We start from the raw sequence: 121896 nt of genomic DNA, 5'->3' as shown, positions 1-121896 counted from the left end.
CATTGACCCGAGCCGTTGCAGTCAGCTCTTAACCCTCTGTGCCACAGCAGGAACTCTGACCCAGACTAGATTTCTAACTCAATCCAAGTTTGCTTTGCTCACATTCTAAAGTAATAGAGATGATTCCACTGGTGTTAAATAGTAGTGATGAAGATAACATTGATAACAATACTTTACCCAAGGCCACGGAGAGTGTAAGTGACTTGGGCAGCATTTGCCCCAGATCTACTTGGTGCCAAAGCCTCAGCTCTTGTCAGCATAGTGGGGCTGGTCGTCGACAAGGCCATGGATGCAGTCATAGGAAACTCCCCTACACCAGTGCTGCATGCAGGCCCTAGACCTGTGCTTCGCCCCTGCAGGAGGAGGGGGAAATCAGAACCTTGGAGCCCAGTGCAGGCAGCTGCCACACAGGCATTACAGTGCTTGCAGGGACTGTGAGTTAAGGGCCAAACAGGGGCAGTGAAACCACCCACAGACTTGCAACCCCAGGAAGCCACCACCATCCTTGACGGAGAGGCTTGGGAGGAGGTGACATTACCGGTGGGAGCAGTCATCTGGGGAAAGCCACACCCCAACAGGTCAGCCCACAGAGGAGACCAAACTAAAGAGAAGCCACTAGAGGGTAAGAGAGTCTCCCTTGCTCCTTAGAGCGCCTCCCGATGGCCAAACACAGTCAGCACACCCAGGAGCCCAGCAAGCCAATCCTTGTGGGTTGTTCCCCTTCTGCGCAGAGTAGAAGCAGGGAAGGGCAGGGAACCAGACCTAAACAGGCACCCCCCTCCACAACAGTCTGTTGTTTTCCAGAACAAAATACTTTGTCTCCTTTAAATAGTAAATCTCTAATGCCTTTAGAGTAATTTGAAGAGCTGTCTTTTGTTTGTTTTTTCACTTTTGGTTGCCCTGCGGCACATGGAGTACCTGGGCCAGGCATCAGAACCAAGCCGAAGTTGAGACCTAAGGCACAGCTGAGGCAACACCAGATCCTTAACCCACTATGCCAGGTGGGGGAATTGAACCTGCATCCCAGCACTCCCATGATGCCGCTGATCCCGTTGTGCCACAGTGGGAACTTCCATCATTTTTTTAAAAACAAATTTTATTGAAATATAGTTGACTTACAATGTTGTGTTAGTTTCAGGTGTACAGCAAAGTGAATCAGTTTTATAAATATAAATAACTAAATATTCTATATCTATTGTTTTTCAGGTTCTTTTTTTTTTGTCTTTTGTCTTTTTTGTTGTTGTTGTTATTGTTGCTATTTCTTGGGCCGCTCCCTCGGCATATGGAGGTTCCCAGGCTAGGGGCTGAATCGGAGCTGTAGCCACCGGCTTTTGCCAGAGCCACAGCAACGCGGGATCCGAGCCTCGTCTGCAACCTACACCACAGCTCACGGCAACGCTGGATCCTTAACCCACTGAGCAAGGGCAGGGACCGAACCCGCAACCTCATGGTTCCTAGTCGGATTCGTTAACCACTGCGCCACGACGGGAACTCCTGTTTTTCAGGTTCTTTACTTGTATAGGCTATCAGAGTACTGAATAGATTTTCCCGGGCTATGCAGTCAGGTCCTTATCAATTCTGTGTACAGGAGTGTGTATATGCCAATCCCAACCTCCCAATTTATCCCTCCTCCCAGACTAACTTGATTTAACAAGAGCGAAACATTATTTTAAAATCACCTGTGACTGTACAAACATCTATGGTGCAAGCAGTTATCTGTGTATTAATCCAAGGGCTTCCAGGAACAAAGCAGAGCTGAACAAACGCCTCCTTGCCTGGGGCCACGGGAAACAATTGCCCGGCTAATCATTCAGGGCACTGGCTTTGACTTTGACCTGAGGGAAAGGAAGCTGCCTATAAGTTATGGTCACTTGGCTAATATTGTAGGGAGACTAGCTTACTGAAGCATTTTGAGCTGGTCTTTTGCATGATTATATGTGGTGTGAGGAGCTTGTTCTGGACATGATTCTTGAAAAATGTGAGCGTGTTGAAGGCGTCTGGGTCCCTGGAGGTATGTGGAGGAAAAGGTCCTAGAATTTGCAGGCAGCACAGCGTGGCTTTCTGATCAACCTGCTGCTGGACAGGAGCGTCCAAGCGCCCTCTAGGGGCAGCTGGCTGGACGGGGCTGGGGGCAGGGCACCTGTCAGCCTTTCTGCAGGGTTGTCACCATCAATGCCATTTTCCTCCAAATACCCCATGAGAAATGGCTGTGGTCTTATTAAATGTTGTGTCAGTGATGACTTTATCCTGCATTTTTTGGAGGTGGGCAAGTAAGGTGATTTAAGGTTAAGATTCCAGAATTTGGAGTCTATTTTTCCATGTTTTATATTTTATTTTAATGTGTATATGTATATTTATTGATTGACAGTCTTGTGTTGGTTTCAGGTATACAGCAGAGGGATTTGGTTACACATATATATTCTTTTTCAGATTCTTTCCCCTTATAGGTTCTATTTTTCTTTTATCTTCAAAAGTTTGTCCCCTTTTCCCTACTACTACCACTGCTCTCATCTTTGTGTATGGCCCCAACCACTAACTGCCCCCTGTCACCAGCTCCGTCTTCTTAGGGATCTTTCTAAGCAGGAAAGATCAGTCTTGCTTAGCATTCCCCAAAGGCTCCCCCAGCCTCTAGGACAGTGTCCAAATTACCCTCACTGGAGTCCTCTCACCTATAGCCTCTGCCCTAGCAGGTCCTGTGCATGGACCCAAAAGACCAGTCTGTCCTTCTGGGCTCAGGGTCTGAGCCCACTCCAGCAACTTATAAGCACAGCCTGCCTCTGCCTCCCAGCAAAGCCAAGTCTAGAAGGCAGCCTGGCCCTTCTCCTCTGAGTATTGCCCACCATCCTGTTAAGAGGTCCAAGCTCATAATGCTTAAGCACGGCAGGCCCATGAAACAAGACATGCGTTATTGGGGCAGGGAACAGCGACTTTACTAGGAAAGCTGGCAGACCGAGAAGACGGTGGTCTAGTGCCCCCAAGAACCATCTTCCCCAAGGAGCATTCAGGCTTCTTTTACACCGAAGGGGGGAGGGGTAGAGTCCTGGTTCAGGAGGGGATGTGTTAACTTCTTCCTTCCCAAAACCATTCACAGGTGGGCTTGGTCAGGATGTGCCTTTGCAGTGTTTTAGCTTAAAGCACATCCCCTGGGAGGCAGGGTTCCCAGGATGGGCCATTAGGTATAATTTAAGCTTTTAGACAACCTCCCTTTAGTGATTACCATACAAAGGTTCTTCCCTGTTATAATCCAACACCTGGGACAAAAACTGCACTCAATGATATTGAAAAGCACTTTACAGTTTATAGAGTTTTCTCATACTACTAACTGAGGCCGCACAAAACTCAGGTGGAAGTATTTTCTAATTATACAGGGCGGGAACAGAGGCTTGAAAAGCCCGTGGCCCATGTTATAGCCTCTCCGGCGGCAGGATGGGCACTAAAGCTCCGGTTTCTCAGCGTGTGGGGATCGGGCCTGTGACCCCGCCAGCACACAGGGCTACAACCACTGTCTCCACCTCCCTCACCCACATCCTCATCCTCAAAGAAGACAGTAGTAATTCCGAGTTGGACTTGTTACGCTGATTAAATGAAACCGGGCCTGACTCGCAGCCCACGCTGTAAACGTGAGTTCCCTTTCTGACCCTAAGCTTACACTATTCCGACAGCAGCTCCTCCTTTGAGCTCCAGAGGCCACTGGGGGTGCCAACTGTGGAGCACCGTGGGCCTTTGCACGCGACAGACAGCTGCGCTGGGAACCAGCAGTCCTTAAAGGAGTGTGGCTACCACTGCACAGCTGGAGAGGCCGGCAGGACAAAACTAAGGGGGCCCTGGAGGCAGGGCTGGAACAAGGTCCATGAAGGTTCTTGTTCAACCCAGCGAACGCGGGCGCCCCAAGGCGCGCCCCGCCGAGGGGCCCGCCCAGCCTTGCGGTCTCTTCCCACCCCAGAGGGCAGTGCCCGCCCCCGGGCCCCACTTTACCTCAGCCTCTCCCCCCCTCCCCTGGGTCCTGCACTGTCTCCTAGGGCCTCCGAAAGGAAGAGGGTCCCGGGGCGAAGAGAGCTGGAGCCGCAACCCCGCCCCCACCGCGGCGCCGGCTGACGGGAGGCGGAACATGCGCACCCGGCGGCGGGCCGGAGCGGGAAGGGGGGGCGCAGGCCCGAGCGGGCGGCGCTGCGGGGAGCCGGCCGGCCGTGGGCGGGGAGCCGGGCGCAGGAGCTGGGAGCGCGCCGCCAGCGCCGCCGCCGGACGGGAGCGGGTGTGCGAGCCCTGCGCGCCGCGCGCAGGGGATGCGAGCGGCAGGGAGCCGCCGCGCCGCCGCGCCGGGAGAACGCGAGCGGCAGTGACCTCAGCTGGGGGAGACAGCCAGGCGACGGCGGCTGCGAGCCCGTGGGGATTCTCGGGGCCCGGGTGCGGGGGACGGCGGCGCCGCGGGAGCGCCGGGCGCAGACCGGGCGGGGCTGGCGGACAGTGATGAGCGGGCGCGCGGGGAGGCTGCACGCCGCTGCCGCCGCCGCCGCCTGGAGCATCAGCCGCCTGAGCTGCTGCTCGCCGCCGGGGCCCCGGCCATGGAGACGCTGAACGGCCCCGCGGGCGGCGGCGCCCCAGACGCTAAGCCGCAGCCGCCCAGCCAGCACCACCGCCACCACCACCTCCACCCGCTGGCCGAGCGGAGGCGGCTGCACCGCGCGCCCTCGCCTGCCAGACCCTTTCTCAAGGACCTGCACGGGCGGCCTGCGGCCCCCAGCCCGGTCGCCCCCTCTTCGGGCCGAGCCCCGGCGCCCGCCGCCCCGCGCTCGCCCAGCCTCGCGGGTAAGGCGCCGCCCTCGCCGGGGCCCCTGGCCGCGCCCGGCCGCCTCTCCCGGCGCAGCGGCGGCGCCCCTAGCGCGAAGGACAAGCCGCCGCCGGGCGCTGGGGCCAGGGCAGCGGGCGGCGCCAAGGCCGCTCCGGGCCCCAGGAGGGCGGCGCGCGCGGTGCCCGCCGAGCCGCTGCCCCGGGTAGGGAAGCCGCCGCCCGGGGCCGAGCCGCCGTCCGCCGCTGCCAAGAGCCGAAAAGCCAAACGCGGCTCCGGGGCGGCTCCCGCCCGCACCACCGGGCCCCTGGTCCCCGCCGTCCCGGTCCCGGCCGTGATCCTCGCCGTGACCTCCGTGGCCGGCTCGCCGGCCCCCGGCTCGCGCATCAGCCACACCGACAGCAGCTCCGACCTCTCCGACTGCCCCTCCGACCCCCTGTCAGACGAGCAGCGCCTACTCCCCGCCGCCAGCAGCGACGCCGAGTCCGGCACAGGCTCCAGCGACCGGGAACCCCTGCGAGGAGCTCCCGCAACAAGCCGCGCAGCTCGGGGGGCGCCGCCGGGCAGCCCCGAGCCCCCTGCCCTTCTCGCCGCGCCCACCGCCGCCAGCGCCTGCCTTGCGGGACGGAGCAGCCCGAGTGGGGTCCTTGTGGAGGATGCCGGGGGGCGCGCGCTGCTGGAGCGAATGGTCCCCGGGACCCCCAAGGAACGCGGCCAGGGCGAGCAGCCCCGGCTGGTGCAGGCGGCGGAGGAGGAGGAGCTGCTGCGGGAGATGGAGGAGCTGCGCTCGGAGAACGACTATCTCAAGGTGCGCAGTTCGCCCGCCGCAGGTGTCCCGGAGGCGACCCCGGGGTCGGGTGCGGGCGGGGGCTCACGCTCGCTTCCTTCCGGGTCCCTAAAGCGCTTTTTTTCCTACTGCTTTTCACTTTCCTGTCCCTGCACACCCCGGGTCTTGGGAACTTGAGCCAAAACTTCTGGAAGGAGCAGCGAGACTCGTGGGTCCGGGCGGCTTCTCAACCCACTTAGCTTGTTTCTAGAAGTCTCGCTTCTTTCCTCTGATCTATTTGCCCCGTTGATGGGCCGCGTGGATTAGAGAGGCGGCTGTAGTCACTTTGGGATTCACAGTGGACCTCCCCACCCCACCCTCACCTGTGGGAGCGGGCTGTCCCGGGCGGAAGAGCTTTGGTCCCGGCCCGATGGGCTGACTGTGGGTTCCGGAGGGTGCGGGGGGGCCCAGGCCGCAGACCTGCAGGCCACTTCTCCCGCAGTTGCAGAAAGCCAGGTCCCCGCGTGTCTTCCCTGGGACCTCAGACCTCACAGCACAGACAGCGAGGCCTCGCCCTTTTCAGGGATAACCTATGGTTCAGAAGTCCCTAGAGTAAGGCCTGGGCGGAGGGACCACGGTGTTGTGCTGGCCAGTCCTTTGTGAGCGTCCATCAGCCTGTTTTTCCATGTTAGAAGAGGCCACTTGGTTCCCTCCTCACGCCGGCACTTTCGGCACTTTCGAGGGAATCGCAGCCTCTGCGTCCTATCTGCGTGCTTCCTGGGGCCTGCTCTAAGTGGCTTCTTGGTTCTGTTAGCTTTGGGGCACAAGGCTGGCTGGCTCCATCTTTTCTCCCAGGAAAAGGCAGCGCTGCAGAAGGAAGGATTTGGACAGTGTTGGGGGGAGGTTGGGGCAAGCCAGGTAACTAGGAAGTGAGGGTTGTGCTGAAAGCAGCTGTTTTAATTTACTGTGATACTCAGGTTAGGTACTAGCTAATAGTGTATAAGTCTACTCCCATTTCTATTATGGCTAGATAGCTGTCTCCTCCCAAACCTCCTCCCTCAGTGGCTTTTCGTTTTCTCTGCAAATGCTGACCCTCCCTGATGGAGGCCCACTTTGGGCCGAAGGGACTAAAGATGTGTTTTTTTTTTTTTTGGACACACCTCGGCAGAGCTTCCGAGACCAGAGATTGAGCCTGAGGCACAGCTGGGTCAACACCAGGTCCTTAACCTGCTAGGCCATCAGGGAACTCCCAAGAGGTGGGCTTTAAAGGGGCATGATGGTGAAGTGTGCAGTTCAGACTAGGATCAGAGCTGTGAACTGCCGAGTATTCCTAAACCCAGGCCAAAGAAACTGCTCTCACTGAGCCCAGTAGTTATCTTATCCTGATCAAAGAGGCAGCGAAGGAGAGAGATGGGAAGAGAGCAGATGGGGACTTGGCGTGAGATATTTCAAGTAGTACATTTACTTTTGTCACTGACTCTTATGTAATAGACTACAGAGTAAATTCAAAGGTGTCGAAGAGAAAGGGCCACTGTGCTGTGTGTGTGTGTTGTGAAATCAGCCCTTTTGTAAATCCTGCATGGTCAGAAGCTCCCCGAGGGTGAGAAAGATCATCTTGTTGAGCCGCAGAGCTTCAGCTCTTAGCCTAACCTCTGACTTTCGGCACTTCTCTGATTGAGTGATGCTTACCCAGATCATGACAGCTGACCAACAGAAAATGGAGGTGTTTTATTTATTTTTTTAAAGCAAAGTTGTATCTCATTACACCTTTGATCTTCAGGTAGGCAGTCTGACGTCGTTTCAGGGGCCATTCCTAGGTTGCTGGTCGTTGGCTTTACTTTTTTCTGTAGTTAGCTTCTCAGTCAGGGAAACAGTGGCCGAGCCTGGAGTCTTGTCTGGTGTTACTTGATATTTCAGTGAATCTCACAACCGTGTAGGGGATGATTGATTGTTGCTGTAGTTTCCACAACCTCAGTTTTCCAGATAAGAATGCTGGGAACCAAGAAGACCTAATGACTTGCCCAAGGTCATCCAGCTAGTAAGCCCTGCAGCGTGCACCCCCCCCACCCCCTCCGCCCCAGGCTGCCTCCCTGTTTCCATCAAGCCTGCTTTTCTCGGAGCCCACGCTTGCCTTAGAGTTGTTTTATTAGCTCAAAATGTTCCCAGTGTTTAGCTTTCCTAGGGGACCTCTTTTTAGGTGAAAGAGCCGCGACGAACACCCCTCCACCAGTCTGTGGACAAATAGTCCCATAAACCCCACTGGCAGTGTTTAATTTGTGGGAAATGTCAGCTGCCATTTCCTGTGGAGAAAGCCTCATGGCCGAGGGCTTAGCACGCCTGGATCCACCTCCTAGCCTTTCCTCTGGCAGCAGGAGAGCGAAGTGAAGGCTAGGAAGTCAAAAGAATGGGGAGTTCCCATGGTGACGTAGTAGTTAACGAATCTGACTGGGAACCATGAGGTTGTAGGTTCGATCCCTGCCTTTGCTCAGTGGGTTAATGATCCGGCGTTGTCGTGAGCTGTGGATTCGGCTCGGATCCTGCGCTGCTGTGCCTCTGGTGTAGGCCAGCGGCTATAGCTGCGATTCGACCCCTAGCCTGGGAACCTCCATATGCCGCAGGAGCGGCCCAAGAAAAGGCAAAAAGACAAAAAAAAAAAGAATGATCACAAGTACGTGTGTGGGAGTTCCCGTTGTGGCGCAGTGAAAACGAATCCGACTAGGAACCATGAGGTTGCAGGTTTGATCCCTGGCCTGGATCAGTGGGTTAAGGATCCAGCGTTGCTGTGAGCTGTGTGTAGGTCGCAGACACGGCTCAGATCTGGTGTGGCTTTGGTGTAGGCTGGGGGCTACAGCTTGGATTCAGCCCCTAGCCTGGGAACCTCCATATGCCACAGGTGCGGCCCTAAAAAGCAGAAACAAACCCCCCGCAAAAAAAAAACCAAGTACATGTGTGACTTTTGGCTCTTCAAAAGCTTCAGTGACTGTAGTTGGATTTGGGAAAGACAAGAATCCTGGCAGACCTCTCTAAGAGTCAGTGAGCCTGCCTGCTTGTGCAGAATCCAGGGTTGAGGGCACTGGTGATCTGGGGGGGAAGGGGCAGTGACTTTTGCTGAAGGCCTGCCTTTGCACGTGGAGTTTAGAGCGTGCATGTTAAAAGCCAAAATTTCTCTTTGTTGCTTCTCTTCTCAGTAGTACTTTTCTTTTTTCTTTTTTTTTTTCTAGTGGTACTTTTTCAGCCGGTAGCTAGAAGGGAGTCCTTGACCCATGGCTTTTTAAAGGAACGTTGCACAGAACTCTAGCAATTAGAAAGCATTCCTTGATTCATATGGTACCTGACAAGAGGAGACTCTATGCAGAAATTCTAGATTGATCTCTTCTGGAGGCTAGTGAGCATATTACATGTGACAAGCTTTTCCTGAGTCAGTTCTGTCACCGTTACGGTACAAGTCTCACAGTTTCAGAGCTCGAATGGCCTAGGAGTAACCACCTCCTCAAAACCTTAAGAGGAGGTGTTATCGAATGGGAAATTCAAGTGAAATTCTCTTGGGTTTTAGCCAGACTGCTGTATTTAAAAAAAAAAAAAAAATCAACTGTCAACAGAAGTGCTCCACCCCCCTCCCCATTCTCTTGTGCAGTGTGGAGCTGTGTGGGGCCACCCTGACCCTGTTCCCTACTGTGTCACAGGCACCAAGGTGACCAGATGAAAAATGCATAAGTACTTGATCCAGGTAGCTGGCCCTTTGCATGAAAGCACACTCAGGAGAGTGCTCTTGACCCTTGACCTCGACGAACGCACATGTGAGGGGAAGTTTTCAGGAACTAGGGCGTGAGATTGAGGTCAGTCATCCACAGGCCTTTGCTTCTTTCCCAGACCAAATCCTGTATGTTCTGAGTGATGAGCACGTCCCCCTCCCCGCCCGCCCGCCCCCTTGGTGTTTTGCTCCAAGACAATCAGACCAGCCCTCGTGCTCTTTGTGAACAGTTGAATTACGTTCTGTTTCCATAGGCTTTTCAGGAGGGTTTCAGCACTTCGAGTTTATTGGCCTCTTTTGAAAATGCTTTTCTCCTTATTGGGGATGCCACCCCCAAATAGTGCACCCCCAAGTGCTCATGTTAGCGTGGGAACAGCTGCCTAGTTTGCGCTGCCTTTTCAGTTATTTCGTGAGACTTCTTAAAGAAGTCGGTACTAGCTAAAGAGCAGGTACTGTTGGAGTTCCCGTCATGGCTCAGTGGCTAATGAATCCAACTAGGAACCACGAGGTTGTGGGTTCGATCCCTGGCCTTGCTCAGTGGGTTAAGAATCTGGTGTTGCCTTGAGCTGTGGTGTAGGTTGCAGACATGGCTCGGATCACGCATTGCTGTGGCTCTGATTAGACTCTTAGCCTGGGAACCTCCCTATGCCTTGGGAGTGGCCCTAGAAAAGGCAAAAAGACCGAAGGAAAAAAAAAAAAAAAAAAAGCAGGTACTGTTGGGTTCCTGGGGAGGAATCACTGGTGAGGCCCTCTGGGGATTGGAAGCTGCAGCACCTCAGCGCCAGTCCAGCCTTACCATCCTGCTTCTCACTTGGAGAGGCTGAGCTTCAGGGTCTGAGATGATTTGGTTAAACTTGGTGGCCTGGATTCCAGGAGCTCAGCATGGCCTGGAAGGGGGAGGGGGACAGTCCCAAGCAAGGCTAAACAGTTCTGAGCTTGAAGTGCTTCACTCCCTGCCCCGCCCCGCCCCCTGGTGCCTCCTCCCTGCTTGGGGGGGCGGGGGTTAAAAGTAGACAGGGTCCCTCTTCTTTCCCCATGGTCTGCTTTCCAAACCCCTGTATCCAGCCTGCGAGAAGAAGCGGTTGTAACAATCTTAGGTGACAAGATGATGTCGACCAGGGCCCAGGGGACCATCAGCTGCTGGAGGCACTGTCACTTGGTAAACAATGGGAGCCGTTCCAGGGCCTGCTTAGCCTCAGCTGGGACCCTGTGGAGAACATTTCCATTGTCCAGAGGGAAATGAGGTGGATTATTTGTATATTACAGCGGACAATAGTTTCTGTCTGCAACTCCCAGAAGATGGAATTATCGCAGCAGAGGCAGATGCCTGCTCCCACTGTCCAAATTGGGTCTATTTAAAGAGAGGTTATTAAAATAGGACTAGTTATTGATTTCAGGTTGTTTAAGAGAGATTAAGATTTGATAAGATTATCGGTACCATCAAGGGTTTTCCTCACTTTCACTGTATAAAACCGTGCATTTTAGATTTGTGGATAAAACTATCTTCACAGGTTTTCATTGACGTTTTAATCTTGGTTTATTCTAGTGCGCACATGGTACCTCATTGTTTCTCTAATTTGATTTTATTTATCTATATTTATATGAATATATATATATAGCCCAATTTGTTATCTGCAGGAAAAGGGGAATAGTTGAGATTTACTCTAAGATTTCATTTTATATACAAAATTTGAAAAGTATATTTATTAAAACTAAGTTAGCTTTTCAATGAGATCATGATCTAACATTTGAGTATCTGACAGATCTGATGTTAATTCAATATAAAGCTTGATAAGGGCGGTTTTTTCTTGTTAATATTTGTGTATTAAAAAGCAACAACAGGAGTTCCTGTTGTGCCTCAGCGGAAATGATTCTGACTAGCATCCATGAAGACAAGTTCGATCTCTGGCCTCGTTCAGTGAGTTAAGGATCCGGGTTGCCGTGAGCTGTGGTGTAGGCCAGCAGGTACAGCTTCGATTTGACCCCTAGCCTGGGAACCTCCATATGCCGCTGATGTGGCCCTAAACATACAAAAAAAAAAAAAAAAAAAGGAGCAACAGGAGTTCCTGGGTGGTTCGGCCAGTTTAGGATCTGGTGTTGTCACTGGCCATAGCTCAGGTTGCTGTGGTGTCAAGGGTTCAATTCTTGGCCTGGGAACTTAAAAAAGAAAAAACACTGTAAACCAATAATGGAGAAAAATAAAAACCATTAAAAAAAAAAAGGCAACAACAATTTTCCGCTTTTACTTACTGTGTCTAAATTATGCCTACCAGAAACATTGTATGTTCTGCTTGATTTGGTTTTCTTAAACATTTAACTGGCAGACATCTTTAAGGTTCTCTAATGTTTTCTAAATTAGAGCATGCTGTCAGAAAATTAATGTAATGTTAGTTTGAAAATCACTCTCCCGTCATGACCCTAATCTGAATAATCACAGTTTTTGCTTTTCAAACGTCTGCTGCCAGCTTACATGGTTTATAATTTGCTGTTCTTGTAACTTCTTTTCACTGAACCTGAAAATTGCTTTTTTCAAGTCTCCATGAAAAGAGTTGAAACACTGCCCTCATCCCATCTCTGGGACAGACTAGTCTTGGGAAGCCCTTTCAACATTTAGACTTGCAACATCTTCATTTTAAAAATGGGACTATTGAGAGCTTTTCTGCACATTGCAGTGCCTTTGCGAGAACAGGTACATTTGTACATTGACAGCGTCAAGTTCTAAACATTAGCCTGCTTTTATTATTTTACACAGGTGATGGGCTTTTAAAAGTATGATTTAAGGCTTCTTATTGTTTCATTTTTCCTGGTGGTGGCAGATAATTTCTAGCATTTACGGGAAAGAGCCTGTGTTTATAGTTGGGCTGGGTTACAGTTGGGCTTCCATTTACTGGCTGCGGGGCCCTGGGCATGTTCATTGTGGGTTTGGCCTCCCTGTCCATCAAATAGGGATAGTGTTATTGGAGGCTTAGTAATGAAGGCAAAGTGCTTAATCAAGGATGTTGCCTACAAATTTAGATAAAATATGAATTATAAAAGCAGCGATTCGAAGACTTGCAATTATGGTCTCCCTAATTTTCTTTTCAGTGCAACTAATGTTAGTGATTATTTATACTAAAAAACTTGAGCTGTTTACATCTGGCCTGCTCAGTGATCTGGCTGTGTGGGTTCATCTAGCCCTTGAACAGGGCTTTTTTTTAAGCCAGCAGTGGTGCAGGCATCTGCATAAGGTACCCCACCTTTAATGTTGGGGTCGACGAGGGGCTCCCTGTTACAACAAAGTCTGAAAACCAGAGAACATTTTTTACCTGGAAGTCACATCATATGTCTTTTCATGGCTGTGTCACATTTTGAAACTCATGTTTGAGTGATAGGTAATTTCAGGCATCAATGACTTGATAGGCTTTCTAGAAGAAAGAGCAATCACAAACAGTTCCTTCCATAAATAGAATGCCTGACGCCCCTGTGTATCTGTATCTATGCATGTGCATACAGTGATTATTGCTTGTATTGAACTATTTTTTATTAGTCACCCAATGACTTATTAGTTACCCAGTTGCTTATTAGTTACCCAGTTAACTGCATTCAGGCATAAGTGCAGAGATTGTTAGGCTTTTTCTCAAAGTCAGATCAAATTCACAGGTGGGACCTGGGTGAATCTTGACCTTGATTTTAAAGGTTCAGGACTAACTCTCTGGGAAGCTGGCACACACAGGAGCATTTTAAAGCTTGCGGTATGTGCTTGGTCTCCTCCGGGGGTGGGGGGGGCCCGGGGCACAGCTCCTGGGTTGCAGGGTCAATGGCTCAATGCAGGGATCTGGGCTCAGTAACGACTTATGTGCTGCAAGTTGGCAAGGACTTTGCAGAAAGAGCTGTGTTATCCAGGCTCCTGTAGAGCCCAGCCTGTCCATTCCGTTCATGTGTGTTCAACTGACCAGCTTCTGTGCTCTGACCAGCAAGTTTTTCTCCCAGGAGCAAGATTTATAGGAAGAGATCTCTGTAAAGAAAGAAAGAAAGCAATGAAACTTGCTTATACTTCACAACATTTTCAATGTTAAGATTTATCTTTCTTGGAGTTTCCTGGTGGCTCAGTGGTTTAGGGATCTGGCATTGTCACTGCTGTGGCATGGATCCCATACCTGGCCTGGGAGCTTCTGCATGCCATGGGCATGGCCAAAAAAAAAAAAAAAAAAAAAGATTTAGTTTCCTTAAGACAAATTAGAACTTCTTATTTATTTATTTATTTTTGCTTTTTAGAGCCGCACCCGCGGCATATGGAGGTTCCCAGGCTAGGGGTCTAATTGGAGCTGTAGCTGCTGGCTTACACCACAGCCACAGCAGCGCCAGATCCGAGCCGCGTCTGTGACCTACACCACAGCTCACGGCAGTGCCGGATCCTTAACCCACTGAGCGAAGCCAGGGATAGAACCCATAACCTCATTGTTCCTAGTCGGATTCGTTTCCCCTGTGCCATGACGGCAACTCCCAGAACTTCTTACATTTTTAATGAGGTTGTCATCGCTGGTACAGAAGTTCTGTGAGAACACTTAGCAGAAGAAAAAAACATTTTATTCCTTTGACCACCAGGAAGGTGGTACAGCTTTCCTCTTTGTCGTCTGTTCTTCTTGGTGGTCCACTGAAACAGGCTCCAGTTGGAGTCATGGTCAACAGCTTGGGTCATTCTCTTGGTCGGGTGGTGTGGATAGAGTGGGAGAACCCCTAGGCCAGGTTTTGGGGGAATGAGATACCTCAGCTATGCTCTTTTTCATATAGGTGATTGCCACATATAGGTGGTGTTGACTGGACAATTGTGTTCACCTTGTTTGTGTCATAAGGATTTTCATTTGTTATACTTCTTGCGGGTAATCTTACCCAGGATAAAATACTCTTTGGTAGATTTCCTGTTGTTTTTTTTTTTTTTTCCTTGTTGGGGCTGCAGCATATGGATGTTCCCAGGATAAGGGTTGAATCGGAGCTGCAGCTGCCAGCCTGACACCACAGCCACAGCAACTCGGGATCCTAGCCACATCTGCTTGGCCTACACAGACTTCATGGCAACACCGGGTCCTGACTCCAGTGATCGAGGCCAGGGCTCTAACTCTTATCCTCATAGATGCTAGTTGGGTTGTTACTGCTGAGCCACAAAGGGAACTCCCTCGGTAGATTTCTTTCTAGTCAGTTTCTTGCCTGAGGCGCTGAGGTTGGGAAACTCTTGTTCTTTATTGTAACTAAATCCCTGGTTTTAGGAATAAATGTAGGATTAGTGAGAATGGTGAGACTTGAGGAACAAATTGAACAGGCCAGGAGGGGACAGGTTGGGATTTCCACATTTGGGAGAGTTTTTTTTCCTTGAGCCTCAGTATTAATTGAATGAAACAAATGAGAGTGACCGAGCATATCCTAGTCTGGAGGCATTTATACCATCAGTTATTAACTAATGCAGAAAATTCTTTTTTTTTTTTTTTGCCATTTTCTTGGGCCACTCCCACGGCATATGGAGGTTCCCAGGCTAGGGGTCAAATCTGAGCAGTGTCTGCAACCTACACCACAGCTCACAGCAACGCCGGCTCCTTAACCCACTGAGCAAGGCCAGGGATCGAACCCGCAACCTCATGGTTCCTAGTTGGATTCGTTAACCACTGCGCCGCAACGGGAACTCTTAATGCAGAAAATTCTTAGAATGCCTTCTTTAATCTTCTATGTGCCACACTGCTCCTCGTTAACACCTTTACAATAGAATTATACCCGCATGCTGTAGCCCTGTCTGGGTTTAGGGGGAACGTTTCATGATGAGGCCACAAAGCTGGAAGGAGGCACAGTGTGGTGAAGTCCAAGTCGGGCCATGTTCACGATTTGGTCTCTAGGTATTGAGCGATGTTCACGTGTATTCATTCCACAGGTGTTTATTGGGGGCCTGACACTGCCCTGGGTGCTGGAAGATGCCAGGTGCCTTCCCTGCTGGAGCTTTCCTTTCCGTGTAGGCCACAGACCATGAGTGGGAAAAAACAGATGACATTAGATAGCAGTGGGAGGTGGCAGGGAGACAGCAGGATGTGGGACTAGTGACAGTGGGGTTGAGGTGTAGGGAGGTATTGGGTGCCTTCCATACTGTGTGACCAGGGGCTCCGAGAGGAGCTGGGGAGGAGAGGCCATAGCAGGTGGCAGGCCTCCAGCAGCCTGGGACCCTGTGAGACCCCAGGGGGAGGACTTGGAAGAGCTTTCTCTGTGTGATGGGAAGCCCCTGGAAGATTGGAGTAGGGGAGGTGGTCTGTTACATCTTGAAAGAGTCTCTTTGGGGGAGAATGGGCACCTTGGGGGATGGGCTTATCTGTGTTTGCTGCTCCCTGGAGGGTGGATGGAGGAGGCAGGGACTGGTGGGGCTTGTGGAGCTGCTGGGGGGAGAGCCCCTCAGATGTTTGATGCTGAGCTGACAGCACTGCAGTGACTGTGCCAGGAGGAGAGGAGGAGCCGGGAATGACCCTGAGGTTTCTCCCATATCCCAGTACCTCCATGTTGACGCCAGAGTTGAGATGGGAGTGAAGGGCTGGTAAATGGAAAAAACCAAACCCGATGTGTATCTGAAATAGCGCACAAGGTTTTATCTTTAGAATCATGAGTCACGTAGCACTGAGATTGGTAACGCGCTAGGGAATTTTAGGGACATTGGCAGGTATGTGATAATTCCTGGGCAATTCACAATTATGAGCCCACTGAGGTTTATGTTCTTTGAAGGTACTGTCTGTCTGACTCATCCTGCTGCTTAGATTGTGTCTTAGAGATACAGGTTTAGGTGCATGTTTGAATCTAAAGGTTTAATTATCTACAGATCTGACATCATTTATGAGTATGATTATGGAAGGATATAGCGGGACCGGGGTAAACGCTGAGAGGTTGCAATGAATAATCCATGCTAGTTTCTGGCTTCTGGATGCATCAGATATGAACAGACACCTGGTGATACTGTCTTGGGTGAGAATTGCCAGAGGCACTGCATAGCACAGGTGTGGCCGGAAATGCACAGGTGACGGTGCAGAAACTCAAGGTGTTGCAAGGCAAGGCTGGGCGCGAGATACTGGGCTTTCTGATGGACTGGGCTTAGCAGTGTCCTCTGTCTGGCTTGTGTAGGATGAGTTGGATGAACTCCGTGCTGAAATGGAAGAGATGAGGGACAGTTACTTGGAAGAAGATGTTTACCAGCTGCAGGAGCTGCGGCGGGAGTTGGACCGTGCCAATAAAAACTGCCGAATCCTGCAGTACCGCCTCAGGAAGGCCGAGCAGAAGAGTCTGAAAGTGGCTGAGACTGGGCAGGTGGATGGCGAGCTCATCCGAAGTCTGGAGCAGGACTTAAAGGTGAGTGAGTGGGCTGATGGGATGTGCCTTCCCAAGAAGAGCTGCTGGAGCAGGATGATTGCAGACCCGGTTTGCAGCCCTTGGGACCTATGTGGTCTTGATGTTCTGTTAGTATTTCTCTCTTTCAGCTTAGACATTCTTCTTCCACTTGATGGCTTGCAGGGAGTGTGTGGTCAGGTGTCTTTGATGGACCAGGATTTAAATCCCTCATATGAGGAGTTCCCTGGTGGCCTAGCAGTTAAGGATCCAACATTGTCCCCACTGTGGCTCAGGTTACTGTTGTGGCTCAGGGTTCTACCTCCAGCCCAGGAACTTCTGCCTGTGGTGGGTATGGCCATGAGTAAATAAGTAAACAAATCCGTCATATGAACTGGGCTCTTAAAACCCCCTAAAAAAGAAAGAAAAGAAATCATAGTAATGGATCCTCAATAAAGAATTTTTTTTTTTTTTTTGTCTTTTGTTGTTGTTGTTGTTGCTATTTCTTGGGCCACTCCCGCGGCATATGGAGGTTCCCAGGCTAGGGGTTGAATCGGAGCTGTAGCCACCAGCCTACGCCAGAGCCACAGCAACTCGGGATCCGAGCCGCATCTGCAACCTACACCACAGCTCACGGCAACGCCGGATCGTTAACCCACTGAGCAAGGGCAGGGATCGAACCCGCAACCTCATGGTTCCTAGTCGGATTCGTTAACCAGTGCGCCACGACGGGAACTCCTTTTTTTTTTTAGTACAAAATCCTTGGCATGTGGAAGTTCTCAGTCTATGGGTTGAATTGGAGCTACAGCTGCCAGCCTACATCACAGCCACAGCAATGCCACATCCGAGCCATGTCTGTAACCTATACCATAGGTCACCGCAACGCCAGATCCTTAACCCACTGAGCGAGGTCAGGGATTTAACCTGCAATCTCATAGTTCCTAGTCAGATTCATTTCTGCTGTGCCATGACGGGAGCTTCCTGCAATAAAGGATTACTGCCCGTGCATTGGTCTGACACTGTGTAGAAATTGTACAGAAACTCCTAAAGAGCTAAAATCTTTAAAAAAATCAATTGATTATTAATTCCAGGAGTTTCCGTTGTGGTACAGCAGAAACAAATCCTACTAGGAACCATGAGGTTGTGGGTTCGATCCCTGGCTTCGCTCAGTGGGTTGTGGATCTGGAGTTGCTGTGGCTATGGTGTAGGCTGGCAGCTGTGGCTCGGATTCCACCCCTAGCCTGGGAATTACCATATGCCACAGGTGCGGCCCTAAAAAGCAAAAAAGAAAACAAACCAATTGATTATTAATTCCATGATAGTCAAAGACCACTTTTAAAAGTTGATCCTAATCAGTTAACATTTTTTTAGTTTCTGGGATGCAGAAAATCTGAAATGATCATGACCCAAGTAAGATTTGTCATGGTGATCTAACTGAAAGAGAAATAGGATCATACCTAACTGTCTAAAGTGTCTTTGAGAATTGTTGGCAGAAGTGGAAAAAAGGTCACGCCATCCCAGACTTTATTCCATTTGTTCTCTCCGCCATAGCCGCTCTTGTGCCCCAATTATCAAATCATTTATCTAGAGATGAATTATGTATGATGTCCTTGTGGCAGTCCCTGTGAAATCTCACTTGGCCTTTCATCACGATAGCAGGGAAAGAATCGCTGTGACGCTAGCATTCCATGGCAGATATCATTCAGTGCAGCGTGCAGGTGGTTTACGTTTCTCACAAAATCCCCTTCCTCATTTCCTTTTAGAAAGTGAAAAATGTTGAACGGTCTTTAACATTCAACTATTTTACCACAGTAGACAATTGAAAGTTTGACTACATTAAACATCTGCTGCATTCAGAATTATTTTCTCTTTTGTGCGTTTTTTTGGTTTGTTTTTTGTTTTTGTTTTTTTTTTTGCCTTTTAGGGCCGCACCTGCAGCATATGGACATTCCCAGGCTAGGGGTCGAATCAGAGCTACAACTGCCAGCCTGCGCCACAGCCACTCAGGATCCAAGCTGCATCTGTGACCTATGCCACAGCTGACGGCAATGCCAGATCCTTAACCCACTGAGCAAGGCCAGGGACGGAACCTGTAACCTCATGGTTCTTGGTCAGATTCATTTCCGCTGCACCACGACAGGAACTCCTATTTTGTTTTTTCTTAAGCAGGTAGGTTTAGTATTATTTGGGGAAACAGAAATGCTTATTTGATGATGATGATGGTTTTGAATTTATCGTTTAAAGCACGTGCGCCTGGGCAGAGTGGGCATCCTTAGTGAAATTCTAGGAGGAGTAGGGCTGTGCAAAGTGGCCTTTGACCCAGATGGAAGCCATGACTTCCCTTAATGTGGATTTTATGGTGCTGTGTTTTGTTTTTTCTCGGGCTCTACCCATGGCATATGGAAGTTCCCAGCTGGGAGTCCAATCTGAGCTGCAGCTGCTGGCCTACACCACAGCCACAGCAACAAGGGATCCAAGCTGCATCTGTGATCTATACCACAGCTCATGGCAACACCGGGTCCGTAACCCACTGAGCAAGGCTAGGGATCGAACCCACATCCTCATGGATACGAGTCAGGTTTGTTACCGCAAAGCTACGACGGGAACTCCTGCTGGAGCTGCAGCCGTCAGCCTGCGCCAGAGCCACAGCAATGTGGGACCCGAGCCGCATCTGCGACCTACACCACAGCCCATGGCAACGCCAGATCCTTAACCCTTTGAGCAAGGCCGGGGATCAAACCTGCATCCCCATGGTTCCTAGTTGGATTCAGTAGCCACTGAGCCACGACGGGAACTCCTGGATTTCATGTTTGAAACAAACACCCTCCTCCTTTAACACTGGGCTTGTGATATAGCCAGAGTCTGTGCTCTTTGATGTAATGGTTCCGCCTCTGCTGTTGATGGAAGGCACCTTAGCACACGGAAGGCTTCCCTCCTGATGGCTGTCTCTCCGTGTCGGTGCAGGTCGCCAAAGATGTGTCCGTCAGACTGCACCATGAGCTTGAAACTGTGGAGGAAAAGAGAGCGAAAGTGGAAGATGAGAATGAAACTCTCCGACAGCAGATGATTGAAGTGGAAATCTCCAAACAGGCCCTTCAGAACGAGCTGGAGAGGCTGAAGGAGGTAATCTGGAAAGGCTCGGGAACTTGCGCCTTGGGCAGAATCGTAAGGACGTGGGATTCCAAGTGTTTCTTTCTTATCAGTGTCTAAGGCCTGGTTGGCAGCTCAGGTTTGTATGGCCTGGGCACTAAAAATGGTTTTTATAGCTTTTTTTTTTTTTTTTAAACAAACTCATACAACATAAACCTAAAAAGAGCAAAGAAGAGAATGTAATAGAAACTGTGTGTTGTTTGCAAAGCCTGAAATACTTGCTCTCCTTCACAGAAAGGTCTGGTCAAACCTTGTTCTAAAGCTATTTTTAATAATTTCCATTCTGATGAGCTGGCCATTAATTCCCTTTATGGGCCCCAACGGAGTACATGATCACCAGAAAACAATTAGGCAGTGGCTGTTTGCTCAAGAGCCTTCCAGCAGCAAGCTGGAAGGTGTGTTAGGATTGTCCAGGACCTGTGTCAACAGATGGTGTGTGTGTGTGTCCAGCCTCTGTTAGGCAGCCCATATAATTTAAATATAGATTGCTTTTAAATTTTAGGGAGCAAATGGGTTCTAGCAAAGTGGTCCAGACATGGCATATGTATTTTTTTTCATTTGCACCAGTAATACAGAACCTGTTTTGTTGTTGGCTTCCACCCCAAGATGAAAGCTGAATGTTTTCTTGGAAAATTTCCTGCACATTGATGAAGCTGAAAACTGGTGGTGAGGGTGTAAGCTGAGGGCAATAGCCAGCTCTGACCGCCAGCAGCCTCATTTGGCAGTTTGTGTTTCCTTGGGATTCCTTTCCTGAGGAGTTTCTGATCTGTGGTCCTTTTTCCCCTGGCCCTCCACCCCCACTTCTTCCAGGCCCTGGCTGGGCCCTGAGGAGGCTGATGTGATAGGGCAGCAGGACCATGCCCTTGAGGTGCTGACCCATCAGAGGTGTGGATTTGGGTAAATTCTGTGTCACCACTTCCACGAAGATGCTGTGTATCCTCCCTTGTCTCTGGTCAATGCCCCCGCTTCTTGAATACTCCCTAGGACTCAGCCCCGAGGAGCAGGGCTCTGTCTGTCCAGGTCACTGTTGGGGGTGTCTGCAGCAGTGCCTGGCCCTTGAGGGGGGTCACTGGGACTCACAGGGTGTGTGTGTAGCGGGGGGAACGAAGGTGAGAGCATGGAGCAGGGATGGACCTCCATGGGGGAGGAGGGGAGCCTGGGAACGTGCTGTTCTCGTGGGTGACCCTGGTCGTGACCCCTCACCTCTACACTTAAGCGTCCTGTTTATTTACAACCAAGCCCCCGCGCCCCCCTCTGGTCTGAGCTTGCTGGAAGGTGGGCTGTAATGGTTTCTTTTCTCAAAATTCGAGCCTGACCTTGAGGGCACAGAAAACAATTTTGAGGAATAACTTTGAAGTATAGTTTATCAATTTTGTCTGTGTGTGTATTTGTATATAAGTGTCTCAGTTATACATACATAAGTAAATACACATGTTTAAAGCAAGCAGGACTCTTGTGCACATACTTAAATGGATCTGTGAGGGACCTGGCTTTGGGTCAGCAACAGCTCTCTGGGGAGAGAAGTGATCACTGACGTCGAGGCTGTGATGTGGGCTCAGGCTGGAGGAGGGGCCTGGGGGCCGGCGCCTCCCTTTTACACTCCGTGGGATTGCTTGGTTGGGATGCAGTCGTCGTCTTTGCACCTCTAGAGTTGCAGTCAGACTGGTAAGGCTGCATATTCACACCAGACTTCCCAAGCAGTCATGAAACAAGAGCCTGAGGAGGGCTGCTCGCTGGTGGAATGTTCTGGAGGCAGAGGAGGATGAATGAGCCATGCGTGGTTCAGAGGTGGCAGAGGAGGTGCTTTAATGGCTTTTTTTTTTTTTTTTACCAAAGCCCCAGGAGCCTCGCTTATGGGTTTCACTCTAGGGCGAGGATGGTGTTCTGTGTGTCCTGAGCCAGGCTGGCTATCAGAGCTCTCTCAGGGGACCAGGGGCCACATCCTGAGAGGTCAGGGCAGTTGTCGTCCTGCGTCTCCACGACAGGCGTGGTTCCCCTCCGCCTTGAGCCTCGGATGACAGAGACAGGGCAGCTCTGTTGCCGCGCCTGGGCTTCTCTCCGAGGCTGCAGACTGTGTTTTCAGCTGCCTTCTCCAGGCTGGATTTCTCCTCCCTCTTCACACTCAGTCTCTCCCGGGGCAGACTTGTCACCTTGGTCCCCACCTGCACCTCTGCTGTCTTTTCTGGTTGTGTTAATGGTGCCACTGTCCCTTTTAGTGCCCCAGGCATAAGCGATGGCCACTCTCTGTACCCTTCCTGCTCCCCACCCTCAACACCTGCTGTGCTGCTTTCTCTCAGGAATTCCTTCTCACCGGTTCGTGCTACAATGTGGATGAACCTTGAAAATGTACCATGTGAAAGAGCCCAGACATACTGTATGAGTCTATTTATAGAAAATGTTCAAATAGGTAAATCCAGGAGTTCCCTGATGGCTCAGCAGGTTAAGGATCAGGCATTGTTGCTGCTGTGGCACTGGTTACAGCTGTGCTGGTCGAGTTTGATCCCTGGTCCGGGAACTTCCTCAGAAAACAGATGAGTGGTTTCCAGGGGCTAAGGAGAAGGGAGACTGCTGGGGGTTTCCTTTTGGGGTAATAACTGTTTTGGAACTGGATGGAGGTGATGGTTGCATGCGTTGTAGATGTGCTTAATGCCACTGAATTGTATGCTTGTAAAGGGTTCATTTTAATCTCAACTAAATTTTTCGACTTTCTCTGTTCTATCCTTACTTTTCTCATCTCCTCTCAACTGAATATTTGTCGGCTGACACCAGGCGGTCACCACATTAAAGGCAGGCACTACTTCTAGTCTCCCCCTTGTCTTTGTTATCTTCCAAAGCTGACGGTGTTGCTCTCTGCTGAAACAGATTTGTATGGGCCCTGGATTGTCCAGCTCTTTAGTGTGACAGAAAGGTCCTTTCCTGCCTCACCTATGTTCCATCTCCCAGCTGGGATCCCCCCGCCCCCCTGCGCCACGGCATTAAACCCCTGCAGTAACCTCAAGGCAGTTGAGAAGGATGACAAGAGCTTGTGCCCTCTGGTCCTCCTTAGCTCACAGAGCTGTGTCTTGGAAAAGTCACCTTCTCCATCTATAGATAGTTAAAGAGGGCTGGCGGGATTAACCCTCTGGAATGGTCCCTCCTGGCTAGTCAGCTTGCTTGCTTCCTGTACCTGTTCATGCCATGTCCACACACCCAAACACCCAGATACCCCTTCACTTATGCAAAGCTCACTTGTGCAAGGAGGCAAGCATTTTTTGCCCCCTTTTTCTTTTTGGTATGTTTCTTCTAGTCCTCTCTGGTGGACTGTCTCAAAAGGTTAAAAATGGTTAACCTTGGTTTAGTTTCCACTTCAACTTCTGAAAGAGTGGCCAAGCACTTTGGCTCCACGGCATTTCATTCTACCGAAAAGCTTTTTGAGTACATGCTAGACACAAATAATAACTCACCAAGTTAGTTGGCACTTGCAAGGGACAGAGGCATGTTTTAGATCACTCCAGGTAGTTAGGGTTGGTGAATGGAGCCACAGGGAGCCAACTAGCTGTCACATAGCTCTTGTGAGACATTTTTCATCACCATTCAGGGTATCCTGTTGACTCTGGGTTTGATTGAGACTTCTTTTGGGCCAAGTAAATGGTCAAGTTTAGTAACTATTCCTTGAGTGCTTGAGAGGAATGTGTATGCTCCAGTTTCGAGGTGAAGACTTTAAATCCATTAGCTTGGAGACTTCCAAACTTGAACTATAACCCACAGCAGGAAGAACATTTTCTATCATGACTCAAAATACAAATGTAAAGGTTTCACAAAATAATGCTTATTTTTGGCCATATGGGATACATTTTAATATTTTTGATTATATCAGTTCTATTTTTTTGATAGTGATTGTAGATTTGATTAGTCCTTTGGTGGATTACCACAATTTGTATCAGATCATTTAATTGTGTTGTTCCAATTTTCTGTGTCCTTTATAGTTTTGTCTGCTAAATATCTCTTAAAGATGTTAAAATCACCCATTATAATTTACACTTAAATTTTCTTCTTGTAGTCTGTCAGACTTTGCTTTATAGATTTTGAATATGAATGCATAAAGATTTAGAGCTTTTTTTAGTGATAAATTGTTTCTTTTATCATTTAATAATGGCCTCTGTATTCTAATGTCTTGCTTTTTTGCTGTAAAGCTACTGTTTGCTTTTATAATCTATGCCATGTTTCTTTTTAGCTTTATGTTAAGTTAGTATGTGACTAGTATAACACTTTATGTGATTCTATGTTTTTTCCACACTACTATGTTTTAGGGGTATTTTTATGAATGGACTATAGCTACATTTTATTTTTTATCTTTTATTTTTTTTGTCTTTTTTACCATTTCTTGGGCTGCTCCCATGGCATATGGAGGTTCCCAGGCTAGGGGTCTAATTGGAGCTATAGCCACCAGCCTGCACCACAGCCACAGCCACGCCAGATCTGAACTGCGTCTGTGACCTACACCACAGCTCACAGCAATGCCAGATCCTTAACCCACTGAGCAAGGCCAGGGATTGAACCTGTAACCTCATGGTTCCTAGTCAGATTCATTAACCACTGAGCCACGACGGGAACTCCTATAGCTACATTTTAAAAAATGGAATCCAAGAAGCTCTTTTGTAAACTTGTGAATTTAGTCTGTTTATATATATTATGGTTATTAGTGTGTTTGAATTTATTTATGTCCTTGTATTTTATGCTCTCTATGTTACATGCCTTTGCATTGTTTCTTTTTAATTTCTCTTGTTTGTTTTTTTAGGGCCACACCCACAGCATCTGGAAGTTCCCAGGCTAGGGGTCAAATCAGAGCTGCAGCTGCCATCCTGCAACTGCAGCTCACAGCAACACCAGACCTTGAATTCACTGAGGGAGTCCTGGGATTGAACACATCCTCATGGATCCTGGTTGGGTTCGTTGCCACTGAGCCACAATGGAAACTCCTTAAATTTTTTAATGTTGATTTCTCTGAGTTTTTATTTTTATTTATTTATTTTTTTGTCTTTTTGCCTTTTCTAGGGCCACTCCCATGGCATATGGAGTTTCCCAGGCTAGGGGTCGAATTGGAGCTGTAGCCACCGGCCTACATCAGAGCCACAGCAATGTGGGATCTGAGCCTCGTCTGCAACCTATATCACAGCTCACGGCAATGCTGGGTCCTTAACCCACTGAGCAAGGGCAGGGATCGAATCCACAACCTCATGGTTCCTAGTGGATTTGTTAACTACTGTGCCACGGCGGGAACTCCTCTGAGTTTTTAATTCTTATGTTTTCTCTCTTGATTTGGATGTTATACATTCTATTGCTATTATTTTAATCATTACTCTTACATTTTTAACATGCCTGTTTCCCTTAATGTCTAGAACTAATTGCTCTTTATGTTCTTATCCTTAATAATACAAGCATCTTAGAAAGCTTCAACGCCAGTGAACTCCTGTCTTTCATACTGTTGTTATTTGGTGTCATTTCAGTTTGATCTTTTTATTTATTTATTTATTTTGTCTTTTTGCTATTTCTTGGACCGCTCCCACGGCATATGGAGGTTCCCAGGCTAGGGGTCGAATCGGAGCTGTAGCCACCAGCCTACACCAGGGCCACAGCCAGGGCCACAGCAACGCGGGATCCGAGCCGAGTCTGCAACCTACACCACAGCTCATGGCAACGCCAGATCGTTAACCCACTGAGCAAGGCCAGGGATCGAACCCACAACCTCATGGTTCCCAGTCAGATTCGTTAACCACTGTGCCACGACGGGAACTCCCAGTTTGATCTTTTTAAAATCACCCCCTACCCAGTTGGCTAATTTAATCGAGAATGCTTATTTTGGTTCATTTGCACATTTTCCAACCTGTCGTCATTGCTTCTTTAGTGCTCTTCCATCCTTCGGAGTTCAGTTTCCTTCTCACTGATCTATTAATATGTTTTAGTAGTTTTTTTCAGTAAATGGTACTGTCTAATATTTGTTCTTTTTTTTTTTTTTGTCTTTTTGCCACTTCTTGGGCCGCTCCAGCGGCATATGGAAGTTCCCAGGCTAGGGGTCGAATTGGAGCTGTAGCCGCTGTAGCCGCCGGCCTACGCCAGAGCCACAGCAACGCAGGATCGTTAACCCACTGAGCAAGGGCAGGGATCGAACCCGCAACCTCATGGTTCCTAGTCGGATTCGTTAACCACTCTGCCACGACGGGAACTCCTCATATTCTTGAAAGATATTTAGTTGGTCATAGAATTCTAACATTGTAAAGATATTTTATTTCCCTTTGGCTCTATTTTGTGATCAAGAAATCTGCTGTCAGATAATTCTCATTTTTGTAGAATCTGTTTTTACTTCCTGGTTATTTTTATGCTTTTCTCTTTATGTTTGGTACTCTGTAGTATCTGGGTTTATTTTTATTTGGCTCAATAGTCATTGTCAATCTGGAATGTCTCTTTCATAAAATATGGAAAATTCTCACTCTTTGAATAGTGTTTTCTATTCTCTGTATTTCTTCTAGAATTCCCATTAGTCTTACGTGGAACTTTCTCATGTGGGCCATTCTTTAGGCCATCTTCCATCTTACCTACCTTTTTTTTTTTTTTAAAAGATATTTTTATCTCTCTCTGCTACATTTCCCTTTTTTCTTTTTTTTTAAATTAAATTATAGCTGATTACTAATTCTCTTATTTACAAAAGAATTACAGTTTTATTCATCCACTAACTTTTCAATGAGTTTAACCTTCATTTCTAGAATTTTTTTTACTCCTCTCATAATTCTTGCTTTAAGCCTTTAAACACTTGAAAGTCATAATCAGTTTGTTACCTTGAGTTCATAGTGTTACTAAGACTTTTGTTGGTCAGCTCTGACTCTTCCTCAGTGGATTTATCATGAGCCCTTCTTAGTGGGGAGCCCATGAGGTTTGTTGAGCTTGTGCGTTTGTTGGTCTTTCTGGAGACCTTGGTGGTATTGTTGGTCCAAATACAATTCTTTTTTTTGTTTGTTTGTCTTTCTAGGGCCGCACTTGCAGCATATGGAGGTTCCCAGGCTAGCAGTCCAGTCGGAGCTGTAGCTGCTGGCCTATGCCACAGCCACACCAGATCCAAGCCACATCTTCGACCTACACCACAGCTCACGGCCACTCCGGATCCTTAACCCAGTGGGTGAGTCCAGGAATCGAACCTGCAACCTCATGGTTCCTAGTCAGATTCGTTTCCACTGCGCCATGACAGGAACTCCCCAAATGTAATTCTAATTTTGGGCTAGTGGAATTGTGTACCAAGCGGGCATGTCAGTTGGACATTGAACTTGCATGTGGCATAAGTCTAGGACATTTTCATATTTCAAAGGAGATTTTTTCTACCACCCCCTGGCCTGAGCAGAAGCGCTCTCTCCCCTCCCAAGTGACATTTGTTTACCGTCAGTGGGGGTGCGTCTCTTCAGTGGGCAGCCTGGGTGTGCTCATCAAAGCCTCTCCCCAGACTCCTGGCTGCCAGCCTATTTCTGGTAACTCCCTCTGTTCCTTCTGCACCTGTAGCACAGACCCGTGTGCTCACGCCTCTGGTTTCCAATCCCTTAGGCGTGTTGGATGCTAGGGAAGTTTCCTTCTTTGTGCGTGTGAGTTCAGCTGTGTGTAAACTTTCACTTGTTATATTTTCTCTAGCATTCCTGGCTGTTGATGGAGGGCAGGATTCTTGATAGCTCGGGGTGCTGTGTTGCCCAAACAGGACGTGACTCTTCAGGGTTCCGCGGAAGCCCCAGGGCCCAGGGTAACCCTGTGTCTTGCATCTCCTGACCCACTCTTGCACCCCTGCCTCTTTCTGCTGCTCCTGGCCCCGCTGGTCCTGGAGCCTTTCCTTCTGCTGGCTTGTCCACACTGTGCCTCCTCCTCACTGCCCTCTCTTGGGGTGTCTGTTGGGGGCCAAAGGGCTGTGCCCACCCCCCCTCCCCAGATTCATGTGAAATCGTAATTCCCAATTAAATGCTATGAGGCGGTGAGTCCTGTGGGGGATGACGAGGTCATGAGGGTGGAGTTGCACCCACTTTACAAGGATTAGTGTCCTTATCAGAAGGACCCCAGACAAGCCCCCCGTCCTGCCCATCACATGAAGACACAGGGAGATGGCCGTCTGTGAACCAGGAAAGGCAGGTCTTTGCCAGACACCAAATCTGCTGGCACCTTGATGTTACGTTTCCCAGCCTCCAGGGCAATAAGGACAAAGAATGTCTGTTCTTTGAGTTCCCAGCCTGTGGTATGTCGTTAAGGCAGCCGGAATGGGCACGGACAGTCTTTCTTCTTTCTTACCCAGTGGGCGAGGACTTTTCTCTGTGTGTCATATTTCAAACTCTCAGGCAGCTGTGGAGTCTGGAAACAAAGGCGTACAAACATAATACATGGGTTTTATTGCTCTTACGCTACACTTTGAGAAGATAGCATTGTCCGGGGTTTCAGAGTCGATGGTCCCCCTCATAAGAAAAAGATTTGCCTGGGAGCCTCTGTGCAGCATTTCTGGGCAGAGTCCTGATGCCAGGGTGCCTCCCGGGTACTGCCCTGGTGGGTTGTCAGCGGCCACCATTGGGTCAGGGCCTCATCCCTGGCCGTTCAGCAGTGGATGGAAGGACTGGCAGACTGTATGGACGAGTGTGCCATCCTGAGTGACAGCTGGTGAGCTCTGGGCACCTCGGGGACTGTGCAGCACCTGCTTTCTTTTGTTGTCCTTAGTTTTAGGAGTGAAGAGTGACACGCTGGAGAGCAGGACAGGGAGAGAAAGCTGTGTCCTAAATGACATGCCAGTTAGGGGCCTCCTGACTTAATAATGAGGTGACGTGGGACAAGAGTGGGAGCGGGAAGAGTCAAGGGTGTCCCTTTAAAGTCTTTGTCAAGTGCTGACTCATGAGGAGAGTCTTGGGTGTGTGCGTGTGTGTACATGTGTGTGCAGTGTCTGCGCAGGGATGTGGAGGGAAACGGCCTTTGTGTGTCCTGCCCGTAGCCCGGGGGAGAGGGGGGCATTGGACTAGAGCCACATCAACCAAGGGCATGAACCCCGGGCTGGGAAGTGCAGAGGTCGGGCCAGGAGGCCTGGGCAGGCCTAGTCAAAGTGCTTCAGCTGGAAGGGCACCGTTTTGGTGTTTGGGAAGAAAGGGGGCATGCGTGCAGCTACACAACCATAAAGAGCGCTAATGGCTCATTCACTCTTGCTGGGAGGGATGGGAGAGAGCCTGGCACAGTCTAGTCTGGTCCTCAAAAACCAGCCTGGGAGCCATTTCTTGAGAAAATCAAGAATCACATCAAAGTTTTCTACGAGGCTAGTCAAGGTCGGATGGTCCCCTCACCCCCAGTGCTGGCTGAGCTGGTCTGACCAGGGCTCTGACCTTGGACCTTATCCTGAGCCCTGCCTCCTCCTCCTCGTCAAACCTGGAAGGAGGAGGCCGGTGGTCGGGGGGACCCAGAGGGGGCCTCTGTGCAGCCCTCTGGATGAAGGGGAAGCTGCCGGGGAGCCAGAGCTCTGTGAGGAAGGGCATCTGCATCTTTCTTTGACCTATTAATGCTTCTCTATAAAGTTAATTTCTACTTTGAGAAGTATTTATTAAGCTGCTTCTTTCATGTCTACTGAGACAATTATAGGAAGAAGGAGGGCAGACTTACTTTGAAGGGTGAGCCTGGCCCTGCCAGCCTGCCTCACCCCTGCTCACAGGATTGTACCTAGAGTCCCACCCCTGCCTCGTGGCTATTGCCCATCCTTGAAGATTCTCCTGGAAAGGCCACTTCCCCCTGGAAGCCCTTGCCAGTGCTCTTTGAGCTCTTTCATGAGGCATGTGTAGGTTCTCAGGCAGTTATAAGAAGTAATACAGGAAGGTCCCATGTACCTTTTACCCAGTTTTATAAGATGTTACCTTACAAGACTCTGGTATGATCCTATAACCAGAATATCCCATTGATTCAGTCAAGCTACAGAGCGGCTCCATCACCAGAAGGTTTCTTCCGGTGGACCTTTTATGGCTGCAGCCACTCCCCCTCCTGTCCCCACCCCCATCTACACCCCTGGCACCCACCCCTGAGGTCTTCCTTTCCATAAATGTGTCATTTCAAGAACGTGACGTAGGAGTTCCCACTGTGGCTCAGCAGGTTAAGAACCTGACATAGTCTCTGTGAGGATGCGGGTTCATTCCCTGGCCTAGCTCAGTGGGTTAGGGATCCATTGTTGCTGCAAGTTGTGGTGTAGGTCTCAGATGCGGCTCGGATCCCATGTTGCTGTGGCTGTGGGGTAGGCCTGCAGTTGCGGTTGCAGTTTCACTTTGACCCCTAGCCTGGGAATTTCCTTATGCTGCAGGTGTGGCCGTAAAAAGAAAAAAATAAAAAGGGTATGACACAAGTGGCATCACAGAGATGTGTAAGCTTTGGGGACTGGCTTTTTCACTCAGCATCACCCCCTGCAGGTTCGCCTAGGTGGTTGCACACGTCCACGGTCTGCGCATTTTTATTGCTGAGGAGTGGTTTGCAGGGACGGAGCAGCACAGAGCCTTAACCAGTTGCTGGTTAAAGGACACCTGGGTCATTCCCAGGTTGGAGCTGTTAGAAATCAAGTTCCAGTGAAATTTTGGGTGAAGGCTTTTGTGAAAATGTCAGCCTCTGTGTCTCTGGGATAAATGCGCAGCTCCTGGGTCATGCAGTAGTTGCAAATTTCATTATTTTAAGAAAGTGACCAGCTGTTTTCCAGAGTGGCTGCACCATGTAACGTGCACACCGGATGTATATGAATGCTCTGTTGCTCTGCATCCTCATTGCATTTTGGATTGTCACTGTTTTTTATTTCAGCCATTCCCATAGGTGACATCTTACTGTGTTTGGGTTTTTTGGCCACACCCACAGCGTGTGGGAATTCCTAGGCCAGGGGTTGAATCTGAGCCACAACAGCGACCCAAGCAGCTGCAGTGACAACGCCAGATCCTTAACCCAGGAACTCCCTCACTGTGGTTTTAATGGGTGCTTCCTTGATGGCTAACGATGTTGGACATCTCTTCATGTGATATTTGCCGTCTGTATGTTCCCTCTGGTCTCTTCATGTCTTTTGCCCATTTCCTGATTAGATTGCTAGCTTCTTTTTCTGTGTGTGTGTAACTGGAGCGTTGAGAGCTCTGTATTCTAGATACCAGCCCTTGGTCGGATGTATGGTTCGCACATATTTTCTCCCACTCTGTTTGTTTTGTCTTTCATCCTTTCAGCAGGGTCTTTCTCAGGGCAAATATTTTTAATTTTTATGAACATCAATTTATAAATATTTCCTTTTATGGTATTGATTCTCAGAGCTCTTTGCCTTGCCTTCGATTGTATTTTCTCCTGGGGTTTATTTTTTGTTGTTGTTTTTTGGGGTTTTTGGAAAGTTCTACCATTTTACGCTTTTCATTTCAATCCATGGTGTTCATTTTAAGTTCATTTTTGTATAAGGCACGAGGCTCAGGTCAAGGTTATTATTATTATTTTTTCCTTTATGGCCACACCTATGGCATATGGAAGTTCCTGGGCCAGGGATCTAATCCTAGCTATGGCAGTGCCAGGTCCTTAACCCATCATGCCACAGCGGGAACTCCAAGGTTCATTTTTGGCCTGTGGACATCCAGTTGTTTCAGCAACACTTTTTTTTTTTTTTCTTTTTGAAGGCCACACCTGTGGCATATGGAGGTTCCCAGGCTAAGGGTCCGATCAGAGCTGTAGCTGCTGGCCTATGCCACAGTCATAGCAATGCTGAATCCTTAACCCACTGAGCAAGGCCAGGGATCAAACCCACAACCTCATGGTTCCTAGTTGGATTCGTTAACCACTGAGCCACAATGGGAACTCCAGCACCATTTATTTATTTATTTATTTGCATTTTAGGGCCACATCTGCGACCTACACTGCAGCTTACAGAAACACCAAATCCTAAACCTACTGATCGAGGCCAGGGACTGAATCCAGATCCTCATGGATACTAGTCACATTTGTTAGCGCTGAGACATGACAGGAATCCCCAGCACCATTCCTTGAAAAGGCCGTCTTTTCTCTCAACTTGCTTGCGTACCTTTGTCAGGAGTCAGGTGGCCTCATGTGTGCAGGTCTCCTTCTGGGTTTGGTTCTGCCCTGTTGATCTCTGCCTACACAGCCCTGATCACTCAGCTCTGTACATCTTGAAGGGACGGCAGTTGAGAGCCTCGTAGGATCCCTCGGTGACGTTTCGGAACTCAGTCTCTGACCTAGTGAATGCGTATGTGCATCTGCACGTCCCTGCCCTTATCAAGCGCTCAGTAAATAGTTGTTGAATGAGTGTAGGTTTTATCATCTTTCTTTTTTCTTGAGAAACAGTGGTAACATTATCCCAAAATCTCTTGGTGAGGAATTTCTAACTGTAAAATGATCCCCTCAGGACAGTTCATTACAGACCCAAGATTCCACTCAAGGTCAAGTGTTTTTTGATGATGACTGTGGGCAATTCACCCTGTGTGTTTAGCGATGGGGAGGGAACCTTCAGCCAGGCTCAGGGATTCGCCTTCTACCTGGGGTGGCCTTTCAGGCAGAGGTGGTTCAGGGGCAGTGATGCTGTGTGAGCGGCCATCAGCTGCTGGCCACACTCACTCCCCCAGAAAATTAAGATTCATCCCTTCCTCTTCTGCCCTCAGCACAGCTTTCCTGGCACGTGGTCATCTTTCCTAAGGTGGACGGCAGCCCCTCATCCTGTGATCTGCTGTTGAAGTCTTAGCAGGAGCTGGTGAATTTCATTGAAACCAACACTGCTCACACTGCTTTCAATAAAAAAATAATTAAGGAGTTCCTTTTGTGGCTCAACAGTTAAAGAACATGACTAAAGTCCATGAGGTGCAGGTTTGATCCCTGGCCTTGCTTGGTGGGTTAAGGATATGGTGTTGCCATGAGCTCTGGTGTAGGCTGGCGACTGCAGCTCCGATTCTTCCTCTAGCCTGGGAACCTCCATATGCCATGGGTGCAGCCCTAAAAAGCACAAAACAAAACAAAACAAAAGATTAAAATAAGGCCAGAACATGTATTTCTGGATAATTTTGACTCCACTGGACAGTTAACTGCATCCCAGTGTGTGCTGAGGGAATAAAAAATAAGGTCTTCTCTTTTCAAAATTTACATTTGATGTCAGATTTATATGCCCTCCGTGGTATCGGTGAGGTTGTATGCTTTAGGTGGCTTTTATCCAAGTGCGGAATCAAGAGTCAGAGGAATAGAAATGCTTAGAACTTGCTACTTGGTGTGACTGTTTCCTGGGGGCACTTTCTGGATATTTCTGACTCCAGTGAGAACCATCAAACATTGAGTGGTGTGATTATGAGCCACATAAGCATTTTCATTTTTTCCCTCTATTAGCAAAAATTATTCAGCACTGAAAAGCTGCCCAGTTTTACACACACACACACGTGTCTGTGCAGAGCGTTTTACTGTTGAGCAGTTCATTATCACCAGTGTTTGAATCCCTGCCTTTAGGCCGAGCCTCAGAGAAAGGCTGGAGACACTGAGCCGCAGGTGCCCTCCCGCTGCTTGGTCAGTTCTTGGGCTAAAAGGAGGCTTGTGTGGGAGGGTCGTGTTCTCTGTCCCCTAGGATTGCAGAGGCTTTTCTTTGTGACCCACAGCAGTTTGACTGGGACAAGGGAACGTCCAAAACGTGGGAGCGCTCATCAGATGCTTGGCACTGGAGTGTAGACACTGTTCATCTTTGGCTGCTGGGAGCTGGTCGCCCAGGCAAAGCCATATTTGTTTATCAGGCTCGTCCTTGTGTTGATGATTTCATTCTGAAGAGTTGGAGTAGTGCCCTGTCAGTTGTTTTCCTGGCACACATGGCTTTGCCTCTTCCGGCTAGAGGGCTGGCTGGGGTCTGAGTAGGTCTGGGAGCTGCAGGGCTCTTTGGGGGAGCAGGGGTGGGTTGTCAGGGTACCCGGGCACCCCATGTAGGACTATCGGATGATGTGCTGGAGTGGGGCTGCAAAGAGGCTTGCGAATGTTTGATCATCTGTGTTTATTCACAGGTTTTAGCAACAATTTTTTTCATGCATGAAACAAAATCACTTCTGAAAAATTCTCCACTTATTATTTTTGTGAATCCCAGGGAATGGTTTCAAGATGATATGATTTTATGCAACACGTGCCTGTCTGTTTTGGTCTAATGCGTGTGTTTAAGATGCTTTAGATGATGGAGAGCTTTCCACCTTGCTCCTAGTGGCGAGCTATATGAACTTTACTGGGTGAAACCAAGACACCCTCCAGGCAGCTAAGTCTGTGTCGGGCGTGGCCAGGCCGCCCTCTTCCTTTCCAACTTTGAAGGGTTACTGGGAGTTTCTTGCTTCCAAGGGTTTTCTTGTGTACAGTTTGGATTTATTTATTAATTTTTGTCTTTTTGTCTTTTTAGGGCCACACCCGTGGCATATGGAGGTTCCCAGGCTAGGGGTCCAATCAGAGCTGTAGCCGCTGGCCTACACCACAGCCACAGCAATGCAGGATCCTAGCCGTGTCTGCGACCTACACCACAGCTCACAGCAACGGTGGATCCTTAACCCACTTAGTGAGGCCAGGGATCAAACCTGTATCCTCATGGATGCTAGTCGGGTTCGTTAACTGCTGAGCCAGGATGGGAACTCCCTGGATTTATTATTTATTTATTTATTGTTAAATTTAAAAATTAAAGTGTAGTGATTTACAATGTTGTGACTCTTCCTAGCCTTTCCTTTTTTTTTTTTTTTTTTTTTTAATTTTGCTTTTTAGGGCTGTACCTGCAGCATAGGAGCTATGGCTGCTGGCCTATGCCACAGGCACACTGGATTTGAGCCATGTCTGTGACCTACACCGTCGGTCACAGGGCCAGGGCTCAAACCCACAGCCTCATGGTTCCTAGTCAGATTCGTTTCCGCTGCGCCATGATGGGAACGCTTGGATTTATTTTTAAACAAAGTTACTCCCAGGGTCACTAAGTGATGGGGTCCATATGTCATGTACCCTTCACGGGAACATCTCGAGTTGGGGTTGCCTGACAGGCGCTGTTGTGTAACCTGCTCAGAGAGGGTTTCCCAGCCTTAGCTCTGGGCGTGTCCTGGACTGGGTAGCTCTTTGTGGCAGGGGCTGCCCTGTTCACTGAAGATGCCTAGCAGCATCCCTGGCCTCCATCCACTGAATCGAGGCACAACCCCCTACTTATGACAGCGTCTGTGAGCAATGCCAAGTGTCCCTGAGGAGGGCCAAGTCACACCATTTGAGCACCACCAGCCTGGAGAGACACCAGCAGTCTAAGCTGGCCGGATGTTTCTCCGTCCAGCCCCCCCCCCCCGGAGCTTCAGAAGGAAGCGTCCAGGCTGCTCAGATGGCCGTGTGGTGTTGGGCTGTGTACCTGCCTGACGGTGGTGGAGTCTGGCTCTTCCTCCTGAGGGAGAGGTGGTTTGGTGTGATCGTGAGGGGCTGCCCAGCTTGTTCTGCTGTCTTAGGACCCCCACCGCCCCACCCGTCTCCCTTCTCAAACCCAACTCGTGTGCCACCCCAACCACATCTGGAACTTGGCTCACTGTTTGTTTCCCAGACATGGGCTGGCTGTCAGTCACTGCACAGTCGCCTCTGCTCTCAATCTCATTGCAGCACGTCCTTGGAGGTGCCCTTTGAACTGGGGGAGCAGATGGCTGGGTCTGTCTTTGCAGGATTAGAGACTAGCTAGCGGTGCTCAGAGCAGGGCTGGCAAGGCGCGTCCTGCTCCTCGGCTTCTATTAGGCAGAGAAAGGGCTCGTATAAACGCGTGCCAAGGAACCAGGCTTTTACCTTGTGACGCTCCACCCTGCTGGCTGCCTGGTAGACTCCCCGGGGAGCTTTCCTGAACCCTGATGCCCAGGCCACACCCTGGCCGGTGACATCAGAACCTCTGGGTGTGGGACCCAGGCCTGGCGGGGGGTGGTGCAGGGGAGTTGTCTGTTTTGATTCTCAGGCATCTGTGTTTTGTAAAACTTCCGGTGCTTTTAGACCAGCTGCGGCCACTGTTCTGAGATGACAGTGTGTCTGGAGCAGTAATTGTAGCTAAATAGTTCATGCACCCAGGGGTGGTGCTGCGGGTTGCTGAGGTTAATGAAGGATGGAAGAAGAGTTTGCAGGCCGGGCGTTTGGGGAAGATGAGGCCTCGGAGTGACCTTTTTCCAGCAAAGCAGAGGCCCCAGACTGAGCGGCAGCATGTAATTACCCTGTGAGCAGTCAGCTCCCAGCCTCAGGTCGTCTGTTTATGACCACAGCCATCGTAAAGTACGGTGCCTCTGGCTTCCTGTCCATTAATTAGCGTTTTCCTAAAGCCCATCCGAGGCGGGATGCTAGCATGCCCATGCCAGTGGCATTCATCTGCCTCAGGTTCATCGGGACCTGCCACTCCTCAAACCCCTCGCCCAGCCCCTCTGCCCCAGTAGTCTTCTCTCTCCTCCTCTCTCCTTTGCCTCTTGGGGTCACCTGCAGAGCGTATGCTTCTGGCCACTGTGGATTGTGCTGTTTGCCTGTGACTCCTGTATTCCAGGGACCAGCGGGACAGGAACCTGCGTTAAGAGAGCCAGTCTGTCCTGTCCTCCTGTTGGCCTCCGATGGGCCTTTGAAACCACCCCCTCAGGTGCTGGGTTTTGTTTTATTCAAATGAACACATCCGCAGTGGAAGGCCGGAAGGGCGGAGGGTGGTGTGCTGGCCTGCAGAGGGTAGGCCGGAAGGGGCAGTGGGTGACAGGAGAAATGGGAAGGGAGCCCCCTACACAGAAGAAGCAGGGTCCCCCCCCCCCAGCCTCGACTCAGATCCCTCGAGGACCAGTCACGGTGCTCAGTGCCAGGAGGTGGTGGGGGCAGCCCCATTTACAGTGGAGCCTCAGTGACGGAAAGTGACGTGCCCCAGGTCACATACCTTGGACATGGAAGATAGGACTGCACAGCAGTGGGTAACACTGACTCTGAGGGACCAAGCAGATGCTTGATTCTTTTCAAATCCAAATGTTCCCTTTCCTCAAGAGAAGTTGAAGGAGAGGAGTTTGGGGCCTTATGTGAAATGTATAAGCGTGCCTCCTGTTATCTGTGGAGGCAGCGTGCATGCACGTGTGTGCTGCATGCATCCTGGCTGTGGTGGCCATCAGGCGGGCATTTGCAGAATGCTCTTTACAACCTGATGACCACAGCGAAAGGAGCAGAAACCACTGGAGACACCAGGCAGGTGACTAGGTGAGGCCAGGGCTTCTGGGGAGAAGCCCTTAGCCTCTTCAGAGCTGGGAGGACCAGGGGATTCTCACACTTACACATGATTCGGGTTAAACACTGGGCATTGGATTTGAGCTCCGGGACACATGTGGAGGAGGAAGCAGCCTTTGCCTATGAATGGGGACCAGGTCCTTCACCAGCTGTAGGACAGAAACGGCCACTCCGCTCAAGACCATGTTATGTCCCTCCAGTGGGCCTGTCTGATGGGTGGCTGGCTCTCTTGTCTGTTGCTTTTGGGGGCTGTTTCAGCAAAATAAAGAAAGTGAATTTGGTTTGGGGAAAGTGTTTGCTGCCTTATTATTGGGTGCATAGAAATTCATGATTGTCATATCTTGGTAGGTAGTTTTTCTATTAAATGAACTGTCCCTGTTAGTGCTTCTGCCTGGTATTCCAACGTGTCTGATGCTTTGCTCACTATATCGTACCGATAACTGCTACATCACTTTCGCTGCAATATTTTTTGCTGGAATAATTTTTCTGCTTTTTGTTTTTGGCTTTTCTATGTCACATTGTAAGCAGTTTAAGGCTGAGTGTGCTAGAGAGATAATCCATTTTTTATCATAATTAGTGAGTTTGTTCCATTTAGCGTTATTATGATTGCACTTAGAGTTGAACTTGTTCTGCTATCTTATTTGGCTTTTCCCGCTACCATGTTTTGGTTTTGTTTTGCTTTTAAATTTCCTGCCTTCCATGAAAAATACTAGGCCTGTTTTTAAATACCTCTATGGGTTTAGGATTTATATCTCTGTTCTTTCATGGATTGCCTTTGCAAATTTTAACCAACATACTTAAAAGTGTATTTACCATTCTGCTAAAGAACTTGAGCTCCTTCTGACACCTTGACTTGCTAACAGTCTTTTAGGGTCAAATCACCCCCGTCCCTCTGCTGCCACTCCACTTTAAGCTTCCATGTTATTTCTTTTTTTTTTAATTGTAAGTACTTATGCTGATTCACCATTTAGGTCTGAATTTACCAACTTTGGTTAACTGCTTTTCTTCCTGGATTCTGTTTCTTCTTGCTGGGGTGCATTTAGTGTTATTTCAGTAAGCATAGCTAGAACATCTCTGCACAGAGGCTTTGCGTATATGAAAAATGACAGTCTCAAATGGTAATTTAATTGGAGAATTTTAGGTTAACAGTTGTTTTCCTCAGTACTTCTCAAGATACAATTCCAGGAGTTGCCATCGTGGCTCAGTGGTTAACGAATCGGACTAGGAACCATGAGGTTGCGGGTTCGATCCCTGGCCTTGCTCGTGGGTTAAGGATCCAGCATTGCCGTGAGCTGTGGTGTAGGTTGCAGACGTGGCTTGGATCCTGTGTTGTTGTGGCTCTGGTGTAGGCCGGCGGTTACAGCTCTGATTAGACCCCTAGCCTGGGAACCTCCATATGCTGCGGGTGTGGCCCTTAAAAAAAAAAAAAAAGACACAATTCCATTATTTTTTTGGTATCTGTTATCATTATAGCATTTGTCAGCCTAATTATTCTTTTCTAGTAATCTGATTTTCTCTCTGGTTCATTTTTTTTTCTTTTTGTCTTTTTGTCTTTACAGGGCCGCACCCAGGGCATATGGAGGTTCCCAGGCCAGGGGTCAAATCAGAGCTGCAGCTTCTGGCCTACACCACAGCCACAGCAACACTAGATCCGAGCCGCGTCTGTGACTTACACCACAGCTCACGGCAACACCAAATCCTTAACCCACTGAACGAGGCCAGGGATCGAACCTGCAACCTCATGGGTCCTAGTCAGATTCAGTTAACCACTGTGCCACAATGGGAACTCCCAATTATTCTTTTCCAGTGATCTGATTTTCTTTGTGGTTCATTTTAAGATTTTCTTGTTACCATTGCAGTTTCATTATAATTTGTCTTGATGTATTTTTTTTGGGGGGGGGTAACTCATTTCAGTTTGTGTGGGATATAATTGACATATTGCACTAAGGTGTACAGCATAATGATTTGACTTACCTGTATCATTAAATGATTTTGTTACAGTAAGTTGAGTAAACATCCATAACCTCATATAGATACAAAATTAAAGAAATTGAAGAACTATTTTTTCCCCGTGATGGGAACTCTTAACAAATTTCATGAGATTTGGATTTATTTTTATTTATCCCTGCTTGGGATAAATAAAAGACTTTTGAAGCATGTTTTCCTCATCTCTTACGGAGACCCAGCCTGTCTAGCTCAGGGAAGTTTGCTGATGTCTGGGTCCAGTTGCCAGGCAGTGTCTGGCAGGCTTAGCTGATGATGCAGAGACTGGTAGCAAAGATCTCAGAGCTTCTAGAAGTTAAACTTTGTGTCTGTGAAATACAGGCTCTCTGAGGCAGCTGCCTCGTAAATCTTAACAGGTGTGTACTGGTCTAAAAGAATAAACATTTTTCACTTTTCTTATTTCATCTTTAATGCTCTTCAAGAAATAACAGTTTAATCAATAATTTCGTCGTCAACAACCTTTTCCTCCACCATTTTGCTTGGTCTCCCATTTTCACACTGAAGGACTTTCCTTTCTCTCTGTAGCTATTCAGCAGAGTCGCAGCCCTATCACCGAAAAGCTCGGGAATCCATTTTCCACCTCTTCTTTGAGTTTGCCATTGTGGTTTTAAAAAAAAATTTTTTTTTGTCTTTTTAGGGCTGTACCCACGGCATGTGGAGGTTCCCAGGCTAGGGATCTAATCAGCCTGGGGACACCACAGCCACAGTAACGCCAGATCTGAGCCACTCACGTCTGTGATCTACACCACAGCTCATGGCAATGCCAGATCCTTAATCCACAGCCTCATGGTTCCTAGTCAGATTTGTTTCCGCTGAGCCACAAGGGGATCTCCTGCAAAATTAATTTTTACAGGCACTTTTACCATGAAACCCTTGAATTTACAGAGTGATTTTTGGATTTACAGAGTCTTTTATGTTTTGAGATGTATTGCCAATAAACATAGGTAACTAGAAAACTACCTCGAGGGAGATTCTGGAAATCAAGTTGACCTTGTGTGATTTGCAGAGAAGGAAGGCATGGCTTTTCATCTGCTTTCAGGATGGGAAACAGAGCTGTCTCTGTTGGTTTTGCCCTCCTCCCACCACACGGGGCGCAGTTTTGCCCCAAAGCTGCCTTTTCAAGTCCGGTTGGACTGACCTGGCCTGTGTGACAGCTGTGTGGCCTGTCCTATGAGAGTCAGGAGAAAGGCTCCCAGAGTCCTTCTTAGCCACCTTCCCCCTTGAGTGGCCCTGTAGCAGTTGCAGCGCATCCACAGGCCAGGCTGGGGTGGGGGGTGCAGGGGGAGACTCACAGATACAATCTCAGCAGTGGCCCTGTGTTGGAAGAGAGTCCCCTTAACTCGTGGAAGACACCACAGAAACCTGGGGCTGGTGGGGTTTAGTGCATGGCATGCTCCTCTAAAAGCCCATCCCTGGAAAGTGGGCGCTAAGGGGCAGGCCAGGGCTGCTCCCCACCCCACCCTGAAGCAGACCCTCTGGCAGGACTGGGGGATGTCCAAAGTTCGAAGAAGCAGTGACAGAGCTGATCTGCCAGAAGTGAGAGTGCCCCTGCCTGTATCCACGCACTTAGAAGAGATCTTACGCTGCCTGGGATGTTTTTTCCCTTGTTATTAAGGATACATTTTCCACCGATCAGCACCAGCATCTGTCAGAGACCAGAGTAATTCAGGAGTGGACAAGGTCAGGAGAATGTCAGCTTGGTGCAGCAGCACCATCTGGTCTCCGTCTCTAGTCGGGAAGGGCTGTATGTGTGTGTGCTGGACAGGTCGCCCTGAAGCTGGTGATGATAAAGAGGTGGGGAGTCATGGGGCTTGTCTGGGGGTCATGAAAATAACTGTTCTCTCCTCGGACAACATCTGAGTGTCTCCCGAAGCCCCCTTCTGATAAGCAGGCTTGGAGGAGAATGTGTCCTAGTAATTGCTTCCGTAAAGGAATAGTTGTCTGTCGTTCTTTGGACTCATTTTCCTTCGTCTGGCTTGTCCTTCCATTAACCAAGATCCAGTTGCTAGAGCTCTGTCACTGCCTTCAGGGAAGGAGAATCCTGCTCAAGTTCGAGAGATGCTTGAGAAGCAAGCTAATGGCCCTTGGAGAGGGTGCTTCGTGCTTTGGGTTTACGCCAACCTTGACCTTTGGTATATTCCTACAGATCGTTGTTCTCGAGGGTTGGTAAGGGTTAGGCAAGTTGTAAGATGGTAAATCCACGTGCAAATACGTAACATATGTAAACGAAGTGATAGATGGAATCACGTGTTATGTCACCGGTGTGTTGGTGTTTCACAGTGATTTTTTCTTCTCCTTTTTTGCTGGGTTTTCCCTCCCCAGCGCAGTGTAGGTCCATCCTAAGCATAGAGCTCTCAGCACCACGGAAGGGGTGCATTAGTTCCCTAGTGCTGCTGTAGCAAATGACCACAGGCTTAGGGGCTTAAAACAATGCAGACTTACCATCTCTCAGAGCAGTAGTTCAGAAGTCTGAGCTGGGCCTCACTGGCCAACATGAAGGTTCTACAGGGCTGTGTTTCTTTCTAGGAGCTCTCGGGGAGGGTCTGTTTCTTTGCCCTTTCCAGCCTCTAGATGCGCCCACATTTCTGGGCTCAAGCCCTCATCTTCCATCTTTAAATCCAACCACGGCAGGCTGGGGTCCTCTGATACTTTCTCCTGCCTCCTGCTTCCATTTCCAAGGACCTTGATTACATGGGACCTGCTGGCCAACTCAGGGAGATCTCCCTATTTTTTTTTTTTTTTGGTCTTTTGTCTTTTTAGGGCCTCACGTGTGGCATATGGAGGTTCCCAGGCTAGGGGTCTAATCGGAGTTGTAGCTACCGACCTACTCCAGAGCCACAGCAACACCAGATCCAAGCCGCATCTGTGGCCTACACCATAGCTCACGGCAATGCCGGATCCTTAACCCACTGAGGGAGGCCAGGGATCAAACCCGCAACCTCATGGTTCCTAGTCGGATTAGTTTCCTCTGCATCACAGTGGGAACTCCCAATGTTCCCATTTTAATGATAAGAAAACTGAGGCTTGCAGCTCACCAGCCTGCCCTGTGTCATGTGGCTGGTAAGCGGCAGAGCTGAGAATCTCAGCCTGAGGTGTCAGAGGCCATAGCCCGTCTGTCCATTTGCCACCATGTCCTGGTGGGTGTGTAGTTACCTAACAGAACTCCAGTTTCCTGTCTGGTATTCTTTTTCCATTATACCATTCTGCCAGCTCACATTTTCCTCCAGTGACGTGAGCAATAATACATTTTCCAGAATTTCCTTTTTGAAGGATGGTTTCAGAATCATCTGTATTTTCAAGCCTTTTGAACTTGTAACTCCCAATTGCCTTCTCTAAGGACACCAGGTTTTTTGCCCCTTGGAGCATGTTTTTTTATTGTAAACTGCCCAGTTCAAACACAGTGCAAGATTGATGTGGAAATTCTAAGATGAAATCTTCACCTGCTCCCCACCCCTCTCTCCCTGCTTCCTGCTGCTGCTTAGGACTCAATCCTGTATTTTTCTTCTTTTTTTTAGGGCCACACTTGTGGCATATGAAGGTTCCCAGGCTAGGGGTCTAATCAGAGCTGTAGCTGCCGGCCGACACCACAGCCACAGCAACACCAGATCCAAGCCACCCACGTCTGCGATCTACACCACAGCTCATGGCAACGCCAGATCCTTAACCAACTGAGTGAGGCCAGGGATCGAACCCGCAACCTCATGGTTCCTATTCAGATTCATTTCCACTGCGCCAAAGCAGGAACTCTGTGAATCCTATATTTCACAGAGGATGGGACAAGAGGGATAAAGTCACCTCCTGCTTCCTGACATTTGAGAGGGTTTGAGCTTTGGACCTTCTAAGTAACGAGCCAAGCTCATTATTTTTTTAAAAGCTATTAAAAATTTTTTTTATCAACTATATTCTATATAAAAATAATGTATTTAAAGTGTATACATATATGTATACATATACATATGTGTGTGTGTATATAAAGATATACTTTAGGAGTTCCCGTCGTGGCGCAGTGGTTAACGAATCCGACTAGGAACCATGAGGTTGCGGGTTCGGTCCCTGCCCTTGCTCAGTGGGTTAACGATCCGGCGTTGCCGTGAGCTGTGGTGTAGGTTGCAGACGCGGCTCGGATCCCGCGTTGCTGTGGCTCTGGCGTAGGCCAGTGGCTACAGCTCCCATTCAACCCCTAGCCTGGGAACCTCCATATGCCGCGGGAGCGGCCCAAGAAATAGCAACAACAACAACAACAACAAAAAAGACAAAAGACAAAAAAAAGGTATACTTTAAAGAAAAATAGTAAAAGAATACCCATCTTAGGAAGTAGACTGTTACCAGTTGATCTGAAACATCCATGGAGGAGTTTCTGTTGTGACTCAGTGGATGAAGAACTGACATTGTGACTGTGAAGATGCAGGTTCAATCCTTGGCCTCACTCAGTGGGTGAAGGACCCTGTGTTGCCACAAGCTGTGGTGTAGGCCGGCAGCTGCAGCTCTAATTCCACCCCTAGCCCAGGAACTTCCATATGCTGCAGGTGCAGCTGTAGAAAGAAAAAAGAAAAAACCATGTATGACTGTCTCCCACCCTCAAATCAACATTATGTCGAATTCTTTTTTTTTTTTGTCTTTTTGCTATTTCTTGGGCCGCTCCCGCGGCATATGGAGGTTCCCAGGCTAGGGGTCCAATCGGAGCTGTAGCCACTGGCCTACACCAGAGCCACAGCAACTCGGGATCCGAGCCGCGTCTGCAACCTACACCACAGCTCACGGCAACGCCGGATCGTTAACCCACTGAGCAAGGGCAGGGACCGAACCCGCAACCTCATGGTTCCTAGTCGGATTCGTTAACCAGTGCGCCACGACGGGAACTCCTGTCGAATTCTATTAATTTTTCTTTCTTTTTTTTTTTTTTTGGCCACACCTATGGTATGCAGAAGTTCCTGAGTCAGGCATGAAACCCTTGCTACAGCAGCAACCCAAGCTGCTACAAATGACAATACCAGATCTTTAATCTGCTGTACCACCACAGAACTCCATTCTGACCTTTTTTTGGTGTACAGTTTAGTGGCATTTAGTATATTCACACTGTTGGGCTGCCATCGCCACCATCCATCTCCAGAACATTTTTTTTTTTCCATCTTAAAAACTAAAACTCTATCCATTAGACAATAATTCGGTCTTCTCCCTCCTTCTAGCCCCTGGCAGCCACCATTCTACCCTCTGTCTCTATGAATTCGATTGCTCTAGGTCTCTCATGTATATGGCATCGTACAATACTTTGTCATTATGTGATTGGCTTACTTAGCATAATACCTTCAAGGTCGATGCGTGTTGTAACTCTGTGTGTCAGAATTCCCTTCCTTGTTAAAGCTGGACAGTGTTCCATTGCATTTGTTGCGGTGTTCACCCAGATGCTTGGGTTGCGTTTACCTCTTGGCTCTTATGAATAATGCTGTGAACACGGGTGTACAAATATCTCTTCAAGTTCCATTTTCATTTCTTTTGGGGTATATTCCCAGAAGTAGAATTGCTGGATCATATGGTAATTCTCTTTTTTTATGTTTTTTGTTTCTTTTTTTTTTGGCTTCTTAGGGCCTCACCTGCAGCATAAAGCAGTTCCTAGGCTAGGGGTCAGATCAGAGCTGCAGCTGCTGGCCTATGCCACAGCAACAAGGGATCTGAACCGTTCTGCAACCTACACCAGAGCCCACAACAATACCAGATCCTTAACCCACTGAGTAAGGCCAGGGATCGAACCTCCATCCTCATGGATACTAGTCAGGTCGTTTCTGCTGGGCCACAGCAGGAATTCCAGTAATTCTATTTTGAATGTTTTGAGGAACCTGTGTTCTTTCCCACAATGGCTGTACTCTTTTACATTCTAGCAACTATGCACTAGGAGTTCCAGTTTCTCCACAGCCCTACCAACACTTGTTGTTTTCTAATTTTTCACAGCATCCTTCCTGATGGATGAGAAAAAGTAGCTCACAGTGATTTTGACATGCATCCGCCTAGTGACTAGTGATGTTGAGCATCTTTTCATGTGCCTGTTGGTCATCTCTATGTCTTCTTAGGACAGAGGTCTATTTAAGTCCTTTGCATATGTTCTGTTTTACTAAATAATGCCAAATGGTTTATCAAAGTGGTTTTAAGAGCATATATGTAACCAGCAATTTATGAAAATTTCATTCATTCATATCTGTGCCAACTCTTGTGTGATCAAACTGTGAATTTTTTGCCAACCTGCTGAATGAAGTGCTATATCCTTATGGTTATAGTTTGCAGATGCAGTAAAGTATCATCTCTGGTTTGTGATGTAACTTTCTCATTTGTTTTGGTAATATCTTTTGATGAATAGAAATTTAAATTTTGGAGATCCAGTTGTGGTTCAGCAGTTAATAAACCCAACTAGCATCCACAAGGACTCAAGTTGGATCCCTGGCCTTGCTCAGTGGGTTAAGGATCCCACATTGCCGTGAGCTGTGGTGTAGGTTACAGACATGGCATGGATCCTGCATTGCTGTGGCTATGGCACAGGCCAATGGCTTCAGCTCTGATTGGACCCTTAGACTGGGAACCTCCATATGTCGTGGGTATAGCCCTAAAAAAAAAAAGACGAAAAAATAAATTTTATTGTGGTTGTACTTACCAGTCTTTTCTTTTTTGGTACATGTCCCAAGCTCATGAACATATTTTCCTAGTTTTATAGGTTTGCCAACTTTGACAACTAGGTTCTCAATCCCAGTGGGGTTTACCTGTGAGGTAGGGTGTGAGTAGAGCTTTGTTCATTTCCACATGTGGACAACCCAGCGAATCGTTTCTTAGAGTGGTTCCCCTCAGCTTGATCGGGATGTGTCTCCAAATTATCAGGGTGCTTTTGCAAACTGCACATCCCTGTCTCCTTGTTCCGACAAGTAAATCCTGAATTGTGTGTGTGTGCGCGCATGTGTGTTCTTCTCTGAGAACCACTACATGAGGGAACTATTTCACCTGCTTAGGGCTGCAGAGTATTAGTATATGGTTCCATGCGTCAAGTGCCTTCAGTTCTGTTGAGAGCTAACCAGCCCCCCCTCTCTGGGTGTGACTTAGAAACTTGTCTGGAACTATATACTTTGACATGTCTGCGTTCTGAAGATCTGAGAGTTGGTTGGCAAGTTTATCACAGGTAATGAGCTGGGTGTGAGGAAGCTGCACACTGTGCATAATTAAGGGGGTAATGCGCACTGGTTTTCCCACTTGGCAGGTGTTTTCTTGACCTGTTCTCCTGCTCCCCTGTCCTCTCTTGAGACCCCAGACGATGTTTTCTGGGGTGGGGGCAGCATTTTCTTTTCTAATTGGGGTCATTCCTGTATCCCTCCCTGGGATGGTGGTTATGATGACTTGGGAGGCGTGTCTAGGTCACCTAGCATACAGCCACAGCTGTCACTCCTGTTATCAGTGCCATTGTTCTGGGCAGGAGGTGAGGGGCATGATGGGGGTTCCCATGCAATTCCAATCCGGAAAACTTGGAGATGTTTAAGTGGGTGCTTAGCCGTCTGATTCCTTGTCCTCTTTGGAGGAAGAATAAGGTAGGGGGTGAATCAGTGGGCTTTATTTTCATGAGGAAGCCTCTCTCCCCAGGTATGTTCAGGGGCTGCAGACCCCAGTGGCAGCCCACCTGCACTGGCTTACTCCCCTGAGAGTTGAGTCAGGCTGTGGCTGAACCTGGAGCCCCTGGAAAGTTGGGCATGCGTTTTTGATGCGCAATGATTAAACAGATAATTGCCACATTATATTTAGCAGTGATGAAATACCCGAGAATCAGGTGTATCTACAGTGGAATTTTTTTTTTTTTTTGTCTTCTGTCTTTTTAGGGCCGCACCTGTGGCATATGGAAGTTCCCAGGCTAGGGGTCTAATCAGAGCTACAGCTGCCGGCCTATGCCAGAGCCACAGCAACGCCAGATCCGAGCCACCTCTGAGACCTACACTACAGCTCACGGCAATGTTGGATCCTTAACCCACCTAGTGAGGCCAGGGATCGAACCCACAACCTCATCGTTCCTAGTCGGATTCGTTTCCGCTGCACCATGGCAGGAACTCCATTTTGTTTTTTGTTTTTTGTTTTTTTTTGTCTTTTGTCTGTTGTTGTTGTTGTTGCTATTTCTTGGGCCGCTCCCACGGCATATGGAGGTTCCCAGGCCAGGGGTTGAATCGGAGCTGTAGCCACCGGCCTACGCCAGAGCCACAGCAACACGGGATCCGAGCCGCGTCTGCAACCTACACCACAGCTCACGGCAACGCCGGATCCATAACCCACTGAGCAAGGGCAGGGACCGAACCCGCAACCTCATGGTTCCTAGTCGGATTCGTTAACCACTGCGCCACAACGGGAATTCCGGTTTTTTTTTTTTAATTGGGCTGACTTCTCTGGGCTTCCCATGGGAAGACTCTGCCCTTAAGAGACTTAAAATACCATGTTCACTGAAAATGCAAAAAGTCGTGGGTTTTGTTTTTGTTTTTGTTTTGTGGTTGTTCTCAGAGAAAGTGGACCAGCTGAATGGACAGGGAGCCAGCTGCAGGTTTAGCTTGGGAATCTGGACTTGCTGGTTCCACCTTCTCTCCATGCACAACTGGGCCTTGTTTCCTGGGGTCTGTTGATAATCACAGTGGTCATTCTTCCCGAGTGTCCTGCATTGGCCTGGTTCTTTGCAGTGGAAATCTGAGAGGATGGTCAGCTTTGTGGAGTGACTAGGGCCACAGCTCTAGATCTCCCCTGGTGAGAATCCCCAGTGCTGCCATCACAAAGTGCCACAGACTGGGTGTTGGCTTAAAAACCAGACATTTGTTTTCTCACGGCTCTGAAGTCTAGGATCAAGGTGTCACAGGGCTGTCAGGCTCTGGGGGGGTCCAGGTGCCTCTCCCCACTTCAGGTGTTCCCCGGGCTGCCAGGCTGCAGCTGCCTAACTGCAGTCTCTCCCTCCGTCCTCACAGAGAATCCTCCCCTGTGCATGCGTGTGTCCCACACCCTGTCTCTGTCCTCTGAGGAGGACACGGGTCCCCCACCCTCCTCTGGATGATGCATCTTACCTCAGTGACATGGACAGAACTCTATTTACAAATAAAAGCACGTACACAGGTATGGGGTTTGGGTCAGAAAGATCTTTCTGTGGACACAATTGAGCCCACAGCACTGGGGCACCCACGGAGCTGGAGAAAAAGCCCCAGGAAAGTCTTGGAGGGATGTGACAGCCTGCACAGGGTCGGGGGCTTGCATGGTCTATTTCTTTTCTTGGTAATTCATTTTTTTGTGCTTCTCTTAAACTGGAGGGGTGGTATGGGCAGTGCTGCCTGGGCCCGGTCCTCTAGGCTGCCTGCCCCCAGGTGCCTCGTGCTAGGGCGGTGCCGAGAGGCCTCCCGTGGGGACCAGGGAAGCTGGCTGGGCGTCATTCCAGCTACCATTCCTCGCTTCCATTTTGTGGTGCGTCCACAGGTCTTCAGTTCCCAAAGCAAAACCCAGAGCACTGCCCTTGCTGCTCCCTCTGTGGGTCTGCACGGCCCATCGGCTTCCACCGCAGGGTCTCTTGGCCCCATGGCTTCTGATCCAGCCTCTAAGCCTCGCGATCCAGCCTCTGAGACTTGCGCAGGTGGGACTGTTATCAGGGCCCCGGCCCCGCCCTTCGTTGCCCCGCCCCTGCCTTGGCCCCGCCTCCTGGCCAGGTCCGCACAGAGAGGCCTAAGGACTCAGCCATCACTGAGGACTGGCCTTCTGGTGGATGAAGTAAACTTCTTAACCTGGCATTAGGCCGCCTCTGCCCAAGCCCCCTCCACCCAATCCTGCGGAGCCCTGGTGACCACCTTGGGTCCTGTGCCACACCCCCTCCTGCTCCTGCCTCAGGGCTGCGGCTCCCTGATCGGCTGCCTCTGAGGGCTCTCTCCCCTCCAGTCCCTATGAGCTGAGGCTCCCAGACCCTCCAAGAACCCCCTGGAAGTGAGTGCTCCACCCCCACCCCCCTTAGCCCCAGCAGCATCGCACCCTACCCTGTTTTGCCCTTACTTGCATATGGGTCTCAGCATCTCTGCCTAAACTCCTTGGAGGTGGGCACTGTCTTACTCGTTTTGATCTCTGTCCCAGTGGAGTTTTATTTATTTATCGTATAAAACTAATGACTGCTTTGCTGAGTGAGTCAGTGAAAGAATATCTGCACTCACTGAAGGTGAACAGCTGAGGCCACTCAGCAGGAAGGGGAGGGCCCTTGGCAGGCAGGCCCGTCAGGGACCCTCCCTCCCCCACTGAGAATGCAGGGCCCTCATGCCACTACCACTACATTAGCTGTTGGCTCCAACACACTAAGTTAATAAAAAGTAATTTTTTTAAATTAGACATCTCTACTCAAGTCTTTTAAAACGCCCTGTAGTTTCTACTTTTTTATTGATAGTGAAATGTTTTATGACCTTGGTGCAGTCCATATAATGAGCAAGGTAAATTCCCATTTGGAGAAAATGTTAAAAATTTCAACAAGCTTAATGAAACCAAACATTTTTTTTTTTTTTTTGTCCTTTTAGGGCTGCACCAGCGGCATACGGGGATTCCCAGGCTAGGGGTCTAAACGGAGCTGTAGCCACTGGCCTACACCACAGCTCACAGCAACGCCAGATCCTTAATCCACTGAACGAGACCAGGGATTGAACCCGCAACCTCATGGTTCCTAGTCGGATTTGTTTCTGCTGGGCCACAACGGAAACTCTGAAAACAAACATTTATAACCAAGAGAAAGTAAACTAAAATAGCCGATGGAAACTTTTTATTTCTTTTTTTTTCTTTTTTTTTCTTTTTAGATGTATAGGTGGTTATATTCATTTCAGGTGTATAGCAAAGTGATTCAATCATACATATATATGTATTTTACATATATATTATCTTTCAGATTCTTTTCTATTATAGGTTATTACAAAATATTGAATATAATTCCGTGCTATACAGTAAGTCCCTGTTTATCTATTTTATATATAATAGTGTGTGTATGTTAATCTCAAACGCCCATTTTATTCCTCCCCTGCCCCATGGAAACTTATAACTAGAGATGAATGAAAATTCAGAGCTACAGGCATTGCTGTGGCTATGAGGCGTTGCTATGGCATAGGCCGGCGGCTACATCTCCTATTAGACCCCTAGCCTGGAACCTCCATATGCTGCGAGAGCGGCCCAAGAAAAGACAAAAAGACAAAAAAAAAAATTCAGAGCTACAGAAAAACACACTGATTCACATTTTCAGATGTTAGGGTATGAGATATAAGTTATACATATTATATCTTATGTATGTGGATATGTCTCTGTTAGAACTATGGAAATCGATGTCTTAGCAAAGCTTCTTCAGAATTATTTTACATTAGTTGAGGGTCAGCCACTTCTGTCTTGGGATGGAAGCACTGGATTGAGTGTGAGACTTTGGTGAGGGAACCGCATGGTTTGTAAACCAGGACCAACACCAGATCTTGCATCTTACGACGAGGGTCATAGGAGATCATACCTGCTTCTGAGAGGCTGTCAGTCACCTAAGAGGTTCTGTCCCTTCGAAGCGCTTTCTTGTGCACAAGGACAAATGAAGTATGCGCTGGTACATCAGTAGCATGTTACGTCACCCTCACAATGTTGCGTCAGGCTTCGTCTCTACTTTTAGTTCCGTTATAAATGGAGACCTGGGCTTGCCTTGGGTGACCTTAAGAGATAGTTGGCCACTTATTTGGCAGCAGTAAAAGGTGGGGCTTTTGATCAACCAGCTGCATTTTCACTTTGTGGTACTGTTCCCTGTGCTATATGTCCAAATTCATTTCATAAAGACATCAAAGAGCCATTAGAAAATGACAGCTGCTCAGGGCACGCCCAGCTGCTGTTGTCCAGCCTCAGGCTGTGGCAGTAAGGGATTGTTCAGAATGGGATGCTCTCGAGTGAGAGGAGGATCAGACTGCTTGGGTGGGACCTCAGGCCATGCAACGTGACTGCCACAAGGGGCCCAGGGAGTGGTCAGTCAAGCTGACCAAGGACAGGCCACATGAATTGCGTGCCTGGGCTCGGAGGGTTGGATGTTGTTCAGGAGGCAGTGGGGCACCACGGGAGGGCTTTAAAGGGGGATGACATGATCAGTGTTGCATCTCTGGAGGATAACTGGCAGGAGAGCAAGCTAACGGGGATGGGCCCGTCCCAAGGCTGGTGCAACAATCTAAATGGGAAGCCACAACCTGGACCAAGGCAGGTGTGGCTGCGATGTGTGTGAGCTGAGGTTGTAAAGGGTGTGCCATCCACTAAAACCCGTGAGAAGAATACCTCCCACCTAGTAGTGGCTCCAGGTCTAGGGTACAGTGCTGTGGAGCCAAAGTTGGGTGCTGTCCCTCTGTCACTTCCTAATGATGCATGTGTCTCTGGCAGGTTGCTTAATTGTTAGAACTTTAGCAGGTGCAGCTGTAAAATAGACATAGTACCTGCCTCATAAGTTTGTTCTGACAGGGAGGTACAGGCTAACATAAAATTATATTTTGAATTTGTTAATTCGTAAGAATATTAAAGTTGTTGGTCAGCAGCTTGGCCATGTGTGACTGCCAAGGCCAGCCCAGCCCAGACCCAGAGGGTGCCCTCCTCGGGGGCAGGGCCACACCAGTTGTGCCCACAGGGGCGGGCACCCAGGACTGAGGGCAGCATGTGCTGTGGCCTGGCCGGCTGGAAGAGGAAGAAATTTCTTCTGATGGGGTAGAAGGCTGGGGGGGGGGACAACTATGGAATGCCACCAGCTCTAACTTGAAGTTATGAACTTGAGCTTCAGATGCATATATCCAGAGGAACACTGCTTTGCCAAAGGCTTGAGAACAACTTTTCTCAGAGCGGGAGGACTTGCAACAAGATGATTAATGTGCGTTTTTAATGCACTGCAATTATGATCAGATTATCTATCTGACTTGAGGGGGTTCTTGGTTTATTAGAGTGCTTTTCCTTCATTACAGTGAAGCAACTTGCCATTAAAACTTAATTTAGTTCAGAGAGTCACCAGATAGGCACCTTTGGCTTTGCAGGGGTGGAGGCCCATGGAGCTGCCTTCTGTTTGCCTGTTGATGTATTAGATGGGCAGCGGGAGGGAGGTCTCTGGGAGGGTGCAGGAGCAGCTGCTGGGAGGGGAGCAGCTGCCGGGAGGGGCGCTGTATCACCACGCATGCGCAAGGCACTTCGGTGCAGGACAAATGTGTATGGACACGTGACTGCATGTCCATCCTCCCTGCGTGCCCTTCTCAGACCTAGAATTGTGTGTGTCTGGACTCTGTTGAGAAAGAAATATTTGTGCAAAGGAGAGATTTGTAAGGCTCGCACTGCCGCTGACTTTGTACTTTGACTTGAATGTTTATAAGAGATTTTGAACATGTTTGGGCATAGCTTGTGTGTGTTCTGTCAAAAGACGCCTCCAGAGGAACATTCTACCAGGCTGCTTGGTTCTCTCTTTTAGGTTTCGTGTGCAGAGACATTAAACACGTCTCTTTCAGCGACCACCCAGGAGTGCAATGTGATATGTCATTTGTGCTCCTGGGGGGTTTGAGCGATGCCAATGCTACTGTTCTGGGCTGTGGCTCTGTCCTTCCAGAGTGGGTTGGTTGGTGGTGTTTTGGAAGAAGATCGTTTAAATTTAGTGCAGTGATTTCTCACGGGGGTGCTATTTTTGACACGCATTTCCTGTATATGGACACTGACGAGTGCTTTTAGTTGCTGAGGGATTTTGCTCCATGACCTTGAAGAGAGACGCAGCAAATTTTCTCATTGTTCTGAATCCCACAGACCCAGTGCAGGAAGGGCAGGTGTTGTGGGGGGGCATACATGGTGGGGTCAGTGCAGGTGAGGTGGGGGGCTGCTCCAAGAGAGACACTGCTGCTACTGCCTTTTCTTGGCTCTGCCCAGGGCATGAAGTTCCCAGTCCAGTGATCAAACCTGTGCTGCAGCAGTGACCTGAGCCACTGCAGTGACAATGCCTGATCCTTAACCTGCTATGCCAAAGGGAACTCTCGAGACACTGCTTTTTGAGAGGGGCCATTGCAATAAAAAATAGTCCTTTTTTGGTTGTTATGTTGAAGACTAGATTGGGCAGACAGAGTCGATGCTATTGTCTTTGGAAAGTTGTTCCATTAATCTGGGCATAAGGTGTTGACTTAGGGTAGTGAGGCTGGAAATGAGGGACAATGAAGGTGTCTTGAAGGAGGTTTGTTGATGAATTGATAAGACGGGAAGGAATGGAAGAGATTGTGAGCACTCCTGTGCTTGGAATCTGGGCCTCTTGGTGACGGAAGGGGATAGGGCGGATTTGGGGAGAAGAGGTTGAGGTCAGGCTTGACTTACGGAATGAGAAAAGCAAACAGCATCTGATGTGTTAAGTGAGAACATCCACATGATGTGAGTAAGGTGTGTAAATGTCATGGCTCTGTAGGAATCAGCTGCATATTAGAAGTACTGAGTAGGAGTTCTATAGATTTTGTTAAACTTCACTTTTTGGCTGCACCTGCGGCAGGCAGAGGTTCCCGGGCCAGGGATCGAACCTGTGCCCCAGCAGTGACAATGCCAGATCCTTAACCGTCTGAGTCACCAGGGAACCCCATACTTTTGAAATACTTCAGCTTCACATGCTAGTTGCATAATAACTGAAAGAGAGCTGACCATTGATAAACAGAAAAAACAAATTTTGAAAAAGTTTTAGGGAGCTGTGACCTGTTTTTCCAGGCTTATTTGGAAGAAAGTTTAAGAAAGGCCTGGTCTAGCTCTTTGACTCAGAGAAAACCACATGGCAGGGCAGATGAAATAAAGAGTGAGAACATGTCCAGTCTCAGGTGCGCTGGAGGGTTTATGCCAGACGCGGAGTGCTTCTAAGGTTCTTGGGGTAACTTTTAAAAATCTTAATGGCAACTTTCCCACTTTTTTTTTTTTTAAATGGCTGCATAGTTTCCCGGCCTGGGATTGAACCTGAGCCACAGCTGCCGCAGTGCCTTTAACCCACTACTCCTTCTGGGAATCCAACCTGCACCTCCCAAGTGACCAGAGTCGCTGCAGTCAGGTTCTTAATCCACTGTGCAACAGTGGGAACTCCATACTTTCCCACTTTCCAGACTCAATAGGTCATTGAAAAATGTAGTCACAGATAGGTTCTAGAAATGATGACAATTGCTCGAGACACTGATCAGGTATTTTGGAACCGCTTCTGGGTGCAGGAGCCCTCTGACCAGGCACACAGGCTATTCCAGGAACTACCTGGCCCCTGCCCTCCAGGAGGGATGAGTCAGGACCTCTGGGCTTTGCACAAAGCACAGTTTGCTGTCGGAGAGGCAGAAGCACTGGGCTGTAGACAGCTGGGGTGTGAGAAGCCTCAGAGGGTGGGCAGGGCCTGCAGCCATACTCAGGCACCACTGCCGTATTTAACACGGCCCTTCCGACCTATTTCTGCAGGCAGGGGGGTGGAGCTGAGCCAAGGCAGAGGCTGGCTGCACTTGGCGTTTTTATTCTTGGGCCCTAGGCCAGAATCCCGCAGCTTGCAGCAGAGTGAGTAGGAACAACGAGGCCGATGGTTACAGACAGGAGCCCTTGTGCCCACCCTGAGCTGCAGGTGGAAGAGCCCAGGGTGGGCAAGGCAGTTTTCGCAACAGTTCAAATCACTTTTTAAAGTATCAGATGTTCAATTCTGTTGTTGTAGGCGTGACCTTTGAATTGAGTTGGTTTCCTTTCACTCCAGTATAAAGTCCATTAGAGACACTCAGCCATTCATTATTTGAAGTAAAGATATTGACAGATGTGGAGCTTGGTTTTTACCCACTTACAAGCTGGGGAGCTAGCCGATTACTGGCCAGGGATGGCAACGTAGACCCCAGGGTCAGAGGACTTCATTTCTCAGGGCACAGCAGGCTCTCTCAGAGGTCAGCTCCCTTGTCCCCAGGTCCAGGAGCAGGAACTGGTGGGTTTGAGTGGGGCACCCCCTTTTTCCTAGCATGTGGGAGGCAGACCTGCTCTTTGTTGCAGAGGGAGATGTTCACTCATCCCTCAGGCTGCTCCCTGCAGACACAGGCCTGAGAAGTGGTCCAGGTAAAGACCATGGTCCCAGCCTTGCATCCTTGGCACACCCAGCAAGAGAGACAGGTGTGAGAGACCCAAGGGGACGGTCTCCTAGTGATCTAAAAATACCAAAATCATGATGTTACAGGTGAAAATCTGGGAGGAGTGTTGAAATGTGTGTCTGATAAAGGAGCATTTCATAGCACATCATTTAGTTGTATATTTCAAAATTTTTAACATGTACTCTTATTTCAAACTATTGTTTTTCCTACAGACTGTGATAAACAGCGGCTTGAAAAATGTTCTCCCCTCCTTACTCTCACCCTTATTTTTAAACAACTGTGTATGAAACATCCCCTGGAGTTCCCGTTGAGGTGCAGCAGAAACAAATCCATCTAGTATCCCCAAGGATGTGGGTTTGATTCCTGGCCTCGCTCACTTGCCATGAGCTATGGTATAGGTCGCAGATGCGGCTCAGATCTTGCGTGGCCGTGGCCTAAGCTGGCAGCTGTAGCTCTGATTTGACCCCTAGCCTGGGAACTGCCATATGCCTCGGGTATGGCCCTAAAAAGCAAAATAAAGAAACATCCCCTGTGCGCCCAGCATTCTACAGCGGCTGTTTGACATGTGGAGGAAGGAGGTGATTCAGTCCTAGCCCTGGGTTTTCTAACACTATTAGGATAACGAGACAGGCTTCCATGATGCAACCAAAGTAAAGCTGCTTAAGAACAAATACCAGTGATGTCAGGGGGAAAAGTAAATCAAATCATTTTGTAAGATTTCTAGCAATAGTGGTTCCAGAAGTTCCCTGGTGGCTCAGTGGGTTAAGGATCTGGCACTGTTACTGCCATGGTTCGGGTTCAATCCCTGGCCCAGGAATTTCAAAATGCTGTGGGCATGGCCCCCCAAAAAAGGTGTGGTTCTGTACATTTTGATTGGTCTCTGTTCCCCCAGCTGTAGCCACCCTGATTCTTAATAGCCCTAGTGCAGGTGCATGCCATTCTGCAAGATGTCCGCCACCTCCTGTCTCTGTCTGGTATGCCCTCTGTCCTCCATCTGTCTCTCTGATGCATGCAGCCTCCGGGTACTATGGGAAGGGGGTTTCATTCCTCAGGCTTTCTGGTGGGAGGAAAACTGCTTGCCGGTAGGGTTCACACATTGGAAAGTCTCTCCTAGGCTATACTAGCTCTTAGGTCCTTTCCACACAACAAGTGTCAGAGCTCCCTGCTGTGAGCTGCTGGCTTGACCAGCTCCTATCCCTTCCAGGAGGGTGTTGGAGGGCACTGAAGCCCAAATCACTGAAAGCATTACTTCAGAGTCTCTGGGTAACTGACTTTGACAAGGCTGTGTGATGACGTAGCACGTTTGAGTCGTGCCTGGGGCATCTGTGCCACAGTCTCACTCCTTGCTTCCATGCTGGAGTGAAGAGGTAACTGGTCTACCCACAAGGAGGGTGTGGCCCAGAGACTTGCCTGAATGGGACATGGTCTAGGACTCAGGCCAACTGATGGTAAAGTCCCAAGTGCCTTGGGGGTTTTGGGTTGTTGTTTGCAAACCAGGATTTATCTGAGATGAAAACTGCCATCTCAACACAAAAAACTGGTCTTAGTCCTTGACTGTCTCTCTGCATCGACTCAGCACTAGTTGGTGGTGAAGGACAGTGGGGACATGCACAGCATGCGTGGCCATTGTGCTCTGTGAGGACGTGCCAACCCAGCAAGGCCTCTTTCTGCCAGGGACACTCCAAGGGTGACACAAGCTGTCTCCTCACCTTCCCGGGACCGCTCAGTTGCAGAAAATCCCCCTGAAGCCAGTGCAGCTTCCTGGGACTCCAGGACATCGCTCCAGGGCCCCAGGATAACCTGCCCTATTTTGTGGTGGTCATGACTATGTTTAGCCTCCCAGCCCCTCTGGAGGACATGCACGGTCCCGTGAGGTCACAAGGAGCTGTGTGTGGAGCAGGCTGGTAGGGGCTGGCACAGCAAGCTGTGACACATGGCACAGGTATGATTGTCCTCATCTGTGTTATGGGCTTGCGGTCAGAGTTAGAACTCGCAGGCATGGAGTGAGGGTGGTGAGCTCTGTCCTGGGAATGGGCCACCTCAGCCACAGGACGCAAGCGCTGGAATCTCTTTTGTAGGGTCCCATACCTTGCTAGAGGGCATGAGGCGGTTTGGTGGCTCGGACCTCAAAGTGTTTCCTTTATAGAACAAGGTGAGAACTTGCACCTGTGCCAGCCACGGAGACAAGCTGAATACCGCGAAGGCAAGAGGTTCAGGTTCTCACCTGGATAGTTTCAGAAATGTTGAAGGTTAGAGGCAAACTTTTTGGAGAAAAGAGAAATTTAGAGACTTTCCAAGGGAGAGAGAAAGAGAGGATGGAGTGGGGAGGAGGAGAGGGCATCGGTGACTGGAATTCAGGTGTCGTCAGCTCTAAGCATCTAGAATGTGGTCACCCACCCAAGTGCTTAAAAAAAATTTCTGAAGCCCCAAAGGCACTGCTGTGAGTGCCAAGTGACATTTTGCAGGCGAGGTCCCCTCCTAGTGCCCTTTCTCCCTGATATTAGCAGGATTTTACCTGCTCATCCCCATCTAGTCCCCCAGCCCCTAATTAATGGATACCATCCTGGCAGAGGTCCCCTGATGTTCTGACGACCATTGAGGGGGTCAATGCTGGTCCCAGAGCCTGAGGCAGAGCCCTTGAAGGCTAGTAATGGAGCCCCAGATAGGAGGGCAGGTTGAACCCTGTTTAACAAGGCTGGGAGCAGGGGCAGCTGTGTCCAGGTGAAGTTCAAGTGTTCCTGCCACTGGGGATCAGTCAGAAGCCATGAGGAGGGTCTGGAAGGTCACAGTGGCTCCATAACAGGTAGGGTTATGCCTCCCCATCCTAACCCACGTCCCCCAGAAGCACCTCTGTGGCGAATACAAAGGTGTGTTTGGAGACGGTCATATAGAAAAAGGAGGTCAGAGTTCCCATTGTGGCTCAGGGGGTTAAGAACCTGACATAGTATCCATGAGGATGCGGGTTCAATCCCTGGCCTTGCCTGTGGGTTAAAGATCCAGTGTTGCCATGAGTTATAGTGTAGGTCAAAGACTTGGCTTGGATCTGACATTGCTGTGTCTGTGGTGTAGGCCAGCAGTTGCAGCTCTGATTTGACCCCTAGCTTGGGAACCTCCATATGCTGCAGGTGTGGCCCTGAAAAACAAACAAACAACAAAAAAAAAAAGGAGGTCATTGGCATTTTCGAAATGGTTTATGAGGATCTGGTTCTGACACCAGTTCCAGCGTGTGATTTTCCCCACACCGCTAGCAGTTACCTCAGTTCTGGCTGCTTGGAGGTGGGGTCAGATCTCATAGGTTAGGGCTCAGTCCTCCAAAACTGCACCCCCCGCCCCCATTTCAGATGCCAGTCACATAGCCAGGTTGTCACCTGTGCTTCTGACCCACCTGCAGTACATGGAGGTCCCCACGACCTTTGCCTTTGGTTTGATTAATTTGCTAGAGAGGCTCACGGAACTCAGGGAAACATCTAACTAGCTAGATCGGCAGTTTACGATGATGCACAGGGCGGTGCGTGGGAAAGGGAGTCGGGGCTCCCTCACTCTGTCCACACGCCCTGGATCTCCAGGGGTTCACCAACCCGGAAGCTTCCCGAATGCCATCCTTTTGGGCTTTTTATGGAGGCTTCATTGCACAGGCGCGAATGAGTAAATCACTGGCATTTGACATAGGCATGGTTGATTAAATTATTGACATGGATGGAAGTTCATTGTCCAGCCTCTCTCCTCTCCCCAGAGGTCAGAGAATTGGGACTGAGAGTTCCAGCCCTCTAATCACAGAAATGATTCCTCTGGCAGCCAGTCCCCATCCTCAGGTGATGTCCGGAAGTCACCTCATTAGCATAAACTCAGGTGGGGTTGACAGGAGTTTATTATGACGCCCAAGACACCTTTATTGCCGTCATCGCTTAGAAAGTTCCAAGGGTTTTTGGAGCTTTGTGCCAGAAAGAGAAGACTAAATATATATATTCTTTATTATACATCACAGTATCATAGTGGACTCTTGTCTTCCACTGAAGGTGCTTTGGTGAAGAGTCATAGTTATTTAAAATCAATACATTTTTGGTGTTCCCTGGGGGCATAGTGGTTAAGATTGGCATTGTCACTGCCATGGCTTGGGTTTGGTCCTTGGCCCCAGAACCTGCATGTGCTATGGGTACAGCCAAAAAAAACCCAAAAGCAATGTTGTTTTTTTTTTGTTGTTGTATTTTTGCCATTTCTTGGGCCGCTCCCGAGGCATATGGAGGTTCCCAGGCTAGAGGTCGAATCGGAGCTGTAGCCAGAGCCACAGCAATGCAGGATCTGAGCCACGTCTGCGTCCTACACCACAGCTCACGGCAACGCCGGATCCCTAACCCACTGAGCAAGGCCAGAGTCGAACCCACAACCTCATGGTTCCTAGTTGGATTCGTTAACCACTGAGCCATGATGGGAACTCCAGCAATGTGTTTTTATTTAGGAACCATGGTTGTCTTTGCTGTTACTGGTATCATCAATAAAAAGTCCATGTTCTTTTGATAAAGACTTTCTTCCTTCAGCTATGGATTTAGTTAAGCAAGGTTTTCAAAGGCTGGTTTGTCAGCTTTTTATCCAAGAAAGAAAAAAAGCATTTTCAAAAATGACTCATAGGGAGTTCCCATTGTGGCTCAGTGGGAACAAATCCAACTAGTATCTTTGAGGATGTGGGTTCGATCCCTAGCCTTGCTCAGTGGGTTAAGGGTTGGGCATTGCTGTGAACTGTGGGTGTAGGTCGCCGAGTCGGCTCACATCTGGTCTTGCTGTGGCCGTGGTGTAGGCCAGCAGCTATAGCTCTGATTCAGCCCCTAGCCTGCGAACTTTCACATGCCACTGGTGCGGCCCAGAAGAAGAAAAAAAGACTCAAACTAGATGGTAGTCTTCACTCTGCTCATCCTCCCTCTAGAATTAGGACCGACAACTCGGAAAGATTTCCCGTTTCTCTAACGGTGGCTCACTTTACATTTCCTAGGTGGAGCTGGTTTCGTGTGACCCTCTTCTGCTAGAGATCACAGCGGGACTGTCACCTGGGTTTTCCTAAATCCTTAGGATTTGGGGCCAAAGACTGTGGATACATTTTTCAGGTTGATTAATCTCATCTGTGATGAGCTTGGCATTTCTGCCTCAGGTACTAGTTAGGCTCATAGCACTTGATGCATCTATAAAAGTCTGGTCTTGCATGAGCTATGTCTGGACACTTTATCTCTGAGGAGCCAGGCTCCTCAGCAAATGGTACGTTTTTTGGTGTCAGGTGTCCGCAGTCAGACAGTAGATGATCGTAAGTGGCATGGGAAGCAAAACCCTATTACTGCAAATACCTGTGATGAAGCTGGGGGAGCCAATGCAGGACTTTCAGAGTAGGGATGGGAGGGGAGCTGAATACACCAGCATTGCAGGTTTTTCTCACAGATGATTCCTTTTTCTCCTCTCCCTGCAGTCGGTGAAATATGGTAAAATACCAGGAGTGATTGGGATTGTGTTGAGGGGGTTAGTGGTGTTTATTCTGCATCTGGGGTCCCTTTGGGAGGGAAAGTGCCTTGAGTAGGAAGACTTTAGTAGCAGATCACACATTACAAATTATGCCAAGTGTTTTTTTTTTTTTTCCTCCCAATTTTAAAAGAATGTTTTTTTTTCTTTTTTTTTGGTCTTTTTAGGGCTGAACCTGTGGTATATGGAGGTTCCCAGGCTAGGGGTCTAATCGGAGCTGTTGGCTGCTGGCCTACACCAGAGCCGCAGCAACCCCAGATCCGAGCCACATCTGCAAACTACACCACACCTCATGGCAACGCTAAATCCTTAACCCACTGAGCGAGGCCAGGGATCGAACCCACAACCTCATGGTTCCTAGTCAGATTTGTTTCCTCTGCACCATGACAGGAACTCCCGATTTTTTTTTTTTTTTTTGTCATGCCCATAGCATATGGAAGTACTGGGGCCAGGAATTGAACCTGGGCCATGGCAGTGACCCAAGCCGCTGCAGTGACAATTGATTTAGAGTGTTGTGTTAATTTTTTCTGTAAAGTAACTGAGTTATATATGTATGTATTCTTTTTCATATTCTTTCCCACTATGGTTTATCCTAGGATATAGAATACAGTTCCCTGAGCTATAAATAGGACTTTGTCATTTTTCTATTCTTTATGTAATAGTTTGGGTCGGCTAATCCCAAACTCCCAGTCCATCCCTCCCCTACTCACCTTCCCCCTTGGCAGCTGCAAGTCTGTTCTCTATGTCGGTGAGTCAGTTTCTGTTTCATAGATAAGTGCATTTATGTCATAGTTAGATTCCACATATAAGTGATATCATATGGTATTTATCTTTCTGACTTCACTTAGTATGATAATCTCTAGGTCCATCCATGTTGCTATAAATGGCATTATTTCATCCTTTTTTATGGCTGAGTGGTATTCCATGGTGTATATGTACCACATCTTCTTAATCCATTCATCTCTAGTTGGACACTTAGGTTGTTTTCATGTCTCGACTATTGGGAATAGTGCTACTGTGAACACAGTGGTGCAAATACTTTTTCAGATTATATTTCTGTCTGGATATATGCCCAGGAGTGGGATTGCTGCATTGCTTCTACTGAGTTTTAAAATTTTTAACTCCTTTTTAGGAAAAAAGTCAAAATTTCTCCCATTAGTGTTTTCCGGTAAAATTTAGATATATTTTTCTATAAATAATCACTGAGAGAAAGTATTTTCTTATGAAAAAAAAAGACATGTAATAGTAACAGTTGATTCAAATATGGTGACTTGAAACATCCATAGAGGAGAAACTATCTTTTGAGGTATAATAAAATGAAAAGAATTGTAACGTATGTCCTTGTTTAAAGAAAAAAAAAGTAAGACCCTTGGAGAAAAAACTTATGAAGGCTTTGGTCACAGTTTAAAAGCTGCCTTTAAAACATTTATAAACAGTTTGAATGTATATTTTTATAGGTTGAAACCAGTACTGGCTAATCTTAGCTTCTTGGCCATAAAAGGAGAGAAAGCATGTATTGAATCGGACACATGGAAAGTGAAATCAATCAAGGGATCTTGCAGGACACTCAAAAGGGAGGCTATAGTGCCCCACAGCGTTTTGTTTGGGGTGCTTTGTCATAACTCTTCAAATAGACTGATGGACATAAGTATTTTTTTTATTGTGGTAAAGACACGTAACATCAGATTTATAGATTTAATCCTTTTTAAGTGTATAATTCAGTGTCATTAGATACAGTCACAGTGTTGTACAACCATCACCACTGTCTCCAGAACTTTTTCATCACCCCAGCAGAAGCTCTGTACCCATTAAATGATAACTGCCCAGCCCCTGGCCCCATACACGAGTCTTGTGGTCCATCCTGGCACAGTGCTATACACCTGTGCGGGCCCCGGCCCAGTCTGCTTTGGGAGGGAATGGTTTTGCTGAACAGTCGAATCAGAGGGTCGAGAGTCTGGGAGGACCTGGCACACCTGCTCTCATCCTTGGACAGATGATGGTGCAGGTCAGGTGTGAGACTGGTCGGGGACAGGCGGCCTGCCCTGGCAGGAACTGCCACTGGAGCTGCGTCCGGGAGGAGGCAGGATGAAGCTTCCAGGCAGACAGTGCTCCTTGATGAAACCCTTTCCTCTGTCAACTCAGAAACCACTAGAACCCGGCTTGATTGCCCAGGTAGGTTCTCCACACAGCCCAGGGAGGGGAGTCCCAATTTTGATAGCTTGCACAGAAGCATCCAAACCCATCTGGATTTTCTCAGACTGGCGTTACACGGCAGAAGCCAGGTATAGATTTGGTGTCGTTTAGCAGATAGACAACTAGACTGCAGTGGTTATCACAGCAGGAAGCAGGCCCTATACACATGATCGGTACAAAGAACAAGCACAGCAGCCCTGCTTGTCCTCAGGGCCGCCCGACTGGCCACTTCCATCGTTCTTCACATGGTTCTGTCTCAGCAAGGGCTGAGCTGTTGGAGCTCTTTGGAGGGAGGGGCAGCTCCCAGGCTCTGTGACGTTGTCACTGTCTGAGTCAGAGCCTGGGGCCTGGTGGGCTGAGTGGGGACCTGCCGACGATGGTGGCTCTGACCATGGCCACCCTGCTCTGGCTGCTGGGGGAGCCATGGAAACCCCTGGTCTGGCAGCTGGTTGTGCTTATAAAAACTGTCTGGGAAGTTCTGTCCTGTGATCTGCCAGCAGAAATATGTGTGGTTTGGGGCAGCCAGCTTCTTAGCCCTGTGTTCACAAAAGACATACCACATAGACAGTAAAACTGGCTTCTTTGCTTCTAATCACCTGGACTGAGATGTTTTCATTCTTCCACAGAAGGCGGACTCCCAGCCCCAGCCCGGCCCAGGGCCTTCCAGGGGCCAGGCTGGGTGGGGAGGAGCAGGGCTACCTCACCCTCTGCTGCTCCTGCCCATCCTGAGCCCAGGGCTATGTTCTGCTGGAAGCACCTCGCTCCCCCACCCCCTGCTGCTCACAGCTGGCTGCCCTCAGCCGGCAGCTCCTGGGCTTTCGGGGCTGGGACTCACTTTGTAGGAGCAAGTAGCATCCTGCCCATCCTCTGGCAGCTCAGCCACTGGTCCTGGCTGATGGAATCATCTGCGTTCCCGAAGGTACTGGAAGCCAAAGGAGAAGACAGAGATTTTGCTTTATGAGAATCATGAACCGGGACTCAGGCACTCCCGCCCTGCCCTTAAATTGCTTGGAGGGTAGGGTGTGCCTTAGTGTGTGGGGGGGATCCAAGTAGCTTTGGCTTGGAGGTGAGAACTTATCCAAGGTGCGCTGGCAGGTTTCAAACCTTTGGGTGGGCAATGCACAGAGCTGAGAGGTGGGGGGCTTCCAGGCACTTGGGCAGGTGTGGTCAGCTTGTTAGCCTCTGCCTGCCAAGGAGCCCCTAGGAGAGGGAGCTATCAGCCCAGGAGGGTGGTTAGGATCTCAGAGCCATTTGCTGTCCCCAGGTGTCCATTAGGCCCGTCCTTATCCTCTGTCGGAAGATGTTTGATAATCCACAGCAGCACAGAGTGATCCCTGCCTGGAGGCTAATCCTCCTGTGTCATTTCCTGTTCATTTCTCTCTCTCTGGCTCCAGGGCCCTCCATCCATCAGCCTGTCCACTGTACTAGGTGGGGGTGTCGGCACTGTGAGTCAGTTCTGTTGTTGTCAAAATATAACATCTTTTCTGATTTGAAAAACTAATGTATATATATGAATTGACTCAGAAATTTTTTAAGTCTATAAAGCAAACATGAAGTCACCCATAATTCCACCACCTATTGATAAGACCTGTCAGCATTTTATTTGCTTCCAAACACTTCAAAGACAAAGAATATTTAATCTTATTGAGATTATATTACATTTATGTTTTTCATCCTGCATTTCAAACATTGGCATTTTGGGGAAAATTTCGCATGTCATTAAAATTTTTTTTTTTTTGTATTTTTGTCCTTTTAGGGCTGCACCCATGGCATATGGAGGTTCCCAGGCTAGGAGTCTACCGGCCTATGCCAGAGCCGCAGCAATGCCAGATCTGAGCCGTGTCTGCGATCTGCACCACAGCTCACGGCAACGCCAGATCCTTAACCCACTGACTGAGGCCAGGGATCGACTGTCAACCTCATGGTTCCTAGTCAGATTCATTTCTGCTGCGCCATGACGGGAACTTCTAAAATTTTAGTAATCTTTTTTTTTTTTTTTGGTCTTTTTGCTTTTTTTAGGACCATTCCCTCGGCATATAGATGTTCCCAGGCTAGGGGTCTAATCAGAGCTGTAGCCACCGGCCTATGTCAGAGCCACAGCAGTGTGGGATCTGAGCCGTGTCTGTGACCTACACCACAGCTCACAGCAACGCTGGATCGTTAACCCACTGAGCAAGGGCCGGGACCGAACCCGCAACTTCATGGTTCCTAGTCAGATTCGTTAACCACTGAGCACATGCACAACAGGAACTCCCAGTAATCATTTTTAATAGTGATAAAACATTAATTATTTTCAGTGCAGTTGGAAATACATACAGTTTTACTTCTGAACATGATGAAAAATTTCAAACATAAGCAAAGCTTAAAGAATTTTCTAGTGAGAACCTGTAGAGTTGCCTACAGTCTGTGTAAACATTTCTATATATGTGTGTGTGTATATATATATATATAAATTTTTTTTTGGTCTTTTTTAGGGCCGCGCCTGTGGCATATGGAGGTTTCCAGGCTAGGGGTCGAATCGGAGCTATAGCTGCCAGCCTATGCCACAGCCACAGCAATGGCAGATTTGAGCCGCATCTTCAGCTTACACCACAGCTTGTGGCAATGTTGGATCCTTAACCAGCTGAATGAGGCCAGGGATCAAACCCTCATCCTCATGGATGCTAGTGAGGTTTGTTAGCCACTGAGCCACAACTGGAACTCCTTACTATATTTTATTTGTTTATCACACTTGGCTTGATCTATTCATCCATTAATTCATCTTAGTTTTTGAAACATTTGAAAATAAATTGTAGACACCAATTCACTTTTCCCTAAATATACATTGCTACCTACAGCTTAATTTTTGTTGACACTTTTTTGAGTTAATTTACATGTACTGAAATGCACAGATTTTACGTTTATATTACCTGAGTTTTGACAAATGTGTTCACAAATTTTACTAGTGTAACAGTGAAGTCTATTATTTAGTACAACACTCAAGGCACATTAGAAGGTCCAAAGGGTATGATGACAGATTATTATGAAATAGTATCACGAGTAAATCAGAACTGTTCCATATGCACTTTGTTTGAATGCTAAGTATTTTCTCTTGTTACACGCACCTGAAAAAAAAAAGTGATGAACTTTCTCTGAAAAGGAGGCAATGTTTTAATACATCATTTGTATTTTTGTGTTTTGTTTTTCAGAGTACTTCTAACTCTTCTATATTTTTTCTCTCTCTCTCTTTTTTTTTTTTGTTTTTTTAGTCTTTTGTCTTTTTAGGGTTGCACCTGTGGCATATGGAGGTTCCCAGGCTAAGGATCTAATCAGAGATGTTGCTGCCAGTCTACACCAGAGCCACAGGAATGCCAGATCCGAGCTGTGTCTGTGACCTACACTACAGCTCATGGCAATACTGATCCGTAACTTACTGATCGAGGCCAGGGATTGAACCCGCAACCTCATGGTTCCTAGTTGGATTTGTTTCTGCTGCGCCAAGACAGGAACTCCAATATTATTTCATTTGAGTATGGAATCATTTGCTTCTCTTAAAGGATGAACAGATATATTTCTTTCCAGTAGACCAGTGAGAGCCAGGAATAGGGGTTTGTTTTTGTTTTTGTTTCTTTCTTTTTTTTTTTTTTGCTATTTCTTTGGGCCACACCCGCGGCATATGGAGGTTCCCAGGCTAGGGGTCGAATCGGAGCTGTAGCCACCGGCCTACACCAGAACCACAGCAACGCGGGATCCGAACCGCGTCTGCAACCTACACCACAGCTCACGGCAATGCCGGATCATTAACCCACCGAGCAAGGGCAGGGACCGAACCCGCAACCTCATGGTTCCTAGTCGGATTCGTTAACCACTGCGCCACGACGGGAACTCCTTGTTTTTGTTTTTTTGTCTTTTAGGGCTGTGTCCATGGCATATGGAGGCTCCCAGGCTAAGGGTCTAATCGGAGCTACAGCTGCCAGCCTACGTCACAGCCACGGCGATACCAGATCCGAGCTGCGTCTGTGAGCTACTCCACAGTTCATGGCAACCCCAGATCCTTAACCCATTGAGCAAGGCCAGGAATCAAACCCACATCCTCATGGTTACTGGTTGGGTTCGTTACCACTGAGCCACAAGGGGAACTCCATTTTTTAATTTTTTTAATTAAAAAAATAATTTTTTTTGGCTGCATCTGCAGCATGCAGAAGTTCCCAGGCCAGGAATCAAACCTGTGCCATAGCAGTGACAAAGCTGTATGTTTAACCCTCTGATCCACCAGGGAACTCCAGGAATGGATTATTTTTTTAAAGACATGCTTTCTCTTTAGTTCTGACAGGCAAATGGCATACATTTCTATAGCTTTTCAACCTTCGGGTATGCCCAAGGGCATTATCGATCACCCACTAGGTCAGTAAAGGCTTCTGAAATGTGGACTCTAATTCAGTATTTCCTGTAGTGCTCCGTGTGTGAGTGGGGGCCTACATGTGCACACTGAGAATGAGGATGCCTGCGGTTTGAGGAATAGACACATTGTTTTTGGCGTATTCATCACTTTGCTCTTGCAGTGGTTAGGATTTTTCATTTTTCTCTTTGCATATTAATGAGAATTCACAGTCTTACTTAATCATCTTTATTTTGTAACAACTGTGCTCTGACGTGTTTTAACTAGCAAGTTTCTGATTCCTAGGCCTCAAGACACGTGTCTCCAAGGTGTAAAATGAATCCACCAGCCCCTATTGCAAAGCATGTATGGGCCCCAGTCCCCAAATTTGCACACACAGCAACCTGTCATTTTTATCATCATGTTCTTTTCCCGGAAGATAACAGCATCTGCCAGGCTCGGTGTGCTGGGGTCCCTGTCCATCCCAGAAGGGCCTGGTGGCCCTGGCCAATTTGCCATGTGGCCAGGCTTCTTCTCTGCCCCCAGCCCTGACTTTGACGGCTGTACCTTTCTTCTGCCAAAGTGTCTCAATATAACTTTCCTCCTCTCCTCCTCATTTTCTTTGTGGTATTTTGTCCTCTGATAATAGTTTTCTCGTCTTTTCCAAATAAGGGCTTTTGCTGTCTGCAGCCTCAGATCCTTCGGAAAGCATCAGAGCCCCCACCAACATTTTCACTGCTGTGAGCTACCTTGTGAGTGTGGCAGTGCACAACCATTCCTGCGACAGTTCTTTGTCCTCTTTGGCTAAAGAAAGGAAAGACTCTTTGGTTGAAAAAACAAAACAAAACAAAACCCAGCAACCTGGGGCTCAGAAACCTCGAGAAAAACAAAAAGAAAACCAGCCCCACTCGGGAGATGGGGCTGCCGGGGCCTGGTAGGCAACTCTGGGTTGGGAGGCCTGTGACTGTGAGTGAGAGGGCTTGGCATCAGGGTCAGGTTGGTGCCCCATCTCCAAGATTGGGGGACCCTGAAGCATGACCTGACCCTTTTCTTGTCTGTTACCCAGTGATTAGAATATATCATCTACGTCCTCTGTCTCAGGCTCCCTGGAGAAGTTAGGTTAGATGTGTCATGAAGGTTTAACAATGTGCCTGGACCAGGAAGTGTCCAACCAAAGGCAGGGGTTTTTTGTTTCTTTGTTCTTGTGGCCACACCTGTAGCATATGGAAGCTCTTGGGTTAGGGGTTGAATTGGAGCTGTGGCCGAGGCCTACGTCACAGCCACACCAAATCTGAGCTGCCTCTGCATGCTGTGTCGCAGCTTGCGGCAACACAGCAACCTTAACTCACTGAATGAGGCCAGGGATCACACCTCTATCCTCATGGACACTATGTATGGTTCTTAACCATCTGAGCCACAGTGGGAACTCCCAAATGGGCGTTAACATCATCGTGGTCTTCCCAGGCTGGCCCAGGAAAAAGGAGCCCTTCCCCTTTTGGCCGTGGAGGGTTTTCCACCAAGTCCCAGGGGCCAAGTGCGTTGGACCCAGCAGTGTATTGGTGGTGCAGCTGACTTCAGAATGGAGGGAACCCGTCTCCCTGGGAGACCTTTAGGGGTGAGTGGAGGGGAGGCATCTTCCCGCCACAACCTGGTGCTTCTGGCTGAAGAAGCTGATCATTCCCATTCTTCACATCTTGTCACACTGAAAAGAGAACCACAGTGTGGGTCAGAGAAGCTCGACATCATCCTGCTAACCGGAAGGAGACCTGGGCCCCTTCGTTGTCTCATTCTGATGGTATAACTGCGTGCTACCAGTCAGCCCCAAAGTCCAAATGACTTTCTAAATAGTAGGAATCTGTAAGAATTCAGAAACTCTTTTGCCTACATCTGTACCCACTTTCCCTCAGGACTCACAGTGTGAGAGCATCCTAATTTTCATTTGCCACCTTTTATTCCCAATCTAAATTTTAAGCCCAGTGTCTGTCTCTGAACCTTTTTAGCAATTGAGAGCTTGATAGTTTCTCTGAAATTGCTTGGAGGACACTGGCTCATTTAAATTAAGAAACATCAAGAATTGACGTGAAAGTCCAAATAATTGCCTAACTTTAAATTGTATTGAATCATATTCATTCATTACTCAGCAAATGCATCAGCCTTAGGTGGATTCAGTTGGGATTCAAGCTGAATTCTTTTCCTTTTCAATAGGACTTGAGAGTTGATGTGCTGGCAGTTGGCCAGATTTGAAAAGGAAGTGGGCTTGAGTCACAGGCCAGTCCCCCTTCTGGGTTCTTGACATTGACCCCTTTCCTTACTGTTTCTTGGAAGAGACTGTCCGCTGGCTCTGAGTCATCAGACGGGTGAACAGGCATGATGCTCATAGAATATCCCTGTACGCAGGGTGGCTGGCAGGTACAGCCAGGGCACTGCCCTGGTTGAGACTCGGGAGGGGGCGAGTATGCAGGGGCCCCGCCGTGCTGAGGGAGTGTGTGCAGAGGACCTGTGGTGCTGTGGGGAACCCTCGGGGGCTCCCTGGTCTTCTTCACCATTGGTGTCTGGATCAGTTACCCTTCAAGGACCAGACCTAGAAAAACAACATCGCCTTGTGGGAGGAGACCCAGAAGTTGGCGTGGATAACTTCCGATGAAGCGCACTGTGATTCTGCATGGGGTGTCGGTGACAGCCTCTTGTCTCTGACCTCTTTACAGATTTTAGTTTCCTGTTTTTGTGTTAATTGCAAAGGAAATTGTATTCGCTATAGATAATTTAGAAACTTGGAAAAGCCACAGAAAAGAAAATTAGAATCACTCGTAATTCTATCATCTGAAGAGGATCACTATTAACTTTTTTTTTTTTTGGCTTTTTAGGGCCGCAAGTGCGGCACATGGAAGTTTCCAGCGTAGGGGTCTAATCGGAGCTACAGTTGCCGACCTACACCACAGCCACAGCAATGCCAGATCCTCAACCCACTGAGCAAGGCCAGGGATGGAACCCACAACCTCTTGGTTCCTCATTGGATTCATTTTTGCTGCGCTATGATGGGAACTCCCCACTATTAACATTTTAATGCACATTTCTCTAGTCCTGCTTTTCTCACATACACATGTAATACGTATGTATACTGGTAGTTTTTTAGATATAAATTGAAATTAAAAAATGCATGCTGTTTGTCACCTTCACTTTCCTTTCCATTTCCTGAATCTTAAAGTATTCTTCAGAAACATCATTTTAATAACCCTGTGCAGTATTCACTTACTGTTATAAAAGGTACTGTGATCAGCATTCTTGATTCATTCATAAATCTTCAAACATTGCTGTGTTTATCCATAGGGGACATTCCCAGGGGTGGGATTCCTGTGTGTACTTGTCTGAAGTTCAGTGGGACCCCTTACTGTTGCTGATCAGTGCAGGGGTGGGGGGGGCTGCCTCTGTGGCAGACACTTGCTAATGCTGTGTCAAACTTTTTTTGGTCCAGAAATCTCTAAGTGAGAACTGATACCTTGTTGTTTTAATTACTAGTTATCATGTTCATGGCTATTTGTTTATTCTCTTAGTAAAATGATTTTCCTGTTGCCTGCAAAATATTATAATTTTTTTGTCTGTCTTGTGTTCAAAAAACCTTTTTATCTTCCATTTTATACTTTGCTTTTTTAATACTATAAGTGGTTTATTTATTTATTATTATTTTTAATGGCCGTACCTGCAGCACATGAAAATTCCCAAGCCAAGGGTTGAATCTGAACTACAGCTGCTGCAATGCTGGATCCTTTAACCCACTGCTCTGGGCTGGGGATTGAACCCTTGCCTCCACAGCAACTAAAGCCGGTGTAATCCAATTCTTAACCCATTGTGCTCCACAAATGGTTTAGTTTGATAATATAAAAATTTTAAATCTTACCAATCCACTCTGTCTTTTCCTTGTTGGCTGTTTCAGCTTTTGTTTTTTGTGTTTATAAAATTCATGCCCCAAGAACAAATAGAAATTCATCTCTTTCTAAAGTGTTTGGGTTTGTGTTTGTGTGTGATTTCTACTTTTAGACCTTTAATTTATCTGAAAAAAAAATTTTTTTTTTTCTTTGGGCCATGGCGTGCAAACAGCTTAACGTGGGATCTCAGTTCCCAGACTGAGGATCGAACCCTGGGCACAGTGATGAAAGCACTGAGTCCCAACCACTAGACACCAGGGAACTCCCTCTGAAATTGTTTTAGTTTGTGGTGTGGATCTATTTTTTTTTTTTTTTTCCTGATCCACAGACAAGGATGCTCTCAGTAAAACTTACTCACAAAACAGTCTGTGGGTTGGTTGGTCCTGACCGTCATAGTTTGCCAATCTCCGCCCTAGCTGAATTTTTGAATCATTTTGTCACGTCATTCCATCCTCTTCTGTTTACAAATACACAAAAAGCCTTGTTTGATATGTACATATACTCACACACACACTTTTTGCGTTTATTTGTATGTGTAATACACTATATATATTATACTATATGGAACTAGAGAGGAATTTGGCTAAAATGACATCATGCTTATGAAGTGATTTGGGAGACATGATTCTTTATGACATAGGGTCTTCCCGTCAGACAGCACCCAGCATGCATGTCCATCGCCAGAGTTTTATGTCTCCTATTGCTGGTTAATTTCAATCCTTTCAATGATTTTCATCGTCGTTGCCATCAGGCATGGGATCTGAGTCAGAGATCCCACAGCCCCCCGCCTGTCCTGTGATTCGCTAGGAGGATCGCAGGGCTCAGTTCTGTTCAGGGCTGGGCAAGGCGGAAAGCGCCCAGGGCAGGTCAGAGGCATCTGTGCCTGGCCCCCTCCCCACAGAGGGGCCTCCCCCAGAAAGTGTCCCATGACTCTGCCTAGATTTCCAGAAACTTCTGTCTCTGTTTCTAGTTTACTCTGGCTTCTAGAGAGATGGCTTTTGGCAAGTGCAGAGACTGTTTTCTGTTCCTTGGAGAGTGTGTGCGGGGCTGGCGGCTGGCGGCTTGTGGAAGGCAGGCTCTGCACATGCCTTGTTCTCGTGCAGGCGCTGGTGGCCACCCTGTTCCAGAGCTCAGTTGCTCAGGGTAAAGCCTGGGGCACAGTCTCCCTCCATCCCTTTTGCTTCCTGGTAACTCCTCTATGCAGGGAACCCTCAGACGTGTTCATCTCACTGGCTCACTCAAATCAAAGCCCTTCACTGCCGCATGAAGAATCCTGGAAAACCCAGGCTCTTGAGACAGCCTCACCTTCCCCTGTTGGAGGAGGTGGTGCTTCTCTTTGTAGTTTGATCTTGCTTTTTTTTTTTTGCCAAGTCTGTGGCAGGTGGAAGTTCCAGGACCAGGGATCGAACCTGCACCATAGCAGTGACCCAAGCCACTGCAGTGACAATCCAGGTCTGTAACCTGCTGAGCTAAAGGAAAGAGAATCACTTCTGCACCTGGGGTTTAGCAATAAGCTTCCACTCCTCGGCTGGCCAGGGAGCGCCCACACCCATGCTGACTGCATAATTTCTGTTCCTCTCTCAATTTCCTTTCTCCCCAGGCCTCCAGCCTCCTTGAAGCTCAGGGGCAGCTAGAATTGTAATTGTTTCTGGGAGTTCCCTTCTGGTTCAGTGGGTTAAGGCTCAGTGGGTTCAGGAACCTGCTGCTTTGCAAGCTGCAGTGTAGGTTACAGATATGGCTCGGATGCCACATTGCTGTGGCTGCAGTTCCAGTTCAACCCCTAGTCTGGGAACTTACTTATGCTCCGGGTACGGCCCTTAAAAAAAAAAAAAAAAAATCAGGATTTGAAGATCTCCCCTAGCTTATGCAGCTGCCTTTACATCTTGACTCAAGTTTCTTTCTTTTTTTTTTTTTTGTCTTTTTGCTATTTCTTTGGGCCGCTCCCGCGGCATATGGAGGTTCCCAGGCTAGGGGTTGAATCGGAGCTGCAGCCACCGGCCTACGCCAGAGCCACAGCAACACAGGATCCGAGCCGCGTCTGCAACCTACACCACAGCTCACGGCAACGCCGGATCGTTAACCCACTGAGCAAGGGCCGGGACCGAACCCGTAACCTCATGGTTCCTAGTCGGATTCGTTAACCACTGCGCCACGACGGGAACTCCAAGTTTCTTTCTTGAATCCAGTGACAAAAAGAGCCACTGTCCACTGTGTGCAGCCCCTCCTAGAGGGGATGTGCCATCTACTGCTGGCTCCCAGGTGTCACCCCTCTGTAACAGAATGTCACTTGGCTCTATTTCAGAGTTCCCTGAAGAGAAGAGGTAGCCGGGAAACATACAAAGAAAAGAAGGCCTTCACCCAGGTAAGCAGTGTTCCATTCTTATGTCACATTCCCGCAAGACGCAGTTTGGAATTTTCTCCGGAAGTGTCAGCATCACCTTTAACATAGTCAAGGGAGCATGACCTGCCCAAACATCTGGACTCATTTGAAGCCTTGTGGAGTGAAAATTGTCTTCCCAAACTAAGAGCTCTTTTCTGCATCCATCTGCTGGTGACGTCTTTAAGAATTCAACGAACAGGAGTTCCAATCGTGGCGCAGTGGTTAACGAATTCGACTAGGAACCATGAGGTTGCGGATTCGGTCCCGGCCCTTGCTCAGTGGGTTAAGGATCCGGCATTGCCGTGAGCTGTGGTGTAGGTCACAGATGCGGCTCGGATCCTGAGTTGCTGTGGCTGTGGTGTAGGCTGGTGGCTACAGCTCCGATTCGACCCCTAGCCAGGGAACCTCTATATGCCACAGGAGTGGTCCTAGGAAAGGCAAAAAGAAAAAAAAGATATCAACGAACACAATGGCTTCCTAGGTGGCATAGTTTGGTGCTGCCCAGGGCTCTGCTGTGCTCACAACTGGTGACAGGCATTTTGGCCTTTGAGGTCATTCACGACAACAGCTGTTGTCGTGTTGTCCATAAAGCATGGTGTTGGGTTTTAAAAAATGCACAAGCTTGGGAGTTCCCTAGTGGCCTAGTGGTTAAGCATTTAGCATTGTCACTGTGGTGGCTCGGGTTCGATCCCTGGCCCAAGAACTTCCGCATGTCCTGGGCAAGTCCCCCCAAAAAAGGGCGCAAGCTGACCAGTGTCTTAAACTGTCCTCACTGAAAGTGAGGTGTTCTCTCCAATGACGGTAAGAGTGTAGCATGTGTCCTTCAGGCCTTCCTTAGCTTTTCTGAACACTTGCTTTTCTGGATTCCTTTATTCTGTTTTTTTGTTTGTTTGTTTGTTTTGTTTTTTATTTTTTAATTAATTAATTTATTTTTTGCTTTTTAGGGCCACATCCACAGCATATGGAAGTTCCCAGGCCAGGGATCCAGTTGGAGCTATAGCTGCCAGCCTATGCCACAGCCACAGCAGCTCAGGATCTGAGCCGCACCTGTGACCTACACCTCGGCTCATGGCAACGCTGGATCCTTAACCCACTGAGCGAGGCCAGAGATTGAATCCGCATTCTCATGGTTCCTAGTGGGATTCGTTTCCGCTGCGCCACAATGGGAACTCCTGGATTCCTTTATTCTTAATATTTCAAATTGCTGCTAGTATGAGGTGTTGGAGAGACCAAGGCACCACTGGGGGGGGTCAGCGCCCTGAGCTCTCAGCGAGCAGTAATCATAGGCAGCAAGTCCCATGCCTGACTCCCTTGGCTTTGTCCCTTCTCCAGAGTCCCTGCCCCCAGAGCATCGTTCAAAGGGGGTCCAGGCTACATGAGCGGCAGGAGGGCTGATGGTTGACTGTTCTCTGTGCCCCCCACATCTCACTTTGGAATCCACTGATGGAGCACCAGAATCTCCCCACTGCTGGGTGCTTCCACCCCCCTGGGCTTTGAGCCTGTTTCAGGTCCCGGGTCCTGAAGAGGGTCGTGTCTGCCCCGGGGCGGGGCGGAGAGCCCGAGGTGCGCTCGCCTGGGGGAATCAGGCTTGGAGGGTGGCCGCTGCCCCACAGGAGAGGGGAGAGACCCTGAGCAAGGAGTTTCTGTCCAGCAGAGCGGTGGATCGGAGCGCCTTGGGAACTGCAGGTCTGCAACCAAAACTCAAAGGAAACTGGCGCCCCGGCGCAAGGTAGGAGCACGAGCCGCCAGCGTGTGGGTGCTGGCTTACCGCAGGCTTGCAAGCCCAAGAATATATACCCGCCGCGATATATTTCTGTTGCTTGACAAGGCCTTTCCTCTGGTGGCGGTGGCAGTGGCCCTGTGTGTGTCCCCCTCCGTGGTGCGCTTGCCTTCTCTGCCTGCAGCGGAAAGTGTCACGGGGGAAGGTTATTGGACTTGCTTTTGTTCTGCGTTTCTGGAGCCATCTGACCATCTCCTGAAACCAGAACCTGACGTTGGCTTGGACCCCTCCCCCGGAGTCTTGGCAGAGTTCTAGAAAGTCTACGGTTACCACATAAGATGGCTTTCCAGCCCCCTCTGCCTCAGCCGAGGCTGTGATTCCTCACCTTATTAGGAGTCAGCTTCCCACCCCCGGAATGGGCTGAGCCAGCCCCGCTTCCCCAGAGGGCTGGCTCCAGCAACCTCTACCGAGTGAGGAAGTCTGAGCCCTTGGTTAAACCCACATGCCCCCTTGGCTCAAGGATTGCCTTTCTTGAAAAAGTTGCCCTAGCGTTGGTGGCAGGACTTGGGGTGCATGGGTGTGGAGTGGAAGTGAAGCATGCTTTCATCAGTCACACAATAGAATTCCTGGTGTGGGGATAGTTTCTTTCTTGTTTTTTAAGTTTTATTGATGTACGATTTACAAGGTTGTGATGATTTCTGCTGTACAACGAAGGGAGTCAGTTATGCATATGCAGGTAGTTTCTTTCTTTAAGGAGCAGGAAGGATTGGGGGATATTTGATCTGCCCCCAAGTAATCTACGGATTGGACAATCCTTAGGGCATCACGGCCTCCTGCCGCTGTAGCTGACTTGGGAGACGGGAGGATGGTCTGGTTTGTCACCAGACTCAGATCCATGGGAGACGGCAGCGGGGGGTGCAGGGTTTCCAGAAGTCAAGGCAATTCGAGGGCTCTTGGGGAATTTCTTCCTGTAGAAGGTAGTGCAGATAAATACTTAAAGCTCAGGCTGTGGATGGAGGGGCAGGACCAGTTGGTCCTCTGCTGAGAGGTGGCGGTGAGAGCCTGTCCCTCAGAGGGTGCACAGGCAGCACCATGGCCACCATCAGTGTGGCTCTGACCTCAGGTTTTTCCTTGGATCTTCCCCGTCACTCCATTTTTCCTTCCTTCCTTGGGTTCGTGGTGTGGGCAGGGGGTCTCTGGGTGGGGTGGACGGGGGGAAGTTGGGGGCATCCAGGAGGCCTCTGTGTCTTTCTGCTCCATGGGGAGTACACGCCAGAAGCACATGGAAACCATGGTGGAGGATGAGCCATGATCTCTAGGGGTGAGCACCGCTAGCGCACCAGGGTGATCTGCCAGGGTCTCCCCGCGGCTGACCTGCTGGGGAGATCGGTTTGATGACGCCCTTCCCCTGGGCTGATGGGGCCTGACCACTACCCGCCTGGTGCTGAGTCTGTGTGATGGGGGAGCTTTTGCCAAAGTCTTTGTCCCCATGACAGCCTGTTAAGCTTGATAGCCAATCACAGAGCGAGAAATCGTGAAATTTCAACAGTGGTTACTGTCACCAGCCACTGAAGGTGACTAGTAAGACACTGGTGCCGGCCCTAGTCCAGAGTTCATGTGGTGTCAGGGTGTCAAGACCGACCCTGGGATAGCTGAGTCCTCTTGACAGTTGGTCCAGAAAGTGCCTTCCTGACCTCAGCCAGGCAGTGTGAGCTTTTAGGAGCAGAGAACCTGCTCCAGTGGCCCTCAAGGGTCCTCCCCTGTCCCCGAGCATGGTGTCTCATGTTTTAACTATTTAACACCTTGCCTGGGGTTTCTGAGTTTAATTTCCTTGTGTGTTACAGCCATTAAAGGGAGTGCAGGTAACAAAGGCTCTGAAGGCACGTTTGCACGGGGAGAGGGTATGAATCTCCCAGGTCTTAGGTTTGCAGTAACCAGTTCATAGTAACCAGTGGAGCCTGGTACTCACTCTGCAACTCGGCTTCCCAAGTACCCCATGCTGACCCTCTCCTGATCTGCCCTCATGTCATCGCTGTGATATGCAGAGGGAAGGGTGGCCACTGTGTTCAGCTTCTCAGCAAGTCCGCAGAAAGCCAGGCTCTGATTGGGGGTCACCTGGCCTCCCCATGCTGGTAATTCCTGTGTGACGCTGGCCCCTCTGATGAGGGAGGAAGTGAGTGGCCCAAGGAGACGTGGCCACAGAGGCCTGTCGACCTGCCCTGGCCTTGGAGAGGGGTCTGGGGCCTCTTACCAGTTGGGTTGGGCCCACAGAGTAAGGGGGTGTCGCCGGGTTGCTGATGGTGATGGGTTTCATTGCATTTATTCATCACCTGGGTGATGGTTTTCACGTGCACGCTTTTCCAAACTAATGGTTTGGTTTCCCTTGTTTCTGTGACAAAGCCACAGACGGCAGGCCTTTGTCCCCCAGTGAAGGCCACTGGCTGGGTCTTGGCCCCTCTCTGCGTGACTCCTTGCGCTAATGGAGAGATCGGTGTTTTGTGTTTGCGTGTGTTGGGGACGAGGCGCAAGGAAACGTGTCGAAAACAGGAACATTTGGTATTTTCAAATAACCCTTCTCCCGGCACTCTCTCCTGGCAGGATGACAGTGCCGACCTGAAATGCCAGCTCCAGTTTGCCAAGGAGGAGGGCTCGCTGATGCTCAGAAAGATGGCTAGGCTGGGACGGGAGAAGGACGGGCTGGAGCAGGAGCTGCAGAGGTACAAGGCCCTCTACGGGGAGGTGGACAGCCCCCTCCCCACAGGGGAGGCCGGTGGGCCACCCAGCACCCGGGAGGCGGAGCTGAAGCTGCGGCTGAAGCTGGTGGAGGAGGAGGCCAACATCTTGGGCCGCAAGATCGTGGAGCTGGAGGTGGAGAACCGGGGCCTCAAAGCGGAGATGGAAGACCTGCGGGGCCAGCACGAGCGTGAGGCTGTGGGCCGGGACCCCCTCCCCGGCCTTCCTACCTCCCCCTTCAGTGACTCCCTGGAGTCTTGCACTGAGCTGCGCAGACACCTGCAGTTCGTGGAGGAGGAGGCGGAACTGCTGCGGAGGTCCATCTCCGAGATCGAGGACCACAACCGGCAGCTGACGCACGAGCTGAGCAAGTTCAAGTTCGACCCGCGGCCAGAGCCTGGCTGGCTGGCTGAGGGCGCCAGGGGGGTGCCCCTGCAGGACGAGCTGCAGGCGGCGCGGCTGCAGATCAGTGAGCTGAGCGGGAAGGTGCTGACGCTGCAGCATGAGAACCGTGTGCTGCTGTCCGCCCAGCGTTGCGCCCCAAGCCCCCGTGACAGCGATGCTGACAGCGATGCGGGCAAGAAGGAGAGCGATGGGGAGGATGGCCGGCCACCTCAGCCCCGGCGGGAGGGCCCCATTGGCGGTGAGAGCGACTCGGAGGAGACCTTTGAGAAAACATCGGGCTTCAGCAGTGGGAAGCCATCGGAGGCTGGTGAGTGCCCGGCAGAGCTGCTGAGGGCCCGGGAGGACTCAGAGCGCCTGGCGAGCATCAGGCATGAGGCCGAGCGGCTGGAGCGGACGGTGGAGCGCATCATCGCCGACACCGATGGCTTCGAGGACACGGCGCTGCAGGGCAGCGAGACCTCGCCCGGGGCCGGGGAGAGGGGAGCGGGGGCGGACAAGGCGCCCCAGCTGCTGGGGACCCTGAACACGAGGATGAAGGCTTTCAGGACAGAGCTCCAGGCCTTCCTGGAGCAGGTGGAACGGCTGGGGGATGGCCTGAGGGAGCGGCTGGAGGGCCTGTCCCCACTGCCCCACCTCACTGAGTCGTCCAGCTTCCTGTCCACTGTGACCTCCGTATCCCGGGACTCCCCAGTCGGGAACCTGGGGAAGGAGCTGGGCCCGGACCTGCAGGTAAGGGGGCTTCAGGCTCGGCCTCCCTGCTCCCTCCTGCTCCTCCTCCTCCTGGCTGGCCTTGCTCTCCAGCTCATCCTGCTCACGGCTGCTTGGTTATGATTGCAAACCTGCATTGTACTCAAGCCTCAAGTTTCAACCAAAACCTTTCTCTTGGTTGGGTTTCTCCTTTGGTTTGGTTTGGTTTGTTTGGTTTGGTTAGTTCTCTTTTGTTTCCTTGTTTCTCTCCCCCTCCCCTCTTACTTTTAACTGCGCCGATGCTTTTGGCTCAGAGGGCCTCCCTCTTGACACAAGGCTAATCCCGCTGGAAGCGCTAGGGCTCGGCACAGCCCATCCCTGCTCCTTTTCTGGGCATCCCAAACGACCAGCCATCCTGATGAAGAAGCAAAGAGGAGTTTAAAACAGTTCAAACAACAATTAGCAGACTTGCCAGGAGCGCGTCCCTCCCTGGGTTTGCCGGCCCGGGACGGTTCAGCCCTGATGGCCTAGGCTGCCCACCGCTCCCTCTGCGATGCAGCCTGGCCGGCGAGGAGGGCGGCGGAGAGAAGGATGGTTTGGATGGCACCTCCGGAGCCCAGGGCGCGAGTGGAGTAGCCCCGGGACTGCGCTCCCCTGCGCCGCCCTTGGCCGTGACCCAGCTGCCACCCTGGACTGGTTTCTGCTGCCTGACCACTGTGAGGAAGCAGCAGCCTTGTTTCTGTATCCTTCGTGGGTGGCGCTTACGGGCCAGCCCTATCCTGCATCCCCAGTGCATGCACCCCATCACCAGCGTGTTGCATTCTTCCCCCTCTTTCTCTTTTTGCTTTTCAGATCTTTCAGCCCGCAGTTTTGCTCATCTTCATCTTGGCTCTGTTCTCTTCTCTCTCTCATGCCACTGTGTTTCCGTTGGTTTCTCTGGTCATGCTTTTCTTCGTCCTGTAGTTTTCCAGCCTTCTACCCGCCCCCCCCCTTGTCCTTTGTGTTTTGTTTAAAATTTTAAAAGACAAAACAAAAGACAAAACAAATCCCTCCCATGCACCTAACAGTCCAAACTGAGAGATCAGATGGAGTGGCAGGAACGAGGGGAGGAGCGAGGGCGCCCGCATCTCCGAGCTGCACGGGAGCTGCACCGCCGAGCTGACGGGGACGCTGGGAGCTGCCGGCCTGGAGCCCAGAGCTGCTTCAACCTGGAGGTCAGCAGGGGCCAGTCCCACTGCCACGCCCTCCCACCCTTCCTTGGTTGTGGGTCTGACTGTGATGCTTCCTCCCTGAGAACAGGGAGGGGGGTGGTAGTGGGGTGATGTGGAACCAGGAATCAGAATCCATTGCCTGCAGTTGCACTGGAGGGTCCACCCAGGGTGAGGGCAGGGGGACTGGAAATGGTGCAAAGCACATGAGATCGATGCGTGAGCACTCTGTGGCTTCTTGTCAGACACTAAGGAGCAGCACTGAAAGCCACGTATATCCCCCTGTGTCATGAGCCGGCCCTATATTTTGTCTTGATGGTCCTCCAGCTGTCAGGCAGATTCCGGTTGCTGCCCTGACCCAGGGCTCTTCAGGCGACTCTGTTTCCATAGCAACCCATGTCCACAAAGCCTGCGGCCACCACAGATCCTCCATTGTATGAAATAGTTGTCCCATCAGGGAAGGCTCTTTCATGCAAGTAATTCCACCCAGGACTGGACAGGTGGCTGAGGATGAGTCCCTGCCTCTCTCTGGTCCTGCCAGTCAGGCAGGTTCCTCCAGGGTTGGAGCAGCCTGTTCTGCACTGGGGAAGGTTGGGTCCTTGTTCATCAACTCCTGAGGGGGTGTTATCTTCAGCTCTGAGGCGTCACAGCAGATCCCAGAAGTCAGGGGAGAGGAAGCACGGGGAGGCTTTCACACCTGAAAGTCGACGAAAGCTCACTTGGCAAAAAGTCAGGCGTTTGACCACAAAATGTGGTGCACAGAGGGCCTTGGGCTCAGCTTGCAGCCAGCACCCTGATGAGGCCATGGGTCCCCAGTCAGGACGTGCATCCTGGTGTGGGCCTCGGAGCCCGGGCTCCAGCCAGCTGAGCCCATTTCTAGCTCTTTCTCAGGCAAGTCTCTGAGCCTCTGCTTTCTCAGCTGTAAAATGGGAGTCAAAGTACTGCCCTGCTGGCCTCACTTGGTTGTATGCAGTTGATTTTCTAGTGAGTTGTTGACTGAGAAAGTACCTAAAACAGCTAAGTGCTGTGTAAACATAAAGTACAACTGAAATAAGGAGCGGGAAATAGGTCCTGCTGGCAGAGACGCCAGGCCGCAAGGGGTATCACAGCCCCTGTCGTTAGGCTCTTATAGGGGTCTGGGTCTCAGGGGAGACCCACAGATTTCTCAAGGTCCGTATGTGAAACGGAATGTCTGTGTTTGCCTTACAGATGTGCATGTTTAGGGAAAGGGGAAAGAAGATAAGCACTTATTTGGGAAGATTTGGGTGTTTGGCCGGGTTTAACTGAGGTCAGGTGTTGACCAGTATTAGTAATACTGGCAGCAGCAGTGATGATAACAACAAGGTGAAAAATTATACTACTTTCTTACACTGCAGCGTGTTAGCAGGTGATGGATCTGTGCGGTGGCTCACACTGAGCCTGGGAGGGGATGGTATCTCCATGCCCCACCTGACAGAGCTGTCAGAGCCCCCGGGCTCTCACTAACCCATGCATGCAACCACACGCCAGTTAGTCGCTCAGAGAAAGACAGCAGCCAGACTTAAGAAGGACCCGTGTTCTGTTGCCTGCTCATCTCCGTAGATGCTCTCCGGTGGCACCGGGCCCCTCCCTGCCTTTGCTCCCCGTGGTTCCCGACAGATCTGCCCAGAGAGTCCCATTTGTTAAGAGAGCAGGGTGTGGCATATGTGGTTTGGAATGTGTAGGGTGCCTTAAAAATAGTTCTGAATGAGGAGCAGCCGAGCCTGGGCACCGGTCAGATTTCACACGTAAGTGATGCCGAGCCTGTGCCTGGAGGATGGGTCAGAAATCTCAGCGTTCTTCCCTTGAGCTCCTCCTCTCATCCTTCAGTCAGCGAGCACAGGAAGCTGGTGCAGTCCCTGCCGCCTCAGCTGTGACATACCAGCCTCGATCAAATGATGTGGGCTCGATGCCAAGTATGTGTGCACAGGTGTTGACCCAATAAACCGCTTTTGAAAGAAGTGGTGGCCAAGCTGGCCAGGCAAAATGGACTCATGGGACATGAGGTCACGGGGATGGCGGTAGGATGGAGTCGTAGCAAGTAAGCAGTGAGGCTGCTCTCTAGGCAGGGGCTGCAGTGAAAAGCCTTGTTTATTTTTGTTTATTTTTTTATTTTTTGGTTATGTGGAGATAGTGATGTTGTCTTAAAGTGTGGAACGTAATTTATAAGCCACCTTCACTGCAGAGGTCCAGGAAATTAGCAGAGTAAATGGACGTGGGACACGCCCCTCCGGGGAAGGGTGGGCTGTGGGTCCCCAGCAAAAACACAGGGAAGGTGGTTATGTTGTCAGGATGAACAGGTGTCCACAGCCTGGGAGCCACGGAGGGGGTGTGTTTACATAAACCGCCTTCATGGACAGGATGCGATGAGTGTGTTTGGTGCATCATTGAAACTTAGGCGAGTGGGCCAAGGATGCTTTACTGTCTGATCTTTTGGGAACTTGGTGATGAAGGGAAGTATTTGTTTTCCAGAGGAAGTCTGTGTGCTGTGTGACAACTTTCTGCAGATGTGCGTGAGTGGATGCACTTGTGTGGCAGTGGACTGACTCTGGATAGAAACTTCTGCTGAAGCCTCTCTGTGTTTTTGTGACACTGGAGGGAGTACAGCATCCTAACTAGGAGCCACTAGTTGTCCATGTAAGTTTTAGTGTTCCGTTAGCGAAAATGGACAGGAAAAGAATAAACTTCTTGTAGATCAAGAGGATCCAGAAGGTTCTGTTATTGACTAGCCCCCACAGATGACATGGGAGCCACTATAGAGCAATCAAACGCCACCAATGGGTATCCTCATAGGATTTCAGGGTCCTTTTCTCTGGCCCTTCACTAATGAGATTCAAATAGAGGGATTGTTTTTTTGATTGAAGTATAGTTGATTTACAGTATTGTGTGTTTCGGGTGTATAGCACACCAATTCAGTAATGCATATATATATGTATGTGACATACATATAAATATATATGTACTACTGAAACATACAACACTGTAAATATGCACATACATATAAGTATATGTGTATATGCTTTTTCAGATTCTTTCCCGTTATAGGTTATTACAAAATGTTGAGTATAGTTCCTGTGCTATACAATAGGTCCTTGTTGGTTATCTATTTTATTTTATTATTTTATTTTATTTTATTGTTTTTTAGGGCCTCACCTGCAGCATATGGAGGTTCCCAGGCTAGGGATTGAGTTGGAGCTGTAGCCACTGGCCTACGCCACAGCCACAGCAATGTCAGATCCGAGCCGTGTCTGCAACCTACACCACAGCTCATGGCAACACCGGGTCCTTAACCCACTGAGTGAGGCCAGGAATCAAACCTGTGTCCTCATGGATCCTAGTCAGATTCATTTCCGCTCAGCCACGTTGGGAACTCCCTCTGTTTTATATATAGTAGGTGTATCTGTTATTCAGAGAAACACATTTTTAATCAAATAATGCAAAAGTAAGGAAGCTCTTACATTTATTAAAGTAAAAATGGTTTAGGAGTTCCTGTTGTGGCTCAGTGGTTTAAGAATCTGGTTAGTATCCATGAGGATTTGGGTTTGATCCCTGGCCCTGCTAAGTGGGTTAAGGATCCAGCATTGCCATGAGCCGTGATGCAGTTCGAAGACGTAGCTTGGATCCGGTGTGGCTGTGGTGTAGGCCAGCAGCTGCAGCTCTGATTCGACCCCTAGCCTGGGAACTTCTCTATCCCACACCTGCAACCCTGGAAAAAACAACAAAAAAGACCTTTAAGAAATGAGTCATTGGGAGTTCTCGTCGTGGTGCAGTGGTTAATGAATCCGACTAGGAACCACGAGGTTGCGGGTTTGGTCCCTGGCCTTGCTCAGTGGGTTAAGGATCCAGTGTTGCTGTGAGCTGTGGTGTAGGTTGCAGATGTGGATCGGATCCCGAGTTGCTGTGGCTCTGGCGTAGGCCGGTGGCTACAGCTCTGATTCGACCCCTAGCCTGGGAACCTCCATGTGCCGCGGGAGCGGCCCAAGAAATGGCAAAAAGACACACACACACAAAAGAAATGAGTCATTGGAGTAAAGTTGATGTGTGGCCGAGTGCCCTTCTTCAAGGAGAACCCCAGGCTCTGCCTCACGGATACTAAAGGCTGCGGCCGTCATCTGCAGAGCCAGCAGAGTGAGGAGAGTTCATGTTCTCATTGGTTCTTGAGAATAGGATGAGCTGAAATCGCTAGCTTTCAAAACCTTTATCCTGAAGTGGAGGCTCCCTGGCGTCTCTGATTTCCCGTCTCTATCCCATGTCCCTCTCAGTCTCCCCTCCCCCCATGCTAAGGCTAGTGCTCTTTTCTCGTATTTTCTGTGTTTCCTGCCCTTGGGATATGATTCTCACTCATGACACTCCAGGTAACATCAGATGTCATCAGAGGAAAATGGGTGTTCTCAGTGAGAACTAACAAATGAAGGTAATCAGAATGAACTGGTGAAATGATAGCTGTTCTTATTGCAGCAACCCGCTTAAATGCCGAGCTTTATAAGTCACGTAACTTCAGGGAGCACAAACCATTGGGTAGCAGTCACGTTTCAATTTTAATGATGCCTGAGTTTTGGTGGTGGTGTTTTGGCTGCGCTTGTGGTACATGGAAGTTCCTGGGCCAGGGATTGGACCTGAGGAACAGGAGCAGCCTATGCCACAGCAGTGACAACGCTGGATCGTGAACGCCCAGGCCACCAGGGAAGTCCGATGCCCGAGATTTTTAATCTGACAGTTTTGCCATCTCTAAAAACTATTTCAGAGACAGCTCAGCCTCCTCTGTCATTGTCATTTGGACATAAAAGGCCTACAAGATGAATTTCAGCAATAAAATTTTTAAGATTCCTTAAAGTATTTGAACCTAAACTGTAATTAGCAGATCGTGGCAGGGGCTCCGAGGCACCATGCGCAGGGGAGAGGCTCCAAACCAGGTGTCTGTTAACTGAAGGAGCTCAGGCTGGTTACCCTGAGCATCCCGTCCTGGCTGGGACTGTGTGGGCAGGAGAGGGGAGGCCCCCCAGTGGGGCAGGAGAAACTCAAATAAGAAAGCATAGGGACTTTTGGAATTCCCATCGTGGCTCAGTGGTTAACAAATACGACTAGGAACCATAGGGTTGCGGGTTCTATCCCTGGCCTTGCTCAGTGGGTTAAGGATCTGGCGTTGCTGTGAGCTGTGGTGTAGGTTACAGATGTGCCTCAGATCCCGAGTTGCTGTGGCTCTGGTGTAGGCCAGTGGCTATGGCTCTGATTAGACCCTTAGCCTGTGAACCTCCATATGCTGCAGGAGTGGCCCTAGAAAAGGCAAAAAGACAAAAAAAAAAAGAAAGAAAGAAAGAAAGCATAGGGACTTTAGCAACTGAGGGAGACATATTTGGACTTGCACCGTGAATCTAAGAGGCTGACTGTGTGTGGTAGTCATCCTTGACCATCATGATTGCCAGCTTGGGCCACCCCCCAGCGTTTGAAAAGCCATCTGGGGAGTTCCCACCATGGCTCAGAGGAAACGAACCTGACTAGTATCCACGAGGATGCAGATTCGATCCCTGGCCTCATTCAGTGGGTTAAGGATCAGCGTTGCCATGAGCTGTGGTGTAGGTCACAGATGCGGCTTGGATCTGGCGTTCCTTGGCTGTGGTGTAGGCCGGCAGCTATAGCTCCAATTAGACCCCTAGCCTGGGAATTTCCATATGCTGCAGGTGAGGCCCTAAAAAGACAAAAAAAGAAAAAAACTGTCTGGAGGCTGCTATAGGGGCTCCCTTCTGGTTTGTGGTTACTCTGGTGGCCAGAGCTCAGGTGATGGGTACCACTCATCCCTGTCTGCTGGGTAAGACGTGGGGTGGGGGGTCTGGGGCAGCTGCCACCACAGCTCCATGTGTGTCACTGCCTCGTGCATGTGTCTGTCTTCAGCTCAGGCAAAGTTCTCTTGTCCCAGCCATCCGCTCAGGGGCTCCCCCGTTTCACCTGAACAGAGTGTACAGGTAAAGCTGTGGGTCCACTTGCACAGGTGACCAGACCACATCAAGCGGAGATAGATTTACAAAGATGATCCAGAAGGAAAACATGGACCGTATTTCAGCACAGCCTTCTCTGTCTGCAGGGCAGAGAGACACAGAGGGAGAGAGGACGGCGGGGGGGGGGGGTGTTTTAAAAGGACACTGTCGGAGTTCCCTGGTGACTCAGTGGCTTAAGGATCCTGTGTTGTTGCTGCTGTGGCGTGGGTTTGATCCATGGCCTGGGAATTAATGCATGCTGCAGGTGCAGTAGAGAAAAATAAAAGAACCCTCTCACGCACAGGCTGGGCAGCTGCAGGGTGTGTGGAAAGTCATCCAGTCGAGCTGCTCCTCCCCTCGGGTGTCTCAGAAACATAACTGTCCCCCTTCCTGCTCGAAAACCTGTGTTTCCATACTTAAATTGTGGCCTCAGGAAGGTCTTCCTAATACCTAATCTGAATTTTCCTGCAGCCAGAACCAGTGGAGTGAAAGAAAATAAGGGCCCCCAAATGCCTCTGGGCATGAAAGTAAGTCCGTGACTTTCATTGTCTGGCAGATGTGTACGTTTTGTCAGTATTAGGTCAATTTTCTGACAGAAGCATCAGCAGTTCACCATCTTCAGCAGACCGCTGTTCATCTCGCTGTGGCCTTACTAGCCCTTAACTCCTGTAGAATAATGGGTTTCTGCACAATGGCCCCTCATTCACATCACCTTCCCCAGAGTTTCCAAGACATGGGGTCCTGCCAGCCTCCCTGTACTGTCCCATCCCTGCCACCAGCTTCTAATGAAGTTGTAAGCATCAGAACTGCCACTTCAGCTTTCCCCTTTTGTGTTTGTTCTCGAAAGATAACCTGTATCTTTACAAACAAAAACTAGGAGTTCCCTGGTGGCCTAGAGGTTAAGGACCCAGTGTTGTCACTGCAGCAGCTTGGGTCACTGCTGTGGTGCGGGTTCCATCCCTGGCCTGGGAAATTTTGTGTGCTGCAGGCGTCACCGAAGTAATAATAATAGTAATAAAACAAAAAACAGAAATGCGTTAACCTTAAATAGGGCACCACAGTGTTTTCGATGCATGTCTTATGGAGAATGAGATGCCTGTTACACTTCAGCCCTGTGCTGTCCATGGTCACGCTCATCTAAATGGGTCAAAAACGGATGAAGGGCGTGCCTTTTGCACAACGCCACTTGGGGAGACCACAGCTGTGTGCCATCCTTTACCCCTGGATGTGCACCCCCTTTTAAAACTTACCTTTATAGGTCAAGTTTCACTTTGTTACAAAAGGGGAACAATTTCATGTTACCTAAAGGGTAAATCGCTGGGTGATTTTTGCTTTTTAGGGCCGCATCTACAGCATATGGAGGTTCTCAGGCTAGGGTTCCAATTGGAGCTACAGCTGCCAGCCTACACCACAGACAGCAATGCAGGATCCGAGCCGCATCTGCAACCTACACCACAGCTCACGGCCATGCTGGATCCTTAACCCACTGAGCAAGGCCAGGGATCGAATCCCCAACCTCCTGGTTCCTAGTCAGATTCATTTCTGCTGCGCCACGATGGGAACTCCATAGGTAATTTAACTTTATATATTTTTGTATTACACCAAAAATCATGTTTGAATGTGAGTTTATCCCTGTGGCTGCTGAGAGCAAAACGGCAAGGTCCTGGACATGTGTTGAAAAGTCTCCCCAGCCTTGGTTGGAGGCAGGGAGGTGTTCCCTGGGCTTGTTCAGAGGGCACAGGGCACAGGAAGCTGTGCCCTCACCTTCCCTGAGGGCCGGGACCAGGACTTCGAGATGTGGGCAGTACTGCCCAGCATGCGTTATCTTCACTCCGCAGCTGGAACTTTACCAGGTCACCCCACAGCTCAAGGTCACACACAGAAAGGTTGGAAACACTGCTGGGCCGCCCCCTTCCCTGCCCTGTCCCGTTCTGCATCCACAGGGGAGAGAGCCAGCGTGGGCCCCAGCACTGCTGAGTAAAATCGCATTATCGTGCTGTTCCCAGAGTGAAGTGCAAACGCCTGGCCGATCGAGTGCCCGAGGCAGTCACTGCCTTTAGCACGGCAGTCAGATGCGTGTCAGCCTCCGGCAGCCACAGTCATGGTCCCATCCGTGGTTCCTAGGCTGTAATCTAGCACTTTCGGAAAACCAAACCAAACCCCCCTACTGGTTTTTGGCACAAGAGGGGGTGTTAGGGGAGGGGAGAAGAGCCGATAACTGTAAGACTGAATTCTAACCCTTTGCAAACAGAAACTTTCATCCCACCTAGCGCCTTAGCTACTGTGATATTATTCCCATGCCTTATCTGTAAGTTTTTATCTACACCTTTCAATTAGTCATCGACATGCAACACTTGTTTCTCGCTTGGATGAGCGCCCGAGTGAGTGTTGAAAGGCAGGAACTTAGCGGAGTGATGGAGAGCGTTTCCTTTTCAGCAATGCTTTTATTTTCCTGAGAGCCTCACCCCGCCTCCCGCACCTCAGAGGATGCCGAGGTCTGGGGTGTGGAAGTGGGTGGTAGGTCTTCTCTCCTGGTGCTCACCCTGGGGGCAGGCTAGCTCGTCCTCTTGCTGTTGGGGTGGTGGCGGCCCAGAAAGTCAAGGGGAAGGAGTCCCCCTTATTCTGCCCACACCGTTGCCGTGCAGAGGGCAAGCCGGGTCTGCATCAAAGACGGCTGTCAGCCCTGTATCCCACAGACAGCTTTCCTGGTCCTGAAGGAGTCTGGGAACCTCTGAGAACACCACGAGAGACCCCGTAATGAAAAACGATGCTGGCAGACACTCTCCCTTGAACTAGCACTTGCTTCTGAATCAGAAGCAACCCCCTCAAGGAGGTCACTAAACTGCGCGGGGGCTTTTGAGTTTCCTGGGCTGGGTGCAGAGTGGCACGGGTAACCGGTGGTTTGCTGAGATTGCTTGGTTTGGCCTGGGTGGCAGGTGGGGACAGCTGCTCATCACACTATCTCTTGTTCCAGATGGCAGAGGAGCACCTCTGTGCCCTGAGGTGGAGGGAGCGAGAGATGCAGGAGCGAACCTGGGCCGACGAGAGGCCTCTGGTGCAGCAGGAGCTGCGGGCCCTGAAGCAGCATGTCTTCCTCTTCTACATCAAGCTCCGGTGGCTGCTGAGACGCTGGCGGCAGGGGAAGCAGCTGGAGGAGGAGGCGGACGACTCCACCGAGGTAGCGCCGCCCGGAGTCCATTTCTTGGCAGTTTTGTTCTCCACCCCTGGCCCCTCCCAGCCCCCTCCCCTTATACACAAAGTCAAGTTCTGACATTTAAGATGACTTCGTCAAGTCCAGCCCAGGCAGCAGAAATGCAGTGCTGCCCTCTAACCTCGTTTTAAGAGCTCCCTGGTGTGTAGCTCCATCCCGCAGTCAGGGGTTGGTGCCAGGCCTTTTGCTGCTGATCAGTGCATTCAATACAGTTATCAGACCAAGGCCCTTCACCCCTCACTCCACTTTCCTGGTTTGTAAAACCTAGTCCTAAATTGTCTTCTCTGTCCATTTCAGCTTCTGTTCCTAAATCTCAGAGCCCATTCTGCCAAAGCAATTCTAGCAGGATCTCTCCTGAGTCCCCCAGGGGCACTTTCTTGCCACCTCTGAATTTGTATCCCTCTCCTTGTTGGGCCTTGATTCTCAGCTTCAGAACAGATCTGGGTCAGTTATTGGCTTTCTGATTGATTTTGATTGATTAAAGCAGTGTGACCTCCAGCTCTGCAGGCTCCTTCCTGGCCTTGCTCTCTGGTGAGGGCAGGGCTGGAGCTGCCCGTGTCTGCGTGTTCTGGACACCCACGGCCTTGGCGACCTTGTCCAATGCTTCCAGGCACTGGGACTGTTGGTTCCTTTTAGCCCTCAAAGACTATTGGTCTGTTTCCCACTCTCACGAGCAGTGTACGTAACGTTAAGTCATCCTAGGAGTGGAAAGATCCAGTGATTCTCTCCTCGGGGTGAAGAAAGTCTTCAAAACTTAATTCAACCTGCTTCCAACTATCCATGACCTAGAAAACCATCATTAAGCACACAAAGCTCAGAGATACTGGTCAAGTTTTCTGTTGATCAGGACTTTGGCGTTCGTCTTTCTCTGATTTCTAAAACCGTATCTGTGAGCAGTGATAACTTATAAAGGGTAAAAATTTTCATTATCAGAATAGTTGATAAGTAGTAAGACTTCTAATCTTTTCTAATAAATTTCCATGCAATTTAAATGGAGAAAGGGGCCAGTAAGTGAAATGACCACAGTGAGCCTGCGAGGGGAAAGGGCTGGGAAGCGAAGACTAGACCTCTGAAATGGGTAATTTCCCCAAATGCTGAAAATCCAGCTGCAGGGTAACAGGATTGGGGTGGAGCTGTGATCATCCTCTCCTTCAGTTTCAGAGCGAGCTTCCAGAGACCTTTCCCAGGCTCGGGGAGCTTGGGGTCCAGGGGGACCCCAAGCTGGATGGTCCAAACCAAGATGATGACGGGCCAGGCTGTGGCTTCTCGCTGGGGGAGCAGATTGCTGAGCATGGATCATGGCTGCAGCCCACAGACGGGGGACAGCCACACAGGCAGGTGGGTATCGAGGTCACGGCCCCTTGACTGGCCCCCACCCTGGAGAGGAGATCCCTGGTCTGCCGATGTCACCAGGTCACCTGCTGGTATTCCAGGGAGCAGGAGATTGGTTTGCTTGGCTATACACATAACTAAGGACACAGTAAGATCACATCAAGAGGGTCCCCTCAAGGCCAGTGAGTGTCCCTCTAAAGGAGGAAAAAAAAGGTGTTGGAGAGAGTTGGCCTGTGCCTTATGAAGTTTGACCATTCTTCTGAGAAGGCAGCGCCGTGACCATGGCCTGGTAAAGAACTTAGGGCTTTTTTTTGTGGTTTACTGAGTGGACATCAGCAGCCTCTCTAAATTGGCAAAATGCAGAGCACAGGAGGGAAGACCCAGCATTGTATTTATTCCCCAAAAGTACATATAGAGTGTTCCAAGCTTTTTTTTTTTTTCTTGCTTTGTAGGGCCGCACCCACGGCATACGGAGGTTCCTAGGCTAGGGGTCAAAACTGGAGCTACAGCTGCTGGCCTACACCACAGCCACAGCAATGTGGGATCCAAGCTGCGTCTGCGACCTACACCACAGCTCATAGCAACGCTGGATCCCCAACCCACTGAGGGAGGCCAGGGATTGAACCCAAATCCTCATGGATTCCGGCCAGATTGTTTCCGCTGTGCCACAGTGGGAACTCCATGTTCCAGGTTCTTTTTAAGCCACATAACACATAATGTCCCAACCAAAAGTATTTAACGACACTTCAGAAAACCTTAAAGCGCGTATAAAGAGAGATGGGGTTTCAGTGTAGAAACCAGTAATTGTTCGTGTTGTCGAAGGTCTCATTTATTATAGGCAGGCAGGCCCTGCCGAGTGATGATGCCACCCGGATCTTTTGCACTGCTGCACAAAATGGCAGCTGGGTTTGGGAGCGTGGGGACCCCGAGAGGCTAGAGCTTTGCTGCTTCTGAACTTCCTGGTCTGAGTCCCTATGCACCCTCTCTGCTTCTCTGTGAGTCCCTCGGCAGAGCCTGGCCCTGGGGCGAGGCGCGGGCGGGGTGGACCCCGGGTGCAGCTGCAGCCCCTCGGCCAGCAGCACCCTGGGGCCTCCCCCCACACCGGCCTCCACAGCTGCGGCCCCTCCCTCGGCCCGGAGCCTCAGAGCGCCGCCAGCAGACGAGTGTCAGCAGGACCCGGGCTCAGGTCCAAGTGACGAAAGTGGCGCCGCCTGAGCTCAGGGCTTTGGGAAGCGTGTGTCTGCTCCAGGGCTTCTCTCCGTGTGCATCCAGCTCTTCATGAGCACAGACCCATTTTCTCCTCATATGCACCCACCCGTCACTTTCCCCGAGTCATAGGACTCCAGAAAGAGGTTACTTTCAAGGGGCCTTTTAATGACAGTGATTAGGATGTTTGTGGTGATGCCAGTGTCCAAGGGGAGATTTTAGCTCATGGGACGAGTTTCAAGTGGAAATCAAGTTAGAAAGTAAAGTGCAACTTTGCAAACAATCCTTTCAAATCTACCAGTTTTTTAATTAATTATTTACTTATTTATTTTGCTTTTTAGGGCTGCACCTGCGGCATATGGAGGTTCCCAGGCTAGTAGGGGTCCAATCGGAGCTGAAGCCACTGGCCTACACCACAGCCACAGCAACACCAGATCTGAGCCGTGTCTGCAACCTACACCACAGCTCACGGCCACATGGGATCCTTAACCCACTGAGCAAGGCCAGGGATTGAACTCGCAACCTCATGGCTCCTAGTTGTATTGGTTTCCACTGAGCCACGACGGGAACTCCCAGTTTTTTTATTTTTAAAAGAGACGTTGTCAATCAGTCCTACTAAGTGTCTGTGATTAACTCAGACAGTATTCCTTAGTTGCCACTGTGCCAAGAACCCACTGTCCCTGAGACCGTGTGCTGGGTGTTTCCCACGCATGCATCCAAGTGATTTGGAAAAGAGGGAAAAAATGTAACACATCTGGTTTCTCAAACAATAGTCATGGAAAATTTTACCCCGTGAGATGAAAAATAATGTGAAGTCACTCAGCTGGACTCTCACGTGCTGCGTACTTTAATGTCATCTCTCTTTTCTGCCTCCTCCTTCCATTGCTAACTTCTCAGCTCTTCCCCTTGAAGGCACAGATGGACCCGCAAGTTTCTACTTTGTGCCATATGAGCGGGAGGCACGTGGATGGGCCAACAGGGTTAGAATCCAGACAAGCAGAATCAGATGTGCCTTTACTGGCCCCCTCTCTCCATGGCAGTCAGGAGCCACCCATCCGAGGACAAGATTAATGAGCTCTACTGTACGCGACAGCTGGCTCCTGGGAGAGCTCTTCTGGGGGAGGAGGTCTCTGCCCTCAGGCCATGTGGGTGCCAGCCAGTGGCCTGGACGAAAGAGCCGAGCACGTGTCTTGGGGGCTGCCCAGCAGAGCCGCACCTTCTCAGAAACTCCCCAGAACCTCCCGCGAACCTCCCAAGATGATAAACAGAATGGGAAATGTGGCCTGACTTCTTTCCCAAGGATAAATTCACATGTAACAAAATTTCCCAGGCCTTCTTTGTGTCACATGGAACAGTTTCACAGTTGAACACAGTGGATGGCAACATTTATCACATCAAAAGAGGTTAGAAAAAAAATTACACCTGGCTAGGTTTTTTTTTTTTTTTCTTTTTAGGGTCACACCTGCAGCCTATGGAGGTTCCCAGGCGAGAGGTCGAATCAGAGCCGCAGTTGCAGGCCTATGCCACAGCCATGCCAACGCCAGATCCTTTAACCCACGGAGCAAGGCCAGGGCTCAAACCCACATCCTCATGGATACTGGTGGGGTTCTTAGCTTGCCGAGCCACAACAGGAACTCTCCGGTTAGTGGTTTTGATCACCAGTGATTGGCACCTAGACCAGGTTTAGCATCACGTAGGAGTTTAATATTTGCTAAATTAAAAAAGTTATATATATCAGGTTGACCATGGGAGTAGTTCAGAAGAAAACCTCAGGTTAGAAAATGTTTGGTTCTGTGAATGTACTTCGTTGGCTGACGGGTGGCAGGGAGCGACTGTCCTGGGAATCGCAAGTGCTTTCAGCTCACGCAGCCGCCTCGAAGAGCCCGCCACAGTGCGAAGGTGAGGCCAGCATTCCTATGGCCATGGACGTGTTTTCTACTCATTCCAATTCCTGAAATCAGGTTTTTAAACACAGATGGCTGTAGTGCCGAAAGTATGACCCTGTGGTTCCATCAGCCAGTCTTCCCAGAATTGGACTACTTTATTAAAAGAGAAGCAACTTTCCACTCAGGGATGTGATGCAATACTTTTTATTAAAGTATGTAAATGCGAAGAACCAAATGTAATTTCCAGAGTGAGATCCTTGCAGTTACATTTCATGTTTGTCTGCCACGGCCACCGGTCACCGAGGAATCCCTCAGGATGCAGCCCCAGGACCAGTAGACTCTGCTCCCTCAACCTCTGTGGCTAACTCAGGGCCCATCAAAGTCAAAGTCAGCCTTTCCCCTGTGGACAGAGTGCCTTGGCTCCTTGGACTTGCCTGGTACCGAGCAGCCCCTCTATTCTGCTCTGCCCAAAATGCAGAAACTTCTAGAAGGGGCACTTCTCACATCAGAGCTGTGATCTGCCCTCCTCCTGCTCCTCCTGAGCCTAGGTGGCATTGACATTTACGTCACACTTTCATATGTTGCACTTTTGTATGTCGTACCACGATTTATCCTTCAGACTCTGCAGCTTTACAGCCTGCCTGGGAGACGTGCAGCTCTGTATGAAGGGAACCAGACCAGAGCTCATGATTAGGAAACGTTTGATTTCTGCTGTGTATTTTTGTTTGTTTCTGTTACTGTGAAAATAGCACGTGTAGAAGGTGGAAAGTCACAGGTACTGAAAGGAACCTGAGGAAATATTCTCGCAGCCCCGAGCTAACAGTTTGCACCATACCTTTCAGAGTGTGGCTTGTGATCTAAATAAGCTGATAAGTTTGCTAATAAGCTCACTCTTCCCATCCAGTTACTGTCATCAGACCTGCCCTAACTTTCCTGGAAGCCTTTGACTGACGACTCTGGGTTTGTACTTCACTCAACATACATCATTTGCCCTTTAACACACCCACACCTCCTGGTCTTGGGAGTTCTCGGTAAAAGTTGTGGTGACCTGCAGGCCCTGAGCCTATGGGGCCCAGGTCACCTGACGTATTCCCAGCCAGGGACAGATGAATCCTCTGCATAGTGTCTATCATCTCTGTAAACTTTCACATTGGGTATGTTTTCAGGGCCAGCCCTCACTGGCTCCTCTTTTATCTGTGAGGGGATAACGGTTTTAGAAAAGAAATCTCTAAATTGATCTGAATGTAACAATGAAGCTAAGAGGGACAGATGGCTTATTTGTGAAAATGTTGCTGGATGTGCAAATGTATCCTTTCTGGCTAATCTCAGTAAAGTCTTAGGGCTTCTGCTGGTGGAGGAGTTACTTTTCTTGAGCTTACAGGAGGCCCCCTCTTTGTCAACTCGGAACTCTGCATGCCGGGGGTAGCTACCCCAGCATTCTAGAACTCTCTGCCTAAGTGACAAGGCAGTGGAGGCCACATCACCTCTATTCTGTGACTGCTTTTTGTGAGTCACCCCGTAGCAGCAGGTCAGTGCATCTGTTTCAACTTTAGATTAAACCCATCTCCAAGATAAATGGCTCTGATGCAAGCAAAGTAGTTGATGGTAGTTTAGCTCTGATGCACATGTCAGAAATTTTTGATTTTGTAAAATAGCTGATGTTGCATCACAAAGAGGTACCTCTCTATAAGTTTCCTTTTCTCTATTAATATTTGTTCTATACTTGGATAGCAGTCCTGTTGGCTGAAGCCCAACCTTGAACCTGTTATAAGTTTAATACTTTATAGCACAGTCAAGCTTCTGATGTCAATTGTGGGATCATTTTAAGCCTTGCCCAAGAGAGATGAGCTTGGAAGGGCTAAAATGCCCTTAAAAGGAGGAAAATGAGGCGTTCCTGCCATGGCACAGTAGGTTAAGAATCGGACTACAGGAGCTTTGGTCACTGTGGAAGCTTGTGTTTGATCCCAGACCCAGTGCAGTGGGTTAAAGGATTTGGTGTTGCTGCAGCTTGGCCTGGGAACTTCCACATGCCGAGAGTGTGGTCACAACATTAAAAAAAAAAGAGAGAGAGAGAGAAATAGTGGAACCATTTCACCCTGCTCCTTTGCAAGAAAACTAACCAGCTGATCCTAAAGAGATTGAAAAGTTGGATTTTCTTTAATTGAAATTGATCATACTTAGCAGATACATGAGCTAAAAGGTTGCAGGGCTAGGCCCTGGCACAGAAGGTTCAAAAAGCTCTGTATCCAAGAAGACTTTGACCTGAAGGCCTCTAAATGGAAGAGAGTCCTGATTCCATTCTTGAGTTGATTTGGGCCTTTTTATCCAGAACATAACCGAGCAAGGGCCACACCGGCAAGGAAAAGCCTGGGAAGGCTATGATGCCAGGATTCCCGAGTGCTGGCACACAGTTTGTCCAGCCTCAGGTGGCACAGACCTGGCTTGCAATCGGGCTCTGCACTTGCTCTCAACCTGAGCTCAGCAGGTCCCATCACCGCATGCCGTGGTTCCTCCCCAGTCATGCGGAGATGTGCCAATGTGCCCTCAGGACCAATGTGAGATGCAAGCGATATCCTGAAGGTGAATGAATATCACTCCCCACCCACTGGAAACTGAGTGTCCGTTACCATTACTGGGTTTTATATGTGTCACAATCATTTGGAAGGTTTGTGCCCATCTGTAGTTCATTCTGGGTCTTGAGAAAATCTCCCTTGGCTGTCAGTTCTTGCTGCTGTTCTCCAGCGGCAGGGCTCAGCTGGCTGCCTGCCCTGTTCTGTTCTTGGGTGACTGTGGTAACGGGCACCAATAGCATCAATAGTCTGGGCTCTTGCTCCTTTTGGCCACCTTCACATTGAAGCAATTTTGAGCTCATTCCATGATGATTAAATATAATACCAGCACAGTACGACATTATGTTGATTATTCTGACCCAAATGTGCACGAAAACATAAAAGCTTTTATTTAATCTGATATCTGCTAATGCCTAAAGGTACTTATTTCCAGAGGAACCGAATTTTCAATCTGCAAAGGGACTGTCCTGTGAACCCTACTTTCAAAGACCACAAAGTTATGGTACTGATGTTGTTGTCGTGGTGGTTTGTTATTCAGCTGAGAATCCCACAGCTGACCACATATATGACTTGGGGTTCATATGGAGGTTTTGATCACAGATCAGAATTTATCACATGATTTTCTGCTTTTTCTTCAATGAAAATGAAATGACTGCTCCAAAGACTGGATCAAAATTAGTACTGTTATTTTATGCTAAAATACTTTGACTTAAAAAGTAGTGATTTTTAAAAGTTTTAAAGCCAAAGATGAAAATACCAAACAAATCTACCACAACATATATATTATTTTTAGCAAATTCTATACCTAGGAAGATGTGTATGTGTGAAAAGATTGATTACCACTTCTCACTCACTTGCACATGTATGATGTTTAAATACTTTCGGTGTGGGGTTTAAAGAAACATATGCGTTTATTACAATTTCACACATTTTTATGAGCATCTTGTTGAGAATGATGGTAGTTCATTTATATTCAGATGGTTGGAAAGAACGCCTAAGATTTTTAGATGGCTCTCTATCTTCTGAATTTTGCCGGTGTTAACTGAGTTGTACTCCTAGTACCTTTCATCTCAGAGCTATTGAAGTAAAAGGAGGTATTCAAACTCAAGGAGCAATAAAAGCCAGCAGACATTTCCACTCAATTGAAAGTCTACTGTATGTACTATTACAACTCTTCAGACGAATGATGGGAAAACTATGGAGTTTTCAGTGACATATCTGTTCATGTTAAGGAATTTCTCTTCTCTTTCTTCGGCCTCAGTGTGCAGTTGCATGATGTGGGGGTCTCAGTTCCCAGATCAGGGATTGACCCCAGGCTGCTGTAGCAAGAGTGCTGAGTCCTGACCACTAGGCCACCGGTGAACTCCCCTCTTTTCTAATTCACTTGTCTTTAAATCCAAACATATATCCAGAGTATCGTAAATTCTTCCCAAAAGCAGTTAAGCATTTTTGTGTATGTGCGTATGTGTTTCGAGGATTGACTCAGAGGTGACCATCCATAGCCATGTTTGTCATATATATGACCTCTTAGTAACTACAAATCCAGGGTCTGCCCACTGTGTTGATAAGAGGCATGAGCCCTTTATTAATTTCCTTCTGGTTCAACAGCTGGCACTGAGCTGACAGCATACATAGGTAAGAATGTATATGTCCTTACATTTGCTGGCAACTCTGGCAGTGCTCCTGAGCCAGAGAGATCTCAGCTCCAGGGGCCCCCAGGAGCCCACCTCCTAAAACACCAGCCCTTAGCAGCGTTGGCCCCTGAGTCTGGGGGTCGCCAAGGCAGCAGCCTTGAGCGCTGAGTCTGGCTGGCTGTGTAGACTCCCATCCATCCGAGAGACCGCCTGGTACCCTCCCCGCCTTGACTGCCAGGCTCCTGTCCCCTTCCTTACTTACATGCGATGTCCCCTCAGATGGCGGAGAACCAGCCGCTGTTCTGTGCGCTCAAGGCGCTGCTGGAGGACCTGCGTTCAGAGCTGCGGGAGGACGTGCGTGCACGGCGGCGGCTGCAGCAGCAATACGCCGGCGACAAGGCTGCCTGGGACGTGGAGTGGGCTGCGCTCACGTGCCGCCTGGAGCAGGTACCGCTGCGGGGCCTCCCGCTCAGTAGGGAGGGGCCCAGGTCACAAGGCCCAGCCTGTGGGAGACAGGGCCAGGGCCCGAGGAGAGACCAAAAGCCCCCCCTTCCTGTAGGGCCACGTTTTCCCTTCTGTTCCCTCTCCCAGGGGTGCGGCCCACGCCCCCCTCCACCCCCACCCAGCAGCATTTCAGAAGTAGCGTTTATTTTCTCATTCTGCGTTGGGTGAGGTGGTCTCTTGATTATCAGTTTACTCAAGCTAAAAACAGAGCTCATCCATCCCCCACCCCTTTTCCCTAGCAACTACTAATCTATCTGAGCTTGGTTTCATCTACTTATTTTTCCACATGTTCATCAAATCATACAGTATTTGACTTTCTCTCACTTCACCTAGCATAATGCCATTGACATTCATCCTCATTGTCACAAATGGCAAGATTTCAGTCTTTTTATAGCTGAGTAATATTCCATTGGGTGTGTGTGTATACACACCACATCTTTATCTGTTCATCTGTTGATGGACACTTACTGTTGCTTCTCTTTCTTGGCTTGACTGTTGTAAATAACGCTGCTGACAACATGGGGGTGCAGATATGTTTTCAAGTAGTGTTTTCGTTTTTTCAGATAACAGCTACTTGAAAAGATGCTCTGTTAATCAGGGAAATGCAAATCAAAACCACAATGAGATGTCACCTCACACTGTTGGAATGGCTCTTATCAGAAAGACTAGAAATGGCAAGTGTTGGGGAGGTTGTGGGGAGGGGGGGGACAAGGCTGTCTTTAGCTCCACTGAAGCTTGGTCAGTGTGAGTAGTGATCAGAGAGCATGATGACATAATTCAGACCAAAGCCAAGGAAAAGCAGATTGTGGTTCCCTATCTCTGAAAAAAGTAAACAAATGCTTCCCACTGTATTTCTTCCAGTACTGGAAAGAGCTTGTAGACCTCCCACTACAGCGCCTTGGAGTCTATAATCAATTGTGAGGTCCTTCTTTGCACGGAAGGAAACCGAGGCCCTGAGGAAATGTGTTGTCTCTGATCACAGAGCCTTTAGTGTGAGTGGAGATGAGAACAGGCTCCTGCCTCCACCGCCTGCAACAGAGCAGAGCCTCTCAGACATTCTAGACCATAGCTCTGTCGTTAAGATCAGGCTGAGCCAGGAATGCTCTTGTCTAAGTGCTTTCTCCCTGCAAAACTTTGAAAGTGGTGTTACTTCCTGCCTAACATCCACTCACTCAGATTGCTTCTCCAGGTTTCTTCCAGTCCCATGTTTATAATGAGCCAGGGACAGTCTGTGCATCTTTGATAATCTATTTTCTAGGCCCTGTTTTGAGGCAAAGCATGAAGTAATTAAAATTTTATATGCATTAGCTTGGTCATAAAAAAAAAAAAATTTGCCTGGAAAGGAGATTATCTCCCAAATGCCGTTGATAAAAGATGAAAGGGCCAGTAGTGTCAAAAGAAGACAGGTGTTTCCATTGTGGTTCAGCGGTAACAAACCCAACTAGTATCCATGAGGATGCAGGTTCCGTCCCTGGCCTTGCTCAGCGGGTTAAGGATCCAGCATTGCCGTGAGCTGTGGTGTAGGTCACAGACTCAGCTCACATCCTTGCTCAGTTGGTTAAGGATCCCACATGCTGTGGCTGTGGTGTAGGCCAAATGCTGCAGCCCCAGTTCACCCACAGGCCTGGGAACTTCTCTATGCTTCAGGTGCGGCCCTAAAAAGCGAAAAAGAAAAAAGACAGCTTCCTAGTGCCCACAGGTTCTCCTACATTGCCACCCAGCCTCAGAGGGCAGTGGTGTCAGACTCACAGCCCTGAGCCGAGCAGAGGCAGCAGATGATGCAGTCGCTGAGTCCTCATTCTGCCAGCCTCCTGGCAGGAGGGTCTTGCTAAATGCTCTGTTTATCTTCGTTCACAGCCCGAGGAGCCAGCAGTGGAGGAAAAATGAGTAAGGACTCTCTAACTAAAACATATGTTTATTGGGGGGAAAGCAAAATATTTTCAGAGATGTAAGCATAGCTAAAGAAAAGAAGCATAATCTTTGACACAAGCCGGTTTCAAAACATTTCATTTTTGTTTTAGAGGAACCTGGTATCATCCACCCACACATTTGCTACAAATAAAGCCTCGGGGAGAATTGCTAAACATCAGGAAATGAAGCTAGGACTTAAAACCCAGAAGCCAGGTAGTAATAGGTAAAGAGTTCATCTTCCCAAATTGTTTAAGATTCTCTCAAACATTTGCAGCTCCAGAAACAATGGATGTGAGCTGCTGCTAGTTCATTTGGAATAGTCCCATCTTTACTCTTTTCTCCTTAGATGCAAAACAGTTGAATTCTGTCAAAGGTGAAGTGTGTTCTCTCGGTGAAGACCATGCTGTGTCAGTTCCCAAATCTGTGATTCCTTCAGCTGACTCCTGAATCAGACCTTGTTCTAACCACCAGGGATCCCCCAGCAAAAGAGATGGATCGTGAAAGGGTGCAGTGTAGTGGGCGACCAGGCAAGGGCAACCGTTTGTAATAGTGTGATAAGTGCCCACCAGGCTCATACATGGGCTCTTGGGGATGGAGACCTGCAGGGCACACACCTCGGCTTGAGGGTTCAGGGAAGGGTTGTTTGTGAATGTCCTGCTTAGAGTGAATCTCAGAGGACTAGGAGTGGGAAGATGGAAATGGAGAGAAAGGGTGTTTCAGACAGTAAAGGACTATCATGAAGAAAGGAGCACCACTCATCGGAGGAGCTGCACCTTGTCACTGATGAGGAGGAAGAACATCCAAAGAATTGAAACATTAATCCTGATTTTATCATGGAGTAAAGCATTTTGATTTGTGTGTTTAAGTTATTCTGGCATCAAGGCAGAGAATGGATTAGCATTAGAAGGGAATGGATTAACACGGGCCCATGGGTAGACTTTGAGCATCTGCTGAACTATAATAGGAAAAAAAGATACGTCTTTATGTTCACAAATCTTTCACTAAAATTTGTTTGCTGACAGCAGTATACTCCCAGTTCCCTCCTCCTGTTCTCTGTGCTCTTGTCATACAGTTTACTTCTCTGTGTTCTAAAAACTATTTTTACTCTAAAGACACTCAGTAATATTTTAAAGCAATTAAAAATGGGAGAAAATGAGTTTTATATTTGCATTTATTTATTCAGGCCGTTTCCAGTATTCTTCTTTGTTTGTCAGATCACAGTGTTTGTTGGTATCATATTCCTTCTGCCTGACAACTTCCCCTATCATTTCTTGAAGTGCAAGTCCTCTGGCAATTTTTTTCTTAAGTTTCTATTTGTTGGGAAGTATTTTTCCCTTTATTTTTGAAAGATGTTCCTGAGCATAGCATAGAGTTCTGTTGAAGTTGACATTTTCCCCTTTCAAGATGTCACTCCATTGTGCCCTGACTTACATGGTTTCTGAGGAGAGGTCTGCCGTCATTCTCACGTGTGTGCTCTTCTGTGCCATATATTTTTTCTCTGTCTGCTTCTAAGGTTTCTAGTTTGATTTTCATCACTTTGCATGTGATGTCTAGGTAGGAGAGGTGTTGTGCTTGTTTTTGTTTTGCTCTTTAACCTCCTCGAGGTTTGACATGTGTGTCATAGACTGCTAGGCTCCATATGGGGGCTAAAGATACAGGGACAGATATACGCCTGCCCTTAAGGAGCTATTCAGCAGGACAGGGGAGAGATGGTGGTGGCTTAATAGTAGGGGAGGGAGTGAGGAGCAGACTGGGAAGCAGGGCGGATTCACTGCTTTACCTTTTGGATGACTCTGTCAGACGATTAGAATTAGGACTTTGAAGATGAAAACTGTTCCTTCCATGAGATTGCTCAAATCTTGGTTTAAACATGTGTCCAGGGATAATACATGAATATGCTGAGGTTTTCTTCACTTAGAAATGCCACAATGTGAGGGACTCAGTCCTTAGGTCTGTTCTCCTTGACAGCTGGAAGCAAAGACGGAGAAGAGCTTGGGAGACATGGGCTCCAATGCCGACAGCAAAGGGGCGTTCAGGAAGGAGAGGGAGGCACACCAGAAGCTCCTGGCGGATAGTCACGGGCTGGTCATGGACCTGCGCTGGCAGATCCACCACAATGAGAAGAACTGGAACCGGGAGAAGGTGGAGCTCCTGGACCGCCTAGACCGGGAGCGGCGGGAGTGGGGGCGGCAGGAGAAGGAACTGCTGTGGAGGATCGAACAGGTGAGGATGGCCCGGGAGGAGGGGACACCTCACCTGACCTGGAAACCAGCACTTGGCGGGAAAAATGGAGGGCTTTGCCACATCAGGCTGATCTGGGAGCATCCACAGGAAGGACAAGAAATCCTCGGACTTCTAGCTTCAGAGACAGGCTCAGCCCTTCCATGACACAGCACTTTTCTTTACAAATTCTGTAGGCAACTTCCCTGTGTGTGTATGGGTGGGGGCAGGGGATAACTTTTTAAAGGTACTTAAAGACTAAACATGAAAGGTGAGGTTATTTCCAGTCTCTGAAAGTGATTTCTGCTAAAAAGCAAACTAACTTGTAAGTTTGCCACTAAAGATGTGGTCACAGTGACTGCTCCAACTTCAATGGAATTGTTCACTAGTAAAGAAATTGCTGAATTAAGTTGGAAGTTAGGCTGTTCGCACCTGCTCTGGGTCTTGCTGAGCTGTGACTGGAGAGGACACAGCCAGGGGAGGTAACTGGTGGTTCATCATCTCCAGTGAAACAAACAATTCAAAAATGCAGATGCGTTCAGGGGAGAGGGGAGTTGTTCTTCTATGAAGGATCATTCTCGGCATTGCGCCAGACTCAGGGCGGCTTGCATAGCTGTGGTCCTGCCTGAGAGCTGCACGAGTTACATTTCCACATTAAATTGATGAAGGAGTGGGATTCCTCCCTAGCTGGGTTTTTGCATAGCATGTGTTTGATGTATTTCAGCTTGTTACACTTGTCAATTCACACGGCCTCTAGGAAGTATCTTAATAAGAAAGTGCAATCAGGAAGGATACCCTCATTCCTCTATCACAAACACCCATACTTCCTGCAGTTCCCTGGGAGCCTTTTGGAAAATGTGCTGCATTAGACCCAGACATGGTCCCTGGGTTCTGCAGGTGCCATGGCAAAGGTTAGTTTCTCTGTCTGTTTTGGCGGGGGCGAGGGGGGGGGGAGAGAAAACTGAAAAGACCAGGAGCCCTTTGGCTCTGAAACTTCTGAGAAGCAGCAAGCACAGCACAGATGAAAAGGCTCTGATGTCCTTCCTGGGTTCAGTTACTCACACAGCTGAGTCACCGGACTGTAGGTGACAGGGCTCCTTTCAGAATTCCTCAAATTCTATGGAAGGAGCAGTTAGCCACTTCCTGTTTGGCCTAGAAGCGTGGCACTTGAGAGGAATTGTCTGTCTTAAATCCCCTGGGATCAGTTGTCGAGTGGAAATCACAGGGACAGAAGAAACACATTCGCTGACAAAATGGTCAGGTTGAGCCAGCCTTAGCTAACCAGAGTCGTGGTTACTCCAGGCACCCCTTATCAGGGAGGTCCCCTCCTGGCCTCCCTCAGGACCACTGGCTGTCCCTCCCACAGGACGACTTCACCCACCCCTTCGCTTGTTCACTGTTGGCTTGTTGGTCTGGGCATGGCTTCATTCTGGAAGTCACACCTTGGGTGTAAGTTAAGCAAGTCTTTTAGGATTTTATTTTACTTTGGGGAATGAGGTATTTCTAGTGAAGGAAAATTGAGTAAGACATTGATGAACAATTTTCTAGGAGTTAATGCCCTGGGGACAGAAGCCACCTCCTTTGAAGACTGTATTTGAAAGATAAGAGTAGGCAGGCACGGAAGCCCATTTCTAGGTTGTCATTACTGCCCTGGTCCTACCATGGTGACAGCTGCAGAACCTCAGTCCTAAAGGTTAACAGCTTTGAGCAAAATGTACTCGAGACATGTGGGTTCTGGGCGTCCATCTGTTCCCAAAGTCTGTGTGGCAGATCCCACAGGCTTTGCACAGTGATTTCACGACTGTTTTTAGAAGAGGGTTTGTGCCAGTGATGCACCAGATATGCAATTGTGGCTTTCAAAAATAATCAGCCTTTTCCCCAAGTAGTTGACATTTTAGAAATCACAGTATCCAATCCTGAAAATTAGAAAAAGTGGTTATAGGCAGTCTGTAAAAGAGGAAATTGGCTAAAGTGTGTATGTGGTGTATATTTTAGCAGTTTTTGAGTTCATTCATTTAACTGTTAGCTGCACGTTCCATAGATAAACAGGAAACATGGGCAGACATTCTTAATGATGTATGGCGTTGATATTTGACTACGTGGTGGGCTTGTAACTTTGTGTGTGATAACCTAATACAGATGGTGAAAGAAGTTACACTAAATCCATTTTCCATTCTCAGGACACATGCCTCACACTTGTCCAGTGTCGTTAAATTCCTGCATAATTTCTGTGCTGTTTTTATGTGATGAATGACTGTGGGAATGTGGTTACGGTCCTGTAACACACACCATCTATCTTATCACCGTGTCTTGTCTCAGCCCAGATCTGATGGATGAGAGTTAACTTTCTTGGAGTCGCACTGTGTTATCCTTTGAGTCGTTAGGTTCCCCGGTAACCTGCAGAGGCTCCAGGACTTGGTATTAAAGAATTAAAGGGAAGCTCTGCTGTCATTCCATTCTTCTTCCAGTGACTTCCTCAAATCAGTTACCTCCACAACATGACAGGCTGTTCTTTTAAAACCTGTGTACAAAGTAACCTTCTTTTCTCATGACCAATTCAAGTAAGGCATACTCTGAGTTGTTTATCATCTCCTGTGTTATCTGAAATGCAAATCTTTTAAATTAGGTATTTGCATTAAAAGTTGTTCTGCTGCAGGGTTTTCAGTGCTGTAGGTGCTGATGCCTGGTTTGAAATGACCCTCCTGAGAAACCCTATCCTTGTAGGGGCCCCATATTCTATTACTCACTGTAGAGGCATCTTAGCAGCAGATACCTCCAGCTAAACCACTTGGGTTCGTTCTTAGGGCGCCTGCCAAGTGCCAGCTTTGGCACGCATTGCTCAGGCTGCCCGGGTTTATTTTTTCAGCCCTGCCTTGCTGAGTGAGAATGTGCTTGCTCACCGCTCTCCTTTGCTCTCATTCCTCCCCTCTTCACACGCACCCTCCCTGCACATCTCCAAATGTGATTCTTGCATTTTAATTCTGTGCCCAGAATAGCTCAGAGATGATCATATGGTGAAACTAAATTGCACTAACATGCATTAGATGAACATAATAAAAAGCTTTCCTTTTCTTTTTTAAAAATTTTATTGGAGTATAGATGATTTACAATGTTGTGTTCATTTCTGCTGTACAACAGAGTGACTCAGTTTTACACATATATATTCTTTTGCATTATGGTTTATCACAGGATATTGAATAGAGTGCCCTGTGCTATCCAGTAGGATTTTTTTTTTTTTTTTTACAGAGCTCAGATCCTGCATTGCTGTGGCTGTGGCTTAGGCCGGTAGCTGTAGCTCTGATTTAACCCCTAGCTTGGGTACTTCCATATGCCAAAGGTGTGGCCCTGAAAAGCAAAAAAAGAAAGAAACAAACAAAAAAAAAGAAAGTATTTTGCATCTGTAAGAGAACTGCGAAAAACCATGTCACCAGGGTTGGGGGGCGGCGGTGAAGAGCCAAAGGGGGGCTAAGCTGAAACCCGGGGTGATGCTTGTTCGATGATTCAACTGTGATCCTGCCTCAGACTCAAACACTTAAGCTCTGGCTGCTTGAATCACCATCTTTCTTCTAGAATGATGACAATATTCTGGGACTTTGGTTCCACCACCTCAGAAATTAATAGAAATGAGTAAAAATCTGTTGTCCCCATCACTCCACATGGCTTTGTTCCCGATGACACACAGGCCTCACTTATCCAGCCTGTGGGTGAAGGCTCCAGTTGGGACAGAAAGGTGTAGCTTGTGAAAGATGCTTTGTTAAAACACAAATTGGCATGCTTCCAAGGGAGGCTTAGAACTTCCTGGCACCATCTCAGCATTCCCGCCACCCCTTCAGACAAGTGCAAAGGTCCCTTGAGTCACTCAGAGATTCACTTACTCCAAAGAGTGGCCAGTGTGGTGCAGCTGTGAACATGGCACCAGAACAGACCATTAACCACCCAGCTCTCAGCTCTGCCTCTGTGCCGATTTTGGAGGGAGGTGGGAGGGGAGCCCAGGAGGGGGTGAAAGCACACATATGTCCCTGTGGTTCCCCATGGCTCCCTCCTAAAGCCCCCGACTCTGTGCTGTGAAGAGAGAGGAGTCTATCAGGGCACCTCAGGCCCAAGGAATCGTGCAGACCTGAGCAGAGTCAACAGTGGCCCCACTGACACACCCTGAGCTCCATAGGGCACCCCTACAGCCTCAGGAGGAGGTGCACCCATTTTACAGGTGGTGAAATTGAGCAAAGAGTTGGGTACCTGAAACCTCCCAGCAGAGCAGCCACATGCAGTGCTTTGCACTCAGGACCCCGAAATTCGGGTGGCCTGAGGTTCCCCACTGCTGTTCCTTGAGTTTACTGAGTCAGGGGAAAGATGACTGATGAACTACGTGGTTTATGTCTTTTTCCAGTCATCCCATATCTTGAATTATCTCTGTAGCTAAATTTTTATCCTCTGGAGCCATGTGTAAGTTATTGTCAACATCCAGTAGTTATAACCCAGGATATGTACAGGACCCTTTCGAAATGACTGGAAACCCTGCTCATAAGGAAAACCTAATTCACCCTCAGCAGTCTGCTATCACTGATAGTTTTCCAGAGTGTGCCTTGAGTTCTGAAGGTAATTATAAAAAGGGAGTTCTGAGTACATCATTTGGCAGTGTTAGATTTTAAAAGATAAATGTGTAGTTTCCTGGGAGCACAGTTCTGGATTATATGCAATCACATATGTCCTCATGAGAAGGACGTGGCTTGCGTGTAGTTAACGCAGACATTTCTAGCCCAGAAAAAAAAATGTGACTTTTAAAAAAACATTCGCACCATGTTATTTTTGAAATTAAGGTCAGAACTTGAAGAACACCAACTTCTCACCGTCTTTCAGATGGACCACAGTTGTGAAGAAACCATGATGGAGGCGGCACAGAAAACGAGGCTTAATTGTTTTTTGTTTTTTGGGTTTTTTTTTTGTCTTTTGTCTTTTAGGTCCACGCTCATGGCATGTGGAAGTTCCCAGGCTAGGGGTTGAATCAGAGCTGCAGCTGCTGACCTACGCCATAGCAATGTCAGATCCGAGCCACATCTGCGACCTATACCACAGCTATGGCAATGCCAGATCCTCTACCCACCAAGCAAGGCCAGAGATCAAACCTTCATCTTCAAGGATACTATTCAGATTCGTTTCCACTAAGCCACGACAGGAACTCCTAATTGTTTTCATTTTTAAAACCCTCAAGCTGCAGAAAGAACACAGTCCCCGGAGAGGTGGCAGCTTCCTCCGTGATCAAAACGAAGGTGACGACCACTCCTGTGCCCACGTAGGGATGTGGCCATGCTCGGATGCCGACTCCACTGCCTTTGAGGACCGGCCGCTGTCCAAGCTGAAGGAGTCCGACAGGTGCTCGGCCCGGGAGAACCTCTACTTGGATGCCCTGTCTCTGGATGATGAGCCTGAGGAGCCCCTGGCCCATGGGCCACAGAGGGAGTTCAGGAACTGCTTCCCTGAGGTTGGCCTGGGTTTGGGGGCCAGTTTCTTGCTGTGGGGCTGAGGGTGGGGCTCTGGAAGCTGGTCAGGGGGCTGGCACACCTGGGTTTTGCATACCGTGGCCTCTGGGGTCAGTAAAAACCAACCCCTCATGACACAGGAGCCTAGCTTGAGGGTCCTGACCCCAGAGTTCTGCTTTACTTTGCCACTTGTCTTGGGTTTGGAAATTTAGCAGCTGTGTCCTGTGTGAATGGGGGTGTTTGGTGAAACACAGGAGGAAGTAGGTCATTCCGGGAAGTAGAGAGCTTCAACTTTTCCTTCAATGAAAGCACAGTCTTTTGATTCCAGAATATGTATGGATAATGTAAAAAGGCCTGTTTTAAAGGAAACTCATCTCTTTGTGGCTCAGTGAGTTAAGGATCCAGTGTTGTCATTGCAGCAGCTCAGGTTGCCACCATGGCCCAAGTTCCCTGGTCTGGGAACTTCCACATGCTGTGGGCATGGCCACACAAAAAAAGAAAGTGTCTCACACTGGAAGTAGCAGGTGTCACTAACCAATGAGATGCAATAAATATCTTAGTACAAAAGGAAAAAAAATCCAACACTAGAAACCTATATAACTTAGATCAGCAAACGGGAAAGCTTATCTCTGTGCAGAAATCTCCATGGCACAACATTGGATTTTTCTGGTTAGGAGTTTTTAAAAACCAGCTTTTAAAAACTGATTTTGGGAATCTTTACCTGTGAGCCAACTTCACGGTGGCTACACCTGTCATGTGACCTGCCCCATGCGCTTAGCAGACAGGAGTGCCCATCAGGCAGCGCTGTTGGAAGCAGGGACCCCTCAGTCAGGGGGTCAGCGAGGTCTGGTGCCTTCTCCTCTGCACCTGTACCCAGCAGAGGTGACATCACCAGTGTGCCACCCCAGATAGCCACTGGCAACCTCCCAGGTGCCACCCACAGAGACGAACTGGCTGGGTGGGGACAGCCAGGCCCCAAAGTGGTGGGACCACGCTGACCTGCAGGTAGGGGCCAGGGCTCCCTGAGGTTTGCTGTGCAGCTGTCAGTCCCGCCACCCCAGAGGCTCACTGGGGCCTTCAATCCCCGGGACTGGGTCCCCAGAGAGGTTTCCTTAGGAGAACTGTGTGCACGCCTTACACTGGACCTTCCTGGATTCCAAATGGTGGCACTTCAGACCAAGTGCTCTGACTCTAATACGTCATACCGCCTTCTTTTCTGTATTGAAGTACAGTCCCTGGACCTTGTCAGTTACAGGTGTACAGTACATGATCCACAATGTTTAAAGATTATGCTCTACTTATAGTTATTATAAAATACGTTATCCACTGTGCTACACAGTATGTCCTTGTAGCTTATTTATCTTATACATAGTGGGCTGTACCTCTCACAGCCACGTCTGTGGCCAGGCTGAGGCCAAGGGATGTCTGTCCCCTGACTTACTTTGGCCTCATCTTCCTCTTCGCTCTTCCCCTTCCCTCCCTCCCTCTCTCTCTCTCTCTCTCTCTCTCTCTCTCTCTCTCACATACACACACACACACACACACACACACACACACTGATGTATTCCTTCAGTCATTTCAAGAGCCAACTTTGAAGTACTTAGCAACGCCCTTTGAGGAAGATCATACTTTTTTAAAATTCTTTTTATAGTCCACACCAGTGGCATATGGGAATTCACAGGCTAGGGGTCGAATTGGAGCTGCAGCTGCCAGCCTATGCCACAGCCATTTCTGAGAAACAGGATCAAAGTCCAGCTTCCCCAGTGTGCTAGATCCAAGCCTCATCTGCCACCTACACCATAGCTCACAGCAATGCTGGATCCTTAACCCACTGAGTGAGGCCAGGGATGGAACGTGTGTCCTTATGGATACTAGTTGGGTTCCTTACTGCTGCACCATAATGGGAACTCCATGACACCCTTTGAGGAGCACAGGACAAACACCTCCTCCGAGACAAAGTTCACAGACCATTTTTTTCCCACTCATGTGCGCCCTCCTGGACTCAAACTCCTCATTACACCATGGATTCTGGTTTCATCTCTGTACTTTAAAGGGCTGAGGGGCAGAGGCACTCCTGACCCAAACTTGGCTTCCATGTACATTTTAAATGGTATTTTCCTAAGAGCAAAACAAATCACTTAGCAACCCAAAGGCTCTGGGGCCACCAATATTAACTGATTCAGACAAATTTTCTTCTTTATAGGAAGGAGAAAATCACAAGGGAAATCTTCAAAGGTAAGTAAGATTGGTGAGAACCACAGTAGGCTACTACTGTGAGAAACCTCCTGGTCTTAAAATTCCCTCTTGACGCTGCAATCTACTGTGACACTCTCTTCAAAAATGACTTAGACTAAGACTTCTGGATAAGTAGTTGCTTTATTATCAATTTGATAAATACAGTGTTTTAAATTACTAGCAGTGAAAAGGCCAGCATTTTGCCACCTTCATGTGTATAAGTGTCGTGGTAAGAGCCTTGTGTTTACAGTTGTGTGTTATGAATATAGATGGATGATTGTGTTACCTGGTTTTTTGAAATCCCTTCTAGTTTAAAGTCTGGAGAAACTCCCTCTTGACCTGATGTGAGACACTGTATACACTAATCATTTAAAAGCTCTCCCAGGAGAACTTGGTACAGTATTTCTCTGGCAGTCATCCCTGAAGGAAATAGCTGCTGTGAGTAATCATCTGTTCTAATAACCCATATATGTAAGGTGGGACTCCTCTGAAAAGGCACATGTACACCAACTCCTTTAAATTGAAACATTAAAATGATACAACCCAGCGGAAAGCAGAGTTTTCCCATAACCCCCCTCCCTTCCCTGACCACACACATACATGCCCACGATTTTTCTTTACAGATCTTTATGTACTATTTTATTTTCAGATCACCATCCCTGATTTTCCTGTGAACCACTGTCTCCTTCCCATTTTGCTTTTTGCTGGATCCATCTAAACGCTAGAGTTGCCACTGCTACATGTCTGTCCCCAGGCTATGTCTTGTTTGGTCTCAGGCAGTGCCTGGGACAGAATCATCAGCACACCACATTGAGTCATCATTTCATTGCCCACTGTTCTTCCTCCCTACACTATAGCTAGTTGTTTTTATCTGAATTGCTTCTATTAATTTTAAAAGGATGCCATGCCTGTAAAATCTGAACATTATCAGTGTCCTAAGAATGTGTCCGTGTTCTCATGTCTCCTAAAACTCTTGCTTCCTGCAGTTTTGCTTGTTCCTCTTTCTCCTGTGCATCTTCCTACGCCTGCACGTGTTTCACATGCATCCTGGTTTTTGCCATTCGTTTTGTTTGGCCTCCACTCCTCTGAGCTTGATGAGTCTCCTTTCTTCACCCACAATACTCAACACAAGCTCTAGAGGCAGAAAATCTCTGCACAGATGCCACTGACTTAACTCAGAAGTTCCTCTGAGGACAGACACAAGGGCCAGATGAGTGAGCTACATGCAGGAAATGTGGGAAGGGTCAGGGTTTCAGTTTCTGAAGAGCATCGTGGACCCCAGGGAACAGTGTTCTGAGGCTCACTGCCGATTCAGCATCTCCTGGGCTGGACCAGAGGCAAGAGGAGGACAGTCCTCCTTACCCAGAAAGTTTAAGACCTTGTGGCAGATTTTCCCCCTCTCCATTTCATTATTTTTGGTGCTGGTTACAGCCAGCTTCGTTATTCACAGACCCATGGGACAGGGTGTACATTGTTTCTAACAATTGCAAAAACCTGTACTTGCCTCTGGTAAGAAATAACAAGATGCACTGCCTAAGGATATCAGAGGTATCTGCTTTTTACTCTGTAGTGACGACCACAGAGCGTTTGCCCCGGGGATGCCAAAGCCACCCAGAGCTTGGCCAGCTCTGCAGGCCAGCCTGTGTGGCACCCCCCACCCCAGTCCTGCCTGCCCTCAGTAATGGCACTCTGTCCCAGAGCCTTCAGCAAGGCCTGGGCTGCCTAGAACTGCAGGTATTTAAACCTCTGCTCTGGAGATGGGTGGATATGAGTGTGTCCTGTGAGAGTGCGGTCAAGTTCAGAAAGTGAGTCTGCAGACACCTCCCGTCCCACCACCCCATCAGGAGGGATTCTGGGCCAGAGGGCCCAGAGCTTCAGCCACCTTCCCAGCCACCACTGAGACTCTGCAACTCCCCCCACCCTTGAGATGTTAGAATCCCCAGGACATCATGCAGCGCCTCCGGGCCCTATGGGAGGCAGCCAGTAAATTCATGTCAAATAGAAATATAAGGACAAAAGTGCTAAAATGTTGAGGAATCTACCTCCCCCTCCACGTCTGTCAGCAGCAGCTCGCCCATCTGCATCCTGCCCTTGTTTGGCTGGCCAGCTGATCTCTTCCCCGTCTCCCCTCCCCAGGGCTGTGTCTGTGTCGTCCATGTCAGAGTTCCAGCGCCTGATGGATGGCTCACCCTTCCTGCCAGAGAAGGGCCTGCCAGCCGCCAGCAACAAGGAGGATATCACCCCACCCCTCTCCCCTGACGACCTCAAGTACATCGAGGAGTTCAACACCAAGAGCTGGGACGATGGGCCCCCAGACCCCTGGGCGGACAGGACTGAGGGGGTGCGAGAGGGGCCCGAGTTCGGTGCCGAGCCTTTCCCTGAATCTTCTTGGTACCTCACCACGAGCGTCACCCTGACCACGGACACCATGACCAGCCCGGAGCACTGCCAGAAGCAGCCCCTGAGGAGCCTGGTCTGCACCGAGCAGGCCGGGATGAGGGTGCTGCACAGCCCACCTGCCGTGCGCAGGCTGGATGGGATCATGGTGGCAGGTGGCGAGGGCAGGGTCCGTGGGGGCCCAGGGGACACCAAGGGGGGCCTCTCAGAACAAGTGCTTAGCAGGTGGCCTTGTGCCACCTCCAGGCACCCCCGGGACTACACGGAGGGGGGGCTTCAGCCCCTTGACAGTGCCCTGGGCAACCCCCTAGGTTTCTCCTCCTCTCTGCACAGCCTGGAGATGTCCAAGAACATGAGTGACGACATGAAGGAGGTGGCCTTCTCCGTCAGGAACACCATCTGCTCTGGCCCAGGTGAGCCTCCAGTCAAGGACATAGCCTGTCAGACCAACGGGTCCCGGACGACGGGGACACAGACTGTTCAGACCATCAGCATTGGCCTGCAGACCGAGGCCCTGCGGGGCAGCGCCATCACCAGCAGCCCCCACAAGTGTCTCACGCCCAAGGCAGGCAGTGGTGCCACCCCCGCATCCTCTCCATCGCGCGGCCTCAGGAGCAGGCAGGTGGCCCCAGCCATCGAGAAGGTGCAGGCCAAGTTTGAACGCACGTGCTGCTCCCCCAAGTATGGGTCTCCCAAGCTGCAGAGGAAGCCCCTCCCTAAAGCTGAGCAGCCAAATAGGACTTCCCCAGGGCTGGGGCAGAAGGGGTGCAGTGAGTCAGCCTGGGCCCGCTCCACCACCACGCGGGAGAGCCCTGTGCACACCGCCATCAACGATGGCCTCTCCAGCCTCTTCAACATCATCGACCACAGCCCTGTGGTGCAGGACCCCTTCCAGAAGGGGCTGCGGGCTGCCAGTCGGTCTCGCTCGGCAGAGCCCCGGCCAGAGCTGGGCCCAGGCCAGGAAACCAGCCCCAGCTCTCGGGGACGGTCACCCAGCCCCATTGGGGGCAGCTCTGAGACATGCAGGGAGGAAGGGGGCGAGAGCACGCCTGTGAGGCAGGACCTGTCTGCTCCCCCCGGCTATACACTCACTGAGAACGTCGCCCGGATCCTCAACAGGAAGCTGTTGGAACACGCCTTAAAGGAGGAGCGGAGGCAGGCTGCCCACGGCGCCCCCAGTCTCAGCGGAGACAGCCATGGGGCAGAAGCGGTCAGAGCCGAGCCAGTGTCCATCGAGGTAATGGATACTAGTGCCCCCTACCTGCCCCACTGCTGTCCTTTTCAATGTCGGGCACAGCCAAACCTGGGCTGCTTCAGGTCGTTGGATTTCAGGAAGCCTTGTCCACTAAGGGGTTCCTGTGAGCTGGGAAGATGCGGGGTTTATGGGAGCCTGGGGTGAGCAGAAACTTGAGCCCTGAGCTGCTCTTAAAGAGAACTGCTGAGCAAGGTAGGTAGGGGTGGTTTTAAGTAACTCAGGAGTCAACTCAGGTCATCTGCTTGGGCCTCAGTGATGGAGGCTCATTTGCTTATCTGGCCTTTTCACTTGGGGTCACATCTACCCTCTTCCTGGGGGAGTCTGTGTCCTGGGAGCGTGTGTGTGATGTTAGGCTTTCTGCTCCAGCTCTTTGTGTGACGACATGAGAAGGCTTTGACAAGGTAGATGGAGACACCTTGGACAGGGTGGACAGAATGTCCAAGTGGCTATCTGGAGTCCAGTGCTGGCTTCTGTACAGACAGCAGGTTCCATCTCTCGAGTCCCAAACCTCTGAGTCCTCAGCAGTAAAACCAGGTCAGACAAATGCACTGGTCAAAGTCCTGCCTTCATACAGAGAGATTCGATCCCTGTACACATGACCCATTACGAGCACATTACCTGTGACCACACATGTTATCACATGAGATTATATTTCCCTTAAGGTTTCTTGCTATTCAGTCGACCTTGACTTCTGCTCTGAGCATATTCACATGTGGTATAATTGTACCGCTTTATAAAAAAACAATTCCCATTTTCACTTCAGGTATGAGCAGAATAAACTACAGCCAAATGCTAATGCACTGTGTAAACACAGTGATGTTGGCCTCACAGTATGCAGTGCTGGGAGTCACACACCCCCATGTGCAGACCTGGGGTTGAGGCCTGACTGCCCGCCCCAGGAACCCAGATGCACAGCCCACAGAAGTGGAATCCATACCCTGGTAAGCATTCTCCAGGCAGGGCAGACAGCAGAGGTCTGAGGAGTAAAGAGCGGGGGCGCAGGAGAGAGGGAGAGACCCACTCCCTGGACTGCAGTGCCCCCTGCACAGGTGAGGTGGTGTTTCCAATGTCACCTGACCCACCCTCTGCTCCAAGTTTCCCACAGTGGAAAAAGGAATGTTCAGCTTCCTGGTACCAGCCAGCATTTAACTCAGAATACAGACTCTAAGCATGAAAAGGACTGAACCATGTGAAACTGCCAGAGACCTACAGAAAGGGCGGTGCCATGTGCTTTAACCTCACTCATAGTGACGGTCTGTGGCATGCGCCTGCCAAAGCTTGGCGTGTCTGTGATAAAGCTGTTTACATACTCTTAAGAAGGCGCTTGTATTCTCATGTGACACCCAGTGCCCTCTGTGGACTTGTCACCCCATCCCTCCGGACCCCTCAGGTAAGTGATTTGCTGTTGCGGGTGTGTGTGTGTGTTGCGGGGGTGTCCCCACCTTCTTAGGGACCTGGAGTTGGAATGAGAGCTTTGTCCCCACGCATTAACTGACCTGTCTGTGGCATCTGTTTGTATTAGAGACTAAATAGAAGTTAATTTTAGGGACTAAAAAATGCTTTGAGTCACTAGCAGTGAATGCTGCGGGCAATCTGTGATAATATAAAGGAAATGGTTTCATGACTGAATCATAGCACTAAGGCATGAAAATGACTATCTGTACAAAGTTGTGCACTACCCCTCTGGTCCTCTGTAAAGTGTTCAGATTTTCTTCTCACTTGTTGTGTTTGCTACCAGAAGAGGTGATGGCCAGTTTAAAGGGGTTCAGAACCTCATGGAGCTCTCATGCAGTGTTAAAGTGTCATGGGCTCTTTTTTCCCCTTTCTCTTGGAATTGTGCTTATTCTAGATTCCAGTGGAATTAGCCCCGACCTGAATTCCCATCACTCCATAAGTTAACTGCTAGTTCTGGGTTTTCATTTCAAAAGTCACCAGGATGAATTCTGATGTCCGCCCTCCTATGAGCCCCTGCTGGGGACTCTTTCCTAGAGTGTTCACAGGGGCATCTAGACACAGGTGACCAAGGCGCCCCCTTTCTCCCCTCACCCAACAAGCTACTACTTCCTCTTTCTCTTGAAATTGTAGCACGGATAGCACCAATGCATGATATGGAGAGAAACTATGAGCAGGAGGGCTGGTGTGGAGGGGGTATAATTTGGAAAATGCAGTGCTTCCTTCCCCCCATATCTCGGTGGAAAATGCAAAGGCAAAGTTTTATTCTGGGCAGCAGCCACTTGATCATTGTCTCTGAAACAATCTGGCTTTTTCATGGGCTGTTTCAGAAAGAGCAGTCGTAGGTGTTAGAAATGTTAAATGCCAATGCTCGGGAAGGGAGAATGGCCAGGGGAAGGGAGTTGCTGCAGTTCTGTGCTAAGGGCTCCACCTGCTCTGGCCTGTGTGCCCGCTTCTGCCAGACCTCGCATCTCCGAAGGGCTGACCCTGAACCTGTTGATTTTAAACCTTTACTGTTCTTCTCTTTTAAAAAGTGCCTTCCAACCTACTTGCTTTTCTTTTGTCTGTCTGTTCTGTCCAGAACCAAACTGTCTTACTAACTGCCCCCTGGGGACTCTAGCCCTGCTGCCTCAAGCCGTAAGTGCTTTCTTCCTTCTTTCCACACTGTCTGTAGCTCAGGGCTGGCATCTGACTCACAGGATGAGGCCCAGCCACCTGGGGAGATCTGTAGGGAGAGGACGGCAGGTCTGGCCGTGCCCACTTGCTCCCCCCCGACTGCTGACTGCTCAGTGCAGAGGTCCTACCCAGATTTCTCCTCTTGGGTGCAGTTTGCAGCCCAGATGCTCCCAGATCAGTACAGGAACATTGGCCGGAGAGGGGACTGTACAGCCTGCGGAGTCTCTGCTCCATTCAGTATTTGGTGACGGTGTACATAGCCATGCGCTGTAATGAGGTGTGACCATGATGCACGAGACTTTTTTTTCCAACAACTACACTAGAGAGAACAACTGCAAATGTCTTGTCCTTCCTCTTGGTCACCATAGGTGACATAGTAAGTGCTCAATGAATATGCATTAATTGAATAAACAAAATTATCCCTGCTCCAAAAATTGCAGATTTGCCTTCAGGGCCGGAATCGAGGCTTGTGAGAAAACACCAACCTTGTCTCTGATCAAAGATACAGTCACCAACCCACCTTATGTAGCTTTCAAAGGCTAAGCTTGTGCCCCATGAAAAATGACAATGAATGGATGCAGAGGCCACTTCCATGCGAGGTGCTGTGAGGAGAGGATGCCTGCAGGGGGCTACTGAGGAAAAGACAGCAGCATTTGCTCTTGTATGCGGTGTGTTAGTAGAGAACTTAGTCCCCTTGAACTCATGGTCTCACATTTCTTCCTGTAGGAGTGCAACAGATGCCAGTAAAGAAGTGGCACAAACTAACAGAAGCCCATGTCGCTCAGCCTCAGTGACATGGAAACAGGCTGCAGTGGTGCAGTAAAGCTCCCAGCCACACAAACTGCACACAGCAGATCCTGCACACACTGATACACAACAGACCGCACTCTTACACAACACACACACCTACCCCTCTTGCAACATCCAGAGACACAAGCAGCACCAGGTTCCGCAGCCACCATCCCATGCTCTGGGCTGGGGTGAGGAGAGGACTTGTAGTTTAATTTTGACTGTTTTAGGGCTGACTTGTTTTCACAGATGAGGTGTCTCTGGTTGTCATGGTTTCCGTTAGCATAAGTGCTTTACTGAGGCGGCCTCCCTGGAGTCACCTAGAATGCCACCAGCAGAGGCAGAGATGTCTGCGTCATCATGTGTCAGTGCTCCTTTGCTGCTGCCCTGGTGGCAGCCCCTCCCCCATCTGTCCTGTGCTCTACATCATCTTCACCCAGCTCGTCTCTTCCTGTCGCTCCCCTGCTGTGCTGACCACCCGCCCCTCATTCTGGGTTGCCTGCGGCTGTAAGGGCTTGGAGGGGCCTCACTCCATGTCCTTCAGTGCAGTGGGCCCCATCACAGCTTCTCAGGGTCTTCTGGGCAGACAGCTCGACCCTGCAGTGCTCACCGTCTCCTCATGCTGCAGCTTCCCGCGTCTCTCTGCCCACCAATTCCACATCTTGGTGTCCTCTCTCCTGTCCAGACTAAGGACAGGTAGCTCGACAGTCCCTAGAATGAAAAGGGGACAGGCCATGGGCTGGGGAGGAAGTGCGTTGGCGCTTTGCACGGGGCTGCACTCGACTTGCATCATTTTTCCTCAGAATGTGCTAGAAGCCTGCGGCTCAAGCACACTCAGTCTCCACTTTTTAAATATGCCGCTGGCAAGCATCGTGCAATGAAACCACCTAAATTACAGCTTCTGCCTGCAGCACTTCTTCCATGATTTGGGAGTTTGTTTAACCCAGTGCCAGTCAGGCTGGAGTAAACAGCAGCAGCGTTGGCTTTAGGGTGAGTCTCTGTGGATGCAGCTGGATGCAATCATAGAGCCCTTCGCAGACCTGCGCAGACCCAGGCAGAGTGGCCTCTTAAGACCCGGCCACCAGAGCAAGATGGATGTTCAGGAGGGTCGGAACACGCCCAGGTGGCCATGCAGACCCCTCATGCCTCTGCTCCCCTGTCCATTTGCTTCAGCCCAATTCAAAGCCACTTCCTCTACACCCATCTCATACCACGTTTTGATCATGATTTGTCATCTTCCCATTACCGCTATCGCTGCTGTCACTGGTCATTTGTGTCGAATTCTTTACTTCCCATTTTTACTCTCCCTGAGCAACATGTGAGTATTCAAAAGGTGCAGATGTCCTGTCTTTTGCACTTGAGCCAGCTGAAACATATGTTTGGGGACAACCCTCCCTGGGGACCTGTCTGAGTAACTGTGTCTTCCTCTTCGGCTTTGAAGGAACTACCTTGTTCTGCACTAGCTCCATCCCTAGAACCCTGCTTCTCCAGGCCCGAGAGACCAGCAAACCGTCGCCCTCCGTCCCGTTGGGCCCCACATTCCCCCACTGCCTCACCAGTTCCGTCACCCGGGGACCCGACCTCCTTGGAGGAGCTAGGCGATGAGGAGCCACCCGGGGAGAAGCCACACCTGTGATGCAGGTTCTCATGGATGATCCGGAATAATTCACTGTAATTTGCAACACCATGCCGTCATCAACCGAACTCTGCCCCCAAAAGGAGAGATCTGGTTTTCTCAAGGTCAAAGAATGTTTTTTTTAAAAAATTACACAGCTGCTGAATGTTCAACCTGTGAACCTGAGATGTTTCTAGAATGAAACAGTCAATGTGCCTGTAAGAACTTAATTTTTTTCATAGCTCAGAAAACTATTTTTGTCTCCATCTTTTTTTACACACAGTATATTAAAGGTAAATAAGATTAAATAAATTTAAAAAAGGAGTAAGTTTTAAAGATGTACATTTTACGAGATTCTGAATACCCTCACTCTCGGTACCGACTGCCTGTCTGTTAAATTTGCACTGTTAACATTCTGGTTTGGTTTATTTCCACATTGAATTAGAGTGTTTTAAGTTAATTTCATTTTGTCAATTGTTCTTGTTTAAGAATTTCTGAAATGCTTCAGACTGTCTTGATTCAGTGGACTTTTTGTAATGAAAAAACCGTCTGACACCGGCAGACAGGGAAGATCTCCTGTAGCCTGAAGGATGGAAGGCAGCATCCTGGAAGAGGCACCGAGGCCTCTGCTGGGCTCCCACACTCGCTGTGCAATCCACATGTTCTCTGCCTGCACGTCTTGGGGCTCAAAGCACGGGGTGCATGTACATACCGCCACAGGGTCCCCCCACCGCCACCGTGAGTCCTGTCCCACGTGACACGCCGTCAGCTCCCTTCTACTGCACTGTCACTGTTATCCTCGTGCACCAATGATACAACAGCAAGGCATTTTTTTACTTATTGTTAAAAGATTAACTGGCATTATACAGTGTTTACTCAAAATTTTTCTTGTTTAAGGAAAAACACTACAAAAAGTCATGAGGAAGCCAAATGGAAAGAGAGGGTGGTGCCTCAGAGTCTGTATGAGACAATGATGAAGAAATAAAGCCTTTCCAAGTCGGTGCCTGCAGGACCTTTTGTCTCACTTTGCAGTTTCTTGTAAGAGCATCCTGGGATAGATTAAAAGGCAACTCATTTTTGCCAAAAAAGCCAAAATGAGTGGGTGAGGAAACCAGCTACCCACAGTCAACACATGCCCGGCCTCCTCCTCCCATCTTCTGAAGGTAGAGAGGCCATTTCCATCCCTGGACTGGGACGCAGCCCAGGCGGTCAGTACGGATGGAGTAGGAGCTTGAGGAAGTGTTGCTGACAAAAGAACAGGAGCTGAAGGCTGAAGCTGCCAGCCTGAATGTTTCAGGAGCGAACAGGCTGGTGGAGTAAGTTCTCTTCCCAGCAGTACCATGGTTTCATCTTTAAATCTTTTCAAAAACAACAAGTACCAACTCTTGGGCACTGGAACCTGCTGTAGCTGCTGAGGGAGACAGCATGACGGTTCCTTAAGATTAAGCAGTTACCAGATGATGCTGTAAATCACTTGTGGGGTAAGCCCAGAAGAATGGAAAGCTGAGGTTTGAACAGATATTTACACACCTGTGTTAAGTAGCAGCTTTATTCACAGTAGCCAAAAGGTGGACACTGCCAAAGTGTCCCTCAATGGAACGAACATGTGGTCTCTACGTGCAATAGAACCTACTCAGCCTTAGGAAAGAGGGCAATTCTGGCACCTGCTGTAGCAGGGATGAGCCATGAGGATGTCACCATAAGTGAAATAAGCCAACCACAAAAAATAACATGCTGTGTAATTCCAATTCACACGAGGGACCTAGCAACTCCCAGGGGAAGAGGACCTCTTAAATTCGTAGATATAAAATAATGGTTAGCAGAAGCTGGGGAAAGGAAAGACTGAGGATAGTATTTAATGAGTACAGTTTGGGAAGATGAAGTTTTGGAAATGGATGGTGGTAATGGCTGCACAATATGAATGTACTTATTGCCATTGAACTCTATGCTTAAACATGAGTAAAAGGGTGAATATTATGTCTGTTTTACCATGATAAGAATGTTTCATGCAAAAAGTAAATATTCTACTTAACTCCCTGACACAGCTTCAAACAAGCTATCAGCAAGCTGACAGATACTTCTGTGCCCAGCCTCTGCCTACAGTGGCAGGAGGTGCATTAGCACCCCTTCAGTTGGAAGCAAGCAGGGAGGTCATTGGTGGTCATAACTGGAGAAGCACCAGCATCCAACCCAGTGACAGCCTGGACTCACACCACCATGCCCTCAGGACCTGCCCTGACTGCTGGCCCAGCTCTGGCTCTGTGTGGCTTCATTCTCAGACAAGCATCCCCAGAGTCAGCAATGCTGGTTCCGTGTTGGGGCTCTTACTAGTTTAGCAACTCCCAGGGGAAGAGGACCTCTTAGAAGTAGCATGAGCAAAAGCCCCAGGACTGTGGAATCTCAAGGCTCTGCTTTCATTCATAGGTCCCACCTGGAGCCCATCTCTGCCAGACAGGCTAGATGGTTTCCCATCAAAGAAAAACCACCAGAGCTGTTCGAACAGAGGGAAAAGGGTGCCTGGAAAGCAGGGAAGCTGAATGTGGTGGTGGGGCGCCCCTGAATTTACATGGAGAGGTTCTGGTCATCACAGAGAACCTGCTTTCTGGCTGTAGGAGATAAATCCCAGGCACAAAAGCAAAAGGCAGGAATGGAATGGGGCAAATCCTGAGTCAGGCAGGGCTTAAACTAAACTTGGAGGAAGAGCAGGATTGAACTGTGAAGGCAGGAGGGTGGTCGGGTTGAGGGGAGTAGGAGCAGAGACATGAGGGTGGTGGTGACAAAGACCTCCAACCAGGGCAGTGGTGTGGTCACTGTGGTGGCAGAGCCTG

The 121896-nt window shown here is 49.1% G+C and overlaps 1 protein-coding gene across 2 annotated transcripts; it reads left to right on the top strand.

The window, feature by feature from the left end:
• The first annotated feature begins 4432 nt into the window (after window positions 1–4432).
• MTCL1 (microtubule crosslinking factor 1) lies at window positions 4433–120080 on the top strand. 2 transcript variants are annotated; one of them, XM_047793720.1, is made up of 15 exons: window positions 4433–5594; window positions 16426–16650; window positions 19591–19749; window positions 73378–73437; window positions 75110–75184; window positions 77774–79042; window positions 80068–80214; window positions 89173–89376; window positions 90565–90747; window positions 98317–98484; window positions 102421–102675; window positions 107882–108151; window positions 110353–110384; window positions 112521–114018; window positions 118895–120080. In XM_047793720.1, exons 1-15 carry the CDS (start codon window positions 4563–4565, stop codon window positions 119087–119089), a joined length of 5772 nt encoding a protein of 1923 aa, XP_047649676.1. In that variant the 5' UTR covers window positions 4433–4562; the 3' UTR covers window positions 119090–120080. The 2 variants fall into 2 exon arrangements, with proteins under 2 accessions (XP_047649676.1, XP_047649677.1); XM_047793721.1 differs by lacking the exon at window positions 75110–75184.
• Window positions 120081–121896: the final 1816 nt, after the last annotated feature.

The sequence above is a fragment of the Phacochoerus africanus genome, chromosome 8, assembly GCF_016906955.1.
Source record: "Phacochoerus africanus isolate WHEZ1 chromosome 8, ROS_Pafr_v1, whole genome shotgun sequence".
Lineage (NCBI taxonomy): Eukaryota > Metazoa > Chordata > Mammalia > Artiodactyla > Suidae > Phacochoerus > Phacochoerus africanus.
Note: the sequence above shows the minus strand (reverse complement) of the source record. Positions and strands in the feature narration are given on the sequence as shown.

Excerpts from the sequence above, each read along its gene's own strand:
- MTCL1 (XM_047793720.1), top strand. The coding sequence starts at position 4,563 with ATGGAGACGCTGAACGGCCCCGCGGGCGGCGGCGCCCCAGACGCTAAG. Across the intron at positions 5,595-16,425 it reads CGGAGAACGACTATCTCAAG|GATGAGTTGGATGAACTCCG; the intron begins GTGCGCAGTTCG and ends TGGCTTGTGTAG. Across the intron at positions 79,043-80,067 it reads AGCTGGGCCCGGACCTGCAG|TCCAAACTGAGAGATCAGAT; the intron begins GTAAGGGGGCTT and ends TGCACCTAACAG.